Here is a 144,179-nt window from a genome sequence, read left to right as displayed (position 1 = left end):
ATTTATGGATTATTTGTTATACAGCTAACAGGAGTAACATTCTCTGAAATTGTTTACCTATAGCTCATTTAAGATCAGACATTGGTAATCTTAATCCCCAAAGATAATAAATTGGATACTGCATCAATATGGTTGTACACCAGGTTAAATCGCCACTTGTGATACTGGCATCCCATTTTGTAGTGCTGCTTCATATTCTAGATACTCTAATTGTGATACACTTCCTGCTAATGTGCCATGGAAGGCAGAGGAAGAATGCCCAAAGAATGGATCCCTGTCGTTCATATGGGAAACCAGTATGGAATTCCTGGCTCCTGGCTTCAAACTGGCCCAGCCCTGTCTATTGCAGACATTTGGGGAACAAAGCAGAAGATGGAAGATATCTTTGTCTCTCTCACAGTCTCTCTCTGTCTCTTTGTCTCTCCCTGCACCGCCCCCCCCCCCCCATCTATCTGCCTTTCAAATACATTTCAAAAAATCTTTTAAATAATTTGCATCTATTTTCTTTTCTTTACCACATCCTTTTTACAAAAGATGGATTTCTGGGTTCAGTTTTTTTTTTTTTTTTATATTTGAGAGATAAAAAGAAAGAGACTAAGAAAGAGACACGCAGATGCACATATGGCAGGGTAGGGGGTGGGTGATCTCCCATCTGCTGCGTAACCGTCCAGATTCTCACAGTAGCCTCTGGCTGGAGTGTAAACTGGGAGTGAGATAGTCAATTCAGGTCTCCCATGTAGGTAGCAGAGACTCAATCACTTGGGCCATCATTGGCTACCTCCTAGGTTTTGCATTAGCAGGAAGCTAGAATTGAGAGTAGAGCTGGGACTCAAACCCTAGACACGGTGATAAGGAATGCAGGTGTCCCAAGTGCCATCTACTATGGCTTAAAAGTGACAAATAATCTTGATAATGAACCAGGTCTATACTACAAAGGGAAAAAATAGAGGCACTTATTTTTAATTGAGCCAAAGATCATATTGTTTAATGTATATAGGTAATTGAAGAATCAGGTTTTTCCCTCCAACTATTGTTTATCTGGATAATAGTTTCATTTTCCCACTAATCACCCCTCTGTCCTAATTTTGGTGCAAAAATACTGTGGTCTTACCTTTTAGGGTAATTGCTTTTTCTTTAACTGGATACCATTCAAACGTTTAAAAACAAGTGAATATACAATCTATATCACTACGAAAAGGTATACTACTAGAAGATAGCAATTCAATAGATAGGGCAATGTAATCCAAAACACCAAAGAGATATCAGGTCTAGTGAAATTGGCATATGTTAGTGATTATGTAATCATTCGTTTCCCACAGATTTCTTTTTATAGGAAACCTTGGAAAATCCCAAAAGAACTGACCGAGTCATTTAAACCACAACAGGTTTCTTTCAACATCATGGGTAGGAGTGGGCGAGGAATAATTTTGCATTATTTCTTAAGGCTGGGACAGCTTGGTTCTGGCTCTGAGAAGCTGTGGCTTACCCTCCTGAGGCCGCCTTCTGAGCAGCAGATCTGACTTCCTCTTCAAACCAAAGCATCCTGAAAACAGCAAAGCAGAGGAAGCATTTTTTCACCATGACATGGGAAAGGGCCACAGAGATCCAAATGGAAACGGACGTTTCATGTGAGTGACTGTGTCTACCCCAGCTTGGCTCTCCGCCTGCTTCCACACGCACTTAGGTGGCTGAAGAGGGAAATTGCTGCTAAAGTGAATCCAGCCCCGAGTTGGACACAGAGCCTTTTGACTGGGGGCCGAGTTCTTTGTGCTAGCTGACAAAATTAGCTAATTTTTCTTTTAGTTGTTATTGTGGGGTTTTGAAAATACCTCATTTCCTGGCAACAGTTTTCTTTCTCTAGGAGATAAAGGGAAAGAACTCTTCTATCTACACCATATAACACTTCTATCATCTTAGAAACTATTTTTTCAAACAGGCCCGATTCCCTAAAGACTCGCTCTCGCTCTCCATGGCCTCTTGACAGCTGGCTTCTAACCAAATGGTCTCAGAAAAGTCCTCCCTTTCCTGATGGTGGATGTCAGTGGGAGTCTGTTGGCTGTCATCAGAAGGTTCATCTTACATGTATGACCACGGGGGCCGTGTGTCTGTGCATATGTGTGAGTGTATGGGGTGGGCAGAATGCCTAGTTTTAAGCTTTCAAACATACTCAAAGATGGTGATTGAAAAAACTGGAGAATAAAATGGTATTCCATTGCCTGTTGCTCCCTAGGAAATAACATGAATCTTCGTGTGATGGAACACTAGCAAATTCATATAATGTATACCATTATGTTAATCAGAAATAGACAATCTCCTTTACTGGTGATACAGAGAACTGACAGTCTTCCTGGAGGGTACCGTAGCACTAACTAGTCAAGAGCCATAGAATGGCATGTCCATACATAGAAACTGATCTTAAGGAAATTTTCCTACAAGGATACTAAGATTTATTTTGAATGTTTTTGTTGCAATAAAAAAAAGTCAAAAGCAATTGTGATATTTAACATCAGAGGAACAGCAGATAAATTATGGCATGTCCATCCAGTGGAACATTTTTTAGTTGTGTTTTTAAAGAATATCCAATGAGATTGGCATTGGGACAAAATAGGTTAAACCATCACTTGCAACACCAGCATTCAATATGAGCACCAGTTTGAGTACTGGCTGCTCTGATTTCAAACCAGCTCCCTGTAAGAAAGCAGCAGAAAATGCCTCAAAGGATTGGGCCCCTGCCGCCCACAGAGAAGACTCAGATGGAATTCCTGTCTCCTGGCGTCAACCTGAACTAGCCATAGTTATGGAGGCCATTAAGTGAGTGAACCAGCTGCAGGAGAATCTCCTCTCTCTGTCTCTCCTCTCTGTGTCACTCTGCCTTTCAAATAAATAAAAATAAATCTTTTTAGATATTAATGGATCCAACACAATTTATAACAGATTTTCGCTCTTCAATGTTGTCTTTGTTCTATCTTAGTGTGCATGTATATGTGGTTCTGTTCCTTGATCTTTTTTGTTTTGTTTATTTATATCTTATTGTATTGCTATCTCTTGTCTTAACTATAACAGACATTACAACCTTGATTTCTGGGAATTAAGTCTCCAGTTTTGTTCTTTTTTACTTCTATTTTTTTTTGTTATTTTCAGTTGTTTTCAATTCAGTATAAATTACAGAATAAGCTTATCTTTTTCCAAAAATTACCTGCTGGAATTTTGATTGGATTGCACTGAGTTATAAATCATTTGGTAATAATTGCAATTTAAACATATGTAGTCATTCATTCTGTGAATAAAGTATGTAGTTCTATGTATTTATTTCCCTTTGATTTTATTAATAAAGTTTCATGGTTTTTATAAGGAATTTTTACTTGAATGAAGATTATTTGGATGGCATACTTATCTCCCAAATAGTCACCTGTCTCTTGACACCATGGGTCGTTTAACTTTCTGAATTCAAAAAATATGTCACAACATAGGGCAGAAGATGTCTGCCCAGTGTTGGTATATGGCAAGAGTTTCAACCTGTTGCTATTTATGCAATTGTCTTTTAACACAGATGATGATTAATTAGAGACTACTTAATCAACAATGGCAAAGCAAACCAAAACAAGTGATTTCCAATACGGTAACACAAAGTACCTTTAATAAGGGATTTTTCTTCTGCAGCAAGTACAGAATTCAACAAACACTTGTTGACTGAATTAGTAAATGCAGGGTATTTTTGGAAACACTTTTCTGATGGTATAGAATTATATAGAGTTAGAATTGGCAGCAATATTTAAATAATTCTCATAGGTGCTTTCTTAAATGGTATGATGAAGTGAAATTGCTTGAAGCATAATAGATTTATTTTGGTTTAAACTCTTCCTTTTCCCAATATGTAGATCTTATGTTGCAAATATTAACTGTAAAAACATCACATAATACCTACCTGGTATTAGAATCTTCTTACACTTCAGACGGTGAATATTTGCAATTTCTAAGTAGGGAATATTTAAGGTAATGAGTTCTGAATAATATTTATTAACTCTATTTTAATGATCCATCCTTTTTATTGAAAGTATTAAAATCTTTTAGAAATCACTTTATAAATGCAGTTTTAATTCTTTTACCATATTCATGGACCACTGCTTTCTTAAGGAAAGAGATTAAGTGATTCAGGTTTAGAGAAACAAATTACTGTGCTAATCTTCAGGTATTTCTCTTCTTGATATGGCCACTAATGTCTAATCTGAGCAGAACAGGCCCCATCACAGTACTTTTTTCATTAGTGCTCCACTGAATTATTTGTCAGGGATTTAAAATCTAGTGTAAAAACCACACTAACCTTCAGCTCTCATACAAAGCTTTCAAGAACAGACTGTTTTGTAATAGTTCAGAGAATGAGTCTCCTGCAAGGCTAGGCTGTGCCACCATGTAGGACTTCCAATATAACTACAGGAGCTTTTGGTACCATTTTTAGATTTCTTTTCAAGAATCTCAGAATTAAGAAGTTGGGTTTCTCCATGACGGACTTCTGAAAAGCCTGTAGCAGCATTGGTAGACCTGTCTCAAAGTCATCAGGTGTTTGGCTTTACCTTAAATTCTTTTTCAAAATTGTGAAGGGATTGCGAAGCCTGCTTTCTAGCTTCTTTGATAAAATGGACAAACGACAACACTGAGTTCTGTTCTTCTCATGGCACTTATCTGCTCCTACAGGACAGAGGTTGTCTGTTTAGATGACGCAGATGCCCTTCAATTTGCTACAACTTGCCTTGACCCAAGCCTATTTCATGCATCTTTTAACACATTTCCTGTTCTGTAAGTGTGGATGCTAGGTTTTTTTGATCCCTATCAGAGAGCTACAGTATTGCTGGGATACAGGTGTTTCTTTCTGCCTCAGATATGTTTTGCAACTTGACTCAACATTTAATATCTTGTTGCATCAGAGAATATGTGACATTTCTATAGGTAAAATTCTTGTATATATTTATTACTCTTAATTATTACATGCTCTGTGCATCTACTTTGTCTCTTCTTTCCGTGTTTAGGGGAAAGGTGCAAGACTTGCTAAGCAGTCTTTTTGGCTACTGTGACATTTGCTACTTTATTTTCTGAACTCTTGGAGCATTTATCATCTCTTAGTCCCGGTTGGGGTGCCAGTTCTATCCCGGATGCTCCTCTTCCAGTCCAGCTCTCTGCTGTGGCCCGGGAAGGCAGTAGAGGATGGCCCAAGTGCTTGGGCCCTGCACCTGCATGGGAGACCAGGAGGAAGCACCTGGCTCCTGGCTTTGGATCAGCGCAGCGCACTGGCCATAGCAGCCATTTGGAGGGTGAACCAACGGAAGGGAGACCTTTCTCTCTATCTCTCTCTCTCACTGTCTAACTCTACCTGTCCAAAAAAAAAAAAAAATTAAACTCTTAAGATTGTACTATGAAATTGATCTAGAATTCTATTGAGTTCTAGAAGGGCAGAAATGCTTCTTTTCAATTTCCTAGTGCCATAGAGCCTAGCATAGTGCATAGTGTAGTCATTAAATATTTCCATTTCTTTAGTATTAAACTGAAAACATTAATTTATTTACCAGAAAAATCAGTTATTGAACTGTGACATATCATCCTAATATATAGGGAGTCAAATAATACCAGCTCCTCTTTCATGTCTGTAGGAAGAAGTCGTTCTGACAAATTCATATTACAAAAATGTTAAGTTCTTGCCCTTAATTTCTACTGCCTTATACATGTTTTCTTAGCACTTTGGAGCCAATGTTTTCCTCTTTTATTTTCTCTATTAACTTTAATTAGGCTCATGAGTTTGCTGGCCAGGTGGGTTTTCCCTAAGCAGTCACAACTCTGTTTTCTAGGCTGGTAGTAGAATTAAGCTAAGTTGCAGATTGGAGGCAGAATCTAACACTATACACTGTGGAAGGTTCCAACACCACCACAACTCATTTCATCCACTGAGGATTTCGGCAGGCAGCACTTTTAATAAGCCAGGCTCGGCATTTTTCAAGGAAGACTTTGGGATCCATTTTTGAAAGCAATATTGGTTATGATTTCACAGCTGGTAGATTTCTGAGAAAATAATGTGTGTCCTCCTGAGAATGTGATTGTTCCATAAGGCATAAAGTACATCAACAGTTCTGAGCAAAGAATTCTAAATTTTACCACAACCTATCTCTAATATCTAATTTTCCAACAGCATTGTAATGGGCAAATGGTAGAAGAATAACAGGATTAGTTCCAAGTTAATCTTTTATTTTATTTCATTTTAGTTTGCATATTCAGAAACACAAACTTGCCTACATTATTTATATATTGCAGTGCATTAACGTATACTTCATTTGTAATTTTCTTATGAAAAATCCTTAAAAAAGGAACGGAATGGAGTTGAAAATCTTCCTGTGATCCTACAGGGCATTAGATCGTCTCAGGTACTGGCTGTGGGTTTAATAAAAGGATAGGATTTCCATTTACTCCAGGCAGGCTTAATGTATTGTTCTCGGAGTGAGACAGTCAGAATGAGTCAGGAGCCAAAGAATACACTTTATAGACACAAATAATCGTAAATTCAGAATGTCACCTTTAGGCAGAGGCATTTTTATTATTGTTAGTGGAGCTGCTGAGTAGGTTTGATGTTTTATTCTCTTGAGGACTCAATGTTCCCGAGTCCTGGAGCCCTGTCTTTATCAGGCTCGCAAGGAGGGAGCCCAGCCAAACTTGCTTCCTATACTTCTCTATGATTGATAGCAGATGGCATGCTTTAAAATAAACCTATCCATTAGCAGTCCTCAGTGTTTTTACTCAAGGCATTTACAACTGTCTCAAGCAGAAAACACATTCACTCCATGAGCTAGTTTCAGTCCACAACAGCTGTACAGGTGCAAATCTCTCATTAACTCTTAAATAGTGGTGAAATAAACAATGGTTTTTCTCTAACTTTATTTAAGTGTGTAGACTTCAAAGCTGCTGTGGAACCATTCTCCTTCACAACACAGCTTCAAAGGATGGATTTGTATTAAAACTGAGCATGATGTAATGGTAGGCTTGTTCTAGAAATATATATATAGTATGAGGATGTTGTAGTTTAAAAGTTTGTTTCTGAAGAGGTAGAAAAGAAAGCAAATCTCAGAGAGGGTGCCTGGTAGGTGCACAGGTTCCTTGTCCACGGGCCTGTTCTCAATGTGTCCTGTCATCTCATATCTTCCTCACCTCCTCCTTATGCATGCAGTGGCCCCATTCACATTGAGCTTGCACCAGTAAGATGAATTAATCCTTTATTTTTAGCAGCCAATTGAATTCTCTTGCATGTTGGTAGTTAAACATAGGAAAAGTCATTTTTAAGTTTATTTTTTGTCTATATTGTACCCAGTTGAGAAGATTGGCTTCAAGATTTTGTCTTATGCTCAAGAAGTGAAGGCCAAAAAAAAGCTTTGTGGCTTAAAGATTATTATTATCAATACCAGTAAGCACCAAACAAAAGTTATATTGTACCTGGTATTGTTCTAGAACTCTACAAATGTTAGCTTATTTCATATTATCAACAAGTCTTGAAGGAAGTAGCCTCAGTTTGACAGATGAGGAAGACTCTATGCTCTGAATCATTGACATAAAAAAAAAAAAAAAAAAAAAAAACAGACCTGAATCAGATTATTTCCTGAAAGGAAGAAGTGAGAGCATGAATTCTGAGATTGCACTGCCTTAGTTCGGATCCTTGCTTCAGCGCTCACTGGGTGTCTCTATTACCATGCCCATGATGTTTGCTAGGCCTCACTGTCCGTGTCCTCAGTTCTGATTTGACAGCCCTACTTTCAGGCTTATTCTTGTACCTAGCTAATATGGCTGTGATGGTGACTGGATGAATGAGTGAATGAGTGAATGAGTAAAGCTCAGAATAGTGAGAGGTACTCAGTCAATGCCTAGTAAGTTTCAGCCAATACATTGTCATCACTGTCACTATGAGAGTTACTAGATTGACATTAGATACATGATGTAAATTAGTCTTCTCTGATTATCTTCTATGTCTGAGACTGAATGTTTTGAAACATGGTAATGTCCAAACAAAACAATTCATTCTGTCTTTATTTCACACTTTATTAATCAGACACATACATACTTGCCAATTGGAGACTCTAATCACCATGAGGTAATAAGAGTTTTCATATGAAATTGATAAGATTTTGCCCCAAAGCAATTTGACACTCTAGTTTTAGCAGCCTTATTATTGGTGAATGTGTTATTCCCTTAGGCCTTCTGAAACAATGAAACTGGCTAATGGAGCCCCTTATTACAACCTTCCATGGGTCCCTAAGGGCCTACGCGTCCATGATAGGTGATCCTGAGCCAAAATATCTCCTCAATGGGCGACTGGAGACACAAAGCCACAAAACTCATAGAATATGCTCTGCGACTACCCACCATATGTTATTTTTTTAAAAGGGTTGTCTGTGTTAAAGGGTTTTCTGAAGAAGGTCCATACATAAAGAGGCATGCCACTGATTTCCCCATGAAAATTATAGCTAGTTTGGAAAATATGATGGAAGTTTCCAAGTAAACACTTGGTGCTTCCATTGCAACCCATTTCATAGTTTGCACATGCTGCCTTTACAAAAAGTCCTTTTGTAGAAACAATTGCTTTCTTGCCTTTGCAAGTACACTCAAGAAGTTTTAGAATAAATATACCTGAATACAAGACAAAAAAGAAAAAAAAAGCACCCAAACTAAATGACAAGGGTAAATTTAAGTAAAGAACATCTCGTTAGGATTGGGATATGTTACAGATATGAGATATACAACTAGTACAAGTGCAACAACTATTTGGTTACCTGAAACACTTCTTCTGGATTTCTGAAAAGTAATTCAATATTGGGTGTGGTTACAAAAGGTAAATGCTAGACCAATGGATATTCCATACTTCTTGTTGTAAGCTTCAAGAAAATATAGCTGGTAATCTGAGATTGCTCAAGGGAATTTTGGTGTGCAATTTTAGAGGAAGTTGGTACATTAATGGTTCCTCTACACTTCATTACTAGTTTTAGTGTCACATTGAATGGGATTAAGTTGGTTAGATTTATAAACTCTCTAAAGAGAGAGAAAGCAGACTAAGAAAGGGGACCAAGGAAAAGTAATGCACTTACTGGGGTAAATACACTACAGAGGGAAACTAAATTTTAGTTAAAATTTTTTTTCAGAAAAATAGATATTAGGAGCTTGATAGATTTAAGAATATGTTTAAACTATTTGTAGAATGAGTGAATTCATCTCACCTAAGACTATATTGTTGTTGAATTATATTAGGTACTTAGTTTCACTTTGTGGAGTTCCAAATCCTCAGCATTTGGTTTGCCAATGTAGAAAGAAGGGACAGGAAACTGTACATCACTGTTTGCTTCCTACAAAGAGGAATAAATCTGTCTCCCCTTTGGTTAAGTACTGCAGCTCTTGATTTCTAAATGTAAGCTGTCTATGCCCCAGTTCTTCAGCTGTAAACTGGGAGGGTTGGACTGGATTAAAAAATCAAATAGGTGTCAGGTGGGCTTTGGTTCCCTCCCTTACCCCTGGCCATGGCAGACAGCAATAACTCATCATAGACTCTTCCTGCTGAGCCAGTGCGAGATCTCTGATTGCTCAGTGCAGTGACCCAAGCAGCCTTCCTGTGGTCCTCATCACTCAAACTGAAGTTGAAGAGACTTGTCGGTCAGCCGCGTTAGCCTCTAGGCAGTTTCTGGAACTTAAATGTTCTAGAAAAATAATGCTTCTCACTTTGAGATTATGTCTAGATTTAACTGGGTGGATACGTTAAATGAAGAAATAAAGGATCATACATTTTAAGCATGGCATAATTGCTGGTGTTTCTATATTGCTGTCAATAGGGAAACTAGTTGGAAATTTTGTCATTCTTCCATATCTGTTTACTCACAGCTCCAGTTTAAAAACACTTGAACCTACTGTTCTTTTTTTTTTTTTCTTAACCTCTTGGACCGAATCAATATAGTTTTAAAATACTTTCCGATAATTTATACTCTGTATTTTTCTAATTTGATTAAAAATTGTGTTTACAATGTTCTCTTTAATAACTATCCCTTGAGGCCCTTTATTTCCTTGAAGACCTATTGTTTTGCTAAAAACTTGAACTTAGAAATTCCTGAGTAGGGCCGATTTGCCTATGTCTTTTATGGGCTCTGTTTTATTGGAAAACTTTAGACGTTGAGGTTTGTCCCAAATTATGTGCCACGGTTGGGTTCCTGTGCATTATCAGTTCTGTGTCAGAGTAGGCAGAGGTTGCCTAGAGTTTTCCACTGTAAATAGCAGCCCTTTTAAAACCAATTAATTGTAGATAGTTTGTGAAACTTCACCGATACATATGCAGCCTGTTGAATTATCTGAAATAGTTGCATTTTCTAGAGAATATGTTCAGTTTAGCACCACTCCTTGCAAACATTTTTCTTTTTAATAGAGTCAGGTGGAGAAAATAAGCCAGCACAGATCAGACTTTATCACTGTTTTTACCTTTGAATATTACTTCACATTTTGTGGAGTGCTTCCCAGTTCCTATTCATTAAGAAATTATAGGATATGAGTGTGTGGTCCAGCAGTTAAGACACAAGTTAAGATGCATGCATCTTGCATCAGAGTCATTGGGTTTGATTCCTGAATCCACCCCTGATTCCAGCTTCCTGCCAATGCACATCTCGGGAGATAGCAGTGATGGCTCAAGTGACTGGGTTTCTGCCACCCAGGTGGGAGACACCTTTTGAGTTCCTGACTCCTGACTCTAGCTCAGCCCTGGCCTTTGCAGGAGTAAATCAGAAGCAAGGATCTCTCACTCTGCTTTTCCAGCTTTCGAAAGAGTTTTTTTTTTTTTTTTTAATTTCGTTTTTTTTTTTTTGTGAATATGATTAGATTATGCATCTTCCTTAACTCTATCCCTGTGACTTATGTAACAATAATAGTGGCCCTGATTCTCTATAATCAAGGTTTCAGTTCCATAAAATGGGAACACTACTGCTAATTTTGTCTGTGTATGTGGTAAAATTAATATTACCCCAGGCTGTTTACCTTAATTTCTTTAAGAGAAGAAATCTGTAAGTAGCAGGCTTACTTGCTACTTGCTATGATCACTTAGGATTTTTGTTTTCCACTCCCTGACACTTAAAAAGAAATAATGAAATTGTGTGTCTACCAGAGGAGTAACTGGATGGTAGTCAGGGATTTGAGCTAAATCCCCAGTGGTGTTTGACCTGGTGTGAGTGCATTGGGTTTCTGGTCACCTTGAGCTGAGCTAAGTTGGATTTGTATTGTTCAACAGCACAGGATAAGCAAAGAGATTTAAAAATGGACTAACAGTTAAACATTTTCAAATCCAAAGGCAATGACATATTGTTATATGACTAAAAATAAATGGAATTTACACGTTGATAATAAATATATGCTTTAACTCATGGGAAATGTGAGTAGATATTATTAATAGTAATTAACAACATGTTATACTCTCAAATATTACCTTATTTTTTAAAAGTAATTTTTATCACACATCTACAGTGAGCAAATCATGGCATTAATCAGCTGGGCTCTGAACGACTACCAGTTTTGATAAAAACCAGGTGAAAAGGCTTGCTGGTACAATTTCCTCTTTGAGAAATATACTTGTGACTATTCCCAGGAAGATTTAAAGAAAAAAAACCCACATTTATAATAAGCAAAATAGCAATATAACTTTATATGGAACCTTTATTTTCAAAGGATCCCAGGATGCTTATAAAGTGTTATTCAAACCATACACAGGAACCACCGAAGCTTGGCCTCATTCTGGTGCCAGAAGAGGAGCTGAAATGTCAGCTGGAGAGGAAGTTCCTGCTCGGGAAGGGGTGTGGCCTGAATGACCTCATAGGTCTCCTCTGACTCTGAGTTCTGCACTGCTACATGGATGGAAGCCTCTGCTTTGGAGCTGCACAAGGCAAGTCTGTATTGCTGTGGAACACGTGGGAGTGAAGGAGAACAGAGTGGTGGAAAGAGAGGTATGAAGAACAGAGTATTTGTATCTCTGTCCCCAAGTGGTTGTGCCTATGAAGTAGGCAGGCATACAGGCTAAAATTGATTAGATTTGTGAGCTGGAAGACCATACCTTCACCATGCCCCTGTGTGACCTCATCCCCTTACCTGGCCACACCTGGGTGCCAACCAGCCAATCAGGTTAATTAACCACTCCCCTTTGGAAGTGGGTTAAAAGCCTAGGACATGATGTGTCCAGGCCCTTCTCTTCTTCCCTGGCCTCTTGCCAGGAGGGGGCTTGCTGTAGCCCTGTGCCTCCAGAGCACCTGGCCTTCAGGCCATGTGCTCTAGGCTTCCTGGCCTAGATGCTCATCCACGTTCCTGGTGCTCAGTAAGAACCCAGATTTACCTCTCTCTCTCAATAAAGCTCTCACTCTCCTATGCACCTTTCTCACTAAATAAAAGATTAAAATGGATAGCAGCTCAAGGTGTTTGTTGCACGTGGCTTTTGGCCTGCTCTCTGCTTGGTATGGACGCTACCCTAGTTTCCAGACTTTCCCCCTCTCTCCAACCTGAACTAAACCCTCACTTTCCTAGATACTTTTCGCACTAAATAAAAGCCTAAAACGTACCATGCTGCCTCGTTTATCTGTGCTGGTATTTAGAATTCTTCTCTAAATACTAGGCAAGAACCCTCTCGGGCTTACTAATATTGGGGATTTATTAGTAAGCATATGGTGAAATCATATGGCACCCCAAATTCTGATAGCACATGCGGCATCCCAGATAGCACTTCTGGGGAACTTTAAGGGGCCACATCTTTGTATAAATTTTAGGGGATCATGTCCAATTTCACCTAGAATATGGTTATCAGGGTCAGAGCTTCTTACTCCTGGGGTAGAATAATTGTCCCAGGTGCTACTTGAGCCAAATTACTTTAGTTGCCAAATGAAAAACTCTTAAGGGAATTTTTTGAGACAATCTGTGATAATAATGTATTAGACTGGTTACTTAGACAACCGTAGACTTTTAGGCTAGATGAATTTTAGAGATTATCCAATCAAGATGACTAATTTTGTCTTTTAGAACCACAGGAAGGAAGGACCCACAGAGAGGGACATGGTGGGAATACTGCCTAAGATTCATGTCATTCTTTCATTTGGAAGAAACTTCCAAACTTTAGTGATTCATTAGTTACCATCTTCCACACAAATATAGAACCTAAAACTGTCTAAGACTCCTTTCATCCTGGCTGCTCTACTTCCAATCCAGACCCCAGGTAATGCACCTGGGAAAGCAGTAGAAGGTGACCGACCCAATTGCTTCAGATCCTGCCATCCATGTGGGAGACCCAGATGAATCTCCTGACTCCTGGCTTAACCTTGGTCCAGCTCTGGCTGTTGCAGTCATCTGGGGAGTAGACCAGTGGGCGGGAGATCTCTCTCTCTAATCTGCCTTTCAAATAAAATACACAAATCTTTCTCTTGAAGAGAATCCTTTCGGCAATTTGTCTGATGGAGAGGGACTTATGACCTCTACAAGCAGTCTCTTTCACAGTTGAAAGTTTCTCCATGTAAACATTCAGGGGAGTTTGGGAGAATGGTTAAGACTACACTTGGGACCTCATATCCTGCATCAGAGTGCCTGGGTTCAAATCCTGACTCCACTCCTGAATCCAGATTCTGACTGATATGTGCCAGGGTAGGCAGAAAGTGATGGCTCAAATAGTTGGGTCCCTGCCCCACACGTGGCAACCTGGATTGAGTTTCTGGCTTCTGGGCATTCAGGGATTGAGCCAGCAGATGAGAGGTCTCTCTCTCTCTCTCTCTCTTTCCCTTCTCTCTCTTGGCATTCCTCTCTGTGTCTCTCTGCCTCTCAAATATAACAAATAAAATTTTTAAAGAATTTCTTCAGAATATTCATCCTGTGCTAGGTATTAATTGAGGCATTGAAACACAAAGGAGGGTAAGAGTAGAACAATAACACTTAATAGGTGTTGGGAACACTTTTGTTCTAGTTACTAGGTGTTTTGCATGCATTAATGAATTTGTTCCTCACAACAAGCCTATGCAAGAGAAACCATGCTTCTTTTCATTTCCAGATGATAAAGAGAGCACAAGTAACTTAGAAAAAAAGAAGCAACTCATAAGAGGCAGAGTAAGGCTTCAAAACAGGCATGATGGTTCTAGAGTCCACATACTTAACTCTTATCCATGCGGCTAAGTCAGCTGCAAAACAATTAAATCAATGACACAGTAACTAGTTATTGTCACAGCAAAGATGTATGAGACTTAATAGGAGGCCACCATTGGACACGCTGCTTAAAGAGGATGTTTTTGAAGGAAAAGAAGATTCCAAGGAACCAGTCACAAGAAGAGCCCTGTTTAGAAGAAAGAACAGTGCAAAGGCTTCCCCAACAAGCATAGGAAGAATCTGATGGGTTTTTAACTTCCTCTAAAGCTCACCAATTTAATTCACTTAGGGAAGAGGTAGAGTTTCCTGAGAGAAGAGTATCCTAAAAATTAAATATTTCCCTAAGCAAGTTGACATTTAAAATGTGTGACTTAAGAGAGATAAGAAGAAAATTGTGAGAAACATAACCTTAAATATTTTGGATCACATTTTCGTGAATTATGCAGCATTTGGAACAAGTTTGAGGAAACAGAAACACTCTGGGGTAATGATAAGTATTTGTATGCACTTTATGTGAACATGTATGCACACTAACGCAGTTATATTTGCAGCATAATGCGGCAGACATATAGAATATGTCTATGAAAAATTGTTTCGTACATAACATTTCCATCCTGGGACTAAATGTTGGCTCTTTAAGAATTATTTTCATGGATGCTTCTGTGCCGAACTTATGGAAAATAGTTGTTGCACAGCCCAAATGTTATTTTAATTCTTCATGGACAGTCAAAATGTCCTATGAGAGGTCACCCTAGAGCATCCTTAGAAATGGCATGCTCTAGACTGGGCTGAAGAAAGCTTCAAGAAGAAACAAGATGAAGCTGTGTTATCATTGGCTACCCTTTAAACATATTAAAAACTCTCAGAAGAGATCATGTACTGCAGGGAATAGCTGTGCTGGCACAGGGTTTACAGGCTGACCTAATGCATCTTTTCCATCTCTCATTCCTGTGATATTGCAGATCTAAGGAGATTGGAGCCAGGAATTGCTTACAACATAACAGATATATTTATATACATTTTTCTCTCTCTCTCTCTCTCTTTCCCTTTCCTTCCTCTCCCCTGGAGTTCAACAGCCAATCTCTCAAAACAAACAAAAACTGTGAGAAACGAAGAGAAGTCAGGGACTGGCCCACTTTTTAGAGGCAAAGTGTGGAAAGTATGAAGACACTGATCGAGTGCAACGGCTGGGGAAGCAGAGGGCCCTCAGCCGTGTACGCTGCAAGCAGTAGTTAAAAAGGGGGAAACAAACTTTGAAAAAACCGGAGTAACCCCGGGCTTTGATACAACTGGCCTTTCAGCCCCCACTTGAGAGTTGCACATCCCCAAGGGAAGCTGTGGTTTGGAATAAGATGGTGCATTTAATTTCACTCAGAGAACTTATTGGGCTTGGCACCGAAAGAAAGAATTTGAAGTATATTTTTTGTCATGATTAGCGGCCCCCTCACCACAACATTTGATTACTTTGGAAAGGGAAAAGTTAAATCCTTGTAAAGTTGTGATTTACAATTTGCAAGCATGCAGGTAGGGAGCATGACTTCTGCCAGCTTGATCCCGGGATCCACATTTTATTCGAGCTCATTGATGTGAGAAAACAAAATAGTTCTGAGGGGGGAAATAGAGTTGGAAATATATCCCTTGATTATCCTGGGAGATTTTCTCTCCACACTACATCTTCTCTCTGTCACAATGATTTTGGTCCCCTCTGGAACTCCTAGCAAGAACCTGGCAGGCCGCTGGTTTACTTTGCATTTCTAATCTGTAGAATTGGGTATTTTTATCATGCGATTCCTTTGCCCTCACGGTTATGTAAATCTTGAGGCAAAGGAGTTAAAAGGAGTTTCTAATTTTATACCTGCAAATAATTTTCAGTGGATTTTTTTCTCAAGTTTTATAATTGAGATTGGAGACCTTCTGGGTATTTGAATACATTCCCAAATATGTCCAAAAAAACCAGAAGGGAAGCGAATGACCAACTGGGTAGGGTGATACATAGTTTCCTGGTAGAAGTACAACTTTCCCTGCAATGGTAATGCTTTATCCTCCGCCATTAAGAATGTCGGGTGCAGCAGTATCATTCCTTTGAATGCTGGGCGTACCAAAATGGCTTCTCGCTGCAAGGACCAGACAAGGGTGAATCTGAGCTCGCTGATGGAGTGACAGCCAGGCAAAGAAGGTTCTGTCCAGCATCCAACATTGAAATTCACATAGTCAGGACTTGAAGCAAATCTTGCAGTGGACTTATAACAAATTGCACCTCTTCTTGAATTTTCAGTCTCGTTTGAGTCAGATTTGGGCTTGTTGGAAATGTGTATCTAGGATTTGGACAGAGAGTTCTCACTAGGCTTCCCCAGTGGAAGCAGCTTGCTAAATAACATCAGTGTAGCAGTGTTAGTGGTGTTGCTGGCAGACAGAAAGCCACTTTTTCTCTCATTCTGAACTTGGACAGGAGATAAAGAGAAATACAAGGATTCCACCGGTATTTGGGAAGTGCTAAACTTGTCCCAGTTTGAGCTTGGTGGTTAGGGCGTGGAGGGGTAAGGGTGAAGAGCCTGGGTTCCAATCCCATCTGGCCCTGTGACCTTGGGCAAATCATCTTCTCTAAGCCTCTGGTTTCTCATCTGTGCAATGGAGTCAACTAACAAACTACTGCACTTATTCGTTGAAGGAATGGAAAGAGTTAATATAAATAGTCTGTAATGGTTGGCACATTCTTTAAGTTCAGTCAGTATTAGCTATTATGGTTCTTTGCGATTGACCTCATTAGCAGGATATTTCCTGGTTGTCTACTCTGGGAAACTTAGATTCAATTTCTCTGTGGGAGTGAAATAAGAACTCTGTTTCTACGCTCACTGATTTGATAACAATAAATCAACAATGGTTGTCTTACTTAATGTCACCTTTGCAAAGCTATTGTGAAATTTGAATAAAGAACCAGCTCATTCTGAATTGATGAGGTTTCTCTAAATTGACAATGACAAAAAGTTAAACTTGTGTTTGCGTTTTCTCATATTTCTAAAATTCTGTACAATTCTGTCCTGTGGACTCTCCCATTCCTTTTCCACCTTCCATTTCTCTTGTCTACCTTGTCCTTAATTTCCAGTCAAGGCTGGATTCCAGACCCTGGTCTGGGGGTTTCTTCTAATAGTAGGAGCCCTGGTGTGTTCTTCATACCTTCCCTGTCACATCTGCTGCCACTGAAAAAACTTAAAAAGGCAAAAATCATTCCTGTGAAATTGCTCAGTAAAGTGTTAGGAAGATAGTGAGATATAATAGACAAAGCCAAACACATTAACAGATTGATTTCTTATCTTTAGGATATTGAAAACTTGACTATCTACTGTCATATGTATCCTTGGTATTTATTACTACCACTTACAGCACCATTCACATCCTCTTGGATACCTACTACATTCTTTTTTTCAAAACATCTCAATACCACTTGCAGAGAAGCCATCAAGCTTGAATTTGCTTCCCATGGTTATGAATCTGGCATTTACAAAATTTCCATGTGCTAGTAAATGCACTGGTTCAAACTCTATTTGCTTTTTAAATACTTTTTAAAATGTTTATTTTATTTTTACTTATTTAAAAGGCAGAGTGACAGAGAGAGAGCGAGAGAGACAGAGAGAGGGAGAGAGATAGAAAGAGACAGAGAGATAGAAAGAGAAACAGACTTTCAGATGCTGGCTAACTTTTCAGATGCTTAGATAGGTCTTGACCAGGAAGAAGCTGGAAGCCTGGAACTCCATGTGAGTTTCCTACAGTCATGTTCCCAGGATGCACCAGCAGGAAGTTGGATCAGAAGTAGAGAAGCTGGGACTCAAACTAGCTCTCCAATACCTGGGATATGAACTTTCCAAGCTCCACCCTAACCTATTGTGACACAACACCTGTCTCGACATGGATTTTTTGTTTTTGTTTTTACTTTACACAGAAAAATCCACTGTCTTTTACAGTTGAAGTCTGTGCTAAGACAAATCTTAGATTTCATGTTTTTCTATGAAGCAGAGTTGAAACTCATTTCTTATCAGTAACATGCTATCAGTCTTCCCTCCATCCAGCCCTCTCACTTCTGTTTTCATTTACTGTACTCACTTCCTGTTCAGTCTGCACTTGAATAACTCAGTATCTTTCTGTCCCTAATGCACACCTCTATCAAAGCCTGCATCAAGGGACCAGTCTGATATTAGTTTTACTTTGGTATAAAGTCAATTCTAGTTGTGCTTTAATTCTACACTGAACATTTAAGGAGTCTCACTGAGCATATTGGAGAAAGGGACTTCACCCTATTCCCCTGCAGGATGTCTGGTCATCATACTGCTCACATGAATTAAAAATAAAATTGAGCTTATAGATGAGTTAGATGAAGATCTAGAACAGTGCTTACCTAAATTAATTATACAAATAATCTGGAGCATTAAGAAATATTTAGTTTCCTGGGCCCATTCCAGAATCACAGTGTCAGAGTCTCTGGAATAGGTCTTGAGAATGGCATTTTTAATGAGCTCCCCAGGAAGTTCTTAGGACCAGGAAAGCCAGTTTAAAAGAAGCCAATAACAGGAGATGGTATAAAATAAGAGAATACTGTAGACTCAAGATGCTACATGATGTGCAAACTGGCTCACTAGGCTAATCCTCCACCTGTGGCGCCGACACCCCGGGTTCTAGTCCCGGTTGGGGTGCTGGATTCTGTCCCAGTTGCTCCTCTTCCAGTCCAGCTCTCTGCTGTGGCCCGGGAAGGCAGTGGAGGATGGCCCAAGTCCTTGGGCCCTGCACCCTCATGGGAGACCAGGAGGAAGCACCTAGCTCCTGGCTTCAGATTGGCGCAGTACACCAGCCAATATGCTGGCCGTAGTGGCCACTTGGGGGGTGAACCAAAGGAAAAACGAAGACCTTCTCTTTGTCTCTCTCACTGTCTAACTCTGCCTGTCCAAAAAAAAAAAAAAAAAAAAAAAGAGTGTAACGCTTTGATCTATTCTTGGTATAATCACTGAAATTTTATTGCCTCTCTTAGAACTTATCATTCATATATTATAAAACTTTAATATGTCCAAGAGGTAGAAGGCTATATGTATTTTGAAATCAGAAAAAAATAGGTGAGACTACATCCCACAGCCTATGTATACAGGGGTTTTATGGAAGCCAGATATACTTGTCCATTCATATACATCAGCAATCCACTGGCTATGTTTATCTCTTACACAGTAACTTCGCTATGAATTAAGCATTCCTTTACTTTTATTTCCTCATTTACTATAATCTTTCTAATTATAGCTTATTTTACAATATCTTTATTATTTTCATGAAAGGAGTTTTATAGGTAAAATGATGAATATCATGATGTGCATGATTTTTTTTATAACTTCGTACTATTCAGTACTTCTGTATTTAGGAACCCAGTTAAAAGTAACCTAACATCAACTTTTGAATTAAATAATCATCTACTTAGATGCTATTGAACTCATTAAAAGCTATTTCTTTACATAGTTTAAACAGTGCTGTGTTGCCAATATTTTGGCAGAAGGATAAACCTAGAATAATCACAGGTTTTGAGAAAATTGAGAGTGTTCTAAAGTATGACAGCCCCTGATTTAACTAGACCTTTTTTTTTATAACAAGTATTCAAACCACTTGTAATTCATTGAAATTTTCTGACTTAATGATTTAACTCATGTCTTTCAGATATGCTGTAAGCTGACTTAGCTACATAAATTTTATATTCCATTTAGTCTCTGGTCTATAAATCTGTGACCAGTCACTAGTGGTATTTCTGTTACCCTGGAAAAAAAAAAAGAGACGGAACTGCTCAAGGCCTGAGATCACCCATCCCATGGCTTTCCAGACCTCCTCCCGTATGGATTTGTGAACACAGAAAAGAGAAAGAGTTAAGCCCATTCTCCTAGTTGGCAGAAACTTTGTAGTTTAAAATTACATACTGACTCTGGTGTAGAGACACAAGAAATTATAGAGCAGACACTGTCCAGGACAACGTATAATTTAAAATGTACTAAAGAATGTATACCGCATGGCAAAGTAAGTGAAGTGCTTCTTCAAATATAAGTGTTTTGCATAGAAAGGCAGTAATTATCCACTCCTAGGGAAATGTTTGCATTCATTCTAAATCAATATTTACTATTCATTTCTTGTGTTCAACAAAACAGGGATTTAACTTTTTTTAATTTTAATGAAGCACTAAGACTACAATAATTCTACAACATAATTGTCTTGATATGAAATATTGCTAAATAGTGTTGCTATTTCCAGAAAGAGCAGTGTGAAATGGAAGGGTATCCCTATTTGTGAAATGATACTTTGGGAACATTCAATTCAAGCTCAGCCAAGCAGGGCATCTCACCAGTTTTCAAAGATAACTTAAGCTGTCTCCTTGGTAAGGCCCTTAACTGGAGTCATTCACGTGAGTCTTTGCCTTTACGTGTTTTCCCTTTTCTCCTAACACATATGTCCTGATAATGATCCTCTTTCAATGCAATCATTCCCTTTTGGGGAGAGGGGAAGGGAGAGAGTGAGAGAGATAGAGAGAGAGAGAGAGAGAGAGAGAGAGAAACTCTTCTTTTTTCCTGCAGGAGGAAAAGAATTCTTTTTCTCCTGCCCTCCAAATTTCCCTTCACTATTTCAAAAGAACCTCAAAAAAGATGCAGGAGAGAAAAACGAGAGAATAAATATTCTACTCAGAGACAAAGTTCAAAGTCTCCAGCATATTTTTATTTAAGGAGCTTCTGATCTCTTCATTCCATGATTTTTCTTTGGAAAATGACTACAATTTTTGTTTTTTATCACAGAATCTAAAAAAGACCTGGACACTATGACAGTATGTAAAATCACAACATGAAAACTCTTTTTCTTGGCAACAGAAACTATAATGGGTTTGCCCTTGACTTTCAGGTCAGAAGAGAGCCTAAAGTCCATGCCATTATGTTACCAAGCACTACAAAAAAGCCCAAGTTTTCTACAAGTTGATGTTTCTGCTTTTCTCTTCTGTGCATAGTTTAGAACCCAGAGTTTTCTGTTGTTCCTTTGATTTTTAATTTTTGTTCATATTTTGACAGTGGGACTGAAGGGATATGTCTCTGAAAATCTCACTGTTCCCATGAGGTTTTTCAGATTTTTTTATTGATTACCTTATTTGATATTAAAATTTAATCAATTTTATATGTTCAGATTCACAGGTTCCAAAACACCCTAATATTCTTTAAAGCGAAATTGAGAGTAGGGAAGGAAATACAAGTAAATTATTTACTCTTGCATTTTTGTCATCGTTCATGTGGTTTCTCTGACCCTATTTGTGGAACAGCAGCACAAATCGGTCTGTACTGAAGTTTCCTCTCCATGCCTTCCTGTCATTCATAATTCATGCAGGCTCTTTGAGTGAATTACTCTTTGGTATGTACTCCAGGGACAAATAATATCATTTATGTATTGTGATTGCTACTCTATTTTATCTTCTTTTTTATTGACAAGAAACAAGGGTGTTGCTTGTAGTTATGAAAGTAATTGGGTGCAGAAATTGTGCTTCTGTGTCTGAGAGAGGCACCTTCTTTCTGCAGGAAGTGCTATTGTAAACTGTGCTGTCATAAATGGTGTGTTAGTTCTCAAGATAGGCCTGTCTCAGTGTACGAAGTAACAAAGTGTGCCTTTAGAATTCAGTGGAGAAAGCCAATGGGAAAGCAGGTGGTTAAGGACACGTTCCTAAAGTCTGGAAAATCAATGGGACACTAAAAGGGAACTGAAGTGGACCGGAAGGGACCTCTTGAGGGTCATTTAAAAAACCAGAAACTGATTATGAACAGAGCATTTACCCCAGGAACTGGAGGGGGCCAGTGAACCCATTCTACTGCACTCCAGTTAAATGTCTAAGAGTTGAGATGTTTTCTGCACAACCCATAAAGGATAATGAGGAAGGCTTTGATAGCTTTAAAGAAAGTCGCTCTGTGGCCTCTCACAAAAACATGATCTGAGTGTAAGTGGAAAATGCTTGCAGACCCCAAAATGAAAAGGGGCAATGCCAGCTAGGTAAGACACTTACCATGTAAATTGCATCGGAAAGGGGTACTGATGTGAATTTGTACCTGAGGGAAAAATAAAAGTAAAGAATGTCAGAGTGTAAAATCTGAAATCCTATTTACTTAAGCTGAGGCTTTCTAGAAACCTTGAAATTATCTATGATTTTATTTCTGTATGATAATTATTGAATGTAATTTAAATGAATAATTAACCCATGTTCTTCATTTTATTCAATTGTAGAATTTCTTTGTAGATGAGAAATTTTTCCCTTTATTGGTTGGGGCATATAAATGTGTATGTACACATACACACACACACAGATACAGGCACACTTATATATTACAAGCAGTCTTGAGATTATACTTGTGTATCAGCACCAGCCAATTCCAACAACGATAGACTTCACAAATAATTTTTTTAAAAAAGAAATTCATGTTAGAGTATTTGTATTGTTAGTTAATGGGAAAGCAAGTTTCATTAGGTGTCCTTTTTATGGTGCCTTTGCTACTGTTAGCAAAAAAAAAAAAAAAAAAAAAAAAAAGAGAGAGAGAGAGAAACTACAATTTTCTTCCAAGGCATTGAGGATATTTGCATTGACCTGGTTGTATTCACTCTTTCAGAATATAAGGCACAAACATTGAATGAGAGAGCAGCTGGAAATTTCTATTCATAGAAATGCTTTCTTATATGGTTTACAGGCCAGTCTACCAAGAATGAGGCAATACTCTTTGCTAGACTGTCAACAAGAATCAATCAGACAATTACTTTAACAGACATTGATTGCACACCTTTTTGGCATGACTCCCAAGCAACTGTTGGAATATCTCAAGCAAGACACCTGCAAATGGAATGGAAAAGAAAAACTGCTCTGAGATTTCTCGCACTTCACTTACACTTCAACCAAAATTTGTCCAATAAGAAGAGTAATGATGCTTGTTGAATAGGTGGTCTGAGAAAGAAAATATCCTCAACTACTCACCAAAAGCCTGATGCCTACATTTACATGGATGTACTGCCTCCGGATATTTTTTGTTCCCAGCACTGTAGTCCTAGATGGTGGACTGGCTAATGGTAGAGTGCAGCACTAAGCCTTACCAGGTCATCAATGGTACCTAGATATGTTTCAGTCTCCAGTGGTGTATAGTACATTGTCATTCATGGTGAAGTGATTCCTTCACTGTGTTTGTCAGCTGTTCTAAACCTTATTGGTCTCACAGCCTTATTAAAAAATATTGACTATATTAAAAATTGTGTGTTATACCTATCATTGTTTTCCTACTAGAAGTTAAAATAATTGAGAATAGTGTTATTATTATTTTAGCAGGGTCTGATACTGTGGTGCAGCAGGTTAAAGCCCTGGTCTGCAGTGCCGGCATCCCATATGGGTGATGGTTCGAATCCCAGTTGAGCCACTTCCAATCCAGCTCCCTACTATGCACCTTGGAAAGCAGCAGAAGATGGCCCAAGTTCTTGGGCCCCTGAACCCATGTGGGGGACTTGGAAGAAGTTTCTGACTCCTGACTTTGAATCATTCCTGCTCTGGCCATTGTGGCCATTTGGGGAGTGTACCAGCAGAAAGACCTCTTTGTCTCTTTCTCTGTTTCTAGGTCTCTGTAACTCTGCCTTTCAAATAAATAAAATAAATCTAAAAAATATTGCAGCAAATAATAAATCCATCACACAGTAACACAAATGTTTTTTACTTTAAAAAACCCAAAATTTCCTAAACAGGAAATATTTTTGAGAGGAGTGACAGTCCTTTACATTTTTAGTAAATCTCTTTAATTGTCTGGATTTTTATATCTGCTTCTTCATTCAACTTGTTGTAATGCTAAATATTGTGCAGTGTCTGGAAAATTCAGTTGTACATGCATGAGAGAATGAGAAGGAAAAATGCAAAAATACTGAAGATTTTCACACAAATAGTTTTCAATCTTCAAAGTCCATGAGAAGGCCTCAGGAACTGTCCACTTGACAATATATCACTCCTTCATGTTCTCAGAGGAAGAGTTAAGTATAAAGCCTGGCATGTAGTAGGTAATCTGTACAAGTTCTCTCCTAATTATGCTTTTCCAGTGTGAAGTGAATCCTTCATGTGAATGTATCCTAGCTCAACTACTTCAGGTCATAATGATATATTATGTAAAGCTGAGTGGTCGTGAGGAACATTCTCTCACCCTGCATCTCCTCTCAGGACCATTTTCTTTTCTTTTCTTTTCTTTGATTTATTTTATTTATTTGAAAGAGTTACAGAGAGAGGTAGAGACAGAGAGAGAGGTCTTCCATTCACTGGTTCACTCCCCAGATGGCTACAATGGCTAGAGCTGCACCAGGAGCTTCTTGAATGTCTCCCATGTGGGTGTAGGGCCCAAGCACCTGGACCATCCTCCACTGCCTTCCCAGGGCACAACAGAGAGCTGGATCGGAATAGGAGCAGCCAGGGCTAGAACCGGCACCCATATGGGATGCCGGCATTTCAGGCCAGGGCTTTATCCTGCTGCACCATAGCGCAGGACCATTTCTTTACAACTTTGAAGAAGATCAGGGATGAAAAGGAGAAGATAAAGTAAATGGAAAATAATAGATTCTTGGGATCTTTGTGAACATCAGAATGACATTCCCGAGTCTCTGGATTTTGACAATCTGTCTGAAGTAACCAATACTAGTGGTTTCTATAATATTTTCACAAACAAACTGATTTCCAAGCTAAAAGTGATTTGTATTGTGTGACTGAGGAATTATTAAAGGACATAGCACAGTGCTGTTGTTTAATCATGTGATAATTGATGCAATATAGCCCAGCTTCTAAATATAAGTACCATGATTTTCAGATAGCTATATCTGTGACTAGTGTAATAAATTGATCTATCTAAAACATTACAAGCTTTAAAAAGGCAACAGGATTATTTTCACAGTCTGAAATTGAATTTTTGATAATGCAAAATGTTAAGATTGGCACTTCTTGCTTGTTTCACTAATGCTTATTGATCACCTACTATGTATGTATGTATAATGCAATGTATGAGGACAAATGGTTTCTGCCTTCAAATATTCACAATCTAGTTAACTCTACTTATAAAATATTGCAGATAATGATACAATGGGACACAGGTTAGGGGAACAAGATGGTTTATGAACACATAGAAGGAGTTAGATATAACCCTATTGTGTAGGAAGACTGAGACTGCCTGGGGAAGTGAAGGTACCCTAAGAAGGAGTAGATTTGGGGCTGGCACTGTGGCGTAGCCAGTAAAGCTCTTGTCTGCAGTACTGGCATCCCATATAGTTCGAGTCTAAGCTGCTCCACTTCTGATCCAGCTCTCTGCTATAGCCTGAAAAAGCAGCAGAAGATGGCCCAACTCCTTGGGCCCCTGAACCTGCATGGGAAACTGGGAAGAATCTCCTGGTTCCTGGCTTTGGATTGGCACAACTCCGGCCATTGTGGCCATCTGGGGAGTGAAGCAGCAAGTGGAAGACCTTTTGTTCTCTCTCTGCCTCTGACTCTCTGTAATGCTGCCTTTCAAATAAATAAATAAAATCTTTTTGTAAAAAAAATGAGTGGATTTATATTTCACTTGGGACTGGGATGTTATGCCAAATAGAAAGCAAGTTAAGAAAATGCAGAATTCCTTTGGTGGTGTGAGAGAAATTCTCCTGGCTGGAGTAACAAGTATGCAGGGCAATGAAGGAAATACTAGAAATGTGAAGGGAAATGGACACTATGAGAAACGGTGACTTGATCATCCCTTGCCCTGACTGTTGATGAACAACTTAATCCGTTATCCCTCTTAGTAGTTTTTTTGTCTGCTCTACTTAATATGACTGGTTTAATTCTGTAATTAATACACAGTTATTCTTAAGTGTTGAAATTTAACTGAAATGTGATCCCTGTTAAACATAAGAGTGGGAATAAGAGAGGGAAGAGATGTATAATTTGGGACATGCTCAAGCTGACTTGCCCCAAATGGTAGAGTTAGAAACATACCAGGGGACTCCAATTCAATCCCATCAAGGTGGCATGTACCAATGCCATCTCACTAGTCCCAGTGATTAATTTCAGTTCACAATTGATCACAATGAAAGGACTGAGAGTCAAAGGGAGCACATAAACAAGTCTAGTACCTGCTAATACTAACCGATAAAATAAATAAAGGGGAGAGTGATCCAACATGGGAAGCGAGATACTCAGCAGACTCATAGAATGGCGGATGTCCTAAACAGCACTCTGGCCTCAGAATCAGCCCTAAAGGCATTCCAATCTGGCTGAAAAGCCCATGAGAGTATTTCAGGCATGGAAAGCCAAGACACTCTGGCAAAAAAAAAAAAAAAAAAAAAGAAGGAGGTACCTTTCTCTGAAGGGAGGAGAGAATGTCCACTTTGACTATGGCCTTGTCTAAACAAGATAAGAGTCGGAGAACTCAAGGGGCTTCCATAGCCTTGGAAACTCATGACTGGAGCATGGGGAGATTACTGATGCCATAAACAGGAGTGTCAATTTGTAAAGTCAACAACAGGAGTCACTGTGCACTTACTCCTCATGTAGGATCTCTGTCCTTAATGTGCTGTACATTGAGACTTAATGCTATAACGAGTATTCAAACAGTATATTTCACTTTGTGTTTCTATGGGGGTGCAAACTTTTGAAAGCTTTACTTAATGTATACTAAACTGATCTTCTGTAAAAAAAAAAAAAAAAAAAAAAAAAAAAAAAAAGAAGAAATTATCAATTCCCAACTTGACTCTCACTGGGATTAAGCATGACAATAGGTCTGATCTGATTTCATAATCATTTAAAAAATCATCTATTATTTTTCACTTTATGTTTCTGTGTGGGAGCAAACTGTTGAAATCTTTACTTAATGTATGCTAAACTGATCTTCTGTGTATAAAGAGAATCGAAAATGAATCTTGATGTGAATGGAAGGGGAGAGGGAGTGGGAGAGGGGAGGGTTGCGGGTGGGAGGGACGGTATGTGGGGGAAGCCATTGTAGTCCATAAGTCGTACTTTGGAAATTTATATTCATTAAATAAAAGTTAAAAAAAAAAGAAATGTGAACAGAAGGGAAGGTAGTTGAAAAGAGTTTGTACTTAAGATCAGCATCATTATGAAGCCATTGAAAGGTTTTAATTAAAGTACAAAATTACCACATTCATTCTGGCTTCAATTTGGATCTAGAAGCAAGATTAGTTTAGGGACTGTTGTGACAAACCTAAAGAAAGAGACTGGGAGCCTCTACAAGTCAGCAGCAGACACCATGCCAGAAAATGGAAAACTGGAGATATCAAGAACATTGAATAAATAGGCTTTAATAACTGGTGCAGAGGTGTAAGTGAGGTAAAGAGGAAGTTAGTGTCATGCTTAAGTTCCTAACTCAGCAATTGAGCAGTTTCTTTAGAATAAGGAATCTAATAGGAGAAATAACACTGCTGCACGTATGATAGAACAATAATGAATATGGTAATTTTGACATGAAGCTTGTGAGTATTAAATCTCATCTATGGAATCCACCAGACTATGAAATCCATTAGATTCATGGCATTATTACATTCACTAACTTATGGACTCCACTGGATTAACTATCATTAAGTGGAAAAAAATTTTTTTTGCTTATTGCTATCCATTAATATAACAATCCAAAAATTTTATATAAAAATTGAATTAAAAGATAATGTGAATTTTCCGTGAACTTTTTTGAAATATCCCTTTTTTTCTCTCTCAAATATGCATGCATATGTGTGGATACACACACACACGCATTGGGACACTTCAACAAGGTTGTGCAAATTGGAATTAAAAGATAAAATTATTTTCATGCATAAATTGAAATATGTGCATTGGTTTCCTTTTGCATTTTCTACAAGTTTTTGAAGCCCCCCCGACATGTCCTATCATAAATCTGATGCAATGAAGTTCACTAAATATTTATAGAATGAATGACTTAACAAGTGACATGAATAAAGAAATATGAACATCGGAGTAGAGATTTAGGATGGCAATAAAACAATTATTAGCATACAGGTGTTAGTTGATGTTAAGAGAGGGATTGCACTAATCCAGATAGATAATGTACAGTGAAATAAAAAATGACATTAGAAAATGTTTTAATCATTTAAGGAATGTGAAGAGCAAATTTAGAAGTAACCTAAGGACAGAGAAAAAGGAACCTGAAAAAGTTATTGAAAGAAGTCAAAGAATTATAAATTACATCAATTAATGATCCTTCTATAAGCAACAGAGGCTGACAATCTTAAGCAAACCTTAAGTTTATTAAAGAATATCTGGAGATAGCAACAATTAGGCAGAAACAGAGAATCATATTTGGAAAATGAGCAAGAACAAAGTGAGCTCTGAAAAACTGGTTAGTGTACATAAGATCAAACGCAATGCAGGACTAGGGGGACTCTGCAGTCACTGCCAGTGTGTGAATTCAGTTTCTATCCCTACATCTTCATAAAAATGAAAGAGAAAGGCTTATTTTTGGCAACAGTAATATGGAGATCATTGATAACTTAGGCAAAGGCAACATGAGAAGAACAGTAGTACTGGGAGCCTGACTGGGCATAGATTGGGGATTGAGAGTTCAGTTAGAGTAGAAATTATTGATGTAGACAACTATTTCAAATTCAGCTTTTAATAATACAAGAGTAAATTTGTTTAAAAGTTGGAAACAATAGCAATGACAGGGTAAACAATTTTCTCTTATGTAAGGATTTGTCTAATTCTAATGGTCACAACAAAAACTTTAAAACTTGTGAGACTACAGATGGGTGAATTTCCACATCTGGGTAATTATCTACATACTGTCATCTCTCTTTTTGTGGGTTGTAATAAGTTGCAAAATTCTACAAGTGACTTTACCTTTGTCTCTTAAAGTCTTGGCCATATTTCTCACATTAATAATGATATATATATATATACTACTGTTATGCTTGATATTGGTGACTTTTTAGTTAGAACCCACTAGAATTGGCTTCTTATGAAGCACTATGGAAACCCAAGTCTCAAGTATATAATTCTGCTTCTTAGAAGGAATCCAAGAGCTAGAATTTTAAGCATATTGGGAAAAGGAGCTGTTTTATTTCTACCACATAATCTGGCATGAAATTATACCTATGTTCAGGAAATATGAATAGTGACCAACTAATTTGTTAGATTTTAAGAATGTTGACTAAAATTATGTTTACCTACAGATATTCACCAGAAAATATATATTTGCTCTCCTCCTTAAAGTTCACTTGATATATCCTTTGCTCCATTTTATTATTCCCATTATGCAAAGTTCTTACAAAAGTGCATGAAAATGTACATTTTTGCATTTGAAAATAGAGTAAACTTTTAGATTGCAAACATTGAAAATAAACTGAACTCAATGAAAAGTGTATTTTACTGCTTTATACCTAAAAATGGCACTGCCCAATTTAAGCTATTTTTATAACCTGTATATTCATGCAGCTTGCATACCAAAAATGAAAATTGGTGAGCTATAAACCCTTGAAAAACAGGGTTTATAATGGAAACAGTAATTGACCCTAAGTACAACATCAAAAATACAATACTATATAATACAAAGCCCAGGGCTTGGGATCGCATCTCTGCTCTAACCTCAGACTGGCATACTAACCCAACACCGCAAAGCCAACTAATAGTTATATTCGAGATGTTTTCTTCTTACATGGCAGGCAGAGTGGATATGTGATCCAATAGCCACATGCAGCTGAACTTCACAGAACTAGGACCCCAGATATCTTTAATAAACTCACAACTCTAGAGTTAATACTCTCTGAATTAATTTAACTTGCTGAGAAAAACAACTTAAGTAAGAAGAAATTAAAAGTAAAACTACTATCACTGAAGTTGTGTTGTGTGCCACAGATTTTGGGTATGAACATTAAACCACAGGATGCAGTGAGGGTAGAGTAACCGCTTGTCAGGAAAGCTCAAGGAATTACGGAAAATACTCCCGAAATATTTTGAGTTCTCTTCAACTTTGCTCTAGTTCATAGTTGGTACAATTTCCCATTTTCCAAGCCACAACTATCCATTTTTATCCTGAGAAAATGTGATCTAAGCTAAGTAGGAAAATGCAAGCGTTAAACTTGACTAATAAGATATAAAGGGTAAATTCAGATTCTAGATTCCAGCTTGACCATAGGCAAACAAGGGGATCTTAAGGCTCTTACCTTATGTTTTTTTTTGCTGTTGTTTGTTTATGGTATGTGGGGTCGGAGGGGTTAAGGGAGTCTGTTGCTAAAGAAGGAAAGTTCAGAGACTCTTTATTTTAATGTTGAAATATGTGAGCATTGCCAGCTAATTCCTTTATGAAGCTTCCAAAGAATTTATCAGCTGAGAATAGCTGAGATTTTGCCTTTTAGAATGTCATCTATTCACACAAATGTTCATGGGATTATGTTTATCAAGGGGTAATTAACAGGACTATTTGGTGTTTCTTGTTGGGCAATTGCTTCTGTTGGTGTCTTTAGAACTAATGAACATGGTTAAAAAAAAAGAAGGCAAGTGAAATATTACTGACTCCGTTTTTATTATATCTAATGTACACCCTGTGATCAAGACATGAAATGAGCTTTGGGGTAATGACTCCGAGAGACAATTTGGGTTAGGATTCTTTAGATGATTTTTTGTGTCTGTTCGAGATTTCAAAACTTTTCTAATTGCAATTAAAATGCTGTTTTGTATATTGATTTAAATAACTAATAAGCAGCTTCAAATGTCAATGCTTAAAAACAAATAAAATGAATTCTGATGTCATAATAGAACTGTTCTATGACTTTTTTTGTCCTCAAGTACTAAGATATCTATCTCTGACCACTAACTTTATGGTATATATTATCAATTCTATGACTTACTTAATGTCAGATTAAAACACAGCCCCCTCCCACACACATATTTTAACACAAGTATACCCCTTCTTACCTATTTTCTATATTTTTTCCTGTGCTCCTGCTCATTTATTCTTATCTTTCATATACTACACTTGTTTCATGCTATTTTATACTATCAGTGATTTCAGTTATTTTTTTCCCAAGGTTCATTACAATTACATATAAATAATTATGTTGAGGATTAATGTTTTGAAATATTAACTGATGCTTCCCTTTCATTTCTTTGTACCCTGTGGTCCTTCCCAGGAAAACCAGAGAAGAAATAACACTTCAAAATGCAAAGTAAAAATGAGTAAAGGCTTAGCTTTTGAGTTTTGAAAGCCTATTCCTCTGGGAGAGTAGAAAGAACTCAGGGCACAGGCAAAACATTTGGAAAACTACCTAATAAGTAAAAAGCCAAGCTGCCCTTTTGCTATTAGATCAAAATGTCTCAAGCTGGGGGTGTCAAGAAAATTGGAAAATAAACATTTAGAATTCAGAATGGTTAGGTCCCTTAAAAAGGAACAAGATCCTGTGTTCTCTGGCTAGGTCTAGGTGGGTGGAAAGAAGGATGCATAGAGAGAGGGGAAAATGGCATTGAAGCACAGCAGGTTAAGCTGCCACCTACTGTGCAAACATCACATATGGATGCCACTTGGAGTCTAGCTGCTCCACTTCTGATCCAATTCCCTGTTAATGGGCCTGGAAAAGCAACAAAAGATGCCCCTGCCACTCACATGGGAGACCTGGATGGAGTTTTAGGCTCTTGGATTTTACCTGGACTAGCCCCATTTGGGGAATAAACCAGCTGGTGGAAAATCTCTGATCTCTGTCTCTTCTCTGTAATTCTACCTTTCAAATAGATAAATAAAGCTTAAAAAAAAAAAAAAAAACAACCACACAGTTGTGCTAACTACCAAGAGGCTTGCATAGAAGCAAAGCTTCAAGCTTGGGCACCAAATATCAGGGTCATTGCCAGGAGAGCCTCGGAAATGTCCAGGATCCTGGTCTTTACTCCACACAGCTTGCTTCTGCATCCTGCCTGTCAAGCCCATTCAGGATTGGGGAGAATCTTCTGTTTCCTTCCAAGTCCTCCCCTGTCATCCCCGAGCAAAATCCTGCTCCTTGCAGGGTCCTCTGTGGTCACATGAATTGAAGTCCTATTGCTGTATTTTTTGCTGTACTTAATTAAGCACATGGGAATTAAGCTACTCTATGAGATGCAAAAAGTCCTCTGAGCCTACTCAGATCTGCCACCTTGACACATCTTCCAGCCCACTGTCTGTTGGCACCGTGGTATCCACATGGGACACAGATCTCCCCATACTCATGTTTCCAAGCAGTCTAAGATTTCTGTTCTTTCCTCACCCAGAGCTGGCAATCTTTTCTGGGGGAACTCACATGTTAGTTTTCATAGTGTACTGTATGAAAAGTTTTGTCTTTCATCTTGAGGTATAATATTGTGGTTCTAACTCATTAATTAATACATTGTCTATTACTTGGGGTTTATTGTTTCCTTCTGAGAACCAAGCCAAGAATAAACATGTTTGGTTGATTTTTTTTTCTTTAAATTGTGGCACCCCTTGCTTTTGGTAAAAACAGAAGGTATTAAACTAAACTAGGAAAGTCCAACATAAGTTCATGTTTCAAAATATCCTATCCCAGTTATCTCTGTATTTATATAACATCTGTCTTTCTTTCTAAAATATAAGTTTTTAAAGGTAGTGCCATCTTTCTGCTCATTGCTTTATGCCTAGAACCTTGCACACTGCCTGAAGCAAAGTAAATATTGGAATACATACTTGCTGATTAATTAATAAAGTAAATGATATGCCCCAAACAGTTGTTACTACTATTTTGTTGTGTTTACTCATTTAGCAATGAAGTAAAGGGTTTATTTTAGCCATTAGTAACTCTAAACACTGATTGCAATGAAGTTTCTCAGATTATCCTTCTTGCTGGTTACCTATGACAATCTCCAATAGTGTAGTTAGGTTACTACTCCCACTCTAACATTGATACTCTTTGAGAATAGGATGACTTGAAGTCAACAGTTTCCTTTCATGTTAACAAGCCAAGGCCACCAAGATCCAATATGGCTTTCTAAGCCACTTTCAGAAGACCTCAAACTTTAATATAATCTATTTTTGTGAGAAATAACACTCCCACCCATGTGACAATAGTTAATAGTCACCATGACAAGCATTGGAAGAGACCATTAAAAGACAAGAAGCAAGCAGCTCCTCAATTCTGAGAATTATAGTGCTCTCTATCTAGAGAATCCATAAATATTCCTCTCCTTATTGTGGTCCTCTCCCTCATTCCTGTTGCCCTGTATCTATAACTCCTCAGCCCTCATAGGTTAAAAAAGTTGATTTGTGAGCTAGGCCCCCCCTTTCCTCTTAGGCCACTGAATGATGCTACGTTGCACTGCTGATGCTCAGTCTCAGTTTTTTATTGGTTTTGTACTGTTGATTCTCAGTCTGTTTTTATTGGTTTTGTGAAACTGAACAGAAAAACTGATTTTGGGGATCCATCCACATATGAGGTCCCTACAAGGAGACAAAAAGTTGGTGAGCAAGATTGACAGTGAAGGACTGATCACTGTTTGCTCCATTTTTGAAAGTTGTGTCCATTTGCATATGTCTTGAGGTTGAGAAACTGTAAAGTTTAATCTGGTAAGGTCTTAGCTATCCAACACCTAGAATGGATCAGATTAGGGGTAGCTCCACGAGTTAGTGCTGGGGAAATATACCCTGGGACAAGCAGGTCAGGGATGCCTGTTTGAGACTAGGGCCATTTACAGGGATGCTTAGTGCAAGATCATGATCCCAGCCTAAGTATGAAGTTATTTTTTTTTAAGATTTATTCATTTATTTATTTGAAAGGCAGCATGTGTGTGTGTGTGTGTGTGAGAGAGAGAGAGAGAGAGAGAGAGAGAAAGAATCTTCCTTCTACTAGTTCAATCCGCAAATGGCCATGACAGCCAGAGTTGGGCCAGGCTGAAGCCAGGAACCAGGAACTCCATACTAGCCTCCCATAGGAATGGAAGAGGTCAGGTACTTGGGCTATCTTCCACTGCATTTCCAGATGCATTAGTAGCCAGCTGGACTGGAAGTAGGACATCCAGGACTCCAACTTTCAAGTGGAAGCTTAGCTTGCTGAGTCACAACACTAGCCCCTGAGAATAGAGTTTGGTTTTCAAATACCTAGAAAGGATGTAAGAGGAATCATTGGTTCAGTCCAGTGTAGGGATTCCATATTGGGACCTATGAAGTTGAGAGAGACCACAACATTCTCATCTGGCATCTGAACTACATAACATTGGTGAAGTACCCAGGTGTTTAAGTGCATATTCTTCTATGCTTCAGTGGACACTGTTTTCTAGTCTGCCCTGGTTCCGGCTCACTCCCAACAAGACTTTCTCCAGTGATATTTCCTGTTTTGTTATAGGCGGAGTAACTGGTTCTCTGTATCTTCCACTGTTTAAGAGCTCTTATTACCTGTTTCCTCCTATACATTTGTTTACTTTGCATTTTCTTTTCTATGCAAAATTTTTTTTTCTATAACTTGGCTCCTTCCCCCACCCCACATAATTGCCTTCTAAAAACTTGCCTCTTGCCTTACTCCTAAACCCATTCCTATTCTCATTAGTCTCCTCTGTTTTTCCCTTCTGACAGGATATATCCATTCCTGGAATCTGAGTGCTCTTTACCAGACTCGAGGTCCATGCTGGAGCTTGCCTCTCATTCTGCTCAGCCCAGAGCGCATGCTGCCTCCAGGCTGCCACCATACAAGAAGGGCAACATGTGTGTGCACCTGGGCAACAACTATAATCCCCGACCTGGCTCTGATGACCCAGCTCCACATTACTTCCCTGACGCACAGACCTGTGGCTAGTCAGACAGCATAGGGAGTACTATGCCCTGTCCTTTAAATTTCTGTATGAGATCTTGGGCTCCTCACCACTGTGATACCAAGCTGTGAGAAGGCACATGCCTCTGCTTACCATTTTCATATTATATCTTGAATTTCCAGCATCTAACCTAAGTCCAATGAGCACCTGCAATGGAGAAGGCTTTCAACCTGGGCGTAAATTAGGACTCAAGGAGGTGCCTAATCCTATATCCTTGTTGGGGTAAGGCCTGTGATATAATCAAAGGGTGATTATGTATCCAGCGGGGAAGCCCTTTGAATTAGAATCTCTAAAGGCTGTCGTTGTGTCACAGCTGGTTTAGCTGCCCTGAATTGGCATCCCATATCATAGCTTCAATTTGAGTCTCAGAGGCTCCACCTCTGAATCAGCTACCTTTTAATGTACCTGGGAAAAGCAGTGGAAAATGGCCCAACTATTTTGTTGTCTCCTACCACCCATTTGGAAGACCTGGATTGAGTTCTAGGCTCCTGGCTTTGATCTGGCCCAACCCTGGCTGTTGCAGCCATTTGGGGAGTAAACCAGCAAATAAAAGATCTCTTTATCTCTTTCCCTCATTGCTCCTTTCAAATAAATAAAATATAAATAGTAAGAAAAGAAAAAAGTCACCTCCTGCTCTAGGTTTTCCTCCATCAGACACAGAAAAATTGGATTCACTAGTAGATTTGCCAAGGGTACACCCTGAGATCTGTACAGATGACAAGATATGAAGAAAGAAGACAGCTCCTGCTATACAAGTTTAATTAAAACAAGGGCATTTTTTGCCTCAACAAAAGCAATACCCTCTTAAGCTTGAAGTCTCTACAGGAATCAAACCTGTCACTGATGAGTTGTTAAAATAGAGGCTGCACCAGCCATGCCAGTCTCTGTAATATCTCATCCTCCCTATAAAAGTAGTCAATGGCAAATCAATTGGGACTAGATTTGAAGGTGAAAAATGGGACCACAAAGGATATGCGCCTGGTGGTGCCAGATCTGTACACTTTACTTTATATCTTCCCACCGGCGGGACATATGCTACTCTCTCTTGAACTTAAAGGATGCCTTCTTTATCATATCTATTGCTCCATAACCCCAGTACCTCTTATCTTTTGAAAGGGAAAACCCTCTGCTACCAAAACCAGCAAGTATTCTAGACAGTCCTTTCCCACGGATTCAAGAATTCACCTACCATATTTGGAGAGACTCTAGCAAGAGATCTTGAGGCTCTTGCCATTGAAGAAGGTACTGCACTCCAATATATAGATGACACCTTTATTGCCAGCTCTACCAGAGAACTATCAGATCAGAACACCAGGACAGTTCTTGACTTCCTAATTACCAGAGGCTTTAAGGTTTCAATGGAGAAACATATCTAGATATCCTGGAAAAATGGGAAATAAGAGTTTATCTCAAGAGAGGCAGGATGTGGTTTGTCAGTTACAAATCCCCAGAACACAAAGGAAGCTCACAGGTTTCTTGGGACTGGCTAAATTCTGTAGAACGTGAATCCCTGATTTTAGCCTCATTGGTTGACTCCTGTATGAAGAGCTAAATGGAAAGAACGCTGAGTCATTTGAGTGGAACTCAGAATGTAATCTGGCATTCTAAGAGCTTAAGTCTTAACTCATGATAGCCCTAGCATTAGCTCTGCCTGACTTGAGCAAACCCTTCCACCTTTATATCCATGAGACACCAGGGGTAGAACTTGGAGGGCTAATTCAAAAGCTGGCTCTGCCTATTTCTCCAAACAACTGGATCCAGTAACTAATGAATGACTACCCTGTTTTCACTCAGTGGCAGCTACTGCTCTTCTCTTAGAAGAAGTGGAGAAACAAACCTTTGGACAATCCATAACTGTTTGGGATCCTCACCATACTCCACCCTGATAAAATAAAGGAGGGAGGGGGGTGGCTATCCTCAGGAAGAGTTCTTCAATTACCAGTGATGCTCATCTCTTTCTAAACATCTATTTATTTATTATCATCTATGAGAGAGAGAGAGGAAGGAAGGAAGGAAGGAAGGAAGGAAGGAAGGAAGGAAAGGAGGGAGGGAGGGAACACTTTCATCTGCTGGTTCACTTCCCAGATGCCCACAACAACCAGGGCTGGACCAGGTCACAGCCCGGAACCTAGAACTCCAGTTGGTCTTCCTAGGTATTTGAGCCATCAGCTGCTACCTCCCAGGATTCATCAATAGAAATCTGGATCAGAAGCGGGAGATCTGGGCCTCAAGCAGTCATTCTGATATGGGATGCATGCTTCCCAAGTGGCAGCTTACCCTGTTGAGACACAATGTCTGTCCCATAAGTGATGCTTATTGTTAACCCCAATGTAACTCTCAGAGTGTGCAGTGACTAAGTCCTGCCACTCTTCTTTTCATTGATGATGATAAAGTGTCCTATAGCCATCCAGAAATATTAGAAGAAATATATTCCAGTAGACCAGACCTCAAAAGTGAACCCCTCACAAGTACTGAACTTAGGTGATTTTCATATGGGAGTCATTCTGTACGAGAGGGAAAAACGAAGGTGGAATACACAGTAGTCTCCTTGAGTGGAACTCCAGAGACCAGAGTGCTGCCACCAGGGAGCATTTTACAAAAAGCTGAGCTAGTTGCCCTGATCAGGGCACTAGAATGGGGTGAAAGAAAGTCCTTAGCATGCTTGCCAATTTTTTATATACATACTCAAGCTACAAACCTGTGGAGCCACATGCAAAGAGAGGCATGTTAAACTTTGAAAATAGAGGTCAAGGGTACGGCCAGAATCTTGCACCTTTTATTTTTAGGATTAATTTATTTGAAAGGCAGAGTAACAGAAAGAGAAAGAAGAGAGAGGCAGGGAGAGATAGAAATCTATCTTCCAACTTTTGGTTCACTTCCTAAAAGGCCTCAACAGTCAGGTCTGGACCAAGCCCAGGTTAGAATCCAAAAACTCCAGCCTGGTCTTCTACATGCGTGGTAGTGGCCCAAGTACTTGGGTCATGTTTCATTGCCTTTCTAGGCACATTGGCAGGAAGCTAAATGGGAAAGAGAACAGTCGGGGCTTGAATTAGCACTCTAATGTGGGATGTCAGCACAATTGCAAGCAGCAGCCATGTAACCCACTGTGTTACAGTGCCAACCCTTCTTGCATTTTAGAGGTTGTCAACAAGCTTAAGCAGGTGGTTAAAATACAGTCCTGAGTCCACCAAAGGGGGGTGGTATTGAAATAATGAGGGGAAACATTATATCAGTGTTAGTGGCCAAACAAGCTGCAGAGAGGACATAGAAGATAAGGCAACATGATTCTCTGGGGCAAAATAAGAAACAATGAGGGAAGGAATGTAAGAACAAAGTGAAGGCTTCATGTCGATATGAAGGGATGATTTAGAGTAGCAGATACTGACTTGCAGATTAAGGTGCCTAACTTGGAATTAGGTAAGAACAATGTTGACTAGTGCAGGAAAATTGCATGGAAGAGTACATGGAGTGACAGGCCCTTCCTTGTCCTTGTCTCTTTGTTACTAACAGGACTCATTTGTGTTCAGATGAATTTAGGTTATAAAACTGCAAATAATGGTCAACCAGTGATATGAAGAGCTGGGTCTTCAGTCAGAATAAGCTAGTATCCAGACTTATCTAAGGGTAGCTAAAGAAAGATTTAATTCCACTAATGAGTCCTCTGCCAATGGCCAAGTTCTGCATGAAGAATTACAGAAGGCAGACTTTTGTCCCTCAGGACCCCTCAAGAGTGAGGAGTAGGAATAGGAAAAGGGTTTGTTACTTAGGGCCATGCCTGTACAGCATAGTTAAGCTTCTACCCTAACATTGTCTCCTTTTAAGTACAGGATGCCTTACTGTGAGCAGTTACCAGGAAACTGGCCATCCCCAGTTAGAGGTATGTGGCTGCCTAAGCAACCTGCAGAAGACTTCAATCTCATTTCTTTGCTAAATGACAAGCCCACCAGTGTCATGACAGTGGACAATCACCATGATAATCACCAAAGAGACAATAAAAGGGACCAAAAGAAGACATTCCCCAATTCTGAGAATTATACTACCTTTTTCTAAGAAATCCATGAATATCCCTCCCACTTGTTAGCTTCTTCCTCCCCCTTGTTCCTGTTGTGCGGTAACTACAACTCCTCAGCCCTAGCGTGTTGAGAAGCTGATTTGTGAGCTAGGCTCCCACTTCTCCTTTGGCCACTGAATAAAGCTGGTAGGCTGATGTTGAGCTTTGGTTCCATTACTGGTTTTGTAATAACTAACAAATAGGACCAGAATTTAGGGTCCCTCCATACAATACGGCCCTCCAAAGCGGGTAACAGTTATGTAAACTTAGCCTACCCTTAATGCAAAATCAGGTGAGATTCAGTAATTAGTCATTAAAAAGTACTGATGTGGGGCTGGTGTTATGGCACAGTGGGTAAAACCTCCCCCTGCAATGCTGGCATCCCATATGGGTACCCTTTCATGTTCTAGCTACACTCCTTCCAATGCTGCTCCCTGCTGATGTGCCTGGGAAAACAGTAGAAGATGGTCCAAATTTTTGGACCCCTGCCCCCATATAGAAGACCTATATGGAGTTCCATACTCCTGGCTTTGTTCTGGCAGAGTCCTGACCATTGGGACCATTTGGTGAGTGAACTAGCTGATAGAAGATCTGTGTGTGTGTGTGTGTGTGTGTATGTGTGTCTGTGTCCCTGTCACCAGTAACTCTACCTTTCAAATTAAAAATAAGTTTTAAAATAATTATGATTTTATTTTCTTATTTGAGAGACAGAATGACAGGGAGAGATGGATATAGATCTTCCATTTACTGGTTCACTCCCTAAATATGAGCAACAACCAGGGTTGGGCCATACTGAACTCAGGAGCCAGGAAATCCATCCAGGTCTTTTACATGGGTGGCAGGAACCCAGGTGCCACTTGGGTCATTATCTGCTGCTCTCCAGGTACATAGAAAGCTGGATCAGAAGCAGAGGTATGACTCAATTCCAGGTACTCAGATAAGGTATGTGGCTCTCCCGGGTGGTGGCTTAACCTGCTGTGTCACAGTGCCTGCTCCTAGACCTTTATTTATTTATTTATTTATTTGACAGGCAGAGTGGACAGTGAGAGAGAGAGAGACAGAGAGAAAGGTCTTCCTTTTCCCTTGGTTCACCCCGCAATGGCTGCTGTGGCCGGTGAGCTGCAGCTGGCGCACCGCGCTGATCCAAAGCCAGGAGGAGCCAGGTGCTTCTCCTGGTCTCCCATGGGGTGCAGGGCCCAAAGACTTGGGCCATCCTTCACTGCTCTCCCGTGCCATAGCAGAGAGCTGGACTGGAAGAGGGGCAACCGGGACAGAATCCGGCGCCCCGACCAGGACTAGAACCCAGTGTGCCAGAGCTGCAGGCAGAGGATTAGCCTAGTGAGCCGCGGTGCTGGCCTATGCTCTTAGACTTTAAAAAAAAGTTTGAGTGATTTTTAAACATACTATTGAGAGAAAATTAGTTATTTAGGTTAATGGGGAATCTGGCAAATTGGCCTATTGTCCTTTTTTTAAATAAATGTGTAACTATACAAGATTGTAATGAGAAGCAGAAGACTCATGGAAACTTACTTTGTTCTTAGTTCTGAGTATAGTTATGAAGTTTTTTAAAAAGAATATTTTAAGGTTTTTACTTTATTCTTGGCTCAAAGCAAAGATTTAAGGTGAATTCACCTTTGATTCTTCTTTGAGATGCTCTCTGTTTCAATAACAATTACCTGTTAAAAATTCCTACTCCCTAGGCCTTTGTACCTCAGTGTTCTCATTGACCTAAATGGAGGGTAAATGTGTGTGCTGAAGAGTCTCTCAGTATGCTGCAGAAGTCATTAAACCACATATTTCACCCCTGCAGGAAATTCAAGTCTAGGAGTTGAAAACTAGAATTAATATCTACTTCCAACTGTATAGATCATATAGATTAACAAAAGAAAATATTCCCAATCTAGTCAATGATTCTGTAGAGAAAGACTTGTAAGAAATGGTGTAAGGTTTCTAGAGATTTGTGTGTATATGTGTGTATGTGTCAGTCTGTGGCGATGTACATATTTAGAATCAATCAAAATAATATGAATATCAGCAAAAGGACAGAGATTCATTTCCTATAGACCACTTGACATCAGTGAATGGCTATTTGCTCTATGCTATTCTGGATAAATTCTGACATTCATTTCAAGATAAATGTTATTTAGTCATTTGGGTGTAACTTCACTATATTACACAAATTTGAAAAAAACATTAAATACTTACTGATCATATATTTGACAAAAGTATTGATAGTTAGCAACTATATTAGGTACTTAATTTTTATTTAGTCCTATTATCTCTTTTGTTTGGAATAACACCTTGATTTAGTTGAAAGTTTACATCTTGGAGAGAAAATCAGGTAGAATATTGATTAACTGGCTAATAAATTTAAGTAATGGAGGAAGTTGATCAAGAAGATGGGGTACTTCTAAAATAATTACCTAACGTTTTGCTGCAACTTAGGTAGAAGAAGAGAAATAACTCCCCTAGGTGTCATTATTCATGGTTCTATATTGAGGATGACTGCCAAAATTTCTTGGTATTGGAGAAAATTTCTTTCTTTTAAATTTTGTATATATTTCTTGCATTGATCACCCAAAAAAGAAAAACTTTCTAAACATTCATTCATATTTGGAATTATTTAAGTTGTACAGGGAGTCAGCAATAATTAACTAAAACTGAAAAAAAAAAGCAGATATATGAACACTACTTCAATCTTGGGTAATAGATCCAGATACGATAAACTTGGAAGCTGTTGTGGCATCGATATTTATTTTTTTAAATTTATTTATCTATATGAAAGTCAGAGTTACACAGAGAGAGAAGGAGAGGCAGAGAGAGAAAGAGTTCTTCCAACCACTGGTTCACTCCCCAATTGGCCGCAACTGCCAGAGCTCAGCTGATCTGAAGTCAGAAGCCATGAGCTTCCTCTGGGTCTTCCCACATGGGTTCAGGGGTCCAAGGGCTTGGACCATCTTCTACTGCTTTCCCAGGCCATTGCAGAGAGCTAGATGGGAAGTGGACCAGCCAGGACTCTAACCAGAGCTCATATGGGATGCTGGCACTCGCAGGCTGTGGCTTCACCCTCTATGCCAGAGCGCATTGCTATTTCTAAAAGCAGTCACTATGAAGCATAGCTCAAAATGCAGGTTTCAGCAGAGACCATAAAAAGCCTGTCTATATTGATGTTTTTTTATCTGTTTCCTATGGTTATGAGCACTTGTCCTGGCCTTTGGAATTCTGAAAGAAAAAAACTACGAGGAAAATCGTGTTTTTCTTAAGTGTGTATTTTGAGGTATAACCAATTTTTTTTTTTTTAAATAAGACAAAGGTCCGGTGTTGCGGCTTAGTGGGTAAAGCCACCATCTGTAGTGGCAGCATCCCATATGGGTGCCAGTTCATGTCCTAGCTCTCCATTTCTGATCCAGCTCTCTGCTATAGCCTAGGAAAGCAGTAGAAGATGGCCCAAGACCTTGGGCCCCTGCACCTGCGTGGGAGACCTGGAGGAAGCTCCTGGCTCCTGGCTTCAGATCAGTGTAGTTCTGGCCATTGTGGACATCTGGGGAGTGAACCAGCGGATAGAAGCCCTCTCTCTCTCTCTCTGCTTTTCCTTCTCTTTCTGTGTGTAACTCTAAATTTCAAATAAATAATAAAAATATTTTAAAAATAATACAAGTTCATTTCTCACTGTATTTTTTCATTTTTCTCTAATTTGATGCCCATAGAGCACGTAAAAGGAAATCTGTAGAAGTGAAATTGACACTTTGAGAAACAATGCCTTGAACAGTCCTTGTCTTGACTGTCAAGGAACAATTTTTTTTTTTTTTCTTAAAGGAGAATGAGACTGGGAATGGGAGAGGGAGGAGGAGGTGGGGTGGGAGTCGGGGTGGGAGGGTAGGTATGGTGGGAAGAATCACTATATCCCTAAAGTTGTAATTATAAAATCTGTACTCATTAAATAAGTGGTTTCTTTGGAAAAAAAAAAGTATTATCTCAGGAGCACAACTTCAACCATTAGTAAGACCTGAAAGTATCACTGTAAAAAACGAGGTGCCTAGGGAACTTTCTCTTCTTTCCCTTCTTTAGTAGACCTCTGGAGTAGAACCTTGACAAAGGTTATCATCAGCATATGAGAAATGCAATGCCATCAATGGGTTGATATCTTTCTTTTTAAATCTTCTCCTTTTTCCTCTTCATACATTTCCCCCACATTTCCCATTCTAGTTCTACATGTCATTAAGGACATAATCTTGGTCTTCAATAATCATGAATTATCCTTCTCTCTCTCTTTAGTACTATTGGTTGAACTCTGTAATTAACACACAATTATTCTTAGGTGTTTAAATTTTAACTGAAAAGTGATCCCTGTTAGGAATTTGGAAAACATTATGCTGAGTGAAATAAGCCAGTCTCAAAGGGACAAATATCATATGTTCTCCCTGATCGGTGACAACTAACTGAGCACCAAAAAGGAAACCTGTTAAAGTGAAATGAACACTATGAGAAACGGTGACTTGATCAGCCCTTGCCCTGACTGTTGATGAACAACTTAATACGTTATCCCTCTTAGTTTTTTGTTTGTTTGTTTGTTCTACTTAATACTTTTGGTTGAATACTGTAATCAATACACAGTTATTCTTAAGTGTTGAAACTTAACTGAAAAGTGATTGCTGTTAAATATAAGAGTGGGAATAAGAGAGGGAAGAGATGTGCAATTTGGGACATGCTCAAGCTGACTTGCCCCAAACGGTAGAGTTAGAAACATACCAGGGGATTCGAATTCAATCCCATCAAGGTGGCATGTACCAATGCCATCTCACTAGTCCAAGTGATCAATTTCTGTTCACAATTGATCATAATGATAGGACTAAGAGTCAAAGGGATCACATAAACAAGACTAGTGTCTGCAAATACTAACTGATAGAATAAAAAAGGGAGAGAACAAAAATAATAATAATCATGAATTATCAGGAGTAAAGTGATTACTCTGCTTACATTTAAATCTAATTTATTCTCACTATAATATTTTAAATATGTGGCCATTAAGAGAAGGGTAGAAATTTTGAAATCAAAAATTGTGGAGATCGTGGGAGCCCAGGAAGAAGCTCCTGGCTCCTGGCTTCGGATTGGCACAGCTCTGGCCGTTGCGGCCAATTAGGGAGTGAACCAGCATATGGAAGACCTCTCTCTCCCTCCCTCCCTTCCTCTCTCTCTTTCTCTCTCTTTGCCTCTCCTCTCTGTGTGTAATTTTGACTTTCAAATAAATAAATAAATGTTTTTTTTTAAAAAACAAAGATTGTAGAGTGATTTGTCTTTCCCCCAAATATACAAGACTACTTTCAAATTTATAATTGTCATAGAATCTCAAAGACCATGCATTTTTTCTGCTATGTCATAAAAATAGAAAACATTTGTTTTGATGGTACCTAACCAAATCCCATTAAGCAAACTGGAGTACACACTTGGCATCAGTAGGCCAAATTAGGTAGGACCTTCTGACTAGTGCTAAGGATTTTAGCCTTCACAATAGAGCAATTAGGAAAAGGAGGAGAAGCCACAGTGATGAGTATATCCAGATTTTGTGTTTTGGAAAGAGCATCCTGGATGTGAAATAGACAACTGTACTGAATGTGAACAGGCACTTTCTTTTTTCTTAAAGATTTTATTTATTTATTTGAAAGTCAGAGTTACACAGAGAGAAAAAGAAAGGCAGAGAGAGAGAGAGAGAGAGAGAGAGAGAGAGGTCTTTCATCCACTGGTTCATTTCCCAATTGGCCACAATGGCGGGAGCTGTGCTGATCTGAAGCCAGGATCCAGGAGCTTCCTCTGGGTTTCCCATGCGGGTTCAGGGACCCAAGGACCTGGACCATGTTTCACTGCTTTCCCAGGCCATAGTAGAGAGTTGGATCGGAAGTGGAGCAGTCAGGTCTTGAAACCTTTACCCGTATAGAATGCCGGCACTGCAGGTGGTGGCTTTACCCGCTATGCCACAGCACCAGCCCCCAAACAGGTACTTTTCAACAGAAGGTTTTTGTAATAGCCATCAAAAAGAGAATGGGCTTTTGGTTTGGGATGGTGGGGGAAAGTACACACAAATATTTAAGTAGATATTTATTATGAAATGATATGGAGGAGTTTTAGGAATGACATTTTACAAAATGCCCCTAGTTTGTTAACTTGTGCAATTGAAATTCCGTGATGCCTTTCAGTGTTGATAGAGAGAGGTACAGAGAAAGAAATCTAGGATAGAAGGAAACTATTTTAACCTATTGCCTCTGAAATATCCAGTACATCCAGAGGACTGGCGTTCAGCAGAGAGATCTCAACCTCAGGTTTAAAGCTGTGGGCTTTTGTGTGTGGTTCCTGGGGAAAGCCATGAGGAATGGATGATGTTGCTTAAGAAGAGAAGAGAAAAGGAAGAAAGGAGGGATGCAGCCTGTCCAGGACTGGGGAAAATTGAAATAAGAAGGAAGAGTGAAGGTTGAGAAGCCAAATCAATAGTCAGGGAGGTTAAAGGGAAGAAGAAAGTGCAATGCTATGAAAGTAGAGGGGAGGGGCTGGCACTGTGGAGCAGTGGGTTAACGCCCTGGCCTGAATACTGGCATCCCATATGGGCACCCGTTTGAGACCCTGCTGCTCCGTTTCCAATCCAGCTCTCTGCTATGGCCTGGGAAAGCAGTAGAAGATGGTCCAAGTCCTTGAGCCCCTGCACCCACATGGGAAACCTGGCTCCTGGCTTCGGATTGGCGCAGCTCTGGCCATTGCGGCCAATTGGGGAGTGAACCAGAGGATGTCTCTGTCTCTCTCTGCCTCTCCTTCTCTCTACGTGTAACTCTGACTTTCAAATAAATAAAAATAAAAAAAGAATGTAGAGGGGAGAGAATGTTTCAAGATGGAGGAAAATAAAAATAAAGTTTGTTACATTCTCTATCCAGATTCAAGGCTGAATTTACACTTAATTGGCTTTGTTAAGAGTACTTATAGATGTGAACAATGACAGACTCTTAATTGTACCATTTTGACCTGAGACAGATAAACAGAAATGGTTTGTGGTATGTGGAATCAAAGGAACAAGGCTTGGTCTTTGATTGCTAGGGTATTATGTCACAAATTAGCACCATAGATTTTTTTTCTTTTAAAACACTTAAGATAGTTTGTAATTATGAATTTGCCTTTCTTTCTTCTTTCTCTTTCCCCTCCTTTCTCACCTCCTCCTTTCATGATTGAGATCATGTATTTCCAGCATCTAGCAGAGTATGTACAAGTATTCATAATGCATTTCATATTTATGAGAGGACAAATGAATGGGTCTGAAATGGGTGATGAAAAAAAGGAAAATTGGATTAGGACAGAAGAGATTTAGGTCTTATCCTACATGGGATCATGTGCTATTAAAACTTACAGTAACCTTTCTTTCCTAATATGTGACAGTGTGTGCCTTGACCAGAAGACTTCCAAGACAGCCTTTGGATCCAAAATTCCATGAATGTTAGGTCTTCCCAACTCTGTTGAAATGTTAGAGCAGATTTTCCTGAAAATCATAAACCACTTCTATAAAATATTGCCATCAGGTTGACTTTGGACTGTGCCAGAGATATTTGAGGAAGGCCAATCCCTTACAGACACTGTGCCCAAGTCCTCAGCAGCTTACCTACTCCCATTCCTGTGGCACTCAGCTAGGCTCAGATGAGCCTTTCAGCATCTGGCCTCAGCTGCCTTCTCTATCGCTTGCTTTCTTCTCTGAGCATCTCTGAAGTTGCAGAATAAAAGGCAAGGCATGTGTATCAGGGGTAGGGTAGGGCATTCACATATTTAATGGACCTTTGACCTGTGAGAGTGGAAGGTATAATGAAACTCTTTACACTATTCTCAGGTGGACAGTTTGGGAGCCAATTCTGCATGGTTTCTCAGAATTCCCAATAGCACTGAGGCCAAACTTCTGTGGTGCATTTAGTTCCATGATAGTATGCCTTCTTCTCTCTTTTCTTTCTCCATCACCCTTCCTATGTCCTCCCTGGAGTTATCTCTCAAAACGAAGTATCTGACCACAAACCCTTCTGCAGCAACTCTCTTTGAGGGGGAGAACCCAAGTTAAAGAAAATTTATATTGGATGAATTTACAAACATGGAGTTCACATTACCAACTGAGGATAGTTGAGAAATTTTGAATATAATATGCATTTTTCTAAAGCAATATTTTGACCTTTGTTTTATATTTCAATTTCAGAAGCACAATATCTTTGTTATGAAATTTTAATTGGCATAAACTTCTAAATCTTTTAGTATCTCACTTCAGAAACCTTCTAGTGTTTATATCAAATAAATGATAATCCTTATATAAATATCTAGACATACTAGAAATCTTAAAGGAACTCTTTATAAATATAATGTTTTTACTGGTAAAAGCAAAATTACTTACTTGCTAATATGTGTACTTTCATATGTTTTTAACTTGGAATGTATTTTGTCATTCCAAATTTGTGATAATTTTAATGTTTTTTGCCCATGATCTTGGATTGGAAACTTTTCCCAATTTTCATTATAGTGATAATTTCTTAGCACAAATGCATTTAAATGAAGAGTATACACATAAATATTTATTTTATTGGGAGAAAAGTATCTTTCTTCTGCTATTCTCTCAACCCATTAATCACAATACTATGTATGCTATTAATTATGCTTAAGTGTAGTTTGCTTATATAATTTGTGAATCTCCAATAATTCAAGATGTTCAATTATTTGTCTCCATGTGGACATTTTGATTACTAAAATACTCCTAAAGCCAGAGAAACAAATAGCAACCTAGGATTACAACTACAAATCACCCTTTGATTAAACATGCAGAAATCTTTGTTGCTAAATCTTCTCCCAGAGAGTAATTCTAAATCTCATTCACATTGTTAGTCGTTAATTTCATATTGATCACCATAACCTGGTAAAAGCAATATGTATTCACTCAAGCCATAGTTTGAATTTAAAGTGAATATTTGTGTTGTGATAACAGCAGTGGTCTCTAAGTGCACAGCTCCAATAGATAAGTCCGAAGGAACAAAGTGGGCAGTGTAGACTGGGTGATAGGTGTCTCAGTGTTGATTGTAGCTTATCTTCAAATTCATATACTCTCTCCACTCCATCTCTATTGGAGTAACCTAGACTTCTGCTTATAAAGTCATTATGGTGGTCATAATTAGATGTGTAATTATAGAGATGTACTGAGTATTTTATTTTATTTTTTAAAGATTTATTTTATTTATATGAAAGAGTTACAGAAAGAGGTAGAGACAGAGAAAGAGGTCCTCTATCTGCTGGTTCACTCCCCAGATGGCCACAACGGCCGGAGCTGCGCCGATCCAAAGTCAGGAGCTTCTTCCAGGTCTCCCATGTGGGTGCAGGGGCCCTAGGACTTGGGCTATCTTCTACTGCTTTCCAGGGCTATGGCAGAGAGCTGGATCGGAAGAAGAGCAACCGGGACTAGAACTGGTGCCCATATGGGGTGCTGGCACTTCAGGCCAGGGCTTTAACCCACTGTGCCACAGCTCTGGCCAGTATTGAGTATTTTAAACATTGTTTACATGTGTTATCTTTGGTTGAAAAATGATCTTTTGAAGCATGTGGAACAGTTATGCACATTTACATACAGAAGTAATTAAAAGAAGTAATAAATGAGAAAGCGGAACAGGTGCTCTGATTCCTGGTCCAGTGGTACTTCTGGAATATGACTGTGCCCTGCTTTGTGCTCTCACTATAAATTATTTTTTCACCTTGTACATTGCTCTCTCTCCCATTCACATTCTTCCTTCCTCTACCTTTCTCAACAAATGGTACCATACTTAGAGGGAGCTATCTTGGGGCAGCTGCAGCATTTGCCTCCAGACTCAACCTGAGATTTTCAAATAACCTTTCTGTAATGGTTTGTTATATGGGTCTACCTGGAAAGGCTATGGTATCTTGTTACTTCATTAAACACCAAACAATGTGTTGTTAGATTATGGTTTACATCCATAATCAGTAAATTTCAAGTAAAGGAGATTACTATCTATAAAGTGGGTCTCATTTAATTAGTCGAAGGCCTTAAGGGCAAGACCTGAGGTTTTCCAAGGAAGAAATTCTGCTTCAAGTCTGCAACGTTAAGTTCTGCCTGAGTTTCCAGCCTACCAGCTTGCCCACAACCTTCAGAATTACCAGCCCCTGAAATAATGTAAGCCAATGTTTTAAAACACATCACTTCGTACAGGATAGATAATATGTCTTCCACTGGTTCTGTTTCTCTAGAGAACCCTAAATGATGTATCCACTTTATATTTTTTCTGAGAATATCAATATCACAAAGTCACACCATAGATTTTGTGAGTTCTCATCATTAGTAGGACCTGTTGTGTCACTATTTCCTGTCCTATAAGCCTTCCCATTTTTCTTCTATCTTATCTTTCAATTAGTGAACACATTGACTAATGTATAGGACAGATACTTGTCATAAAATGACTTTCTTCAGTCTTCCTGTCAGTAAAATGATGGGCACTTTAATTATTACTTCATACTCCAAATGTCTTATTTTAGCCACACACATACACACACATACCACACCTGGAAATATACATAAATACTAATTTCTAAAGAATAGATTTTATTTTTTGTTTCAACCATATATTCCAACATATTATAATTTTGCACCAGAAGGTTCAGGAGCAAGAAATCATCTACAATCTCAACCACAAGTACCGAAATATGTAAATGGGATTTTTTTTTTTTTTTTTGACAGGAAGAGTGGACAGTGAGAGAGAGAGAGACAGAGAGAAATGTCTTCCTTTTCCATTGGTTCACCCCCCAATGGCCACTGCGGCTGGCGCACCGCGCTGATCCGAAGCCAGGAGCCAGGTGCTTCTCCTGGTCTCCCATGCGGTGCAGGGCCCAAGCACTTGGGCCATCCTCCACTGCACTCCCGGGCCACAGCAGAAAGCTGGCCTGGAAGAGGGGCAACCGGGACAGAACTGGTGCCCCAACCAGGACTAGAACCTGGGATGCTGGTGCCACAGGCAAAGGATTAGCCTATTGAGCCACAGCACCGGCCTCAAATGGAATTTTAATATTTCAATTCTAATGAGTTTTGCATACTAGTATTTCTAAGTGTGTAGGCCTTCTTTATTTCCCAGTGCAACTCGCCTGGATGAATGTAACTCAAATTACATTTGTCAAAATTTAACTCCTAGTTTCCTCTCTCCCCCAACTCTCTCTTTCCTATGTTTCCTACTTGGTTAATCCAATATCATTCACTATTCTCAATGACTATTGATTCTGCATTTTTCTTCATTGTATGTCTTCAAAGTCTGCCAATTCATTTCCCTTGCTAAATACAACATGATATGTTTGGCTTCTATAACTTCACACTGATTTCTTCATTTTATAAATATTTATTGAACATATATTCTGAATCAGGTATGGTGATAAGTGTCTAAGATACAGCAGAGGATGAACCACCAAAGCTTTGTGGCTCTTACATTCCCAAATAATTTTTTGGTGATTAATAATTAATATAATTAATAAGTAAATCACCTATTTGTGGATATTTTACCTTGGAGGAAAATATAGAACTTGGCAAGAAACCTGAGGATTGGCTAACTCAATATGTATTTAATAACATTTATTAAATGAGTGATTAGCTGTATTAATTGTGCCTTAAATTCCAGTACATATGTATGTAAAACTAAAAGGTAAGAGGTGGGGCTGGTGCCGTGGCTCATTTGGTTAATCCTCTGCCTGCAGTGCTGGCATCCCATATGGGCGTGGGGTTCTAGTCCCCGTTGCTCCTCTTCCAATCCAGCTCTCTGCTGTGGCCCGGCAGGGAGAGTGGTGGCGCAGTGGAGGGTGGCCCAAGTGCTTGGGTGCCTGCACCTGTGTGGGAGACCAAGAGGAAGCACCGGGGTCCTGGCTTCGGTTTGGCATAGCTCTGGCCGTGGTGGCCATTTGAGGGGTGAACCAACGGAAGGAAGACCTTTCTCTCTGTCTCTCTCCCTCACTGTCTAACTCTATCTGTCAAATTAAAAAAAAAAAAAAAAGGTAAGAGGTGCTTTCTTTTTATCTATCAATTAAGAATGAAATCAGATTTCCAGGGGCAAGATGGGGATCAGGTTAGGTATGTATTCAAAGAGACAGAGTTTGGTATCTGCCCTTGGCAATCAATAAAAGCAAGACATGATAAAATGCAAGGACTATGTTTAAAATTTCAAGATAAGACATACTAGGGAACAGAGACACAGCAGACAGCAGACTTATCTAGAACTATATATTTATGCATATATAAAATAGAGAGCCAGGAATATATATATGTATGTATATATATTTATATATATAATAACCAGTGGAATTTTTATTTCGGTGACTAACCTCTAACTTTGTCATTAGTTGATTATTTATCACAAATAGTCACTGTTAGCACCTTAAATTGTAACTACTAATCTTAAAGTCTTAGTTACTGTTTTGGACTTGAGTAACTTGGAATTTTATAATTTAAAATTCCAATGTCTGCAGATCTTAGTAGACTTTTATATTTATTCTACATACTATGATGTTTTCTTTCCTATAAAATGAACTTCATTCTATGAAATCAAGTATATTCTCAACATCTTAATCTTATTCCTTGTTCATTTCTCAAACTATAGAATTTCATGGGTTATGGTTTCTACTTGGCAGATTTCTCTAGTTGAGCTGGCTGAGTTCATGAACACTTTCATGTGATGTGTAGCTATTAAGACTAAATTCAATAAGTTAGAGAATATATTATATTGCACTTTTGTTAATATAAGACAAGAAAATAGCTTTTTTCCTAAACATAAATAGATTTACTTACTGACATTAAGGAATTTACACACACACACACACACACAATTCCTGAAAGCATATATTTGTCTTCCAAAAACAAAAACAATTTAGACAAAAGGGCAAATGTGTTAGGATTATTAATCAATATTGTGTGATACCTCTTTATCTACTGCCTGGTAGCAATAAAAGTATGTCAAACTTTTTATTAAAAGTAACTTGTAGTAATTGAGAACATTTTTGATTGAATAATGAAGATTTGTTTCAGACATAAACAACTGTCTGTGAGCTCTACCCAACATTGAACAAATTCAGAATGCTTGCTGTCCAACAGGGCATTTCCTTCTGAAACTTAGCTCACTAAGAATCTCCAAACTCCTCTACCTCCTTGGTTCCTGTATAATGCACCAGGTAAGCGCAAGAAACCCAAAGAAGCTAGCTGAGGCTTGCTAAAACAGCCTTCACAGTGGGAGCCTTAAGCAGAATTTTCCTAGAAACTCAGAGCTGCCAAACCAGGCTCTGCCTTTTTCTGGCCAGGAAGGAGAAGAGGAAGGAGAGGAAAGACCACGGGGGTGATCCTAGGGCAAATAAACCACATCCCTAATGTGGTGTAACAGCATTTATTCACTTAGACACTCATTTATTCTATTTACACAACAAGTCTTCATATGGTGGGCATTGCTCTTGGTGTTCTTGGTGCCTAAAACAAAGTCCCTACCCTCATTCTGACTCAGAAGACAAGAACTAAATCAATATCTGATGAGCTAGGTAACATAAATATTATGGAGAAAACTAAAATAGAGGGCGAAAAGAGAAAGAGAATGGTAGGGTGGGCTTAGACTCAGACAAAATGCAGGGCATTCAGTTCAAGTTACATTTTAGATAATCTCCAACTAATTTTTTAGTAAAAGTGATCCTGTGCAATATTGAGGAACTTTGTTTTTTAGTGCAAGTATGTCAGAAGTAAAATTTGGGGCATACATCTGAAAGTCAAATATAACTAGCATCCTTGTTTTAATTCTCTATGTTTGTCAGCCCCCTTTGAGCTAGAAGAAGGAGTGAGGTTTATCGATGAGTTGTCAAGGAGGTCTTCTGATGACATGACCTTCAGAAGATACCTCTGTTTAGTAAGGGAGCGAGTCATGTAGATAGTGGAGGACAGTGTTCACTAGAGAGAATAGGTGGGAGTGAGAAGGCCCTGAAACTCTGCCAGTTACAATGCAAAGTCAATTGTATTCACGATTGTGTTCCCTCAGAAGCAAGCATAGAGCAGGATTGTCAGACTTGTAGTGTAGAATATGGATGTGACCAGCAAATCCTTCCTAGACCCACCAAGCCATCAGGAAATCCTCTTCTAGTTTTGTGGTACGTTTCTTCCCGAGTGTGTGTGGGGAAGGCCACAGGACCATACAAGTTGTAAAAATGTCCCTTCTGTTGAACCCAAAGACCTGCAGTGTCTGGGTTTTATCTAAATAAAACTTAAGGCTGAGTTGCTTATCTGTTTCTTTCCAGATGCTCAAAACCTTACAAGTTAGTCAGCAAAACTGGGTTGAAAATTTGGCCAGAATTCTAGAACATCTACTCCTGGTACTCGCCAAAAACATCAAAAGAGCAGTCTTTCTTGTGGTCCTTAGCTCCTCTGAGTTCAGGTCCAGTTACATACCAGGCACTCTTCTTCATTTTTGGGTGGGAAAGTAGGGTGTGAGCAAACTAGAAGGAAGAACAAATACCTAGGCATTAAAATTAATCTTTTTGCATTTTCAGAACTTTGATTAAAAATAATGTAAACTAATGAGTTTGAGTAGCTTTTTGTTGGAAGTAAAAAGAGCAGCATAGAAAAAAATCTTGAGCCTATCTCTGTGCCAAGACCAAAGGGTAATTTTGTGTCCTGGCCATTCAAGTTGTGGGTTGCTTTTCCACAGCTATGCCTCCACTGCTATTACTATGTCTGTGCAGAGTTCTATTCTGACCGGTGCCCACATAATCTAATAATGAGCCAGATGCTCCTGTTATACACGTTGTTCTTAGACCAGGATTTTGGAAGAGATTTAACTCTTTCATAATCGTACAAGACAATGGAGTGGGGAAAAAAGGAAGAGTAACCTTATATCCTAAAATGAATGCAGTTGCAAATGCACCTAATCTGGAAAAGGACCTGAGTCAGCAGTAAAGGAGAAGCAAAAGAGAGCAGTGGTTTAGAAAGATTCCTCATGTGGACTAGCATTATTATCTTTTTTTTTAAAAAAAGATTTATATATTTATTTGAAAGTCAGAATTACACACAGAGAGAAGGAGAGGCAGAGAGAGAGAGAGAGAGAGAGAGAGAGGTCTTCCATCTGATGGTTCACTCTCCAGATGGCTGCAACAGCTGGAGCTGCTCCGTTCTGAAGCCAGGAGCCTCTTCTGGTTCTCCCACGTGGGTGCAGGGGCTCAAGGACTTGGGCCATCTTCTACTGCTTTCCCATAGCAGAGAGCTCGATTGGAAGTGGAACAGCTGGGTCTCAAACTGGCACCCATATGGGATGCTGGCACTGGAGATGGCAGCTTTACCCACTATACCACAGCACTGGCCCCCAGGACCAGCATTATTGTACAGTAAGTTAAGCTGCCACCTGATGCCAACATGACATATGAGTAGTGGTTTGGGTCTTAGCTGCTCCATTTCTGATTAGCTGTCTTCTAATGTATCCTCAGAAAGCAGCAGAATATGGTCCAAGTAATTGGGACCTTGCCACCCACATGAGGGACCTGGGTGGAATATTCCAGGGTCCTGACTTTGGCCTGGACCAGTGGGTCCTTCTGATTATTTGGGTCATTTGGAAGACTTCTCTCGCTCCCTCTCTCTCTCTCCTGTGACTCTGCCTTTCAAATAAATACAATAAATCTTTTTAAAATGGAAGATTTTTCTTTTGTTTTCTTCAATGTTTAATGGCTTTGGATCAAACTATCATTATGTTATTAGGAACTACTAATTAAATAATGACTCGCTACATAATTTGTCATGTCGTGTGTACTTGACAGACATTCAAAGTTCAGTATCTAGTAGGAAATGTCACCTGGCTAGATGATGACTCCAGGAGAAATGCTGCATCTTTGTATTTTGAGGAAGCTGAAGGTACACGAGTCTCCTTTAACCAGACATCTGTGGACCTTTCAGGAAGAATAAGTATTCCAGAAATCTAGATAATAAGTTTAAGAAGTTTGTTCCAGAAGCCAGCGCAGTGGCTCACTTGGTTAATCCTCCACCTGTGGTGCCAGCATCCCATATGGGCACCGGTTTCTAGTACTGGTTGCTCCTCTTCCAGTCCAGCTCTCTGCTGTGGCCCTGGAGGGCGGTGGAAGATGGCCCAGGTGCTTGGGCCCTGCACCCGCGTGGGAGATCAGGAGGAAACACCTGGCTCCTGGCTTTGGATCGGCGCAGTGCCGGCCGTGGCAGCCATTTGGGGAATGAACCAACAAAAGGAAGACCTTTCTCTCTGTCTCTCTCTCTCTCTCACTGTCTATAACTCTACCTGTCAAATAAAACAAAAAAGAAGTTTGTTCCAGAGGCAGGCATTGTGGAGCAGCAGATAAAGATGCTGTGTACGATGCCAGTTCCCTGCTGGTGGCCTGAGAAAATGCAGAGAAAATGGCCAAAGCATTTGAGCCTCTGCTAACCATGTGAGAGACCTGGATGAAGCTCCTGGCTCATGACTTTAGCCTGGCTCAGCTCTGTCCGTTGAAGCCATCTAGGTAGTGAACCAGCAGATGGAAGATTGATTTCTCTCTTTGTATTTGACTTTCAAATAAATAAATAATTAATTTTTCCAAAGAAGTTTGTGCTAGCTATATTGCCTTGTGTAAGTTATGAATCTGGGTTGTGTTGATTCAACCATCACCTTGCTAGAATCTGGTTTGTAATTGTAGAAGAAAGGGTAGAGTGCTTCAACTTGGAGAAGATAGCAGGTCCTGAATTTGAGAATTAACTTATTTAATTAGTTTAAATAGTTTTTGTAATTTTAACATAATTCCAAATATGAGAGGATACTCCTAAAACACAGACAATAAAATAAAAATATAAGTCTACTATCCATAGAAAGGAAAATTATCTGTATTTTGGTATTTTTTCTATCTTTCATAGAAAGTATACATATATATATAAATTTGTATAAATTATATATTTATATATTTCTATAAAATGCATCATATTCTCTATATAATGTTGTTTTCTGCCCTTCTGCACTTAGCTATTCTATGCTACTAAATATACTTATAAGCATTTTTCAGTGGCTAAGTGTTACTCTATTATATGATGTGACTATAATTTATTAAATTATTTTATATTTTGGGAGTAGTACTACCATTATAAAGATTATCCATAGTTATTTAATTTATTCATAAAAGTTTATACATATTTTATTATGATTTATTTTGGAGGATTTTTTCTGTGTAGTTACCAGATTAAAATATGTAGTCAGTTTTAAGATTTGTGATACATTTAAAATTTATTTGAGAGGCAGTGTGACATACACAGTGAAGGAGGGAGAGACACAGAGAGAAATAGAGCTCCTGTCTGCTGGTTCACTCTCCAAATTCATGCAACTACTGGGGCTATGCTGGGGCATGGGTGGCAGGAACCAAATCACTTGAATCATCAACACAGCCTCCCACAGTCTGTACCACCAGGAAGCTGGAATGAACAACTATGACTGAGTTTGGATTCCAGGTACTCCAATATGGGACACAGATGTCTTAACAGGTGTCTTAACAGCTTTGTTAAATATCTACACCTGTGATGCAATTTTTGACAAATTGTTGTCCAGAAACATTTGTTCATTGCAAGATCCAATACTGTATATGTGTATGCATACATTTTTAAGCCTTTTATAGTTGTTTTTTTGTGTGTTTCTTACTGAGACTTTGATGTTTGTGTTTGTGTTTCACTGGTTGGTATCATAAATATTGCCCATTATATGACCTCCAGTTCCTTCTGTTTTTAAACAAGACAGAGTTTTTCTTTTTTTTTACTAATGGATGTTCTACTTACCTATTGCTGCCTAAAATGTCCTAAAACTTAATGATGTAAAATAACCATATTTTATTATTTCTCGTAAGTATTAGGAATAGAAATTCAGGCAAGGCTCAGCTGGGAAATGCTTCTACAACATTTTCACCAATTGAAACAACTTTTGGCATTAAACATGGCTGGTATGAAGCTTTCAAAAGCATGTTGGTGACTTGATGATGATGGTTAGGCATTTGGGCTCGGTTGGGATGCCATCTCCAGCAGTGTAGTCAGAGTTATCAAATGGCAGCTCATGGCTCAGCTAATATTATAGGCAGGCTAAGTGGAAGCTGAAAGGCTTCTAAAGACCTAGTCTTAGGCTGAGACTCAAAAGTACTCATAGTTTAATGATACTCCAACTGCATTCTAAAGTGTAAGTAAGTCACTAGGATCAACCTTGAATGAACAAGAATAGTGGAAAACAATTTGTGGCCATTTCTATTCTATGTCATCCTTCTTCTGGCCATAAATTACTAACTTTCTCTAGGATTTATTAACTAAATTAGATCCAAATTTCCCCTCTTCCTTCCACTGCCACACATGCAATGGTGGGAGAGATATAGAATCATTGCAATATGGGGTGTACGTTTGGACCCGTGTTTAAGATGCTGATTAGGACAATCATGTCTCACAATGTAGTGCTTGGGTTTCATACACGGCTCTTCTGCTCACTACAGCTTCCTGTCAGTGCAAATCCTGGGAGGCAGTTGTGATAGCTCAAGTTATTTGGTCTCTTCCAACTGCATGGGAAACCTGGATAGAGTTCCTCACCCTTGGTCCGGCCTAGAGTAAGTACTGCAGCCATTTGGGGTGTTGTGGGCATTTAGGGAGAGTAAACCAGTGAATGGCAGTTCTCTCTCTCTTTTTGTTAGTCTCTCTCCCTCTCAAATACATTATAAAAAAAAAGAATCAATACAAGAGATAATCCAATAGGCTAAGGTTCACAGCAGTTCTGAAATCCATAATTGTCCAGGATTTTATTCCATTCCTTAAGTTGTTCTCTGTGGGGCCGGTGCTGTGGCACAGTGGGTTAATGCCCTGGCCTGAAGCGCTGGCTTCCCATATGGGCGGCCGGTTCGAGACCTGGCTGCTCCACTTCTGATCCAGCTCTGTGCTGTGGCCTGGGAAATCAGTAGAAGATGGCCCAAGTCCTTGGGCCCCTGCACCCATGTGGAAGAGCCGGAAGAAGCTCCTGGCTCCTCACTCCTGGCTTTGGATTGACGCAGCTCCAGCCATTGTGGCCAATTGGGGAGTAAACCTCTCCTCTCTCTGTGTAACTCTGACTTTCAGGTAAATAAGATAAATCTTTAAAAAAAAATTATTCTCCGTGAGACTTGGCTGTATCCCCCAACTTCCTGGTTCTTCTCTTTTTCATTGTTCTTTTCTATAAACACTTGCATTTGCATAGGTTTCTCAACTTACCTTGTATCTGTTGATATTTTGGGTTTAAAGCTCTCTTTATTTCATGTAGTTTTTGTCCAAAACAGTTCAACCTAATATAATTACTTTTTAAAAATTTGTTTTGGCTTCCTGTTTACCCACTAACAATCCACTCTACTAGATAAAATCCATGTCTTCCAAATCACTTTGAGATTAGCCCTTCTTTATCTTAGCCTCTCTGCTTGGGGACAACACCCTTAAAAGTTTCATTAACAACCTTATTGTCCATTAATGAACCTATTTTTAACACACACAGGTTCTATAGTCCATGCCTTCTCTTTACACCAGAAAACAACCCACTTAATCACTGCTGTCAGTCACTCAAGGGCTTCTTCAGTGTCTTCATGGCCACTGTCACCAATGAATATGTAGCTCTTATTTAGAAACTACATTGTTTTCTGGGACTTTCTGAGATCTCCAGCCATTAAACAGACCCCTCAACAGGTCACTCCATTTTCCATCTTATTTTTACTTCTGTTCCCTTATTCTGTAAGTGTTCCTGAAAGACTTTGCCAGCCTCATATGCTTTAATCATCATTTGCAAAGGAAAGTGGAGTACATGAATTTTGTTGTTGTTTTCTTTGTTGGATAGTTTCCAAGAGCAAAAAGGAGCAGCAGCTCTAACTGGCTACCATGTTACTACCAGAATTAGAATCTAATTATTTCTAATATTTTTATATAATTTAAAAAATGATCACCCTTAGGGGTATGTCAGTCTGATAAGGGGTAAAATAGAACATTTCAAAGCAGCCAATTTGATATTACTTTAATTTGTATGGGCACAATTTATTGAGGCCATTTGGATATCACAATTTTTATTAACAAGTAATATGTCAAATGCGACACCCCATCGTTCATTTCAGTAATGAGTTCAGATGGGGGTGAGAGTCCGAGATAAGATGAGGAAGTATATTGCATATATTAATGACTAAGGAGAATGGGAGAGGTGATTGGATAAGAAGAGGACAATATCTAATGACTTATAAGAAGAATCAAAATGAAGTGAAGTCAAAGCAAGTAAATTGAGAAGGCCAAATTCTAAAGGACTTCTTAATAAATATGACATTAACATTGTGAGACAACCCAATGTATTTACATTAAAAGAAGTAGGAATATATAACAAAATCCAATGTAAAGTTAGATAAAGATTTAAGGTAAACTAAGAGGTTCTTTCTGAAATTCTTTTCAATCTCATCTTCAGATAGCTAGCCATCATCATTTTGGTTTCACGTTAAGTACCATGTTAAATGCGGAAGGCTTTCTCTGAACTCCCAATCCAAAGTGGTCTAGGCATCTCCAACTTATTCATCCATTTTATTCATTATAGCACTTTTTACTGTCAGATATTTCCTATCATCTTCTGATCTTCTGATATAGATAAATTATAAGCTTCATACGGATGAGATGTGATGGATTTTTTTCAATGCTGTTTTCTGTGCATCTGGACAGATCCTTGTACCTATTAGAAACACAATTACATTTTGTTTATGAATGATAAAGATGATGAAGAAATTTCAACCTGTCAGTAGCATACCACAGAGATTTCCAGAGATCTAGTCATTCTCTTCTACACGTGGGGATACTCACTGCAAATAGGACTTCATTCCAATAAATTGGTTATTTTCAATATTAAAGAGGCTTCAACATTTTTCTGCTACATTTGGTTATCTTATTATAAGTCATTAATTTTAAGAATTTTTATGCTATATATTTAATTTCCAGTTTGGCCTACTCATAGAGATAATTTTGTCTCCTTTTTTCCAATGTTTCCTGTTTATTGCTTATAAATTATTTCACTGTTTAATTGGTGATAGCCTTCCTAATATTATTATCCAGTAGTGGTGATGCTGGGAATGCTTCTCTTATTCCTGAATTTAATGGGAACATCCATAGATATTTAACAATAAAGTGAGTCTGATGAATGATTTTAGAGTTATTATATATCATGGTTAATGAGTAATTACATTTTACTTTATCTGGTCAAATGCCTCCAAGTTGATTACTGGTACTTTATTTGGTGTTTTTGTATTTATGCAACTGAGATAAATACTCCATTTCCTTATTTTCTTCTTATCTTTATGAGGTTTTGATATCAACTATTTTTTTTTTTTTTTGAAATGAAACGGCTATATTTATCCCATCTAGTTTCTGGAATAAGTAATAGAGAACTCGGGGCCAGTGCTGTGGCATAGCAGGTAAAGCCACCAACTGCAGTATCAGCATCCCATGTGGGCTTTGGTTCAAGTCCCAACTGCTCCATTTCCAATACAGCTCTCTGCTATGGCCTGGGAAAGCAGTAGAAAATGGCCCAAAATCTTGGGCCCCTGAACCCACATGGGAGACTCTCAGAAGAAGCTCCAGGCTCCTGGCTTTGGATCAGCCCAGCTCTGGTCATTGGGATCATTTGGGGAGTAAACCAGCAGATGGAAGACTCCCTCTCTCCCTCTGCCTCTCTAATAAATAAATAAATCTTTAAAAAATACAGAACTCACAGTTTCATTTCTAGAAAAAAATTTTTAAATAGAACATTACTTAAAGTAAAACACCCGTTGGCTTAGAGCCATGTTTGAAAATAATTTTTTTTGTAATGTGCTCAATTTATTGAATAGTTACTTGTGTATATGAATTACCTAAATTTGGTTACTGGGAAAAGTACATTTTATCAGAAGGTTGCACAGTTTATACAACTTATAAATCTAAGTAATAACTGTACAAGTTAGCACTTTTTACTGTATAGCAGTACATGATTATTTGATGAAATGATTTTGTTAGAAATACTACACATTTTGTCAGAAATTGTGTCCAGACACAGGTGTGGACTGAGGGGCAAAGTCGCTCTTGTACTGAGCTTCTATCTTTGATGCATAAGGAAGTATGTGAAAATAGGAAGATAAAGCACAATTTCATGGCCACATTTGCAAAAAAAGTGGAAATAAATAAAGGTCAGAGTTTTATTTTTAAGGACTAGCTGACATAATGTGCAAAACTTTAATAACAGGAACTACCGAAGAGAAATCACACAGTAATTTATAGGGATTTATCACTGTAGTTACCATCATGATCATTCCCTCTTACTTTTTTTTTTTTTTTTAAGATTTATTTTTATTTGAAAGACAGAGTTACAGAGAGAGGTAGAGACAGAGAGAGAGGTCCTCCATCCGCTGGTTCACTCCCCAGATGGCCACAACGGCCGGAGCTGTGCTGATCCGATACCAGGAGCCAGGAGCCTCTTCTGGGTCTCCCACATGGGTGCAGGGGCCCAAGGACTTGGGCCATCTTCTACTGCTTTCCCAGGCCATAGCAGAGAGCTAGATTGGAAGAGGAGCAGCTGGGACTAGAACTGGTGCCCATATGGGATGCTGGCATTTCAGGCCTGCGCTTTACCCTACTGTGCCACAGCGCTGGCCCCATCTCTCTTACTTTTATTTGCAGAAAGTTTTTCTGTCCCTTTATATTTCTTGGATTTATTTCCTATTTGTATTATCATTCTTTCTTTTTTTTTTTTATTTTATTTTATTTTTTTTTTTATTATTTATTTTTGACAGGCAGAGTGGACAGTGAGAGAGAGAGACAGAGAGAGAAAGGTCTTCCTTTGCCGTTGGTTCACCCTCCAATGGCCGCCGCTGCAGCCGGCACACCGCGCTGATCCGATGGCAGGAGCCAGGATCCAGGTGCTTTTTCCTGGTCTCCCATGGGGTGCAGGGCCCAAGCACCTGGGCCATCCTCCACTGCACTCCCTGGCCATAGCAGAGAGCTGGCCTGGAAGAGGGGCAACCGGGACAGAATCCGGCGCCCCAACCGGGACTAGAACCCGGTGTGCCGGCGCCGCAAGGTGGAGGATTAGCCTATTGAGCCACGGCGCCGGCTCTGTATTATCATTCTTTCTAATGGCAAATTAATTTATGCTTTCATCTTTACTATTATATTTCTCCTATTTCTCTTAAGTGTATTTGCTTTTTCTAATTTCTTGACTTGAATACTTGGTTCCTTTTCATTCCTTTCTTATGTAATTTTAAAAAGAGTCCAAAGCTGTGGTTTTATCCCTGCATAGGACTTTAACTGCATCTTGTAAGAATTAAGATGTATAGTACAAATTTTCATTGTTTTCTAAAGTATTTGTAACTGTCATTTTTAATTCCTTATTAATTCAAAGTTATTTATAACCAATTTTGTAAATTTCCTAATGTTCAGAATTTCTGCCTGTTTTGTATTTCTTTTGGGGCTGGCGCTATAGTGCAGTAGGTTAAGCCTCCTTCTGTGGCGCCTACATCCCATATGGTTTGTGTCTGGCAGCTTCCCTTCCAATCCAGCTCCCTGTTAATGTACCTGGGAAAGCAGTGGAAGATGGCTCAAGTGCTTTGGCCCCTGCACCCATGTGGGAGACCCAGAAGAAGCTCCTGGCTCCTGGCTGTGGATTGGGCCAGCTCCAGATGTTGTGGTCATTTGGAGAGTGAACTGGTTGTTGGAAGACCTTTCTCTGTCGCACCCTCTCTCTGTCTGTATCTCTGCCTCTCAAATAAATAAATCTTAATAAAATGATTTTTTGCCTATTATTATTTCTTATTGCATGATGGTCAATATAACTTGTATCATTTCTGCTTTGTGGAATGGATTGAAATACTTTGTGAAACTGTACATGGATAGATTTTTATGTTTCATGAATGTGACATAGTCTATATTCTCTGCAGACTTTATAATTTTTAAAGATGTATTTGTTTGGAAGAAAGAATGACAGAAAAAGAAAGACAGATTGTTGGTCCACTCCCCATGTGTCCTCAATAGCCAGGGCTGAGCCAGGTTGAAACCAGGAGACAGGAAACCCATCTGGGTCTCCCATGTGAATGACAAGGGCCCAAGTATGTTGACCATCATCCATTGCCTCAGAAAGCTGGAGCTGAAGTGGAGCAGCAGGAACTCAAACCAGCACTCTGATAAGGAATGCTATTTTCCCAAGGAGCGTCTTAACTTGCTGTGCCACAACATTGGAATAGAGTGTATATCAATCATATTATTTATTCTTTTCAAATGGTTTATATATTTTTTCTTAGTCTACTATAGGTATCAGACAAAAACCAGTGATTAAGTCCTTTATTGACATTCTACTTCTATATACTTTTTTACATTATGTTCCTTGATACTATGTATTTTGTATTTAAGGAATTGTGACTTTTAAACAGTCTTATTGCAAAGTGCATTTTTTAGGTGCAAATGGCCTTTTGTAATCAGATTACTTTTCCCTTTGACTCCATTTTCATTTTAGATTAATATTTTTCAGTCCTACAATTGCACTTATGGGCAATTTTCTGGGTAAGCATAAAAGTTATCTGGAACCATCAAAAGTCATTGTAGTATATTTAGTTTCTGGAGGGAACATCTTCAGTTGAGGAAGCTTCTCATGACATGCAGGTGATAACAGGCAACATTAATGTGAAAAAATGTGAGTAGGAAGGATTTGCTCTTGACTAGGTTAAGAAATAAGCTTAGGGGTCACAAATTTCTTATCAAGTTAGATTAACACTAAATACTCACCTCCATCAAAGAAGATGTATTTATGCACTGGGAAATCATTGCAATTTATAGAAACATTTTGAACCAAAGAAAGAAAAACAAAATAATGGCTAGTACCACGAAGTCAACTCACTGGGCTACGGGGAAAGGCATCCGGAGCAGCACATTCTTCCCTCCGTCAAGACTTCACATCTGAAGACTGCCCAGCTTCAGTTCACTAAACTTCATCATCACAATTAAAATTTCTTTTGCACAACACCTTGAAAGGTAACTTGTTATTCATTCCACAAGAATCTTTTTCCCTAATACCTCAATGCAAGCAACTATTAATTTTTGGCATCTAACTACATGTGCAAACCCTTTATGTATATACACATATGTTTATATAATATTATTTTCAGAGTCAGTCATTTGTGTTATGACATACTGGCCACTAAATTTGTACATAAGAAAATGCCTCTGTCCATCTGAAAAATTATGCTAGTTCTTAGATTTACTATTCCCCAATGTCAAAAAAGTCAAAACGAACCATGGAGGAGACCTAAAGGATGGCACAGGCAGGGAATGCTTTGATAGTTCCTAGTTTAGCCTTATTAGTCAGCCAGCGAAGGGCTTTATGTTTTCTGGAACCCTTTCTTAATGGTTTCCTCATTGTTCAAATCTTCTTTTGTTCAGGCAAGATAGGGTGCTTCTGGAGGACAAGACTTGGCTAATATTCCTTTTATGAATATTATCTATTCATAATTTTTTGTAAAATGAGGAAAATAATTGATGCTAGCCCAAGTCGAGCAGTAAGTATAAAGGTTAAGTTTTCATTTGCTTTTAAAATTTTCAATTCTGGGCAAAAATTATATAAAATCTGTATTTGACAAGGCCTACAATATAAGCATAGTTTGAAACTGTTTTTATAAAATTTGCAAGTGCATGGTTAATTGGGCAAAAGGGAGTAGCAGTTAGGTTATATGTAAGTTGCTGTATCATTTCATCAAAGGAATCTAAGTAGCTTCTTTGTCTCATGCTATCCATTAATTTTTATCTACATTTCAACCACTTCATAATCTACTGATTACTGAATGAGCCATTATCTATGTAGTCTGATATTTAGGGACAGGCTTCGGAAGAAAATTGTCTTTAACAGGCACTACCTGGTGGAGGCTTGAATTAAAAAAAATGACAAAATATACTGGCTCTATCTCAGGACGTCTAAAATCTCTGAATACTCAGTAATTAAGGAGGAGTTGGGGAGGAGTGGCACTTGCATTATGTAAAGGAGGGATCCATAATTGAATTAAACAGTGGGGGAAGGGGAAGAAAACAAAGATCAAAGCTCAAATAACATCAGTTCCTGTTCTTGGCAATGACATTAATGATGAAAAGATTTCTTTGTTCTTTTGCATATTATATCATTCTTCTTAAAGTGAACACACTACTGCAAAATTTGTCATTTACACAAAGACCCTCTTCAGAATGTTAAACTTTACCAGGTTTAGCTTTAGGAGGTTTGGAAATCTCCTAATACTTCCTATGTGAGACTTTATGTTGGAACATGAAAGCAGCTGACAATGTTAAGAGAAAGCAAGCCCTATGAGTGAACACTGTTACTGGTGTCCCACACATAAACTGCGCAGTTGGGAATAGCCTCTGGGGGCCTTTTCCAGTGAAAGCCTCACCTGGTGGGGTCAAAACCTCAGGATTTTAAAAGCAGGGGGCATGCTTCATTACAATGCGGGCTGGAGGTGAGCAAACATCCCATCACTCTTTAGAGGCTGCTTCAAGGCTCACCCAAGTGCTCAGGCATAAATACACATGCAGGAGGGCCTTTAGAAGGGGTTCAGACAAGTTGTAGTACTACCTGAACACGAGCCAGGCCAAACTGCTAGGCCCTGAATTAAAAGGAAACAGTTTATAGGCTGTGGGACTGCTTACCAATCCATCTTTTTCACTGGGGAGAAAAAAAAATCCCTTTTGCAGAGGTGATGAAAACCTGTATTAAAAGGTGACACAGCAGAAAAAAAAAGAAGGGGGGGGAAGCTATGTCAATTTGTTGAGTATTTCAAAAAATAAGAAAAAAAAGATGGTTTTAAAAGTGTTTAAGCAGAGGGCAAGGAGAAGGAAGAATGATTATGATATATTCTATGATTAATACTTTTAGGTCAAAGAACATTTTGAAAATTCAAGAATTTTGTTATATTCAGTAAACCCCTGGTTTTATTCCAGCTACATATATTAATGTGTTAGTGAAACCTTCACCATGCTGTGAGATCTGAGGTTTCTAAAATTCAAGCACAGCCAATTAAGTGGACCCTATAAAGCCAATGCTTTTGATAAGTCTGGGAAGCAGAAGTTCAGCCAAAGCACAATTTATGAATTTGGTAATTGCTCTTTTCTGCTACGGATATTAGTCTACAAATGACCTTTGACACACTTCGAGCTCTCATGCACATAAGTCCAAGGGCACTTGCAGACTCATGCATACTTCAGTGTAAATCATATATGTTTATTACCACTGCTTGTTACAGGTTGAAAATGAAATGCACATTAATATATAGAGTATTATGTTAGTGGTCTTTGAGAAGGTACCCACAAGAGGTACTCTTGTGTTAATACCAAGTATGTAAGATGATTTTCTGTATGGTTCTATGACTGGAAGAAATGGAAATGCATCACCCACCTCCTCCTTCAAGACAGGACTTATTGCCCCTACTGCTGGCAGATGGTCCCCATCATCAGCTCCTCCAGGGTTTGCAAAAATTTCTATCATCTGTGTGTTCCATGACATGCTCTTCTTGCCTCCCCCTCACACATCGCCTGCAAACCTGACCTCACCCAATGAATAACTGAGGAAGATATAAATATCCAGTCACTTCTGCCCAAGGCAGGACAACTCCAAAGGGCTCCAAATGCTCTAGAGCTCTTCTGAGCGTTTGGGGGAGGTTTTCTAGGGCCTCTATGGCTCTCAACTGCCTCCTCTCCTCAGCCTTATCTCCCGTCCTGACATTTCCTGCCTGCCATGTTCATTCTTGGTGCTTGATCTCAGATAAGCCAACCTGGAAATAGTGCTATATTAAGAGGATTCTCATAAGTATTCCCTGCACCAACATTATTTTATAGGTTACATAATTAACATATAACTAGAAGAAAACCTGCTTAGGTTGAGTAGTGCATGACATATTAGATGTAAGGAATGTGGTTTTCAAATCTCCTAATTAACCTCTCATTCTCCTTATTATACAACTTTGTTAGGGATATTCAGTGATAATGCCTAACATTGAAAGTTGTTGTTCCATTGCCAAGTGAAAAATCTAGGCTATCAAGTGACTTTAGTTGAGCATGAAAATTATATAGAAGGTAGCTAATGAATTGAAGCATACGAGATTATTCAATAACTAAAATAACCATTAAGTCTCCACCTTTTTCTGTATCCAGCAGAATTATTTAGTGGCAGGAGATCTTGGAGATTGCATTGTCAGCTATAGTTTCAAAGTCTCCACCAAAATTCTTGTTGAAATGTGATCATCCTTGTCATATATTCAGAGGATGGAAATTTACTCCAACTATGACATATGGAGGTGGGATTTGGGAGGTAATTAAGGTTCAATGAGGCCATAAGGGCAAGGCCCTAATTCAATAGGACTGTGACTTTATATATAAGAGGAATGTGAGAGACTTGAGCTAGAACAATTAGTCCCTCTTGGCATGTGATGCCCCGTGCTACCATGGGCCAATGCAGAGTCCCCACCAACAAGAAGGACTTCACTAGATGCAGCCACCCAATCTTGAACTTCCCAGTCTTTGTAACTGTATGCTGAATAAACCTCTTTTGCTTATAAATTACCCCTTCAGTGTTATTCAGTTGTGGCAACAGAGAACAGACTGAGATGTATTCCAAGCTTTTCTTTTCTTTTTTTTTTTAAGATTTATTTATTTATTTGAAAGTCAGAGTTACACAGAGAGAGGAGAGGCAGAGAGAAAGGTCTTCCTTCCATTGGTTCATTCCCCAGTTGGCCACAACGGCCGGAGCTGCACTGATCAGAAACCAGGAGCCAAGAGCTTCTTCCAGGACTCCCATACGGATGCAAGGGCCCAAGGTCTTGGGCCATCTTCTATTGCTTTCCCAGGCCATAGCAGAGAGCTGGATTGGAAGTGGAGCAGCCAGGAATCGAACTGGTGCTCATATGGGATGCCAGCACCGCCAGCAACGGCTTTACCCACTACACCACAGCACTGGCCCCTCCAAGCCTTTCAACTGCATATAGGAAAACCTGAAATTTTTGTGATCTTGGAGTTAAACATGAAAAGTGAATAAGATGCTTTGTCTGGGTCACAATTAAATAAATCCAAACACAGCCAATCCATTACATGATATTGGGGGTATTTATGCATTATGGAAGATATGGGCAATACAAGGTCTTATCTCCAGGCTGATTGGCTAGTTTTTAAATAATTGCTTACTTTTTAAAAGATTTTTTATTTATTTGAAAGAGTTACACAGAGAGATTGATAGGGAGAGAGAGAGAGAGAGAAAGAGAGAGAGGTCTTCCATCTGCTGGTTCACTCCCAATTGACTGCAATGACCGGAACTGCACCGATCTGAAGCCAGGAGCTTCTTCCTGGTCTCTAACTTGGGTCCGCAGGCCCAAGGACTTGGGGCATATTCTACTGCTTTCCCAGGCCATAGCAGAGAGCTGGATCAGTAATGGAGCAGCCAGGACAGGAACTGGTGCCCATATGGGATTCTGGCACTGCAGGCGGCAGCTTTACCCACTACGCCACAGCACCGGCCCCTAACTAATTGCATATTAATACACGTTTACTTCATTTACTTCTAACATGGGAAAGTGTGAATGAAACTATATGGCTTATCTGGCTGTTTATCTTATTTTATATATATTTATACCTTTATATTAAGTCAAAAATACTCACCTAGATCATGAATCTTTATTTAGTATTCCCTATAGGCAATGGTTTTGCTGCTAGACTATAGTGTAAGCAAACACAGAGTTTCTGACCTCACGGAGCTTAAATTTTCACTGGAGGAGATAATTAAGAAGGCAAGTTATAAGCACAACCTATAAATACTTATATATCATAATGTCAAATACATTTTACGAATAAAGATGAATTAGAATAAAAAGAGAGTGTTAGCCAGAGTTCTCCAGAGCAGGACCAATAGATAGGTGATGTATGAGTAGATGATAGACGATATAAAGGTAGGTAGGTAGATAGATAGATGGTAGATAGATAGATGGATAGATAGATAAGATTCTCAAGGAGGCTGAGAAGTTTTATGCTGTCTGCTCCTAAGAGGCCTAGGAAAGCCAGTGGTGTCATTCCAGTAGAAGCTCAATGACTTGAGAACTGGTTGTGCAGATGGTATAAGAAGCACCGCTCCCACTCTGAAAGCCAGCGAACCAGGAGCACTGATCTCACAGGGCAGGAAAAAATGGATGTCCCAGTTCATCCAAAGAGAGTACCTTTACCTTTTCTCCACATTTTGTTCTACTTGGGCCCTCCACAGATTGGATGTTACACCTCTATGTGAGGGGACCTTCTTCCTCAATTTACCAAATTAAATGCTAATCTGTTCAAGGAGCACTATGACAGACACACTCATAATCAATGTTTTCCCATCTGCTTGGGCATCATTTAGCCCCATCAAACTGACACACAAAATCAACTAACAAATGGTGATATCACATGCTACTCTAGGTCGCATTGTAAAGATCAAACTCTGGAGAGTTGATTTGAACAAAATATAAATGAAGGAAGAGAGTGAGCCATCCAAGTATCCATAATACAAGCATTCCAAGCAGAGTGTGAAAGCCTTGACACAGGAAAAGCTTTGAGGTTTTGGGGAACATGCAGGCAAGTATTGTTGGAGTACAGTGGGAAAACTGAAGCATGATAGAAAATTGTCAGAGTGATTGCCAGAGGCTGGATCTTAAGTGGACTTGGAAATCATGGTAGAAATTTTAGGTTTTATTTTTTTTTTTTTAACTTCAAGGCATTAGAGGATTGTGGGTAGGGACATGATATAATCAGATTCATCTTTTTGAAAAAAGATCACCGACAACTGTGTAGAGGCCAAACAGAAAAAGTAGTATGAGAAATATACTGAGGGGGCGAGTGCAGTGGTACAGACAAGTGATAAAAATGGCTCAGCTTCTGGTGATAGCAATAAATTAGGAAGGAATTATACAAATTATCTTTCTGATTACACTTCTCATTTTTAATCCCTTTTACCCCCAGTGTTGTGGTAGTCAGTGACAAAATTGACAAATGTCAGTCAATTTTCACAAAATTTTTTTCCTTAAGCATTTCCTTGCTGTCTTTAGGTGGGAACTGCTTAACTATGGCTCCCTATATGTTTGTGAAAGTAATGCTGGTTGCTGATATTGGAAAGATTGTGTTTACATTTAAGTTTCCTTTCAAATGTCAGTCACAGTGCTTAAATTCAATTTGTTTCAAGAAATGCTGCCTTTTCTTTGCCATCATGGTGAATGTGCCTGACTCTCTCTCTTTTTTTTTTTTTTTTTTTTTTTTTTTTGACAGGCAGAGTTAGACAGTGAGAGAGAGAGAGACAGAGACAAAGGTCTTCCTTTTTCCATTGGTTCACTCTCCAGTGGCCGCTATGGGCAGTGCCTTGCGGCCGGCACTGCACCAATCAGAAGCCAGGAGCCAGGTGCTTCCTCCTGGTCTCCCATGGGGGTGCAGGGCCCAAGCACTTGGGCCATCCTCCACTGCACTCCCGGGCCACAGCAGAGAGATGGACTGGAAGAGGAGCAACCGGGACAGAATCCGGCGCCCCAACCAGGACTAGAACCCCGTGTGCCGGCGCTGCAAGCGGAGGATTAGCCAAATGAGCTGCAGCGCCAGCCTCTGACTCTCTTTCTTGTTATATCTTCTCAGAAGACTTCAGGATCAAGAGGCTCTTGGCAGAAAAGCAAAAACATAAATTGTCCCCAAAACAAAAATTCTCCTAGGTGGAGACATCAGAGAGGAATCAAGCTGTGTATTTAAGGAATTGCACTTGAAATGGCACACATAGTTATGCTGTAGCAAGGTCACTATCATCTTCACCTTTTCAAGCTGAAGATATCACCTCTGTCTTAATTGGGGATGTGGGTTTCTGCTTGGTTCTATGCTCTACACTAATGGGTTGGTTCAGTAATAAATCTGCGAAACATTAAAAAAAATGCTCATAAAGTCACAGTATGGTGCCAAATAAGATCCCCAGAGAATTTGAGCCTGCACTGGACCTCTATGCTAAGAGAGTAAGTAACATGTGAAGAGTGAACGTTAACTAATTCTACTACTTATTATACCATCTTTCATTCAACAAGCAACATATAAGTCAAGAATAAATTTTTTTGTCAGTTCTGCCAAGACAAATGCACATTTTCCTAGAGAAAGTTTGGCAAAGTCTGGGTAAGGTGGTGAGGAGCCCTTATCAAAGTCATCATCTTATCATCATTATCATTGTCAATACTTTACAGCGAGAGGCAAGGAAAAATGTGATAAAGTGCTACATTTGTTGGACACCGGGAGTGTTTATAATCTCTTCTCTGTACACCTCATAGGCTTTCATGACTTGGATCTTTTAATATGCATGTTCAGAGAATAGCGGAAATAATAAAACTAAGTTTAATTGATGTTCTGCAGTAATATGTAGTTCCAACTAGTGCTTATAAACTGACAACCTATGGAGAAAAATTCTGATATTTAATTATTATGAATATAGCTATCTCTGTGACTTATCTCAAACCATTTTAATGGATATTGAATTTACAGCATGTGATATTATTGTCTTATTAATTGCTGTTATTATGTTGCCCCAGATCCATTTCATATTTTCATATTTTCAAGACTCCAAAAAGTAAGAGGACAAGAAAACAGAACCAGCCTCCCCTTTTACGTTGCTGTACTGTCCCATCGTTCTGGAATTGCATTCAGAGTAAGGATTTTGCATGAAAGGGTTTCAGGAAGTTACAAAACTCCTTTACATGGCCTGCTGGATCTGTGTACAATTTCCAGCATTACCCAGAATAAATACCAGGAGACTGGTGTGGTTTATACAAGAGTTTATGGAGAAAAAAAATCCACCCACTAGCTCCCATGCTGAGGATTACAACCAGGTCCCTGTTGCCAAGTTCTGTGTTTAGGTAAAGCATGAGAAAATCTGCCATTTTTTTTTTAAAGTCACAAAAAGGTTTCTATAGTAAGGAGTGGTAAGAAGCTGACAGCTTTTTATGCATAAAAGGCAGCTGTTCCTTCTCAGGTAATATTATTAATAAACCCTAAGGTAATGTTTGCTCTGAAATATGTCTAATTGAAATAATTTACTCTGACCCTTGGAGAATTATGAAACTGTTTTCATCGTGTTCACACACAGCAAAATAATTATGAGATGCCATATGGAAAAGCCATCATGTGGTAGATGTCTTTCTGAATCTATATTTTTGAAATGTTTCCCACAGATAAATCATATAGCTAATTTACAAAGTAGAGGTGAATGGTCGCTTTTCCACATGGAGGTTTGATGTGAAATGTTTGCAGTTCCAGAATATTAACAAGGGTGTCGACATCAGTAATTACTATAGTTATGAGATGTTTTCCACAAAGTATTATGAGAGCAATACTTAGCTAAACAGGGAGAAAAAAAAGGTATGAGGTACCTAGCATGTGAAATATGTAGGTACCATCAGTGTCAGAAAAGAGTGTGGATGCATTGGTGACGGAGTTACTTTTTGCCTTTAGCACAAAATCTGTCTGGAAAGTTCCAGCAGTTTCCACTGAGATAGCACATTTGGCAAGATGAGGTTGAGTGTGGTGTGTAAGGACTTTCGGGAAAACTTGTCAGTTCTCACAGGGAAAGGTCCAAGTGTTTATGGGAACTATGAAGTGGTGTTGGGTGGTTCTCAAAGGATCTGTGGGGTCATTTGGGAGAGGAGTTTGAATGCTTTTTGATTGAAGCTCTTCTGAACTTATCAAAATGGTTAAAAGTCTGGCTGTGAGTCTCATGAGAGCAGACTTTCTTGTGAAATTTCTGGTATGGTACTTTCCTGCTAGGGTGAGAAAATCTTAGTAGGACAGACTTTATCATCATATTTTAATGCTTGAGATCCATGTCCCTGCTAAACCCAGGAAATGCGGAATCACAGGAAACTGAGCTTTGCTTTCAACCCCTGGGAAGTTGAGATCGGATTTCTCTAGAGTTTCAATTGTTTAGCTGAACCAACTTGCCTAATTTCCTGACCATTCCCCCACTACCAGCACCATCAAATAAAAATGGGGTACAAGAAAAGAAAGACAAAAAAGAAAATAAAAACAAGATAAAAAATGTAACTCACTTTCCCATAAATTTCCACTTTTTTTAGACTTCCATTAAACAACAACAAAAATCAACAAAGTGTTAAACGGATTACAGCTTGTAACCTGCTGCACTTATTCTCGGTTTTACTGCCTCTCCCTCGGAGCTATCAGAAGCCTCTTTGACCTTAACATTGTTACAGTTGTTAGAGGAGTCTCTATGTCCAACTGCCCATTACTGGATTTCAGAGAACTTGGTCACAATTGCAAAAAAAAAAAAAAAAAAAAATGCTCTTAACAGCTCTTTTGAGGCAGACGCTGAGTTGTGGCTCATGAGTCCATCCCATCAGTATTATTCTAAGAGTTAGCTGATAGTTGGCACATTGAAATCTTAGGTCTAGCTCCTCTGAGTCTTTGCTGGAGCCTCCTGTTTGTTTACAACCTCACCTCACTTTGATTTTTAGCCTTCAACTATCTTTAATCTTTCTGTGAAAGACAAATTGACATAAAGGTTGATGCATGTCCGTATAATCCACAAATATTTACAAGGGTAATTTAGAAATACAAGAAAATTTTTTTTTTCAATTTTACCAAGTCATACTTCTATTTTCTAAAACAGGACATAAAATTTAAAAAAGAAACACTGCAACGCAAAACTGGAAACCTGACAAAACGATGAACGCCCGCTATTTTCTAATATATTTCAGGTCAGATTCTTGTACTTCTAAGTTTTAAACAACTGCCAAGCAATTGTTTTTATATCTACTAGACATCTGTGCTATTGGTGAGCACAATTTCTAGCTATTGACTGTCCTAAAATAAAGGTAACATTTTTCTGTGATTTATAGTCTATCATTATAATAGTGCAGCCTCTGAATGCATGAACCAGAGATTTATTGCACACTTGTGTCTTATACCTGACTCAAGTAATAGAGAAAAGGTAAAATGTCTTGGCTTGCTGAGCGTGCCTTCTTTAAGCAGTTGTCTTTTTTTTTGGGGATGGGGCTTACAGCTTGGTTTAACTACAGTAAGAAGGCCATTGGCCAACTTTGTCCTTAATAGTTTCCCATAACATGTATTCCTCATAGAGAGCTTTTCTGAACTCAGGTTATTTCCTTCAATGTTCTCAAACTAAAAGAATGGCCTTTTCAGTAAACCAGCGAATTCCCACATTTCATCTTTTATCTCACACATAAGTGATGACAACATTTATATTTCTTCTGCTGACTTGGCCAAGAACAACTGGATTAATGAGGTTGTCTCTTTTTCATAAGTGTGTTATATTCTCTTTTTGACCTTTTAAACATGGGAATCTTTGGTTTCACAAGATTTCTTAAGGAGGGAAATTCCCCACCCACACACTGTTCTACTTCTCATCACTTTTTTCTCTTTAAATGACAGTGGGAAAGATGCATTCAGTTTATACACGCGCACACACACTCACATCAATCATGCATACATTAACTAGATGTTTAGTTTGCACAGTAAAAAATTTGTTCTAGGATTACATTCCCCTGCTGTGTCAAAATCCATAAACTTTTTGGAATACACAGTTACAAAAAGGCTAGATAAATTGCACAAGTGTTTCAAGCAAACCTAGCAGTTAACACTAAATGTGTGCAATTTGAGAAAGATCATTTGACACTTGATTTACTTTTCAGATACCTATCAGTAAAATTTTCACACTAATTTTTACTTATTAATAGTTTGTTTTCTGATTATGTGCTAATATGTTAATGTTTTCTAATTATATGTTAATTTTAAGGGGGAGGCTGATAATTATTTGAGAATAGAGGCATGAGAATATGGCTACATACACAATGCCAAATACAAGTGCGTCTTTCACATCTCTAAGTCAGGCACCAACGTGCTTATTATTTTTTATTTTAGAGTCCAGAATCCCTGAGGTCAGTATTTTTGTTGTTCCTATTTTTAATCGGATGAAATTTAGCTGACCCCCAAGTCAGAGAATTGATTATATCCTAAAAGAGAAAGTTGACTGAGGGCAGTTCCTCAAGATAGTGCTAAGTGCAACTGACTGTGGAGTTATCAGGCTTCCCGTTGTTCTCAGAGTAGCAGAACAAGCAAGTGAGCATTGCCTCAAGGCTTCTCTGCTTAGCTACCCACTTATTTTTACAATCTCAGAATCAGGTAAAACACTTTTTAGTGAACTTAAACAATCAGTCAAATTATTCTATTCTATTGAGTATAGTTAAAATGAAAATATTCCTAGACCTTCCACTTTTCCCCTGTGGGACAAGAACAGCAAAAGGAGCTGATATACAACCACTCATAAGTTAATTGCAAATGGGAAAAGGTCTTGCAACTGAAGGAGAAGGAGTATTTCCACAAATCCCTAGGTTCTACTGAGCATCTGTCAACCAGAGAAAGCCACTTTGCTATACTCCAGGGACCTCCCCATGAACACCTCTAAAGTGGAATGTTAATTCTTATCTCCAAATTACTCTTTCCTCTGTCTACAGCATCTCAATAATGTTGTACAAAATATAAAACCTGACCTCTTCCTTGCGCCTCCTTTTCTTCAACACCTACAATTTATCCATTAACAAATCCTCTCTTCTGTTGAATTTTCTTGGTCCCTACTGCTAGCATACCACTACTTTTAGAATAAGCAGCATCATCTTGCAACTGAACTACAGAAATAGCTTCATGATCAGTCATGACTGAATGAGAAAAACAGAATCAATGCTTGGTAGTATTGACAGAAATAAACAGTATTTGTAAAAGATCAGTATAAGGTTTATTTGGGGCAGAATATGACTGACCTAGGCCCAGGAGACACAAGCCTAACAACTTTCAAGGAGTCATGGGCAGTGTTCCAAAGTGGTTAAATTCTAGTCAGAATTTATATATTACACAGTGAGCAGACTTTTGCTTGGCCTTAACAGGCAGGCTTTGGGTAATATGATTGACTAAAATCACCCTTAGACATGAAGGGTCTGAAAAGAGACCTTTGAAAAGAAGACTACTGATTAATTTTTAAGGAGGACATTTCTGGGAATGGATAAGGAATGCATAGATAAGGAACAAAGGATGTTCAAGGTTGCTCCAGATGACTAATACAAGACAGATCCTTAGTTCACATCACCCAAGTCAAATTGATCTGATAGATAAGATTAATTGCTTTGTCTGGGGTACTCCACAGATAAGTCTCAGTAGGTGTTTCTCTTGAATGCCTAACAGGCCTTTTAGGGGCAATTTGTACCCAGTGGTTATATGTAAGAAACATACTTTGTATTACAAAGATATTACAAGAGCTAGAAAGCCAAGCAAGAAAGGTGTGCCAATGCAGACATTAGGTGTACCAGTAAAGTGCTCCCATACCTAGGCCTGAAGGACAGGAAGGAAGTGGTATTAATCGAGCCTAGAACCAGAGCTAGGTAAAGCACAGTGGAAGGGGCTAGTTAGGATCTTGATTAGAAGGATGGAGAGATGAAGCCCACTACTAGAGATTTTTCCTGAACAGTGGGGAGACTTGAGTGCAGGGCCCTAAACTCATGTCAGGGCTTCCCATTTGCCTAGCCATCTAGAAAGCAGTTGTAAAAAGAAGCCTTGGAAATGTGTGCAAAAGCAAATTGAGAAATGAATCTATCTGTGAGCAAAAGTGAAAATGTCAAAGTCCACCTCCTTTTAATGTGCCATTTATTCCCCTCCAACCGTATGTAATTTATTCCCATAGAACACCACCTTCATTGTCCTTCTTAATAAAACACAGTTCAGAACACAAAGATACATACCCCCGGCCACAGAAGGGACATGCAAGGTCTCAGCATTCATTGCTTGTTCTCAAAGACAAAGATGTTCAAGTAATACAACATGCTCTTAACTAGGTCTAGATGTGGTTCCTAAGATTATGGGGATCTATGAAAAAGTATCACCAACATTCTTCATGCAAATAGTAGTGGAGGAGGAAAGGGTGAAATACAGATAATTTGTTAAAGTTTACAAAACAAATGTAGGCAGAGCTGACATAGCCTATTTTAGTTTTAAAAGTAATTTATTAACAATTTTACATATTTATGGGCTCAAGTGTGATATTTCAATACATTTAGACAGCATGTACTGATAAAAAGTAGGTAATCAACATAGCTCTTTAATACTATTTATGATTGGAGGTTTGGAGCTTCTTTTATTTGTTCATAATATATAAAAGTGGTTTTTTTTTTTTTTTTTTTGACAGGCAGAGTGGACAGTGAGAAAGAGAGACAGAGAGAAAGGTCTTCCTTTTTGCTGTTGGTTCACCCTCCAATGGCCGCCGCGGCAGGCACACTGTGGCCGGTGCACCGCGCTGATCCGATGGCAGGAGCCAGGTACTTCTCCTGGTCTCCCATGGGGTGCAGGGCCCAAGCACTTGGGCCATCCTCCACTGCACTCCCTGGCCACAGCAGAGAGCTGGCCTGGAAGAGGGGCAACCGGGACAGAATCCGGTGCCCCGACCAGGACTAGAACCTGGTGTGCTGGTGCCACAGGCAGAGGATTAGCCTATTGAGCCATGGCACCGGCCGCCATTGTGTTTTTTACTCCTGGATTTGAAAGTATTGAAGGGAGGATCCTTGGGAATCCTATCATGTTCCAGCAAGCCAATTTCCCACTGGACCAATCCCCTATTCCTTTTCTTTGCCTGATTGGTTCAATGGTAAGAAAACTCCAAACCATCTCTGTGGGGGCTTCAACTTAAAATTCAACAGGAAAATTGTTGTATCACACATGAAAGTATTTGTCTTAAGAACATGAAACCTGCAGAATGTGAAGATGTGAGCACAGGATGCAAAAATGACACAACTGTAATTTGCTGAAATAAAGAACAGAGTGACTCTTTTCACTCCCCTTTCCCAAACTTTCATGTACTGTTCATGGGAGAACTATTTTTTTTATACCGAAAAAGCATCCAACACTCCCAAGATGGGGTCTGGTAGCTGACTCTGTAAGTAAATCACTATTAATCCATTTCATTATTCCATTAAGTTACTTGCCTTTGGGCAATAGGGTACATTAGAAGTTGAGTGAATTCCTTTGGTGTAAATTCCTTGCTGAACTATTTGCTATGAAATGAGCTCCAGTGTGTTGCAGAATTCTTTGAGGACTAATTTGATAGTTCCTTAAGTTCATAGAGGACCCATGGCATATGCATTACAGAATAGCTATCTATCTAGAGAAGACAACTTGCTGCCCCTTCCAAAACGATGAAAGTACATTGTAAACAGGAAGTTGCTGTGATATGTTGTCAGGCTTTAAGCATTAACAGCTGAGGTTGTAGATTAGAATTTGTGCTATGATAATAGAATGGAGGTAAAGGTTGTGCTGTTGAGGACTTGCATTGCCTCTGTCTTTCTCATGGTGGTACACGGGTCCATGACCATTGAATAAGCTCTGGAGAGATGCTGCCTGACAGCCACAGTTTGAATAATTTTGTCAGTGTGATTGCTGAGAACTTCCTCAACAGGGTATATTTTTCACAGAATATTTCATGTGGAATACAAGCATCTTCATGCTTTATTCCTGTTCTTGGTATACATACGTAACTTTTCTCTAGACAAGGCTCTCCAATTTCCTAATGCTCTTTCAATCCCTGGCCATTTGGCTAAACAAGCATCAATTGCCTCTCAATCAGTCTGAATCCAGGCATACTAGAGAACAGGATGACTGCCCCAAGTTTTGCCAATGAGGGAGGAGATCATTTTACCACATTCTTAGAGGGACACTTGTGATTGGGGAAGAAATAGAACAGCATTTCATGGCTCATGGGTCCTAGCATATCATGAGATCTGCTTGTAACCAGAATTGAGTTTTTCTTCCTTAGCCAAATGGTCACAGGAACTCTGACATAGGTCTACACTTTACTTAATCTGCTAATAAAATCAAAAGTTCATGAAAAAGTAATAATATTATGAAAACATTGCGTGAATTTCAAAACTTTTTGCACCCAAATCAACTTACTTCTTAATTCCAATTTTCTTGAACTTTTTGAAGTACCCTTGTGTTTGATTCTTTACAAAGGATACTTCTCTCTTCTGCACCCTAGAATTATCTGCTTGTCTATTTTTCTCAGCTATCACATTGTAGGGAGTGTTTGGACATTTGAGTACCGGAATAACACTAGCATTTTACCTGGGTGCTGTTTTAGGGCCTGGGAATTCATAAAGTATCCTTTTTGAAACCCTCAGTAGGTCTTCATTCTGTTACTGTACAGATTTGTATCTTATGGACTCTTATTCTTGAATCTGGACCTTTACATTGGAATTGAATCCCTCTAGAATCCTTTCCAGGAGTGGGGGTGCAATAGTTGTTATATTTGTTAGTCAAACAATACATAGCCAGGGGTTTTTGGGTGGAACTTAGGGAATTCAGCTTCCAGCAGTTTCCTTATTTCTAGTTTTATCTCAGTAAACTTTCAATGTCTGTTATTGCTCAAAAATGTATCTTGGTGCATAGAAATCATGCTTTATGATTCCATAAATCATAGAAGTAAGTGATTCCAGTATTTTTTCAACTTATAACCTGAAATTCTTCCTTGTATATTTCAGACAGCTTGCTTGGAGCAGCTTTGTGTTTTACACAGGGCATTACTAAGAACTCGAACTGTTACTGATCAGGATCCTTAATGCAAGCAACAGAAGGAAACTCTGGGTACTATAAGCAGAAAATGGAGCCATTAAAGACTGTTGAGGAGCTTACTGTAGGCCAGAGAAATGGATTTAGCAACAACTCCACTCAGAACCACGTGGGAATCACACTATTCATGAAGACCTCGGGTTCCTCACACTCTCCATCACCACTAGAGCTTTGGAGAGTGAATTCTGGACACAGCTGGAACAAGTGCTGCACTTACCACCTTGACATGCTTTCTTCCAACACTTTCTCAAAACATACATATACAATTTTGTTTCTATGTAAAATGGAGTACATTTTTAAGTTAGCAATATATTGTGAACAGTTCCTTCCCATGCCCAGAAACAATTTTCTGTAATAGAATTTATAGTGATGCAGAGTAAACTATCACATAACTCTATCATGTTTCAACTTAATAATGCTTCCATTGTTTTTGCCATTTCTAATTTTTCTATTATATGGTGCTTTACTAAGCATCCTTACATTTGTATTTTATACACACCTCAGGGTATTTCTTTTGGGTAGAATATTGTGGGGAGCAATCCGGACTGGACTGAGTTACTGGAATTAAGACTTATTCTATGCATCTGCTCTCCCACAATATGGCGCTGGGAGAGAAGTAAACAGCTTCCGCACAGCTGCCTCCAGTTCAACTAATAAACTGTAGGACTTGCTCCTGATTGGAGGAGAGCAGCGTACTCGGCATGTGGGCAGCCGAGTTGGGATTGGCAGAGGAGGACTATAAAGGAGGAGAGAGACGGCATGCACCGGGGAACATCTATGGGGAACATCTAAGGGAACCCGTGCAGCCCCCGAGAAAGCCGGCTGGCGGTGTGCTGCTCCCCTGCGGAAGTGGGGAATGTGGCCAGGGGGAACTGCCCTTCCACGGAGGTGGAAGGGATAGTAGCCAACCCGGGAAGGACCAGCAGCAAACCCGGGGAGGGCCGAGCAGACGAAAGAACAGCGCAGGGTCCTGTGTTGCTCCTCCACGAAGAGGGGGAGCGACAAATATGAATTTCTGTTTCAAAACCATAGTGATGTTGAAGTCTTCTGATACTTCCAAATTACAATCTGGGGATTTTTTCTTCAAGGATAGACTGCATGCCCAAGATCCTTTTTGAGAATGAATTTACTATGGAAAAATAGAATTAGTTAAGATGTTCTTTATTTTATAGTCCTCACACTTACAGAGTTTCATTTTTCTGTGTTCAAATTCTAATTTCTGTTTTCCTCTTTTTTAAGATTATTGTAAGTATGAAATTAAATAACACACAAAATTTCTGTTTGCCACTTGTCACACAAACTAAAAGCTTTTTAAAGCTGAACTAGTACTGTTATTGCTAATCTGTCTCTTCTTCACTCATCTCATCATTCATGGTCAATTTCCATCATTCCAATAATCTGTTCTTTATCCAGGACTCCTGATATTTACAATATATGCATAAGAAATAATACCTTCTGAAAACAATGAAGTATCAATTTAAACTCTATTCTTAAGGTGAAACAATTACAGTTATAAAAACAATTTTTCCCTCTAACTTCTATATGTAGAGAGCAAAATGTGATCTCTTAAACTTAGAAAATATTATTGTTGATACTCTTAGAAATACATGGCATAAAAATATATTTTAAATTAATCTTGACAGAAATAATTTGTCACAATTACATCATCAACAAATACGTATATTACATACATGTCACCTTGACTTATAATAACCTGAAGAGGAAATTTGTAGGTTTGGCAAATCTCTTCTAGTAACACCCACAGAACTGAAAAATTATCCCATTTCTTGGTGGTCTCCTATGCATCCAAAACCCCTGAGGATCATAAAAACTATTGGTTCCTCTCCCAAACTGCTGTAAAATATATCCAGTGAGACCCCAGGGAATATCTTTCTGAGGCTGAACACTCTATGAAGACTCAATATTCCATATTTTGAAATGTAGCTAGAAGTGGAAATGAATTTACTTCTCTGTATTTCTTTGTTCATAATTAGGGATATAAAAAATGGAGTTCAGAAAGTGAGTGAAATATAATTGAAAGTTTGGATTTTACATGTAAAATTTCTTTACCAGATGGATGAATTGGAGTAACCTAAGATCATTCTTAAAATTAAATAGCAATGAGGAAGTTATGAAATATAAAACTTCTAACACTCATAAGCTAGTTCCTAGAAAGAAAGTTATAATATATTGTTAATGTGTTCACACATTTAACAAATATTAATGTGGTGAGTATATATAAGGCACCAAAAACTTATACATTGTTCACTGATGATATTAATCATAATGCAATAATCATTAATGACAATATTTGTATTTGTAACTACAAGGAGAGTTTTATTTTTCTGTTTGCTCATAGTTCTCTTCATTTTTCATGATTTATAAAAATGGAATCTTTGCATGGTGTGCTAAGAGAGTAGGGTTTTATAGTTGTTCAATATTAGTCATGCATTTAAATGTAAACTATCTTGTTTCAAAATGTTTTTATGATAAATATATTTAGATTTATTATCTAGGATTCTTTACTAATTTGAGGATTATACTGTCATATTGATTTTCTTCTCTCCACCCCACCTCGACCTATTAATTGGGAAAAATTGCTGTAATTTCTTTTATTCCCTTCTTTGGAGCTGTCCTCTATAGAACACTCTTTATATGTTCACTTAAATAGCTCTATGGAATTCACATCCTTTGACAGCATTTTGGGTTTGGGTCACAGTGACATAGGCATGGTCATTATGTTGACACTGGCTTAATGAGACTTTTCTGCATGGTTGGGAAACCTGGTCAGTTGAGTTCTGAGAGTTGTTTCTGGAAAGAAAGCCTGTCTTTTTGTTGGTCTCAGGACATGGTGTTCCTTAGCTGTGTTCTGGGGGAAAGGGAAAACTGCAACAATTTTGAGTATCTACAGCAATCCTCACAGCAGCCCTCTGATTTATGATTTTCTCCATTTTAAAGATGAGTTAAAAAATATAGTGATAACTGGCAAAACTGGACTTTAAATTCAGATTGCTCTTCATTTATTCAAACAGCAAACATACACATTTGTCTTGTGTTTTGAACATGGTATTACAAGTTGTTGGAAGTTATGGAAGTATATGATAGTGGAAGTGATTGCAAAAGCACTCCATATTCTGCTATACTGTTGTTGAATATATTTATGGACTTCATTGGAATTTCCCAAGACTAGAATCCTAATGTAGTAAGCCAAATTTAAATTTTAGTAGAGTCATGTATCAACTAAACAGCAGCAGTAGTGGGGCAAGCATTTGGCACAGTGGTTAAGACACTGTCTGGCAGCCCCACAACCCATGTTGGCGTGCCTGGGTTCTAATCCAAGCTCTTCTTTCTACTAATGAATGCCCTAGGAGGCAGCAGTCATGGTTTAAGTACTTGGGTTCTTGCCACTCATATGGGAGACCTAGAATGAATTCTGAGTTACTGGATTCAGTCTGACCCAGCCCCAGCTAAAGCAGGCATTTGAGAAGTGAGCCAATAGATTGTTGATCTGTCCATTTCTCTCTTTGTCTCTTCCTTTCAAGTAAAATAAAATAATAAAAGAGCAGCAGTCAAAAAGAAATTAATTGTATTAGCTCTGTTAGGCATTGTCATCAGCCTTGAAAAGATTTTGATGTAATTGGCTTCAGTCTGGGAACCTGTAGGGAACAGAATATTCAGTGGGGACTCATGCAAATACTCAGCTTTCTAGTATGGTCATAGCTGGAGGTGAATTTTCATGAAACAGACAATGTTTTAGCTTCTAAGACCTTGGAAGAGGTCCTAAAAAGATCTTTCAAGATAATTTATATTTGTTTCTTCATTAATATATTCCAAATTATAGAAATTTTAGTCTGAGTAAACCATCTAGTCACTTCTAGGTATAGCAAATTTTAAAATATTGACCTCCTCACATAACAGTTAGATTTATTAGGCACAAGCCAATCTCAGTGGTTACCCCTTCCACTCTGGCTCCAGGGACTTCTTTGTACAAATCACCTGGATCCCTGTATGAACCAAAAAGAAAGGTTCTGCCAGAGTAACTGGGAGTTTAAAGGACCTACATTAGGGGCAGGTATAAGTTCTCTTTGGAATGGTTGTTTCTTATATTGTATCAGTGGTTAAATATTCTGGATACCACTATTTGTATACCTACTCCTTTAGCTATTAAAGGACAGTCTAAATGCAATCCCAACTGTTTTGTCAGGATCCAATTACTTCAGCTTAATAAATGAGTAGGACTTGAACCCATCTAAATGCCTATAGTTTCCTAAGTGATTAGGCCAGCCTCAGTCAGGTATATGAATCAAATAATAATTTGATTCATGGCATTCTGTACCCTATGATTCTGGACTCTTGGGATCTTGGTGGAGAGGGAGAAGTAGGACTGGCTAATGGATGAATCATTCCCCTTTAATCTCCTTTCTTGAATTAGAATATATTTTAGAAAATGGTTGTGCTCATCCATTCTTCTTAATCATGACCCCAAAGATTAATTTTAAGGCCCATACCACTGAATAATTAACATTTTTAATTTGACAATGCATTATTCATATTTGGAACTCAGATAGATCCCAAATAAAATCAATCATAAATATCGGTTCATGACACAATAAAATCATTGATCATGGATTGCCCTGTTTTATTCATATTATTTAATTAATTAGCATTTTTAGTTAATTAAAATAGAAGGAACATTCATGAACCCACCACTCAACCTAAGAACTAGATCCTTTTATAGTAGCTGGGCAGACACATGTCAAGGTTTGCTTGGGACATTTCCTGTGTCCTAATATTATCATTGTTTAATTACTAAAAGTTTTCCCTTTCTCTCTCCGAATTGTCCTGTTCTTGGTGATTACTACATTAGAGCCTGGGCCATGTTGATCCTGTTAAACCTCTCTGCGTCACCTCAGAGGAAAACACTGTCTTTAATGCTATGTTTATTACTGTTTGCTTTTGCCACGCATATGTATCTGTCTAAGCACTACAGTGTTTATTTTAAACTTTATACTAAGATTGTCCCATAATTCTACTATTTTGATATTTTTTCTTCTCCCAATATGTTTCTTTCTTTCCTTTTAAAGATGTATTTATTAATTTGAAAAGGAGAGGTATATAGAGAGAGGGAGAGACACACACACACAGAGAGAGAGAGAGAGAGAGAGAGAGAGATCTTGCGTCCACAGGTTCACTTCCCCAAATGCCTCAATGGCCAGGGTTGGGCCAGACCAAAGGCAGAGCCAGGAGCTTCTTCTGGGACTCCCACGTGAGTGGCAAGGACCCAAATAATTGGTCTATCCTCTGCTGCTTTTCCTAGGCCATTATCAGGCAGCTGAATCTGAAGTGGAGCAGCTGGGACAAGAACTGGCATCCATATGGAATGCCTGCCTAACAGGCGGCAGTTTCTGTTACCTACTATGCGACGAGGCCAGCCCCATTCCAGTCAACATGCTTCTAAGATTTATCCACGTTGCTATGCTTAGAGATGGTTCATTCACTTTAATCTTCACAACTATATCTCATTATGTGATTATACTACAATTTACTATTTCCAAATTCTTATAGCCACTTTTTTGGTGAGCATTCTGAAACAGTTCTGTGTTACATGCAATGATTTCTCTACATATGTGTGTGGGTTTATATATGCTTACATAGTATGTATGTACTATATACGAGGAATGCCTATGTGTTTATATGTATGTATAGGTATATGTATATATACACACACACATATATATGATGTGCGTATAGGAGTACAATTACCAGGCAAGTGACAGTTCAACTTTACAATGTAGTGTCAAGGAATGACATGAGATACTTACAAGTATTGCTTTATTTCTTTTCTTTTAAAAGATTTATTTGAGAGGCAGAGTTACAGACAGATGGAGGGAGAGACACAGATAGGTCTTCCATCCACTGATTCACTCCCCAAATGGCCGCAGTGGCAGAGCTGGGCTGATCTAAAGCCAGGAGCCAGGAGCTTCTTCAAGGTCTTCCAGATGACTACAGGGCCCAAACACTTGGGCCATCTTCCACTGCTTCCCCAGGCCATTGGCAAGGAGCTGGATCAGAAGTAAAATAGCCATGACTGGAACTGACACCCATATGAGATGCTGGCGTCACAGGCAGAAGCTCAATTTACTATGTGACAGTGCCTGCCCTGTTTTATTTCTTGATCTGAATGCTGATATTAGAGGTATGTTAAAGTTGTGAAAATCCAGAGATCTGTCCAATTTATGTAAAACTTTAGCTTTACATTAGTATTAAATACAAATTTTAAAATGATGCTGTCAAATTGTTTTACACGGTGATTGTATCCATTTATGTGCCTTTTGGCAGTATATTTAACCTACAACTTTTTTTTTAAAGATTTACTTTATTTATTTGAAAGACAGAGTTAGAGAGAGAGGTAGAGACAGAGAGAGAGGTCTTCCATCTGCTGGTTCACTCCCCAGATGGTCACAACGGCCAGAGCTGCGCCAATCCAAAGTCAGGAGCCAGGAGCCAGGAGCTTCTTCCAGGTCTTCCATGTGGGTGCAGGGGCCTAAGGACTTGGGCCGTCTTCTACTGCTTTCCCAGGCCATAGCAGAGAGCTGGATCAGAATAGGAGCAGCTGGGACTAGAACTGGCACCCATATGGGATGCTGGCACTTCAGGCCAGGGCTTTAACACACTGTGCTACAGCTCCAACCCCTTAACCTACAACTTTAAAGGAAATTTTGAAAGAAAATATAAATGTATCAATCACTTTACCAACAGTGTACAACAATTTTTAATTTTCATCTATCCTTTACAGTTTTGGTAATTAAAAAAGTCACCTTCAAAGTAAGAAAGTAGAACACATACTAACTAGAAAAATTTCAGCTCAACGAAGGTCTCTAAAAACATTAGATATATACTATATATATATATATATATATACTATATCTAATACTACATTAGATATTGCTTATTTGTTAACCATATCATGTGAAAAAGTCTAGATTCATTTTCCACAAATTGGGAGTCTATTTCTAAGATTGCCTGACCCCAGCACGTAGTTTACCTGACATGTAAGGAATTCCTCTTGCAGCTCATGCAATTTCCTAAAGAAATATGTAACTGTTTTTCAGAGTAGCTTGCACACTATCAACTGGGATAAAACTGGCACTCAAAGTAGATATTAGTGATCAAGCAAACTGTGTTTTAGGTCTAACCTTCCCCTGGAGAGACCTCAAGCAGACATTTCATGGAACAGCTCCTTAGGAGAGCCATCCTCATTAGAGCCTCCTTCTCGACTCTTTGCCCTGCAGTTTCTTCACACTCCTCTGCCTCCCTCCTACCCTGCTGGTTTTTGTCTTTCTGCCTCCTTTTTGTCTGTTTTGGAATTGTTGCCGACTTGGTCTCCATCCTGCGTCTCTTCTCCCAAACTCCTCCTTCTCTAAGTGAACACTTCTAGTCCCGTGTTCCAAATGCTGTCTGTATGATGCCAATTTCCAAACTGTCTTTTCCAAACAATTCTCTCTTCTGGCATCCAGACCTTTTATCCAGCTGCGTATCAGACACCTCTGCTTTGGCACCACAGGGGTAGTTGAAACTTACTTTATGAAGCCAGCTGTTGATCTGTACTCCTCTGCAATCTAGTCTACTCTCCCCTTTATTTTCCCACTTGGATAAAAAATACCTAGTTGTTCAAGCCAGCGCCTGTATAATACTTTTTTTTTTAAGATTTAGTTTATTTATTTGTAAGGCAGACAGAGAGAGGGAGAGACAGAGGGAAAGGTCTTCCATCTGTTGGTTCACTCCCCAAATGGCTTCAATGGCTGGAAATGGGCCGATCCGAAGTCAAGAGCCAGGAGATTCTTCCAGATCTCCCACTCCAGTGCAGGGGCCCAAGCACTTGGGACATTTGCCACTGCTTTCCCCCACCATAAATAGAGAGCTTTATTGGAAGAGGAGCAGCTGGGACATGAACTGGTACCCATATAGGATGCCAGTGCCACAGGCGGAGGCTTAGCCCACTGCACCACCTGCCAGCCCCTACATATTGCTTTCGATTCCTTTCCGTCTCCACCTCCATATCAAACCCCTTGTCAAGTGCTAAAGATTTAACGTTACAAATATGCTCCAAGCCTGTCCACTCCTTTCCATGTCCTCTGCTGCCATTGGCTCTGTTTCACAGTTGTGTCCTCTCTTAGCAGGAGGAGGATTAATGAAATATTATTCTCCCTATTCATTCTGCCACAACATTTGTTCTATCAAATCCTTTATTGTGTTTGTTTTACTAAGTAACCAGAGTGCTCTTCTTAAAAGGTAATTCTGGCCGGTGCCACGGCTCACTAGGCTAATCCTCCGCCTTGCGGCGCCGGCACACCGGGTTCTAGTCCCAGTCAGGGCGCCGGATTCTGTCCCGGTTGCCCCTCTTCCAGGCCAGCTCTCTGCTGTGGCCAGGGAGTGCAGTGGAGGATGGCCCAAGTGCTTGGCCCCTGCACCCCATGGGAGACCAGGAGAAGCACCTGGCTCCTGCCATCGGATCAGCGTAGTGCGCCGGCCGTGGCGGCCATTGGAGGGTGAACCGAGGGCAAAAAGGAAGACCTTTCTCTCTCTCTCTCTCTCACTGTCCACTCTGCCTGTCAAAAAAAAAAAAAAAAAAAAAAAAAAAAAAGGTAATTCTGATCATGGTAATGGTACCCCATGACTGAAAACACTGCGACTGAAAACACCGCCTGGCTTCATTCATAAAGCATAAAAGCTCAGGATCCTCATCGTAAACCATAAAGGTCAGGCCCCTACTAACTTCCCAGCATTTCCGTCCATCTCCCTCATAGTTATTACTCCTCTACCACATTGGTCATATTTCACTTCCTTAAATGTCATCTCAAGATGTGTTCCCTCCCTCTTCTCTAAATAACTCCTACTTACCTTTAAGGCCTGAAATGAAGTGTCAGTCCCACCAAAAACATGGCCTCAGCCCATCTGCCCATCAGCGCCAAATCCCCCTACAGAGTCATCATGCTCTTGTTTCAGAGAGCTCATTGCTGGCACTCATCACATCCCCGTGACTCTTGGCCTCATCTGTCTGTCTTTACTACTTGAGGGCAATAGACAGTGACATTTTTTGAACATCCACTATGCTCTTACTAAAATTTACCAAGTGAATTAGCAAGCCAATTAAATGTGTATTGAATGTCTTCTGTTCAACAGAGTAAAATTATGTTGAAGAAGGAAGGATACAGCTTAGTTCAAAACAGGTAAAATCTTGTAAACTATCATACCGCTAACCCATTAGAGAATCAGAGATGACAATCTTTAACAAGTAAAAGCTAAAATGATGGTACAGGTGAAACTATTATAGGAATAGGGCACGGGGGAGCAGGGAGAGAAACTGAGGTTCCAAAAGCTGGGCGAGTCTTCACCGACTAGGAAGGGCTTCCATGCCATGCACATAGAATTTGGTCACTTCCAGCAAATGGTATAATTTTTTATTCTTCTGCGCCCAGACCTTAATTATAGCAATTAATTTTTTTACAGCAGTTCTTTTGCTGTTGTAAAGGGCTTCATAAATATGTTATTATTTAAAATTCCTTTTTTCATCTTGACATAGTCATATGTTTCTCTGCTTTTGTACCGCTGGTTTGAGTGACATCAAGAAATGCTGCTTTTGCTCTAGAGAGGCTGTCCCAGATCGAAGCCTTCAGAAGGAATGGTGTTCATGGCACCAACGTGACACTCCCCCCACCCCCAGCAGCAGATGAAATATTTCAAAGGGGACATCTGCCACCACCACTGAGATTTTATGAAGTACCCACACATGTAGATGCACTAAAGTGGGCATGACAGCTGAAAAATATTAAAAGTGTGTGTGTTTTTAAAAACAACTTATGGTTAGGAATTAAGAAATGACTTTTAAATAAGAACAGAATTTTTTTTTGCAAGTGTGTATTTTTTCTTTTTTTTTTTTTTCTTTTCTTTTCGAGACCCCACACTTGCAAAATCTTTTAGGTCATGTGTTTGCTTTTCGAAACATTTGGCGAGGAATAGGTGCCATGGGAATACATCCACTCCATCTGGAATCAGCAGATCCTCCTGGTTTCTCTGTACCTGAATTACCACCAGTCCCCATGGCTCACAAATGTTTTTGTTTTCTTTATTTAATAAATTTTGGATGCAATAATTAAATGGAGGCATCTTCCTGAAGTGAGTTCTTCCTTGAAATTTTTCAAGGCAATTCTTGGTGAAGAAAGTAAATGCTTATTTGCCAATTTGATGTTTACAGAAATGAAACCTGCATAGAATGGAATTATTTCTTCTCTCAGTGGAGTATTTCCTTTCATAAAATAGGGCTCAGTGAACACATATGATTTCTGACCTAGTTCCCCCCTCCTCACACACACCCCAGTGGAAGTCTTCTTAAAGGCATTTAATTTTACTTAGCTAATCACAAGTTATGGGGCATGTTGTCCTAACTTTTGTGTTTGTCTTACGAATTGAACAGATATTGAAAATAGTAAGGTGATTTGGCTGTCTGGTCCATTCAATGACAGAACAAGCATGTTTCTTGGTATAGTCTTACTCATTTTCAATTTTTGTCATTAGTTGAAGACAGTTATACGACTTCACAAAGATTCTCTGGATTTCTACTGCTCTAATTATTTTGTTTGCTTTATTTTACTTTTTAAAATTTTATTGTAAGGGGGAGGCCATGTAGAAAATCAAGCTTGTAATCTCCCAAATACAGTGTCCCTTGCTTGATATTTGGATCTTTCTTCTTTCATTTTTGGCAAGAAATACTGTGGGAATAAGTGCTTCTGCCAAGTATCAGTTATTTAAATATTTCATTACCTCACAAAATAAAAAAGAAGACAGGAAAAAAATAGCTTTTCTAAGACAATTGGACAAAGACAAATTCCTGATATATCTGAAGACTGAGTTCCTACTCTTTGTTTAGAAAAAATGCTAGAATTGTTGAAAGTTTCTATAAAAATTACTGTAGGAGTTTATTCTATAAAATTAATTCAAAATGATGTAAATTAAGACATTTTTCTAAAAATAAAAAATTTGCTATCAAAAAAGGACAGTTTCCTACAAAAGCACAAGCAAAACAAAATGGAATAATAATCAAAAATATAGCAATAAGGTACTAACATAATACAGTATTAGGAGGGAGAAAATGCATATACACATACACAAATTCTTCCCATTGAACTTTAATATCCTCTACAATTTTCTTGTTGCACATATATTTCTAATTAAAGAGAACTGAGGAGCCAGTAATCTCAAGAAGACACTCTGTGTGTGTGTGTGTGTGCATGTGTGTGAGCAAAGTCTATGAACAAAACCAGAGGTATTACATGGAAATTAATTCTTCTGCATGTTCTAAAAATTTCTATTTAATTGCTACAAAACTCAACTTTGTTTTTAGTGGAGAGCTCGTAAATTTCAAGATATTGACCTTAAAGTCAGTAGAAATCTAAATAGATTTAAGTAGGTTTACTTTTACTCTAGAAATATACTGTCTGATTAGTAAGAAACATTCAAATCATCTTTGTAAAACACATTTTTGGTTCCTTATTTCTTGCACATACTAGTTTATAGTTGTGGCCTCAATACCTTTATTGATAGATTTGCTAAAACATGACTTTAAAGCAAAAATAAATAAATAAATAAATTCAAAGACAGAGAAAGAGCCAATAAAATTTGAAAAAGGAATCACATTAGAACATTGCCTATACTGGTGGTATATTTGATTTAAGATTGCCTCTTTGGGGCTGGCGCCGTGGCTCACTTGGTTAATCCTCCGCCTGCGGTGCCGGCATCCCATATGGGCGCCGGATTCTATTCCCAGTTGTGCATCTTCCAGTCCAGCTCTCTGCTGTGGCCCGGGAAGGCAGTGGAGGAGGGCCCAAGTGTTTGGGCCCCTGTACCAGCATGGGAGACTGGGAGGAAGCACCTGGCTCCTGGCTTTGGATCGGTGCAACGTTGGCCATGGTGGCCATTTAGGGAGTGAACCAATGGAAGGAAGACCTTTCTCTCTGTCTCTCTCTTACTCACTATCTAACTCTATCTGTCAAATAAGTTAAAAAAAAAAAAAAAGATTGCCTCTTGGATCCAGTTCAAAGGTATTAATTATTGATTGTACCAGAATGTCTTTGCTTTTAATCCATGTCAGTCATCTGGCAAACCCTTAACATAGGTGCAAGAGAGCATATTGTCAAGTTCAAGAATATTATTATTTAATTATATTTTAATTTCCTAATGACAGATGAAATCTTTTTTCGTGTGCCAACCTGTTTCACCATGACCAATTTTTTTTTAAAGATTTCCTTATTTGAGAAGCAGAGGGAGAGAGAAACAGAGAGAGAGAGAGAGGGAGAGAGGGAGAGAGGGAGAGAGGGAGAGAGATCTATCCGCTGGTTCACTTCCATCTGCTGGTTCACTCCTCAAATGGTCACAACAGGTAAGACTGGGCCGATCCAAAGTCAGGAGCTAGGAGCTTCCTCTGGGTGCCCCATGCGGTTGCAGGGGTCCAAGGACTTGGGCCATCCTCCACTGTTTTCCCAGGCCATAACAGAGAGCTGGATTGCAAGTATAGCAGCCTGGTCTCAAACTGATGTCCATATGGGATGCTGGCACTACAGATAGAGCTTTACCCTCTACGCCACAGTGCTGGCCCCTCTATGACAAATATTAATCAAAATATCTGTGCTGAAATGAAATGAATGCATATCTTTCGATCTAGAATAATAGGTTTCTCAATGAATAGGACATAAACTCTGAAAAGCTGGAAATACACTTGTCGCTCCCCCTCTTCGTGGAGGAACGACACTAAACCCTGCATAGGTTTCCTATCCGAGTCACGGCACCATTATGTCGCTCCCCCTCTTCGTGGAGGAACAACACAGGACCCTGCGCTGTTCTTTCGTCTGCTCGGCCCTCCCCGGGTTTGCTGCTGGTTCTTCCCGGGTTGGCTACTGTCCCTTCCACCTCCGTGGAAGGGTGGTTCCCCCTGCCACATTCCCCACTTCCGCGGGGGAGCGGCACACCGCCGGCCGGCTCTCTCGGGGGCTGCACAGGTGTTACTTCAGATAGATGTTCCCCTTAGATGTTCCTGGTGCATGTTGTCTCTCTCCTCCTTTATAGTCCTCCTCCGCCAATCCCAACTCGGCTGCCCACATGCCGAGTACGCTGCTCTCCTCCAATCAGGAGCAGGATCAGCTCCTGGAGGTCATCACTCAAGTTGGCAAAAGGCAGCTGCGTAGAAGCTGTTTTCTCCTCTCCCAGCGCCATATTGTGGGAGAGCAGATGCATAGAATAAGTCTTAATTCTAGTAACTCAGTCCAGTCCGGGTTGCTCCCCACAACACTAAACTCTCTCTCTCTTTAAAGATTTTATATATTTATTTGAGAGGCAGAGTTACAGAGAGAGGGAAATACAGAGAAAAAGGTCTTCCATCCCCTGTTTCACTTCCCAAATGGCCACAATGGCTGGAGCTGGGTTGATCCAAAGCCAGGAGCCAGGAGCCAGGAGCCAGGAGCTTCTTCTGGGACTCCCATGTGGTTGCAGGAGCCCAAGCACTTAGGCCATCTTCCACCTCTTTTCCAGGCCATAGTAGAGAGCTGGTTCAGAAATGGAGCAGCCAGACTCGAACCAGCATCCCTATGGGATGCAGGCGCTGCAGGTGAGGTGGAGACTTGTCCGTCTATGCCACAGTGCCAGCCCACAAAACTCTTTAGCACACAATTCTCTGTGTACCATTGGAAGTGATTTGAACATCAGTGGCTTGCAAATTAGATCTTCAAAGATTAGACTGTAGCTTTAACAGATGGAAAAATCATATTTTTAGGCACCTCTAATTAAAAACAAAACCTTTCTATTTCTTATCACATACTTTTTCTTTAAGGTAAGTCTAAAGATGGAGCAAAGAAGTGCTTACTGTTTATTATATAGAACATACTCAACACTTAACTATATCTGAGATGTTAACTGTCACAATTATTTTAGAGGAAAATCTTCTGAAGCTTAGTTACAGAAAAATTTCACTTTAAACATTTCCATATACTTAGGATCAGGTAAAAACTCCAGTCAGAGTAAGCCTCCCAAGTCTTAGATGACATATAATATTGTTATGGAAAAATATACATAACAATGATATACAAATAATACAGTTCTTCTGATTTTATTCATGAAGCAGGTTTTAGTTAAATGTTATTAATTTATAAATCTTTTTTTTTTTTTGACAGGCAGAGTGGACAATGAGAGAGAGAGAGAGAGAGAGAGAGAGAGAGAAAGGTCTTCCTTTACTGTTGGTTCACCCTCCAATGGCCACTGTGGCCAGTGCACTGCTCTGATCCGAAACCAGGAGCCAGGTGCTTCTCCTGGTCTCCCATGTGGATGCAGGGCCCAAGCACTTGGGCCATCCTCCACTGCCTTTCTGGGCCACAGCAGAGAGCTGGCCTGGAAGAGGGGCAACCGGGACAGAATCCGGCGCCCCTACCAGGACTAGAACCTGGTGTGCCGGCACCACAGGCAGAGGATTAGCCTATTGAGCCACAGCACCGGCCTACAAATCTTTTAAAAAATAGTTTATTCTCAAAAAAAGAATAGCTTGTTCTCTATGGTAATGACTCAGAAGATATTCCATTAAGAAAGTAATTTCTGAGATAGTTTCCCTCTATAAGATTTAGTTTTTGTAGCTACTGGATTTTCTCCTTATCTGAGCTGTAATGTCTTTGCTTAGTTAAAGATGCCCTTGCGCGCACACACACACACACACAAACACACACACAATATCACTCCCTAAATGACTGCAAAAGCTATGGACAGGCCAGGCCAATGCCTAGAGATCAGAATCGAATCTGGGGTCTTCCACCTGGGTAGCAGGGACCTAAGTACAGGAGCCATCACATTACAGAAGCTGGAATCAGAAGCAGACCTGAGACTCAAAGCTAGGTACTTCAGTATGGAATGGAGACATCCCAAGGAACGTTTTCATGCCAAATGCCTGTCCTTGGTATAAACTTTTGAAGTGTGATATATATACAATTTCAAGAAACTCTTTGAGACAAAGAACTTAAAACTATAAATAAAAAGCTATATATAGAATCACAGAAGATAACTTTTAAAACAAGACATTTAATTTGAAATATTTGCAGAAATTTCGATATTTAAAAGAAAAAACATTGAATATCAACATATGTATGAATCTGTAGCATCTCATGGTCATCAATTTGTAATCTCAGTTTATGGGAAAATGGGACTTCCTTAGATTTATGCTGTCTACAACTTAAGCAAAAGGAATCTTCTGATGTAGTGTAGGCTTTCTGGATTTTCTCTACTCTATCAGAGGAATGATGAACATGTGTTTGCTTAGCCACATTCACTGCACCTATATATCTCCTTGAGAGACCCCAGGTGGAGTGAAGATAGTGAAGAGAGTAGCTTTTGGCAGGACAATGTTCAGGTAATCACAGTTCTATCTTACATGTGACTAACTACATGAACTTTCAGGATATTTCTGTAACTTCTTCTTGGGCTTTAATCTATTGAAATTGTTCCTTAACTCTGTAGTTGTGGTATTTTGTGGTTTCAAGTCCATCTAGGCATGCCGTGCTATTGAGGATTGTCATGTTCCCACATTAAATGTGGACAGCAGCCGATTATACAGAATGCATTTCCTGTCATTTAGCCTCTTGACATTTCCAGTATGCTCTATAACTGAGCCTGGGAGGGGTTTTGTGCGTAGTTTAAATCACTTGTAAACAAAAGCAGGTCTGGAATCTCGTTTCTTTTTCCTCTAGGGAACATCCATGTTCTAAACTGACATCAACACATGATAGAAATTGGTCACTCCCTGATACAGTCATTCGGGAATTTTTGCTATTTTAGGGCCTATTATTATTTCCAGCAGTTGTTACTTCATCATTCAGCAAAATACAGTTATCAAGAACTGCTTGACATATCAGTAGTTCAGTTTCTGGCTTTATATCCCCAGTAGCCAGTCCTGCCACTTAGCACAGATATGATAGGCTTTGGGTCTAGAAAGAAATGCAATTCAATTTCTTTCCATCTTTCCTTCTTTACTTTCCCTAGAAACCTGGGTTTTGTTACCAGAGCAGCTTTACCTGAAGAAAATCCAGCAGATTTTGAGACTGCATGCTGCCTCTTCCAGTCCCATTGCATTTTTGTGTGTATGTAAAATGATGGATGAGCACCACAAACTCTGTGAAGAAGCGAACAGTGTGGAAAAAGCATATAGAGTTCATTGCAAAATGCACAGGACAAAAATACAGAACATAGGAGACTATAGAAATGAATGGAGAGGAGTTAGAATACTAAATATATGCTCAATTTTAACTTCTCTTTCTTTTCTGACTTGTAAAGAATATTTTAATGTTTCACAGAATTTCTTTAATTTTATCTGAGAGTATACAGTGAGATGAATGTTTTTATTATTACTCATCTTATTTCTGCTGTTTTCCTAATTCACTATAGTTTTTACATCATTCCAGTTGCTAAGTTAATGCTCCATGGTACATGATACTCATGAATACCCAATCTTAACATTCTTCCTAAAAATGCTTTTGTTTTATTTTTGAGGTATTTGAAAATTCAAGTTTTCAAAACATGGGTAAGTGAAGATTCATTAACTTAAGCACTAATGAGTTCTAAATAAAGATTTCTATGACTATAGCCTTAAATACATAAAAATTTAGCCAACTTCAGAGAACAAATCAACCAAGCATGACAGGAAAGAGCATGTGAGGACTCTGCAGCTGTGAGGACTTTTAAAACAGTAATTGAAAAGAGGTCATTTCAAACCATAGTTTATTGCATTATCAGTTTATAGTAGCTAGTAGCTGCTGATTCTGTAGTGTTGTTTGCTTAGATGACTAAGTTGTCATTTTTAATTAGCTTTATGCCTTTCTTAAAGGCTAATTATTTTTTTCTTAAAATCGAGATTACTTGATTGCTAATGACAAGGGTGCTATGTTTACATATTTGTAAAAGAAAATTTCCCATCCTACCTAACTTTGCAGAACTATACATTTTTGTAATGCAGTGCATTGCATATTTTTAAAAGCAGAAAACATATTTACTAATAATATTAGTATAATAAGCTTCTTGTTTTTGGCAAGAGGATCACTGTTAACATATTTAAAATACAAACAAACATTCATCGTCCTTCTTGGCATTAACATATACTTAGATCTCCATTTTCTTGTAACTCATAACTTTCTCAACAAGTGTACTACATCAGCCAAATAAATATGCTGTATGTAAAAGTGTTTGTACTGATATCCCCAATTGGCGGGTTTGGCTACAAGGGTTTCTCATTCTGCTGCTTATGTTTTGAATCACAGTGTCACTCACATTTTCTTATTTTGACTTATTGTATGCAATATCTGTGAGGAAGGATAACATTTGGGATGTTGTTTTTAGTGTTGGAGCAGATATTGTCTTTTAAAAATTGTTTTGGTTAGTTTCATTTTGTATGAAAGTGAGGGAGGGAGTGAGAGAGAGACAGAGAGAGAGACAGAGAAAGTGAGAGAGAAGAGAGAATCTCCCATCTGCTGGCTCATTCCCAAAATGCCCACAACAGTCAGAATGGACAAGGCCAAAGCCAAGAGCCAGGAACTCCATCTGTGTCTCCCACCTGCATATCAGAGACCAAAGTACTTGAGCCATCATCTGCTAGTTCCCAAGGGTGCACATTAGTAGGCAGCTGGATTGGAAGCAGAAGAGCTAAGACTTGAACCAGACAACTCTGGTATGGGATGTGAACATCCCAAGTGGTGTCTATTATGCTGCAAGAGACACTCACCTCTGGATGTTGTATTCTTTCTGCTGAGTTAACTTGCACACTGATGAAGCATGTGGTTAATGTTTAGGGGCATCTTACGTCTCTAGGAAGCACCCAGGTAAATTAAACACCTGAGATCAAGACTGCTCTAAATCAAATTCTTATGGACTATTGAGAGGGTGCACATTTTCTAATCATCTACTCTGCCAAGTCCTGTGCACAATAGTGAACAAAACAGACAATAGCCCCTGTCCATAGGGGGCTTATAGCCTTATTAGGAGAAGACATAGTACAGATAATATGTATAAGTAAATGCAGGGAATACCGCTGTGGGGAAAATATGTAACAAGGAAGTAGGGCTGAGATGAGAGTAAGAAAATTGCTATTTTAAGTATGGGGGCCAGATATGAAGATTTGAAGAAAGTGAGCCATAAAGAATGTGGTGGAAAGCACCACAGGTAAAGACAATCACCAGTGCAAAAGCACAGGAGTAGGAGTGTGCCTGGTGTGGGCACAGAAGCAGAAGGGTAGTGCAGCATGAGAGGAGCGAGCTAAGAACAGAAGAAAATTAGCTTCAAGTGGTAGGGGGGTGTGGATCTTAGTTTGCCATGTAGATCCACAGGAAGATTTTGAGGGCCAGTGTGTAGGAGATGAGAAGCAGGGTCCTTAGTGAGGGGGTGCCAAAGTCTCACTTTGGGCTAGCAAGAGCATTCTTCTGCTCCACAGTGAACATATTAGGGAGGGCCAAGCTGTAGGGTAAGGGCAGATCATTTATGAAGGTATTGCAGTAGCCCAGGTAGAAAGAAGGATTTTCATTAAGTTGTCACAGCTGAAAACTTCAATTCACTATCCTCACAGAGATAAATATGATCAACCACTGCAAAGTAACCAGAAGTTCTGAACATAACTCTGTTATTTCACACTATCACACTATTTCTCCTATCATAGAATTGGCCTTAGAAAATCTTCCCATCAAACCCTGTGATATTTTGGTAAATATGTAATTATACATGCAGCAGCTTCATATATTCGTTTCGGCAACCAATTAATAGAAACCAGATGTGTGGTGAGCCAGAATTCTCTCTGGAAGTTGTCTTGAGAAAGTAAAGACACATTGATTTAGGGTCTACACCTGCAGTTCTTGCTGCTGTTTGCTGCTTCTGCTGCAGCTTTGACGTCAGCTTCTTAAAGGAAGTTTCAGCTTCCAAAATCCTCTCTTGTTGATTAAGTAGAGGAACGCTGGGTCCAGAAGACTGTTTAATCACCTCTTTGCAAAGCAAAGAGCATCAGGGAATGTCATCTTCCTACAGGAGTTCGCTAAACCCTACTTGATGTTTAACATGATCTGCTTCTTAGTAGTGATCCCGAAGCAATGGTTTCTAGTCACTTGTGAAAGTAAATACTCAGAAAATGTAAGAACAGGTAGGGGTATTTGAAAAGTTGTGAGTAAATATATAACCTTGCTCTGTTTTCCATATAAGCCAAGAAATATGAGCCTTCACTTTAACAAGATTGTGTACCTAAGACATTTAAAAGAGAGGTGAAGAAGAATGGCTTTATTAAGTTGACAAATAGTCAAGGGAAAGGATGGAAATGTTGGGATTTAAATTATTTATGAGAATAATCAAAAACCATAGTCATACACAGCTCAAAACATGGCTTAGACCTAAAGGGTTATTACTTTTTACAATTTCTCCTTCTGGCTGCTTAAGTACAAAGTGGAACTTTATAATTGATAAAAACTGCTTAGTCATGACATTCTTCCTAAATATTAAAAGTCCAATAATTATTGAGAATATTGGCAGCCTCTATCCTACTTTGGACATTTATTTTCTTCAGATTTTAGTTGTCAGCCAAATCATTATATCCAGATTAACATAAAAATATTTGCTTCTAATAATATTTTATTTAAAAAGATATTTTTTAAGATTTTATTTTATTTATTTGAAAGAGAGAAGGAGAGACAGAGAAATCTTCCCTCTGATGGTTCACTCCTAAAGTGGCCACAAATGCAAGGGCTGGGCCAAGCTTAAGCCAGGAGCCTGGAACTCTATCCGGGTCTCCCATATGGGTGGCAGGGGCCCAAATTCTTGGGCCATCTTCTGCTGCTTTCTTAGGTGCATTAGAAGGGAGCCGGATCAGAAGCAAAGCAGCCAGGACTGGAACTGGTGTTCCAGTATGGGATGCTGGGATGGCATGTGGCAGCTTAAAATGCTGTGTCAATATGCTGGCCCAGGGGCTGGCTCCGTGGCGCAGTAGGTTAATCCTCTGCCTGTGGCCCCGGCATCCCATTTTGGCGCCAGATCTAGTCCCGGCTGCTCCTCTTCCAATCCAGCTCTCTCTCTACTGTGGCCTGGGAAAGCGGTGGAAGATGGCCCAAGTGCTTGGGCCCCTGCACCCAATGGGATACCTGAAAGAAGCTCCTGGCTCCTGGCTACTCGTTTTAGATGGGCGCAGCTATGGCCATTTTGGCCATTTGGGGAGTGAAGCGATGGAAGGAAGACCTTTCTCTCTGTTTCTGCCTCTCACTGTCTGTAATTCTACCTCTCAAACTAATAAAAAATAAAATCTTAAAAAAAATATGCTGGCCAATAAAGCTTTTGTTAACCCATTACTTATTTTTTCATCACTGTTGGATTTCCTCTTAAATAAGGAGAGCCTAACTTGCTATAAATGATACAACATTCATGATGGAGCAATATATGAATCTACTAGGATGGGCAATTTGAATAGCTTTTCTTTTGTTCAGGATAAATCTGTAATGCTTCCTTTAATCAATAGCCTCAACATATTTTAGCAATAAAAAGTGGTAAGTCCAAGAAACAGCTTAATATTTCAGGCCAGGAAGAGAACATACTATTTAAAAGAAGAGTTATGAATGGAGATTATAAAATTAGCATTCCCTTAGTAATATGGTCTGAATGGTGATGCCGTCCTCTCCTCCAAAAGAAAATACATATGTTGAAATCTTACCTCCCAAAGTGATATTATCAGGAAATGGTGCCTTTGGGAGGTGATAAGGCCATGAGAATTGAACCATAATGATTGGGATTAGTGCTGTTATACAAGAGAACCTGAGAAATTCATGATCCCCTGTCAACATCTTGATAACACAGTAAAAAGATGCTGTCTATAAGCCAGAGAGCCAATCATTGCCAGACACTGAATTTGTCACTGCTTTGATCTTAAACTTCCCAGCTTACAGAACTATGAGGAATAAATGTTATTTATAAGCCACACGGTGTGTGACTTTTTATAATAGCAGCCCAGACAGACTAAGACAGAAAATTGGTACTAAACTAGGGGTGCTTCTGTAACAAATAACTAAAATGTGGAAGCACAGTTAAAACCAAGTAATGAGTAGAGGCCTGAAGAGTTTGGAGGAATTGGCTTAGAAAAAATCTTGAATGCTGAGGGCAGACTGTGAAGGGTGATTCTTGAGAGGGTCCACAGGATAGGAGAGCTGTAGAAAAAGACTCCACCTCCTTAAACAATAGCTAGATGGCTATGATCAGAATGTTGATAGAAATATGGGTAGAGAAGGCCATTCTGATGCAGTTTCAGACAGAAATGAGAAACAGGTGTTGAAAATTGCAAGCAAGACGATCCTTGTTATAAAGTGGCAAAGAACTTGACTGAAATTCATTTGTGTCCCAGTGTTTCATGCAAGGTAGAACTTGCAGGGAAATAAAACTGGACATTTAACTGAAGCTGCTTATAAGCAAAATGCTGAAGACAAGGCCTAGCTTTTCTTTTTTCTTTTTTTTTTTAAAGATTTATTTCTTTTACTTGAAAGTCAGAGTTACACAGAGAGAGAAGGAGAGGCAGAGAGAGAGAGAGAGAGAGAGAGAGGTCTTCCATTCACTGTTTCACTCCCCAGATGGCCATAATGGCCAGAGCTGCACCCATCTGAAGCCAGGAACCAGGAGCTTCTTCTGGGTCTCCCACATGGGTGCAGAGGCCCAAGGACTTAGACCATCTTCTACTGCTTTCCCAGAAGGCCTAGCTTTTTAAACTACTTACAGTAAAGGGTGGAAGAGAAAAATGATTTGACAGAATCTTTAATCCAAAGGGAAGTAGAAATTAAAGAATTAGAAAATGTTTAGTTTATCTATATTGGAAAAAAATGAGAAAAATTAGTAGAGAACAAGGGTTTGGCCAAGGACATTAAATGGATAACTCTCTCAGTGGAAGGCAGAACCTACTGTGTGGAGACTGGAAAGTGCAAATTCTCTTCCAAGTTCTCCACTCCTCCTTTGTGGTGTGGTTGTGGATTCCTGGGAAGAATACTCAGCACTGCCTAACTTCTCTACTTCCCTTAGAAGAAATCCCTTGGACCTTGTGTTCTTATATTTCCTCCTCTAATAAAATATAGTAATAGCTTCTTATTCCACAAATATGAAGGATGATATAAGTGATATTTTCATTTTTTTTAATCTTTGGACAAAATAAATGACTCAAGGGCAAGGAAATGCCTTTTTTTTTCTTTTTTTCTTTTTTTTTTAAGGATAAATTAATTTCATTTGAAGAAACCCAGATGTCCTCAAAATAGATCCTGTCTGCCAAAAGAGTTCTTCAGAAATTCTCTGATGAGTCAAAATTCCAAGGTTCTTTCCCATGTTGGCTTGTGTGTCTTCCTAATATTGCTTTGGGTTAAGTTATTCCAATAAAGCACCTCTCACGAAAATGTGTCTACAACTATCTCAGTGGTCAGTTGGTTCCCTGAATTCACAATTTCTTCAAAATCTTAACCCATCAAGTTGTTTTTAATTTCTCCCTGATCCTTGAGCAGAGACACACATTAGACAATAAAAGGAACAATATTTGTATAAATGTTGATTGATTGAATCAAACACTAATTGAAAATATTTGTGTGTAGTAGTTTCCTTCAATATATGTTATATTATGGTTAACTAGGTTCCTGTCTGGAATATCAGACTTTATACATTTGAACAATATTTTAATACTTTGTTTAATTATCTTTGATAGATTTTCAATATAGCATTTAAAAAATAAGTAAAATATTTGTGCAGAGTGCTATTCCATAACTGAATGGTTGTGTATAATTTTCTCCTTGGTAAAATTTCCCAGAGACCCTTCTCTGAAGTAGTCATTTAAATGATAGTGATCTTTGGACGATGCTGTTAGGATTAGATAATAAGGGTATGACTCATAAACATGTCATTTAAATCTGGGAACGAGTAACTAGAACCCACTCTCTCTAGCCAAAAACCTCTCATTTTTATGGGTTTTCCACCCCCACATGAATGGCATACACCTCCAGTTTTTAAACTGGCAGGTTTTCTTAGAAAAATGTCCCATTCTATGATGAAGAATACCTAAATCCCACAAGTAAAAGGAGTAGCCTGTTATTACTCTTCCTGTTCAGTACATGAAAAGCAAAAGTATGTGAGAACCAGACACAACCTGTAATTTGGTAGCCTAACAACAGATCTGTGTTGTAACAGGAAAAATAAAAATATAGCTCTACTTTGGTATTCTTGGATGGTCTTCCCAGGAGTGAAACTTTGCTTCGTTTTCTCACTTCCAGAGTAATGTTGTTGGCTGCCATTGAATTCCAGCTAACAAAGATCATTCACGTGTGGGGTTCTGTATTTGCTTCCATTCTAAGGCCTAAGATTCAGGAGCATGTGGTTAGTGTCTCCTCTGTCGTACATAAAGACTTCATCTCCTTCTGCATGTACATTTTCCTAAACGTGTTTAAGGGTTGAGCTGTTTCAAGCTGTATTTTTTTCTCTTTAAGAAAGGAACACAATTTCATCACTATTGGAGGAATGAGAGTGCCTCACATCCATGATTGGTTCCAACTTACTCAGTGACAGAAAGAACAATGCTTCTTACTTGAGTCTATGAGGCAGTAGAAAGAAGATTGATGGTGGCTCCTGTGCTACCAATACCAGTGACACAAATTGATTCTTTTGTGTAAGGTAGCAGCATAATTAGGTATCTAATTTTCACACACATACACGCACATATACGTGTATACCTGCATCTCTCTCTCAATATTTATATAGTATATGTATGAATAGATGTACATGCATATTTGATTTAACTTGCAGTATTTATATTTGCCTTGGACCTATAGCAATAGTAACAAAAATAATAAAGACACTGTTATTCTATAACTGTCACTGAAGACAAGATTTTTGTCATAGATAAGTGGAGAAGGGGGAATTTGAGACAATTGAAAGAGAAATAGCTTTTAATCCACATGGAGTCCCTAAAGCACAAATCATTCCATGAAAATGCTGGGAATCTGAAGCTCAAAGGAGTGACTTGATGCCTTGCCGATAGTCTTTTTATCTAGTAAGTGAACCTGAGGCTAACTAGGGATTTGACTCTTACAGCATAGAGTTTCCACAATCCAGATTATCTTGCAAACTGAGCTGCTTGGGTCTCAAGTGTTACTGGTTCACTAATTCCTTAGCATCCAATTCCACTGACTGTAAATAACAACAGAACCTTGACACTCAAGAAAATGTACAAAATTGTATCCATCATTATCAGGAGGTATACACTAATAAGACAATATCACAAATAAAGATATTAAAATGTTTTTCTGGTAGATAGAAAATCTAAAAACTCTATTAGTGAATTCATCGACAATATGGACTGAAAAGGATTTGGTTCCACAAACTCATGCAGAAATTTTAAACCTTGGTTCAGGTCCTCGCTACTAAATGCTTCCAAATCCAGATTCCTGCTAATACACCAAGGAGATAACAGATGATAGCCCAAGTACCTGGGTTCCTGACATCCACGTGGGACATTCAGAAGGAATTCCTGTCTCCTGGCTTTGGCCTGTTCTAGACCCAGCTGTTGGGGGCATTTGAGGCGTAAATCAGTGGATGGAATATCTCTCCATCTCTCTGTTTCTTCTGCCTCTCTGTTTCTTTGCCTTTAAAAATTCATTTATATGAAAGACATAATGACAAAGAGCAAGAGGGAGAGAGAATGAGAGAGAAGTCATGAAGGGGGTGGAGAAAGAGAGAGAAAGAGAGAATCTTCCATCCACTGATTTACTCTCCGAATGCCAGCAATAGCCAGGTCTGGTCCAGGATGAAGCCAGAAGACAGGAACTCTATTCTTGTCTCCCATTTGGGTAACAGGGTCCCAAATGCTTATTCCATCTTCTGTTGCCTTCTCGAGTGCATTAGCAGGAAGCTGACTAGGAAGCGTAGTAGCTGGGTCTCAAACCAGTATTGTGATATGGGATTCTGGCACTGCAAACTAGGGCTTGACCTCCTGTGCCATAGTGCTGGCCCAAATAGATAAACCTTTTTAAAGAAAACACCTGAAATATTATGCTAGTGGTTAATGAATTAAATTTGGAGGTTTGATCTAACTATGGCTTTTGTTAGGTGGACTTGCTAGGAGGTTTCTAGGTCACTGGCAACATGGCCCAAGAAGGTAGTTCTGAGGGAGAGGGTTGACAATTTAAAGTGAGTTTGGCTTAGCTTCTCTCTGTTCCTGGCTTACAATTTGTTCATTCCTCTGCACTTGCTCTACCATTGCCAGCTTCCACCAGATGCCAGCCTGATGGGACTGCCAGATCTTTACACTGCAAGCCAAAACAAACCTTTACCTTCTCAAGAAGCTCCTCTCGGGAATTTTAGTTAAAGTAGCAAAAGACTTACTAACGAAATGGGTTCTATTTAGAACTATAATGCAATTAATTCCAGTAAACCTATGGATTTAAAATACATGGAACAAAATGAGACAAAAGCTAGCTTTGTCCATTATTTCTGTGGCCTCCCTTGCAATAGGTGGCATTGACCTCTTTACTGTTTAAAAGCTAAGTTGTCATCACGTCCTTTCTCTCACATCTGTGGCTAGGAAAAGAGGAGTGAGGCCAAAGGACTTTTGTTAAGGTGTCAGAGATGAGCTTGTGCTTTGAGTTGATTAAGCTTTCTTCAAAGGTATTTGGAAACGAGAGGCAATTTTTGTGTCCTGTAGGTCCTCCTGAGGTCAGGAAGTTGACTATGTTCCCCAAATGGTAGATATTCTTGGCCCTGGGAGAAGCCGATGTCACTCACAAGGTAGTTCGCGGATTCTGAAGGTGGGAACTGAATGATAAATAACTGCAGCCATCAGGGCTCCAGTGAAACACACCTGTGCTCAGCAAAGAAGTCTCCTGACAGTCTTCACTGAGCAACATTAACATCAAGGCCCAGCATGTGCCAACTGCCAGAAGGTCCTGCTGCAAATGTTCTCGAGAAACCCGTGCTGAAATCATGATGCAGTTATGCGCTCCTTCCAGAAGTACAGGAGAGACTGTTGAGCAGATTATTTGATGATTAAGAAAAATCAGAAAGAAAAAAAGTCAGAAACTAAATTTAATTTACATGCCCCAGAGCCTAGGCAACTCAGATAGGCTCTCTGTCCCTGTTTTGTTCACATGCATATTCTTTACGTAATTTTTATTTGAGGTGAGAAAAAAAGAGTTGAGGGAAAAAAATCATGAAAGTTATTTCCTGGTATTTCATCCAGGAATGAGTGATGAAGAGAGCCTGGAAACAACTTTAAAAGCCATTTTCTTTGCTCAGATGAGGTCATGAGGTGCTTCGTGTGACTCTCTGGGCACCAGAATGAATGAAAGTGGCACAAAACACACCCAAAGTCTATCATTGATTTAAAGTGATTGATGGTTGGTCTTGTCTGATTGTGCTACATTGTCAAATCATCCATCATTCCAAACAAACCCTGTACACCATAGCCCAAAATACAGTTATATGTGGCCAAAGGGTTTAGGATTTTTCTTTTGCTTTTTCCCAGAGAGCAGTTGGTGGTGGGGTTGGGGAGAGAATCTGAACATGCTGCTTCCTTTTACAAAACTACAAAATAGTTGTCTGTTCAGAAGAAAGTACTCCGATGACACATGCTAAATTCTTGTTAAATTGATGTAGGAGGGGGTTCATTTCCACCCAGCAAACCACATTTTCCACATTTCCCACATTTTCATCAGGCTGTGTCTTCCCCAAGTTTCTTCATAAGGTTTAATATCTGTTCTACTTAGAGAATCAGCCCGTCTTATTCCTAGACAGGAAGTTCATTTTTGTAAAACGCCTAAAAAGTGATTTCGACAGCATTCAGTGCTTCAAAACATGGAAGATAAGAAAGGTGTAAGAAATAAAATCATGGGGCTGGCACTGTGGCATAGTGAGTAAAGCCACCGCCTGCAGTGCTGGCATCCCATATGGGTGCCTGTTCAAGTCCCGGCTGCTCCACTTCTGATGCAGCTCACTGCTGTGGCCTGGAAAAGCAATAGAAGATGGCCCGAGTCCTTGGGCTTCTACACCCTCCTGGTAAAGAGTATGTTGATTCTTCCCTTTCACTATGTTGCCTAAGTGTTGATATTTATAACAAGTTAGCTATAATTATATCTTCTATTTCTGTAATATAAAAGTAAGACCATACTAAAAACACACAGTCTTGTGTTCCTTTTCCTCTACATAATATTATATCTTGAATGTCTTAGCCATGTCGTTGCAAAATTTTCAAAAGCACAATTCTTACAGTATATCAAGAGTGTGTTAGTGTCTTCTGACTCACTTCATTTGGGTTAAGTGGGCTGCTTAGGATTGTGCCACTATAGTCCTCAGGGTGAGCCCACACATTCTGAATCACTGTGATGCTCACATTATCCATGATATGACATCTCCTGCCTGTTTCTGTGCTCTGCAGTTGAACTCAGAACCTTAACTTCCCCCGATGCCCTGTGTGGCCTCCAGTGACAAAATCTTGGGTCTTCTAAGTGACATAGTTCCTAAAAGAACTTGGCTCTTTTTGCAGTCATCATTTAGATCCCTGTTTTTTATATAAATGAGGAATAGACTTTGCTCTGGCTAGCCACGATGCCTCCCTACATCTCATTTCTGTGTACCTATCCTTCTAGAACCCTAAGAGAATTTCTATTATAGCTTGACATGTGAGTATGACTCGTTTAGATCCCCCCACCCCTCCCTGCCTCCTGATGCTCACTACTAACTATCCCTTAGCAAACTCCATTCCCAAGGTTGGATCATGAATGTGTTTAGATGTATTCCATAGACATGCTCCCTGTCTCTAACTGTGAACCTCAATCCTGCCCTCCATCATCCTCAGCTCCCAAGTCCTACAGAAACAGACTCACAGTAGTTTCAGTTGCTATAAACCAATTCAATGAAAGAATTGCTTCAAGCTTCACTTGTTACAGTTTTCTTCAAAACTTCAAGACTTCACTCTTTACTGGTTTGTTGGATACTCAAATTCTCCCTTTTGGGTAGCTCCTTCAAAGTGACATTTGTCTGGGTGTTTTGTTAACTTCTGAGGCTCACATCTCCCATTAGGCTTCTTATTTACTGCTGAAATGTAAATGTAAATAGTGCTGAGGTTGAGAAACTCTGATTTAAGCTGTACATATCATGACCCATGAGCTTATGATGCCACCCCAACTCTCATTCAAGGAGTGCTCATACTGTCCCTCCTTTTCCTCTATTGTTCTTGTAAAGACTCTCAGAACTTCTCCCCTTATCTTCCTAATCCACCATTAGTAAACAGATCTGATACCTAGCCTTGAATCCTCTATATTGAAAGTATCTACTAGACCTCACCAAAAAATCCTGAAATATGCACCATTTTGTAAAAGACATTAAGCAATGCACTGTGAATAAGACACTTCCTTCATGCTCTAGTATTTTTAGTCTAATATGGAAAATAAAATGTGTTCACATATGACTATTTAACAACCATATCAGTACCCTCTGACATAAATCTGTCCAAGTAATTAATTTCATGCAATATGGCTACTCCTGGCCTCTTCCCACCCTCTTATTTCCCAGGAATATATTCAATTCTGGATAGTCACTCACAAAAAAAAATCTGAATTAACATCCAGAAATAATGTATAAAATCTGCCAAGCCAGTAATTTCTTATGGAAGCCAAATTCCTTGTGCTGCCAAAATTCTTATCTGGTGATATCCTTCACTTCACCTAATAATTTATATGTTCTAATGAATGGGAAAATGAAACAGCTTGATTCCTTTCTCAGAGCAATGTATTTTTATTCTCCATTGCCATGTTCTTCCTCTCTGCTCTCGATTTTTACCTCACTTGTCTATGTAGCAGAAACCTTGTTTTCTCAGTTTGTTCTTAACCCCCCCCCCCAATCCTGAAAGCCATTTAATCTCATATGTCTGGTAATTTTTCTATATGAAGTAAAATTATGGGAGTTATTAGCTCTCTTTGAATAAACTAGTAGGGGAATATAGAGGGTGCATTTTGCATTCACCCAGGATTTAAAGCACTTGTGGTAGAGGTGGCACTGGACAGAAAAACTCTCTGATACAGCAGATGACCATGAGCAAAGCCATCCTTATAAGGCAGTTCAAGACATACTTGGAACTAGAATGTAATATGTTTTGATTGGCATGTAGTGGGTGTGAGAGGATCAGTGAGTAGATTTGAGACAGATTATAGCAGGCTTCGAATTCTAACATTAAGTGTTTAGGCTTTATTTTATAGCAACAAAGATCCATTGAGCTGAGAAAGCTGCATGATAAAAAAAATTAACTTTGGTAGCAGCTTGAGGGATGAGAGAAAGCCTAGACTTGGGGTTAAGTTCAAATTTGTGTGCAAGACCTACCAGGAATTAGATGAATGAGCTAGGGTAGCTCACCAAATTTTCTTCACCACTTTCCTCATCTGTCAAATGCAAGTGGAAACACCTAGCAGAGTTTTGATATCAACTGGAGAGAATGTGTTTAAACGCCCAGTAGTGAAGCTGGCAGGTAGTAAGTCCTCAATAAACATTCCATGCAAAAATGCACAATTGAAGTAAAAATAGACTTGAGGATTTTTTTTTCAGTAGTATAAGAAAAAGCTGAGGGGACGGCGCCGCGGCTCACTTGGTTAATCCTCTGCCTGCGGCACCGGCATCCCATATGGGTCCCAATATGTTGTTCTAGTCCCTGCTACTACTCTTCCAATCCAGCTCTCTGCTGTGGCCCTGGAGGGCAGGGGAGGATGGCCCAAGTGTTTGGGTTTCTGCCCCCGCATGGGAGACCAGGAAGAAACACCTGGCTCCTGGCATCAGATCGGTGCAGCGTGTCAGCCATAGTGGCCATTTGGGGAGTGAACCAACGGAAGGAAGACCTTTCTCTGTCTCTGTCTCTCACTGTCTGTAACTCTACCTGTCAAATAAAAAAAAAAAAAAAAAAAGAAAAGAAAATGTTGAAAGGACGTGGAGAAAAAGGAAGACATAAGAAAGAACATAAAAAATAAGTTTCCAGATGTTAAAAATAGAAATAAAAAAGATGGGCATGAAGAAACAGCTGATTAATGATGATAATGATGATGTGTTGATGACTAGTGACAGGAAATTTGACAATTCGATCATCAAAGTTAAGAATAACAGATAAGGAAGATATTTGGTAATTTCTTCTTTTTAAAGATTTATTCTATTTATTTGAAAGACAGAGTTACAGAGAAAAGAAGGGGAGAAATAGAGAGAGGGATCTTCCCTTTGCTGGTTCACTTCTCAAATGGGCACAACTGCTGAGGCTGGGCTAGGCCGAAGCCAAGAGTCTGAAAATCCATCCTGGTCTCCTACATTGGTGGCAGGATCCCAAGTACTTGGGCCATCTTCTGCTGTTTTCCCAAGCACATTAGCAGGGAGCTGGATCAGAAGTGGAGCAACCAGGATTCAAAATGGCACTCACTCATATTGGATGCTGGCATTATAAGTAGAGGTTTAGCCCACTGTGCCACAATGATGGGACCAATAATTTCAACAAGATTCATGTATCACCTAGAATTTGGCCCCCCAGCTATTTATTCTACAAATAATGTTAGTTATGATAGTGGACAGTAGAAAATTATTCTTACTTTTCATAGAAGTCTCCGTAGTAGGCACTCTATTAGGTATGATATATTCCTATTTTAAAAGTTTAAAAAACATAGGCGCAGAGAGGAAAAATAAATTTCCCACGCAGGAACAACTACTGCATGTCTGAACTAAGTAATTATCCCAGATGCTCTTATTCCAGAATCAGGAAATTTAATCTGTGTGTTATACTAAAAGAAATTAAAATCTAGAGGAGGGGCCGGTACTGTGGTACAGCGGGTAAAGCTGCCACCTGCAGTGACAGCATCCCATATGGGTTCCAGTTTGAGTCCTGGCTGCTCCATTTTCAATTCAGCTATCTGCTAATGTGCCAGCAACAGCAGTGAAAGATGGCCCAAGCCCTTGGCCCTATGCACCGGGAGTGAACCAGTGGATGGAAGATGTCTCTCTCTCTCTCTGCCTCTCTGTAACTCTGCCTTTCAAATAAATAAATAAATGTTAAAAAAGAAATCCTAGAGGAATTTCTGGGTATCTCATCTTTTCTGAAGTACTGGCCAGGTCTGACCAGTACACTTCGAGGTAAATGATGCCATAAATTATATAGCATGCCAATGACTTTCCAATGAAGCAGACACAAATTGTAGCCAATCAATTAAGATACTGAAAAAACACTGTGTCTATTTACTTTGTTTGGGTCAATCCAAAACTAACAAACTTTATGCTATTAGGATAGGAAGAAATTTTTAGATATTAATGCTACCATTTACAAAATTACAATAAGATTATAGATTGTAGTTAAAGCAAAACTACTGGAGGATTTCTCCATCCATCAGTCATGATTTCATAGTACACATTAGAAAGGCTCAGTTTTATCAGCCTACAAGGGTACCCTCATGTCTCATGTTTCTGCAGTTCCCAGGGGTCTACAGTGGCACAGGAACATTGGAGATCGTGGAAGGTCTAAACTTCATGTCCATTGAGAATATTTGCATCACGCACCTTTTTTTTTTTTTTTTATTTTTTTGATAGGCAGAGTTAGACAGTGAGAGAGAGAGACAGAGAGAGAAAGATCTTTCTTCCGTTGGTTCACCCCCCAAATGGCTGCTACGGCTTGCGCGCTGCGCTGATCCGAAGCCAAAAGCCAGGTGCTTCTTCCTAGTCTCCCATGCGGGTGCAGGGACCCAAGGACTTGGGCCATCCTCCACTGCCCTCCCAGGCCACAGCAGAGTGCTAGACTGGAACAGGAGCAACCAGGACAGAACCAGCACCCTAATCGGGACTAGAACCTGGAGTGCCAGCGCCACAGGCAGAGGATTAGTTTCGTGAGCCACGGCGCTGTCCTGCATCATGTACCTTCTATAACATCTTGTTCCCTCCACAGGACTGTGCTACCCACAGTAGCTGATACACCTATCTCTGCTCAGTCCAGAGAGGCCTTTCTTGCTCTTTCTTGATGCTGCTGTTGAAGGAATGCCCCTCTTTTCACTTCCTCACAAAGACACTAAAGATAATCTGTCAATGAGTTGTTTTGGTTTTTGCAAATAAGAAAATTGCCTCCACTTTTAGAACTGCAAAATTTTTGGATTAACTCCACTTACATGATTGTGAAAATATAGATCCAGGCAGCACATAACAAATAAAGAGATTGAGTTAATGACAATGATTTGACAAAAATATAATTCCAATTCCTATTCTTCACTGATGAATACTACCTAATATTTAATGAATACTCTTGACATACTTCTCTGAAAATTGCAGTAGTAAACTTTCCAACTCATTCTTTTTTTTTTTTTTCTATTTGACAGGTAGAGTTATAGACAGTGAGAGAGAGAGAGAGAGAGAGAGAGAGAGAGAGAGAGAGAAAGGTCTTCCTTCCATTGGTTCACTCCCCAAGTGGCTGCTACGGCCGGCGCTGTTGGCGCTGTACTGATCTGAAGCCAGGAACTTCTTCCAGGTCTCCCATGTGGGTGCAGGGGCCCAAGCACTTGGGTCATCCTCCACTGCCCTCCTGGGCCACAGCAGAGAGCTGGCCTGGGCGAGGAGCAACCGAGACTAGAACCCGCCACCCATACGGGATGCCGGCACCACAGACGGAGATTTAACCAAGTGAACCACGGTGCCGGCCCCTCCTACTCATTCTAATAGACTGGCATTATTCTAATACTACAATTGACAAAGAAATCACAAGTAAATACAGAAAGATATACAAAACTATCTCTAGTAAGTATGGATATAAAAATCCTCAACAAAATTCTTTCAGATTATATCTACAAACATGTAAAAAGGACTATATACCAAGACCATGTGGAATTTACCCCAGGAATATAAGTTAGTTCAGCATCTGAAAATCAGTTAATGGTGTAGACTATGTCAATAAAGGATAAAAGCTGCATGGTCATTCTCAATAGATGCAGAAAAAGCATTTGACAAGATCCAACACCTTTTCTTAGTAAAGTGGTAAATACTTTCCTACTGAGATCAGGGGCAAGCTAATGCTGCCATTCTTGCCACTTATATTCAATACTTTTTTTGGTGACAATTGGCAATTTGCAAAGAATATTGACAAGAAAAAAAGATGAAAGACCTCCTAATTTGGGAAAAACAAGTCAAAATATTGTACATGCACAATCTTCAAGAATTCACTAGAAAAATTAATGAGTCCTGCTGGGGTACAGTGCATAAAATCAATACAAAAACATTAACTATTTTTGTATATACTAGAAGTGAATAATCTGAAAGTGTAACTAAGTAAACAGTGCCATAGAAAGAAGAGATGCTAAGGCATGAATTCAACAAAAGAAGGAGGAAATATACACCATTAAAATCTTTAGAATGTTGTTGGAAAGATATCTGTTATTTATATGTCAGAAGATTTAAAATGGTTCAGATGACAGTCCTTCCCAAACTAAATCCATAGATTCAACACAATCTTTATTGAAAACCCAGTAGTTGTTTTCTGCACATTTTCTCTAGCTGGTCCCAAAATTCATGTGGAAATTCAAGGTATTCGAATTAGCCAAAATAATCTTGAAAAAAGAACAAAGCTGAAAGCCTCATACTTCTTGATTTCAAACTTAATACAAAACAACAGTAATCAAGAGAGCTTGGTACTGATATAAGGCCAGACATATAGAGAAAGGGAATACAGTAGACGTTCTGGGAATGAACCTTTATATTTACAATTACTTGAGTTTTCATAAACCTGCCAACATAATTTAATTGGGGGAAGAAAAGTTCAACAAATGGTTCTGTGACAACTGAAAATGCACTTGCAAAGGGAAAACATTGGTGTTTTTCTCATATTCATATATAAAAGTCAACTCATAAAAGAGATCTAAATTTAAGAACTATGTATTTAAACTATAGCACTCTTAGAAGAAAATATAAGAGTAAATCTATATTATCTGGAGCTGGAAAAGCCTTGATAGAGAGGACGCTCACAGTACAAATAATAATATAAAAATTCATTTTCTTTTTACTTGAAAGGCAGGGTGACAGAGATAGGAAGAGACAGAGAGAGGGAAGTCGTCATGCACTGATTCACTTCCCAAAAGGCCACATGACCAGGACTGGGCTAGGCTAGAACCTGAAGTGAGGAACACCATCTTGGTCTCCCAAGTGGTTAGCAGTGGCCCGGAGACTCCGGCCATGAACCACTGCCTTCCAAGGCACATTAACAGGAAACTGGATTGGTTGATAAGTAGCCATGACTCAACGCAGCATTCTTAAATGGGATGACAGTGTCCTAGGTGGTGACTTAACCTGCTGTACCACACTATAGGCCCCTAAAATTGAAAATTGAAACATTAGACTTCATCAAACTCAAAAACTTTTGAGCTCTAAAAGATTTCATCATGAAAGTATAAGAAAATCTGCAGAATGCCACAGAATAATTGCAATTCATGGGCCCAGTAATGTTGGCAATCATTCAGGAAGGGAAACACAGATAAAAGATCTTTTTTCTTTCCCCATCAGTCCCTCTTTCTGTAATTTTCTTTCAAATAAATAAATAAATATTTAAAATAATTTCAATTCATATATTCATAAGGGACTTGAATCTAGACTACATAAAGAACCCTTACAACTTTACAATAAAAAAGTAAATAATCCAGTTGAAAATTGGCGAATGATATGCATAGAAATGCTTCCAAAGAAAATATAAAAAAGGACTGATGGTACATGAAAAGGTGCTTTGCATCATTTTTTAGCAGGCAAATAAAATCAAGGCATGTGATGCCACATCATATTCACTAGGACAGCAATAATAAGAAAGACACATAAAAGCAAGTGTAGGTGAGGATGTGGGAAAACTGAAACCCACATATACTGGTGGAATGTAAAATGATGCAGCCACTTTGAAAAATAATTTTCAGCTACTCAGAAAGCTACACATAGAATTTTGATATGATGCAGGAAGTCTACTCCTAAAGTATACACCCAAAAGAAAGGAACGCATATATATGCACAAAAACTAGTATATGAATGTACATAGCAGAATTAATAATAGATAAAAAGGAAAAAGAATTAAAATATAATTTAAATTAATGAGTAGCTAAAATGCTATATGGCCATATAATGGAATATTATTCAATGAAAAAATGAAGTAGTTGATGCATGCTATAACATGTATGAATCTTGAAAACATATGGCAAGCAAAATAAGCCAGTTACAAAAGAGCACCTAACATAAGATTCCAGAATATGCATGTTATAGAGAAGGAAGGTAAATTAGTGGTTGTTTATGGCAAAGTTATTTGGGGCTAATGAGAAAGTCTTAAAATTGATAAGTATGTTGGTTAACAAATTCCACTGATATACTAAAAATCATTAAATTATAGATCTCAAATAGGTGATGAATGGTACATGAATTATATTATATATAATATATAATACCTTAATATATAATATTTTATATATTAAATAAATATATAATATTTTATATACTAATGTATTCTATATAATATATAACATATTATATATTATAGCTCAATATATCTGCTATATTCTTGGGCAACAGAAGTGCTAACAGCTTTGGGATAAGGACAGCAGACAGATAGACAAAGTAAAACCAAATTTGGAGGTCAGTGCTGTGACGTAGCAGGTTAATCCTCCGCCCGCAAGTGCAGCATCCCATATGGGCTCCAGTTCTAGTCCCACCTGCTCCTCTTCTGATCCAGCTCTCGGCTATGTCCTGGGAAAGCAGTAGAAGATGGCCCAAGCGCTTGGGCCCCTGTACCCATGTGGGATACCTGGAAGAAGCTCCTGGCTCCTGGCTCTTGGCTTCAGAAGGGTGCAGCTCCAGCCGTTGCGGCTCTTTGGGGAGTGAACCAGCAGATGGAAGACCTTTATCTTTCTCTCTCTCACTGTCTGTAAATCTACCTCTCAAATAAATAAAAATAAAATTAAAAAAAAACAAATTTATATCTTAAGAGAAATAATGTGACCTATTATTTGTCTCTCCTATCATAGTTTTGTTTTTGTTTTAAATTCCCTATGTAATCATTTTGGAATGAGCAGAATCAAGCAGAATGAATATATTTCCAGCTGAAGTTAGGCAGTTGAATATTTTTGTCACTATAGAGAAAACAATCAGTATTTTTCTTCACTCCACTACATCATTTCTCACTTACCTCCCCCAACCCCTGGCCCTGTGGTCAACCACCTGGTCAGCCCTTTGGAAAGGACAAGTATTGGCTGATTAAATGCACATTGAGGTACAAACTATTCATATCCAAAACTTTTCCTGAAGCTCAAAGTTCCTTGGAAGTTTAGTGAGTCAAAGTCTCTCAAAGGACTTTCTGCAACCTCTGAAGACAGACCCAGCCAAGTTACCCTGTCACCCAGGACTGGAATTTAGAGCAAAGGGGGGCAATTTGGTAAGAGAAACAAGAGAAACTGCCTAAGCTTGAATGATAAAGCCATGGATGGGTCATTAAAATGACCATAAATTAACAACTACTTAAAGTATTGCCTCTTGAGCTAGAGCCAGTAATTATGCTTTAAGGGAGTTGGGAGGATTTGATTCAGATTCAAGAAGATATGAGGTATATTCACATATTTCAAATTTGAGAGAATATTAAAAATTAAGATTTTTTCTTTTTAAGAAATTTAAAACAGGCTAATAAGGTGGGTTACTGCTGATTCAGCAGGGACAAGGGGAGGACAAAAAAATCAATAATTAATCTTACAGTATATGAGACCGAGGATAATAAAGTAATAGGAATATGAGTGGGTTTCTTTTAGAAGGGAGAGCCTGTTTAATAATAATGAAACAAATGCCTGAACTGAAAATAAATTTTTAGAGGAGAGAGGAGGATCAAATTTATTATAAGGATCAAATTTATTGAAAGCTTTAAAAAAATGATCATTTTGGAGTGAATTTCAGAAGTTGTGATTACTGAAACAACTTGTCATATACTTCTCCTTTATCTTGCCAGATCCCGCTTGTTAAAGAACTCACAACTAAAGCTGTTGCAGTATAATTTAGAGAATCTCCAAAACTTTATTAAATGTCCTGAAAGACACACTGAAATTAACAAAAGTCTGTGTTGCCTGTCTTTCAAATGCTGCTTTCATCTCAAAGAGTCCATAAACCATATATGGAGTTGTAATAAAAGAAATGCTGATAAATTGCAAATGTCCTGGAAATATTGTGATGTTTATCTACAATAAAAATATATTTTCCACCATGCCCTTGCCTCTCCCTAATGTTCTAAGAAACACAGATAATATGTGCTACAGGTCTAGAAAATCCTAATAAAACAATGATCTAGATATTGAATCATAATTCTACAAAAATACAAGAAAATCAGTGAAGCTATTTTTCTTTTTTTAAAAAAAATACAAACAGACGCATTTTAAATTTTGGATATTAGAGGCAGATAATATCCAAGTTGGGAGTAAGAGACAGTGAGAGAGAAGGAAAGGCAGGGCAAGGAGGTGGTATCCCTGGAAACACATTGACAGATTAACAATTAAAAACTTAACCAAAAGAAAAATGTCTACAAATTTTTACAAGAGAAGGTTAATCTAAAATGACACCAGTCCTGAAAAAGGTTAGCTGTCACATTCAATAGCAGGGACATACCCTAGTCACTGGCTACCTGGGGGAAGAAGTTGATAAATGACTTTCTCCAGTTCATATACTTTCTGGAAAGATTAGCTCTTTGGTGCCTTTGGCTGGCCTGCATTAGGAAGGCTTGCCATTCCATGCAAGGTTTTGTTAACCTAGCTCAGCAGCAGGTCCTGATTGGTCATGGGAGAATCTGGGCTAAATGGTATACATTTCCGATGATGTAAAAGTAAATTAGAGAACAGGGCAAGTTATTACACCAGAGAACGTGGGGCAATGGGGAATAATAAAAATCAGGCTACTCTAATTTCCTTTGAACAACTAAATATATACAGGTCATTATTTCCTGTAATCCGCAGGCCTCCCAGTGCAAGTTCCAGCCTTGTGTTAAAGCCTCCGAGACAAAAACAACAAAATGCAGTGTGGAGAGAAATGAAAAAGGCTGTAATGCTATTTAAAGAATGGATTAAGTACAGTTTACAGATGCAGGATTTCTTCCCATGCTGCAATGTTATATTAGATAACTGAGGAAGAAAACTCACCTTGTTTGAAAAATTCAGACGTTTTTCCAAACAGTAATTTCATTCCTATTCCCCGTACATCACTAAGGTGGATGAACCACATTTAACTTTTCTTTGTCAAGGCTTGATCATAAAGGGAATCAGTTTCTTCTTGAGTACGGTTTAGGCTATACTAAACATTATTTCTCTGGAGACTGATCTAAGTCCTCAGTTTCAAGTCTATGACAAAATTGGTCTATTTTTCCCAGGACAAACACTGTGTGGCTTTTACAAGAATGAGGACATCTCTTTTCCAATCTTACGTAGGTCTGCACATACGTTTCAGTATATGAAGATTTTTAGACCGTCAGAAGAGCTATGTAGATGTCCAGGATATGCTCTGTGTGGACAAGAGAATGAGGAAGTGGAAGACCTGAGTTTTCTTGCTGCATGAACACTTACATTCAAATCACCAGATGGACTTACTAAATGTGCTAATTCTTGGGCATTATTCAAATTTGCTAGGGGTAGGACCCAAGATTCCTTCTCAATAGGAGTCCCAGGAGAATCTTATACATATTAAAATTCAGAAAGCATTGCTAGTCCTTCTTTCCTTTTTGAAAACTTATCCAAAGAGTTTGCTATGGAACTTCTTTATCATATTTGTGTCTGGAGACATCTATAACTAAACTCATCATAACTGTACTATGTTTTTGCTTTATGGACTATAAAATGGTGGAGGATAGGATTTTCTTCCCATGCATGATAGTAAATTTTTATACTACCAAGTCATCTTATAATAGAGTCCTACTGAATTCTCACATGCCCTATTGTTTTCATTCATGGGATGATGCATAGTCAATAAGGATTTCCTTACCTGGGCATTCATGGCTCCTTGGAAGCCATACCAGTATATAGTGGAGAGGAATGGTAGAGTGGCCTCATTCTTAGAGACTGAATCGGAGACACCAAAGTCTCAACTTGCTCCAGAAAAAATCTATTTGGAAACACTAGGAATCTTTAGTGATGGAAAGGGTTGAGATATACCTTAGGAAGTTGGGAGTGTGGATGCTGGATGCAGTTGGTCAGGCAGAAGAGATGTGAGCAGTAAACGGAGGTCAAAGGCGATAGTCTGCCTAGAAAAATGACATCATGCAGCCATATACTGGAAGTCTAAATATGTGCTTCTTCACTGTAGAGTATTTAGACAAATACATGCAGTGTCCCTTTTAACCTGGGATACTTCTGACTTTGACTTCTTGTCTCATTGACGTAATCAATCACAGTTCTTTCAATCTCAAAGGTGTTGCAATTTGGATAAAATATGTTTTGAGGGACAGGCCTTTGGTAGTTGTTAAGACTCCACTTGAGATACCCATATCCCATGTTAGCATACCTAGAATGGAGCTCCAACTCTACTCCAGATTCCAGCTTCCTGCTAATGTGTACCCCGAGGAGACAGCAGGAGGTAACTCATTTAATTACTCATGTGGAAGGTCTGGACTGTGTTCCAGGCTCCTGGCTTTGACCTGTCGATGTCCCAGCTTCTTCAGGCATCTGGATAGAGTCAACAGATCGGAGATCTCTCTTGCTTGCTCTTGCTCTCTCTCTATTTTTCAAATAAATGTTAAAATTAATTAAAATATGCTATACTTGTACAGTAATATCTAGTCTCCCCATCACTTCTGCTGGTCTTTAAAATATGACATGTATCCTATGCTACTAATAAAAGCACACCATATCCCTTTATTCCTCTACCATTGCTTAGCCTTAGAAAGCATTTTTTTTTTTAGCACAATTCCAGTTTATTCCATTTGTTCTTTCAACACAAAACTTTAACACAGTATTATTTAGCATTCGGATGTCCACCAACTAGGATACTCATGAGGGACCCAATTGTGTAGAAAGTATGACATTGTGAAAAAAATGAACTCAAATACATCAAAAAGCACAAAGCACTAGTCTTCCTCCAGGTGACTTGAGATTCTGAAGGCAGTGACACTGAGAGAAGGAAATGACAGGTCCCACTGAGCAAGAGAAGAATTATATGAAAGAGAAGGGTTTTAGAACAGGAAGATGGGGGACAAAAAAGACAAATCTGAACAGCCTCAGAAGTTTGCCTCTAGCCATCCCTGATAATCCCAGAAACCTTTAACTTCTTCATAATAACTATTTTCTTAGTAAAAGTTGTTTATAATTCAGAGCATCCAAAATGTTTAGAGATTAGATTTTTATCAAATCATTAATAAACATAGTTTGATAGCTTTTCATAGTTATTAAATAACTTACATCTTTATTTTGATTTATCTGGTTTTAACATTTTTAACATCCCTCCCACTTTGGTAACAGTCTAAATATCACTAATGACATATCAGAAAAAAAATTCCTACCTTTCCAGGTGATGTTGGGATTCCATAATTATAGAAAATTGGACATCTCCAGGTAAATAAAGTAATCACCATGGGCTTTATTAGGTTTGGGAGTCAGAAAAAGAAAGTAAAATGAAAGAGACTAATATTTAGTAGTTTTAAATTTGTGGAAAAAATGACACTTTCTTAAAACTAAGTTCCCTTGTCCCTGCCAGAAAGTGTCTCTGAGAAAATAAACATATGCACCCCCTCCAAAAAAAAAAAAAAAAAGTGAGAACAGGGCTTTTTTTTTTTTTTTCATTTAATTTGCTGTTTGTTTCTAAAAAAAGTCCATCCCCACATAAGTCACTTGGAATTCATTTGGTCTACATCCTGGACTGCACGTAGGGAGGGGAAAAAAATGCCTGGGATCTGAGATGAGGAATGTGGTAGGGCATGGGAATTGCGATGTCGTGGTGGTCACCAGAGCATATTTTGGCTTTTCTTAAAACAAGCAAGCACCGTTGGACCTCTGGAATACTAGCAAATTAGTCCCGCTATCAGGCTACCTATCAGAGGCTGGATGCCTGAGAAAAAGTGTGTGGGTTTGTAGCTGCAGCCCGAGGCCTTGGCAGGCTCTTCTGTCAGCCCCTGACTGCTCTCTGACTTCCAGTACTGCTCAGCGACCTTTGCCCCTATCTGGTGTACTGTTACAGTTCATTTCAATAATTAAACAGTTTGGAGATGGCAAGACTTTTGTGTTGTCAAGAGAAAATCAGGGCAGTGGCTTTTTCTGAATACTGAAATCAGGAGTGTTTGGGTTTAATTATATTAGCTGGTGCCTGTTCATTAATTTTCCCAATCACAGGGAGACATGTTTGCCAGAAAGATTGGCAACGGGTTAAAGAGGTTTATTAAGGCAGGGCATTTCAAAGGAAAGGTATCCGAACTCTGACAAAATCAGATGTCTGAAATTTCAATCAAGCGTCCTGGGTTCCAATGGCAGCTTCACTCCATGAAGTAAGACAGCTTCCCTCCCATCTGGAATGCCAAGTTGCTCTGAACACCAGGCTAAGTCACTGGGTGCCAGTTCCAAATATGCTGATTTCCCAATGCCAGAAAAATAAACTGTTCCCTTTGAACTTCAAGTAATTGGTAGATGTGGCACTTCTGAAAAGTCTCTTGCATCCTCACTTACTACTGCTTGTTGAAGCTTCATCACCTCCTTTCTTCAAGAAGAAAAACAAGGCAAAATAATATACTTAGAGAAACCAGTAAATTTGCCATTTTTGCTACTTTAGCAAAAATGTTAAGCCTTCAACTTTTGTTGGGGGTATCCTGGAAGCTTTGCTTATTTTTCCCCATTTGGAGGACTTAATGTGTACCTTAATGCCCCCTTTCATTATCGGCCTGGACTTCTTCCCAGCTCTTCCTGCTGACTCTGAACCTATCCTGGTTATTTGTGGTCATGGCTGGCTCTTGGTCATTCAGACATGTTTGTGGCTTATAAGAGTATTAAATTAGATGCTACAGCCCCCTAGGTCTACGCCCTATATCCTGACAAAATCTGTCTTGCCCACAGACCTCTGCCTGCTTCCCTGTTCTCTTGCATTATCAATTTGCTTTGTGACACTAAGAAAGGCATAGTACCTGTCTCTACTCACAATGAAAGTGACCAAATCAGAATCATTCAAAGATGTCCTACTGATCTTTTTTTTAATTTCTAAGGATGCAGCTCACAAAGAGTCACTGTACTCTCAACCAGTAATATTGCTTATGCTGAAGCAATGGCTATTATAGCCCAGTACTTCTACCAATTTCAGCTGATGAATTCTATTTCTTCCCGATTAGCTGAACATTAAATTGAGACTATTAGAGTGTGCAATGATCTTTCCCATAAGTCATCTGTAACTCCTGTGGATTCTTGAGAGAAAATACTTGAGAGTTAAGGAAATGAGTTTTAGAGCTGGGTAAATTAGGCTCACATTCTAACCCATCCTAATGTTATCTGTTGGACTTTGGGCAAGTCATGTAATGTATATCACTATTTTCTCATCTGTGAAATGGACTGATAATACATACAGTGCCTACCTCAGAGAGTTTTTGAGTCATCAAATAAATAAAATATGCTTATAGAATCATGTTTCATCACATTGCAATAAATACCAGTTCTTTCTATTATACATCATGACACGAGCTGATTTCTACTACAGGACTCAAGGCTCTGAACTTGAAGTTTTATAACTGGTTTTCATTCCTTTGTAATTTTTTTTTTAAGAATAAGACTCGAGATCTCTTCATTTCTATATCATTGCAGTGCTTTCTATGGTTAATCAACACTTGTTAAATGTATGGATGCATGATGGAGATATGAATGTGTGGCAGGACAGATGGGTGTATGCAAGGGTATCCAGTACTGTGGTTTGCTGAATGATCGGTTTAGATGGTGAGGGGTTTCCCTAGTGACATCTCTTTTTATCAATTCCTTCTGTTGTTCAGGCTGTGCTGCCTTTCCAAGCTTTAACATGTTCCATGCTTTGCTTTCTTCCCCTTTCTTATCACATTTTCCCCCTTTTTAGTTCTTTTAAATAACTGGTTATCTAATTTGATCACTAAGTGAAAGAGGCTTTATGTGCTACAACTTTTAGATAGCTTGTATATTTATCAGAAGTTTTTTTTTTTTTTTTTTTCTCACGGCTTCATTCCAAGGAAGTGACTAATATGGGAATTTCAGTAAGGCTGTTAGAAAAAGCATTTTCTGTAGGAGGCTTTTGAACTTCTTTAAATAATACCCAATAAACATCTGCTTCTCTACCTGGGGCTAAAACTGACCCTGAACAGTACTTTGTTCCAATACATGAACAGCTAAATAAACTCATTTTGGGTGAAAAGATAGGGAGTAAATATTGAAAGACTAATGCCACCAGGAAGCCCTTGTTTCAAATGCTGAGTTGTCATTTAGCAATATATTTAACACATGCAGTTTAGCCTTCCTTTCCCACCCTCAGGGAAGTGAATCCAGAGTGTCAACATGAAATATTTAAGTCTCACATTCTCCAGGTATACACAAGCCAAATCTTGCAATGTTGTTGGCGACTTCTCAGAGTTGCAAAATAGTAGAGAAATTTTCAAGTGAATGACTCTCTGACTATCTTAAGAATATCCTTTATTCCTACTTGTTCTTTCCAACTTGCTGTTTCAACACTGGTGGAAGGTCAAAGTGGAACTCAGACAAGTGTCACATATCTCCCTGAGGCACCAGGTGTATAATAAAGATTTTCTGATATTAAAAATACCATGGATGAAGCAGGTATTGAATGAAAACTCTAATGTTTAATATTCACCCTGTTGGAATATTTATAAACCAGGTTGGGAAAATGGCTGTATTGGTTTTCTAAATGCCTAGTTAAAGGCTGTTAGTTACTAAAAGCATACGTAAAGCATGGTTCAAAGGATCCTCAGACCACAGAAGAAGATAATGTGGAAGGGAGAGTGATATCACTGGCAACACCCTTTCTTTTTTTATTTAAATTTTTTATTTGTATACATGCAACAAATTTCATGTATCCCCTATGTAGCTGTAAGTACATAATGACACTTCCCACCCTGTCTTCCCTCCCGCCCTTCCTCTTGCTTCCTTTCTTATTTTTCTTTTAATTTTCGCGATAATGTACTTTTTTCTTTGAGAACAAGTTTTATCATTAATCAGTATCACTGGCAACGCCCTTTCATTGTAAGCAATCCCTGCTCATTGTGGATGCTGTGAAAAAGTCTGGGAAAGAAGATGTAGAGGAGAAAGAGAAAGCGATCTCACTATCACACATGATGAAACAGTAAGGACAGAAGGGAAAAGAAAAATCATCACAGGAGGTTAAAAAGGAACACAGGAGAGAGAAATACCCCCAGTCAGACACAGGGACAGAGAGAATGGTTAGCAGAAGGTCTAACTGCAGAAAGAGGTAACAGTGTGATAATTAGGGAACAGAGAGTACAGATGCACTGCTTATCTACTATGTTGTGAGCTGAGGAGGTATTTTTGCTTCATATTTCATAAAAGAGGAAATTGGGGATCATAGAGCTAAAACCACACACCTCAGGTCAATATTAAGTAAAAACAGACCCAGCATCCCAAAGCACTTTGGCTCCACCTAATTTTTTTCTATACCTTCCACAGTTTTTTCTTTACTGTCTGCCTCTCAGCAAGGGCCTTTGATTTGGCTGTAACATGTTCCTGGGCGTCCTAGCAAAAGATGGAGACTCCATGGGGAGGAGTATGGTGTGGTAAAGGAGAGGCTGTCAGAGCAATGATAGATGCCTTAGTTCCAGGACAAGCTTTGTCACCAACTAGCTATGCGCTCTTAACCGCTAGTCCAGGTTCCTTTCTTCCTCATCTGTGAAATGAGGGGCTGGGGACTCAATGTTGTCTTAAGGTAGCTTTTGGCCCTGGTATACTGTGTTTCAGTTGAATAAATGGAAGTGAATGTAACTGGTGAGAGATGGGTTCTAGAAATCATCTGTGAATTCACTCCTGAGCTAGTCAGATCATGAGGAGAAAGCGTTTACATTTATATTGCATGAAGTGAATGCACAAAAACACATGAGCGGACTGAATAAATATGAAATTCAGAAGACAGATATTTCAAAATGTTTTGGACAGCATTGGAAAGGAATGAGAAAGGACGTCGGTAGGAGAAAGGTTGAGTCAACGTTTTCCTCCCTTTGGGAAACAGCTGCACTGCTGATGTTGCTTTCCTTGTAACAGAACTGTGTTCTGATTTCAGAAGATGGAACCATTTGTTGTGTTTCCTTCTTCACTCTACTAGCTCCAGTGAATAGATTATATCACTATCAAGGTAATTCCATCGTCTTTATTTTCTCACTTGATGTAATCAGCTCAAATATTCATGATTAATCTAATCTATCTTTGTAGTCAATTCTCAGACTGCTAAACCAAGTTATATGCACATTCAGTCTAATCATCAGACCTTAAATATCTAACATACTTTGTAAGTTTCTAGACTATTTTCTACATCAAAAATTCACTTAGATGCTTTTTGTAATGAGGGGAATATCAATAAATAGCTTAACTTACAAATATTTTATGAAATTTGATTTCTACAAAATTGTATAATAAAAATAAGCAGATTTCACCCTTCTCACTTACATACAATGATGCACAGAGAAGTTAACACTCTTGCTATAGTTGGCCAGGTTAATTTGTAAGAGCACATATCTAGAACCCAGGTACTCAAATACAATGTCAGCTCTCCCTGGGTTATTGCTTGTTCAGTGTACTGCTTTGTACTTGAGAGAGTAGTGGGGATATCACAAAATTAAAACACCAGCAAAAGATATTGGTTGGGATGGGAAATATCAAGATTTAAACAGTTCTGGGTGTCAGTGTGAACTTCATTACTCATTACTCAATCTCTCTAAAATGTTTTCTTTACTTGTAAAATGTAAATAATTACTCATAACTTGCAAGATTGTTGTCCAACAGAATTAAGTTTATATCTTTGAAAATACTTTATAAATTATATGGTCTATACAAATTATACATTCTATTATGACTTGCAAATTTTCAATACCTAGATTTTGTCACAAAGCAGTAATACATATAATTTCAAATATTTAATATTTCTCTTCATTTTCAAACATATATTTTCAGTACTTATAACATGACCATATTATCATTTGGAAAATTAGCATTTAGAATTTGATCTAGTGTCTATATTACCAGTTATGCCACAGCACTGGCCCCCACAAAGATCTATTGAATGACTATTAATTTAAGATAGTATGCACATTATGTTGGATAGAAAAATACAAGAATAAAGAAAAGCTTATGATTCTTGTCTTTGATCTTTCACAATGTTCAAAAGAGAAATACAGAAAAAGAAAGGACTGTGTAAATTATAGGAACATTAAGTTTAAAATTCAGCTCAGGGGCCAGCATTGTGGCAGAGCATGTTAATTTCCTGTCTGTGACATTGGCATCCCATATGAGTATTGCTTCAGGTCGGGGCTGCTCCACTTCCCACCCAGCTCCCTGCCAATGCTCCCTGGAAAGCAGTAGAGGATGGCACGAGTACTTGGGTCCCTATCATTCATATGGGCAACCTAGATAGAGTTCCCTGATCCTGATTTCAGCTTTGCTTACTCCAGCCATAGTGGCTGTCAGAGGAGTAAGCCAGCCCTCTCTCTCTCTCTTTCTCTCTCTCTCTCTCTCTTTCTACCTTTCTTTTTCTTTCTCTGCCTTTCAAATAAATAAAAATAAGTCCCTTTAAAAACAAAATAGAACTCAGCTCATCTGGTTTGGAACTAGCAGGGAATTCAATTCGTGCACGAGAATTTCCCTGTTAGGTAGCATTTGAGAAGTATCTCACATCCTCAAGAGCTGGGTCTAGGTAGGATGCTTTCATTGTTTCCATTAGTATCACAGATTAGAAACATACTGTAAAAATACTTTAATTTCTGAGGAAGCAAGAGAGAGAGACGAAGAGAGGGAGAGAGAGGAGGGGGACACAATATTTAGCTACACAATCATGATGGTAAAGGAACATAGTACATTTTTGTTCTGCTCAGCTCCTTGAACAAAGAGGATTTGAAAGAGGGATGGTAGAAGGAAGAGACAGATCACAAAAAGGAGAGAGAAATGTTAGTACTACCTGCCAAGTAGATCAAATGGGGAAAAAAAAAAAGCCCTCAAAATTCCCCTTGCCCCAGACCAATGATACCCCTGTATGTGTGTGAGTGGGGGCTGGAGGTTTCAGTAAGGTGGGTGACAGAGCTGTCACTTTCCTGGACAAATTCCCCAAAAGTATGTTTTCAGAAAGCTATTCAGTTACAAAGACTTCAAACTATTTGAAACCATAAAACAACTGGAATAACACCCTTACAATGAATATTTATTTATGTGTTTTTAAATAACTTTCAGGAATGTACAATTAATTAAATCCAGACAAAATTTAAAGAATAAAAGAAAGCTAAAAGGATTTCTATTTTCTTCACACAACTCTTCAGTCTGCCTTGCTTGTCTACTTTGGAAAGCACTGGTTGAGACTGAAGTGGAAACGCATTAGAGATTTCAGGAGAAAGGAAAGAAGGACCTGCTTTGTAGCTCCTCAAACGTCACTGATTCAAATAGAAATGTAAGGGTCACGGTTTTTTGAAGGATCATATATATTTTTAACTACTGGTTCCTCTGCCAGTCAATAGCATAAAACTCATTCCTTCCCACAAGTCTATCCTGATACTTTCTCACCTACTTGCTTAGGGTCATAGCAGGAAATCCAGGCATAGAGTGGACATCATGCCGTATAAGGAGAGAAATGTCCAAAGAGCAATTTAAACATGTTTGGTTGCACACAATATCTCCTTTCCCCGTGCATCATAAACTCACAGTGCTGTAAACAAAATGCAACAAAATTAGTAATGTGTTTGTGGTTGCTTTGGAAAGATGGAAGATTAAAGGAAAAGGACTTTGAGGAGCCCAAGGCCAATGTAAAGGTATAACTTTAGAGGTTTTTTATGATTTATTTATTTATTTGAAAGGCCAAGTTACAGAGAGGCAGAGGCAGAGAGGTCTTTCATCCGCTGGTTCACTCCCCAGATGGCAATGGCTAGTGCTGTGCCTATCCGAAGCCAGCAGCCAGGTGTCTCCTCTGGGTCTCCCACGTGAGTGCAGAGGCTGGAGAACCTGGGCCATCTTCCATTGCTTTCCCAGGCCATAGCAGAGAGCTGGATCGGAAGTCAAGCAGCCAGGACTTGAACCGATGCCCATATGGGATGCCAGCACTGCAGGCAGTGGCTTTACCCACTATGCCACAGCACTGGCCCCAAGGTATAAATTTAAATATCAGGTCAGTGAGTAACAATTCAGAAAGATACCATAAATCAAATAATAAATGAGTCAAAAACCATTTAAAGAAATTTTGGGCTGGGTTTTGGACTAATTTTTTATTTCTGTGAAATAATGTGTGTGTGTGTGTGTGTGTGTGTGTAAGGCATGAGCCAGAAACTGAGGAGGTTATTTTCTTGGACAAAAAACAATAGGAAAATTACTAATCTAGCTTAATTTACAAAAAAGCTCTATGAAGGCTGGCTCTTGGGTCTTTAGGTTAGAGACCTAACCTATCAGGGAGAGCAGATATAGCACAACAATACTGTAACTATTATTGTGACACACAAGTGACCAAACCAAAAGCCTTTCCTAGATACCTATTTTCAGGTTGAGTGACCTCTTTAAGTAATGAATTGCCTCAGTATACTTCCTGTTACTTAGTTTATAGCCAGAATTAAGATACTAAAATCATTCCATCCCATGCCCTCCACGCATTCTTGCAAAAAATTAACTGGACTTGTAATTGTCATATATATATTTCTACCATGTGGCAAAGATCAGGATTGTTAAATTCAGCCTCTCACCTGTACTGTATGATTTCTAAGATGCATGTAGAAGAGAGAATACACAGATGCATATAACCTGATTAGCAATTTCAGAGACAAATGAATGCCTTATGTAGTCCTTTAATGATGAACCAAACTGGCCAATGTGTGAGACTCTGTGATTACTTTGTCAATATGAAATTAGATTAAAGAAGAGCACAGATCCTGCCAGGATAGTGGGAGGGTAGAAAGAGAAGTGTCATCTGGTAGACAGGCCACTCCAAAGAGCTTTCTAGATATAAGTAGCAGCTACTGTCAAATATCTCACTCTCAGAAAGATAAAATCAGTGACACCTCCCCCCCCCCCACACACAAACAGGTATCAGTATTGCCTGTCCTGAGGACAGGTTGTGAATAAGGGCAAGACATGGCCAGTGTGGTGAGTACACAACAATGTCTTCTACTGTTTACAGCAGAATATGATACTTTTTCATTTGCCTGAGATTTACAACTTTTAAAAGTCAGTTGCAATCTTCAAGGATTAAATCCATTCATATTTAAGGAGTAAAAGATGTACCAAATTGGAATATTATCATTGATTAAAATAAAAGATAAAACATCAATTAAAATATTATCTTCTAAAAATAGTATCATCTATAAAAATATGGAATTGAGAATACATTTTCCTATCACTTTTAGATCATGCATAGAAATATGTTTTTCCATAAATTTATATTAAAGGAGTATTTGGGAAACTTCTAGATTCCTTAATTCCTGATCCAGGATGCAAACATAGATTTGATCTCATATTGCATTTCTATTCTGTTCATGGCTTCCTGAAACATATACTGAAAATGATTCATATATCATAAGATTTCCATGATTAATTTTCTGTGTCTGCCATTGGTGTGAAAACAGGGAGCCGTAGTATGTTTTTGTGTATTTGACATTCAAGAAGAATGGGAGTAGAAAGTGAAAAGGAAGGAAGAGAATAAGAAAGGCTGCTGAACATTTGTGGAATATAGACAGTATGATGAGGAAGGAACAACATATGAAGAAAGAACAGCTTCCCGAGGAGAGGGGCTTGGCTTATGCTTCAAGATAGCATGACAAAAAAGGATCAGATACTCAATGCAAAACAACTTCAACATTTTTGTGTCAAAAAGCTCAAATCCACAAACACTTAAAAGGAACAAATCACAAGCTCACATAAGTACAAGCTTGTGGCTCTTTGATGTAGAACAAGTTCAGGAAAAAGCTTTTGGAGGCCTATGAGTGAGTTTTCCCAAAGGATTTTAAAAGGACAGAGTGCTGGGCCAGTGCACATTCCTTCTCACGGTCTCCTTTACCTTTTCCCTGCTTCCTTTCTCATGTCTTGTTGTTTATGCTGGACATTTAGGGCTTCTTCCTTTTAACAAATTCTTTAGCCTTTGACTTGCCTGTCACCACAGAATTTTATGCTTTTGTTACAAGGCAGTGAGCTTGCTCCACACACAGTCCACATTGAGCAAAACCCCCTTCAAAAGCCCCCCAAATGATGGCATTGTCCTTGCTAATGTATGCTCAGAGAATGAAACAATCTGTTTCATTCCCTGTGTTAGAACAGCTGGAATGAAATGAATAGAGGGGGCTGAGCAGTTCTGAGAAATCTTTGATAATAGAGAAGTACAAGTGTTCCCCGTCAACAGTAGGATGATAATTTCTGTGGTATGAATGATGTAACCAAGTAGTTGTATATTACTGCCCCATTCTTTCTTGTCCCAAGGCACCCTTGGAAACGCGATGCTACATCTCAATGGGATTTTCCAGTACAAAGATTCTTTTCAAATAACATAATTGTGGATACACACCATTCCTACAGAGGTAAGTATACTGAAGATGTGCCAAAACATTAGGGCAGAAATTTGGTTCCCATGGCATACAAACAGGAATCCAAGTACTTGGAGCAATAAATAAAATTTTTGTAGACTACAAGATTATAAAGTATGCATTCTCTGTACAATTCAAATTGCTTGCTTGTTTGTTTTGAAGCAAAACAATCTGATACATAAGAGAGAAAAATATTCAGGAATTCAGAATGTTATTGATTCATAGCTGAAACTGATGTTTCTGTAGTTCTCTAATAATATATTAAATCAATGGGTGATAAGTAATGACAAAAAGAGATAAAATATCTTAATGTTGGTTAAATTTTTATTCCATTAACTTACTAAGACTAAACAACATGAAAAACCATGAGCAAAATAAAAATAGTGTGTTATTCCATTTTGTGTTACTATAACAAAATGCCTAACTCTGGGTAATGTATATAGAAAAGAGATTTGTTGGCTCACAATTCTGGTAGCTGGAAAGTCCAAATAGCATTCTGGCTGCATCACAATATAAGGTAGATGTGACAAAAAACCAACTGCACCTGACAGGAAACTGAAATGACATGTATACAAACAATGGAGCAAGAGTGGGCAGGAGCCAACCTGGCTCTTTGGTAACAACCTCATTTTTTGAGAACTAGTCTATTTTTTTTAAAGATTTGTTTTATTTATTTGAAAGACAGAATTACAGGGAGAGGTAGAGCCAGAGAGAGATGTTGGTCTCTCATCTGCTAATTCACTCCCCAAATGACTACCGCAGCCAGAGTTGAGCTGATCCAAAACTAGGAACCAGGAGCTTCTTCCAGGTCTCCCACTTGGGTGCTGGAGCCCAAGGACTTGGGCCGTCTTCTACTGCTTTTTCATGCCATAACAGAGAGCTGGATTGAAAGTGGAGCAGCTGGGTTTCAAACTGACTCCCATATGGGATGCTGCCTCTGCAGGTCTGGGTTCAACTCACTGCGCCACAGTGGCAGCCGAGAACTAATCTATTTTTTGAGTCTTCACAAGACCAACACTTTTCCCTTCAAAGGGCAGTCATGAGTCAATCATCTCCCATTAGGCCCCACCACATTTCAATACCCACTACTCAAGCTTCCATCACATGAAACTTTGGAGGACAAGCCATCCCCAAACCATAGGCAACAATAACAAAAAGTCTAACAATCTAAGACTCAATAAACATAAAGTCCAAGAGAAGAAAACAGTGTAACAGTTGGAGCAGAGGGAGCACAAATTAATAAAAAGAGAGCTGGGTGTCGAATTTCTGTAGATCATGTCATAACACAGCAGTTGAGTAAACCTGTCTTTAGACATGTGAAGGTCTACTATGCAGAATACATTATGGACATGATTTTAATGATGCCAGGGGAAAAATTAGCACTAATGTGTAAATAATAAAGGAGCAGATACAAGGTCCAGATAAGAAAGAAAATTGTAGCTATATTTACCCAATGGTAATAATGACCACTTCTTGAGAACAGGAGTTCTCCAGTGCACATTGTAGTTAAGGAAGTCCAAAGAACTCTCTGACATAATCCCTGAATTCCTGTGGCCATAGCCCTGAAACTGGCAGGTACAGTTTGTACTTGAGGAAGTTTATTCATTTGGGAGCACTCTGAGGCATGAATATATGACTCTTATGTCAGAGAATGGGAGTAAAGGTAGGATCTGGATGGAGGGTCACTGTTTAGAACTATAGGATTTAATACACTCTTATTTGGATCTAGCATTAATTTCTTCTCTATTTTTTTTTCCTGCTGATGTCACTCTGATTTTCCTCTATTCCTTTGTTTAAAGATTTATTTTATTTTTTTAAAGGCAGAGATACAGAGAGAGAGATAGAGATCTTTCATCTGCAGGTTCACTCCCCAAAATGGACACAATGGACAGGAATGGACCAGGCCAAAGCCAGGAGCCTGGAGCTCCAATTGGGTCACTTGAATGATGGAGGGACCCAAGTATTTGGACCATCTTTTGCTGCTTTGTGAGGTGTATTAGAAGCGAGCTGGATAGGAAGTGGAGCAGCCAGGACATAATCTGACATCCATATTAAATGAAGCCATTGCAGGCTGCAGTTTAACCTGCTGTGCCACAACACTAGCCCCTCCTATATTTTTTTAAATTTATTTATTTGACAGGTAGAGTTATAGACAGTGAGAGAGAGAGACAGAGAGAAAGGTCTTCCTTCCATTGGTTCACTCCCCAAATGGCTGTCATGGCTGGCGAGCTGCCTATCTGAAGCCAGGAGCCAGGTGCATCTTCCTGGTCTCCCATGTGGGTGCAGGGGCCCAAGCACTTGGGCCATCCTCCACTGCCCTCCCGGGCCACAGCAGAGAGCTGGACTGGAAGAGGAGCAAGCAGGACTAGAACCTGGCGCCCATATAGGATGCTGGCGTTGCAGGTGGAGGATTAACCAAGTGAGCCACGGCGCTGGCCCTCTCCTATATTCTTAATTCAATCAGTTAGGATTCACATTTCCCAGTTCTGGGGGAAATTTCGTGACATGGATTGTTCAGTAAAACAACTGCACTTCATGGCTGCAGTGACTGTGTGAGCAATGAGTATGTGACTCACAACTAGTTAGAGTCAAAGAGATGTAATGAGAAGGAGTGTCTTGCAATGACAGAGACAATATATTAACAAAGTTGGAGGAACTAAGAAAAATAGAATTTGGGGTCCTGGAGTCTTAAGGTAGGAAAACATTATAGGCTTTTCAATATCTCATTTTTAATTGTAAAAAAATAATAAATCTTATGAACTCAACCCTTAACGAAGGAAGGAAACCAGTATATGTTCTTTTCCCCTGATTGCAGTGTTTCTTAATGTTTTACATAGTAAGATATAAGTAGAACACAATAGCACACATTTTATATCCGAAAGGCAAAGAAAGAATTGTTATAGCAAGCCGAGACGATGGGCCCAGGATTCTAGATTCTCTTTGAATAGAAGTCCTTAATGCCCTGGGCTTCCTGTCAACTTAAAGCCACTAATAAAGGTAGTTCTGAAGTTTGGGCACTTTTAGACTAAATTTAGTAGACAAGTGGCTCAACAGGAAATGGAACTCTTATTTTTTCCCCCAGCCTATTCTATTTTGAGGCTTCTGAATAAAAAGATAGAACAGCATTTTAGTTATTTCCACCTGCTTTCTGAGATAAACATAAATCTGTTCATATAGGATTATCTGATTTAGATTTTTTTTTTTAATTTTAAAGATAGGTACGCCATATAATCCAATGGTTTAGAATCTTCTCCTAAAGGTTTTAAACACATGTCTCACCTTGCCTTAGTTTAATCTTCTGTCAAATACAACCTTAGCTGATAGGACCTGTGATTTTGAAATAACAATGCACTAAATCTAGAAAGTTACAGTTGAGGATTATAAAGATAAGAAAATACAAATTTTCCTTTTATTTCAGAAATCATACAGATTATACACATGGAAATTATAAATAAACATCATATCCATATTTTCTCTCTGTCACTCCTTAATAACAACACATTATGAAACCAAAGAGGCAAAACGAAAGTCAAACTGTGGTTGAGATAACCGAATTATTTATAATTGTGTAGTTTAAAGTGGAAGCTTGATTTAGAATTCAGTGACTCAGGGATATAGTTCTGGCTCCAATTCTATGTTCTCTGCCAATAGGCAGTCTAGACCAAGGCTTTTCAGACTCACAGGACAACTGGAATCACTGACAGAGGTTCTTTAATATATATATTCTGGATGGACCTCATGCCCAGATAGCCTAATTCAGAAAGAATAGGGTGGGGTTCATGTATTGCATTCCAACTACGGCTGATCTGTTGGTCTTTGAAAAAAATCACTGGTCTAGAAATCAGATATTCTCATCTTTATCATCAAAGATCTGAGTAGTCCATCAATTATAGGCTGGAGAGTACAAAGTGACAGATTTCCACTGCTTAAAGGATAATAGATTTCCCTTTAGAAGTTCTAACTTTAAATATTAAAAAAGATGAATTGACTCTTACAGGCACATTGGGAGACATGTAGAAGTAATATTGGATCTATTTCCCAGACGCGGAAATAGAAGCAGTGGGGGCATCTAAAGTCACCCAACTGAAAGTTAGGCCTAATTTAGGCCTAATTTTGCTTCACAATTCGGAGTCTATTGTCTTTTGTTTATTCTTCATAGCTTTTTATAAATGAACAATAAATAACCCTTCTACAACTTGTAATAATTCATGGTATTCAGAAAAGGAATTCTGTATTTCTGGGGTCACATGTATCCCTCCAGTATGACTTTCTGGTAGAGGCAAGTAATAGTTAAGACATAAAAACAAAAATGAAGAAGCAAAACACAAGATAATTCACATTTTTTGGAAGAAGTCACTTGTTATCTTTGAAGGTATTAACAGGGCTAACAAGACAGCCACAGTCTAGACTCTTCTTTTGGAACTGTTGGCCTTTATAAATTCTTGTGTAATTTTTTTCTTTAATTGAGATGAGACACCGGATATGAACAAATTTAGCCAGCATTGCAGTTCTACAGCATTTGTCTGAACCTAATTATTGTCCACACGATCGACTGCTTGCTTTTACTTCACCTTCAGTATCTCAGCTGTTAGAAAGGAAATCCCTGAACATTCCCCGATCAAGTTCTTGTTTCATGCTTGTAAGTTAATATTGAGATACTAAGCCAGAAGGTGGAGGCATTGTTAGTGACAACTAAAATTAAAAACAAAATGAGAATTAATGTTTCTTTAGCTGTCAATGGGGACTTCTCTGAGAAAACCTTGGTATATAATTCGTTGCTATATTGTGCTATCAAAGATTGCATCCACTTGCTCATTTTCAATAAATACCAACCATGTGGTATACAATAGGATTACAGGCCATACAATAGTCCAGACCTCATGATGCCCTTTGTTTAACTTTTTTGTTCAAGTATACTTTTCTAGATAGTATCACATAATGTTTAAATATGAAAATAACATATAAATATATTATTTGATCTACTTAATTTTTTTAAAAGTTTTATTTATTTAATTGGAAGGCAGGGTTACAGAGAGAGAGAGAGAGAGAGAGATCTTCCATCTGCTGGTTCACTCCCCAAATAGTCACAATGGCTGAGGCTCAGTCAGGTCATAGCCAGGAGCCAGGAGCTTCATCTGGGTATCCCACTTGGCAGGGGCCTAAGTACTTGGCCATAAACAACTGCTTTTCTCAGGCCATTAGTAGGTTAAAGTAGAGAAACCTTTCAAATAAATAACATTAGATAAAAATTTAAGTTACCTGATTTGATATAAGCATCAGGGCTCAGTGTACTACAGATTTATGAGCTTCAGTGTGGAAAAGGTCAGAATAGCTGTACTTTCTGGACAGTTGTACCCAGGCCAAGTATCCCTGGTCACAAGCCACCACGGTAAGTTGGGTCTGATAGTAAAATCTTACAGATAGTAAGGAGGGTGAGTAGTGTCCAGTATTAGCTGCTTTACTAAGATGTTGAAGGTTTTGCAATAAATGTGATAGACAACAATTTCACTAGCCAGGTGCAGAGTTAGTTCATTGTATCACTTTGAACATAGATTTTTTTTTTGCCTCTATAGGAATCCTTTTCAGGTTCCAAGGGATAAGACTATGTAGCACAAACTGGTATTTTTGCCTTGGGAGAGAATTGAGTGGTTTATATGACAGCATAGTGAATATTCTTAGAAGACAAAACTGTGGGTTGGTAGCCCTACATCATTACATTTCTTTTTCTTTTTTTTCTTTTTCTTTTTCTTTTTTTTTTTTTTTTTTTTTGACAGGCAGAGTGGACAGAGAGACAGAGAGAAAGATCTTCCTTTTGCCGTTGCTTCACCCTCTAATGGCCGCTGCGGCCGGCGCACTGCGCTGATCCGATGACAGGAGCCAGGTACTTATCCTGGTCTCCCATGGGGTGCAGGGCCCAAGCACTCGGGCCATCCTCCACTGCACTCCCTGGCCACAGCAGAGAGCTGGCCTGGAAGAGGAGCAACCAGCATCATTACATTTCATACCGGATTCACTGATCTTATTATAGATAATTGGCTTATTATTATGATCATTATTATTTGAAAGGCAGAGATACAGAGACAGAGAAAGGGAGAAGGAAGAAGTAAAGAGAGGGAGAGGGAGAGAGAGAAAGAGGTGGGGAGAGAAAAAGAGAGAGCGAAAGAGAGATAGAGAGAGATCTCCAATTTGCTGGTGAACAACCCAAATGCCCACAATGGATGGTACTTGGCCGGGTTCAAGGCTCACTAACTGGGGACTTCATTTAGGTCTCCCATGTGGGTAGCAGGAACCCATTACTTGAACCATTATCTGCTGCTTTCCTATAGTATGCTTTAGCAGGAAGCTTTATAAGAAGTGGAGCCAGTATTTGAACCTGGCACTCTTATATGATTTCTGGGTTACTAAAGGAAACACAAGTAATTCTTCTTGTGGTAGAATTGTTGTCCTGACTGTGTCAATGTCAGTATTTTGGTCATGATCTGGTACCACAGATTTGCAGATGATACTATTGAGGGTCAGTGTAGGCAAAGTGAGCATGGAGATTCCTTTATATTATTTCTTCCAACTTTATATCTATCTATAACTTTATTAAAATAAAAAAGTTTAATTAAAAAGGTTAGAAACAAATCTAACTTTCTCATAAATCTGGGAAAATTTTATTTGGAAGTTTTAAAAAATCAATTTTTACATATCCTCTGATATTTTGAATTTGTTCTTATCACAGGTAAATAGCACAAAAAAGTAAGATTAAATATATATAAAAAGTAAAATTAATGTATATATAATATTAATACATCATCATTGGTACTTTTAGGTTTAATATAAAATTTTCCATTAAAACAAATAATCTGTGCAATGCAAAAAGAGTTATTAGGAATTATTATTAGCTTTTCATGTAGTGTTTTAAAACATCTGATGTGATAATTGCTAACTTTTTGTATTATTCAGACTCTGGCTCAAATTTTATTACCAAGGTAATTTGTTCTGATAGTCTGTGTATTGCAGCATTGCTTATTAGGTGGTTGAGACTTTTACAAACCCTTAGCTTTCTCATTATATCAACCCTTGAACACCATATGCTTTATCTATTCTCTAAAGGATATTGGTTTCAATTTTGTTCCTGATTTAGAGTTATGGCAACAAGGATTTTTATGATCAAGAATTGATAGGTAGGGACCAGTGTTATGGTGCAGTGGATTAAGCCACCACTTGTAAAACCAGATCCTATCCCATGTTGAAGTGACAGGTACAGTCCTGGCTATACCACTTCTGGTTTAGCTTCCTGAAATGTGCCTGAGAAGGCAGCAGAATGGCCCTGATAATCACATGAGAGACCAGCATGGAATTCCTGGAACCTAACTTCAACCTCTCTCTTGAGGCAATTTAAGGACTGAATCAATGGATGGAAGATCTCTCTCTCTCTCTCTCTCTCTTTCAGTCTCTCTGTTTCTGTTTTGCTATTTGTCATTATGCCTTTCAAATAAACAAATGAACAATTTTTAAAAAATGATAAATATTAAAAGGAAAGACACTATTTACTTTGGATTTTTCCTCCTTCTTTCTTCCTTTTTCCTTCCTTCCATCCTTCTGTCTTTCATTCATATTTCTCTTTTATTCAAACCACTTTCTTAGGGATCTCCTTGTTATTTGATGGGTAGTATACATTATTTTTACCCAGGACCAATATATTTTGCAACTGATGAGGGCAAAAATCCACATTTTTTTTAATGAACAGTACATTATCATGCTGAGTTGTCATATGAGACCAGGGAACTTCTTCTTGTTCAAACTCATGAGGTTAGAAAAAAAACATGCAAATTAAGTGTGAAACATAAATTCTTCTGAAAACAAACAAGAACAGCAACATTAAAAGAACAGGGTCATCAAGGGAAATTCAAATGCAGGACACAGCTGTGCAAAGCCTTAGAAAGTAAAGAGTAACAACATATGTGTAAAGAAAGAACAGATTCCATTGAAAAAATGCTCAATGAAGAAAGAAATGGACTAAATCTATTTTTATTTAGAGAAGATCATTATAAGATATTTTAATTACTTTTTAAAAATGTCTTTAAGGTACAACTTCCATTCTAATAACACAATCAAGTTGTGCTTTAACTTTGTTGAATTGCCTTTATAGCAAAGGGATGTATAAAATCAATATGCTGTCATTTCACGTAATCAGAGAAGAGTTTACCATTTATATGACCATAAATTTAACAATCTTTTATTCCTGTACTATGTGATGGGCATTAGCGGTTTGCAATTAGAAAGGCATAGTCCTCAACTTCCATGCCCCTAAAATCTTGTAAGTACTCCTTACAAAAGGAGTACTGAATGTCAAATGTAAACAATGATTATTGTGAGCCCACTGTAGATATAGAGGAGTACCTAAGTTAAACCACAGATATTAATGTTATATTAAGTTTTGAAGGGAAACAAGAGTTATTCTAATGGGGGAAAATCCCCTATGGAGATGGCTATGGTTGGTGTGGGAGGAGAGGTTACTGACATTTCCTGGCAGAGGGACCCATGTGAGAGTGTGGTCTGCAATAGCTTAAAGCATTCTGAAACAAAAACGATTATTTGAAGGTACGCCAGAGGATATACCTTGGTGGTCAGAAGAGGAACTAGAGATGACCTTCTGTGATAAACTGAGGATTTATATTATAAAGCAGGAGAATTAATTGAAAGATGTCAGGATGGGAGGAATAATGATCTGATCTGCATTTCAGAAAGCTATCCCTGCCATCACACAGAATGGTGGGTGGGTTTAAAGTCCCAAGCAGGTGGTAAAATAATCATGGAGGTTGCTTCAATAATGTTCTGTTCTTTCTTTCTTTCTTTCTTTCTTTCTTTCTTTCTTTCTTTCTTTCTTTCTTTCTTTTTTTCAGACAGAGTGGACAGTGAGAGAGAGAGACAGAGAGAAAGGTCTTCCTTTGCTGTTGGTTCGCCCTCCAATGGCCGCCGTGGCTAGCGTGCTGCGGCTGGAGCACCGCGCTGATCCAATGGCAGGAGCCAGGTACTTATCCTGGTCTTGCAGGGTGCAGGGCCCAAGGACTTGGGTCATCCTCCACTGCACTCCCTGGCCATAGCAGAGAGCTGGCCTGGAAGAGGGGCAACCGGGACAGAATCCGGCGCCCCGACCGGGACTAGAACCCGGTGCTCCGCAAGGCGGAGCATTAGCCTAGTGAGCCGCGGCACCAGCCTGTTGTTTCTAGTATCTGTGGTTAATAAGGAGTTCTCATTTGCAAAATTGTGACAATCATTGTTGTATCCACTTAGTGCCTTTCTCCTACTCTGCTCCAATAGTTGGCTTTGTGCAAGCTACATTTGCTAGGGCCCTTTGGCCACAGGATTTTCAGAAATATTTTTGCCAATTAGGGTTATTGGAGGGAGATGGCAGAACAGGAAAACAAGAAATGGAGAGAAGCCAGAGTATTTCTTCAAACCTTTAATTTCATCATAGTTTAGGAGTCATCATTCTTTTTTTTTTTTTTTAAGTATTTTAAATTGAGTCACAAGAATTACTGAGTTGTGTGATGAAACACCTCTAAAAAAGAGACATTTGAACAAGATTGAATTCTGTTAAGTTTCAATATAAAGTAATAAGGTGTCTTTAGGCCTCAGGTTTGGAGTGAGGGCTAACAGCTAACCTGAAAAAAGAAATGGGTTTCATGCACTGTCTTGTTGGAAGTCATTCAAATTATAATCTAGACTATTCTGGGACCATTTCAGGGTTACGTTCCTATTACATCACCAATTGTCCTAAGATTTCCAGTACCCTGATATTTCTCTCTGTATTTACTTTATGACCCCATTTCTCTGCTTCCTCTTTTGTCCCTATAAGGTAGACAGGGAGCTAATAGTACAGCTCTTTGGACAGGGTAACACAGGAGTCAGTCTACAAAAGAGCAATCAGAGGACTTCATGTTTACCAGGGAAACCAGAATTGAGGATTGAAGGAAGCATCGTAACTTTGGAATTGGGAGTCATGCACTAATTTTTGGAACTATAAAATATATACCCAGAAAAGGTATTACCAACATAGGGGAATTCGAAAACCATGGATTTCCCATGTAGATGTGGAAGAGGAGGAATTTTGTGGAGGTAAAATTGAGGAAGATGTGCAATAAGAAGACATTTCTTGTTAAATTCTAGTATTTTGTCAAAATCAGTGTTCTGTTGAGTTGTTATATAATTGTTTTTGTCTTGTTTTGTTTTCATGTTTAGATTATACATAATTCTGTCAGTCAGAAAAATACTACAACAGCCAGATACAACAGAGGACGAAGACTTGGACAGAGTGCAAATTTCTGCTACATGGACAAAAAAATTACCTGGAACAATAACACCAGCAACAACAAAAATAGATCCTAGAATAACACAACATTCTTTATTTTAAATATTAAGAATCTCTTAGTGCCTGGGTCACTCAGTAAATATTAGTGCATAATAAAATTGGCTTAATGAATGAGTAGTGCAAAAATCACAAAATGCATTTCTTCTGTAGCCCTTGGATGAAAACATACTTATTAAGACTTCTGCTTGAAAAAAAAAAAAAACTTACATTCTTTTATTTATCCCCTCAACCAAGTAGTTTCCAGCATGTACTCCAAAACCAAATTGTTAATATTATTTTTAATGAATGTTTTTCTTACTGGGTTTAAAGAATAAATCAAATTTATAGACACCTCAAAGCTATCCAAAAATATTTGTCCTTGAATTGCTGAGGTGTGAGCAATGTAATCATCTTTTGACATCTTCACTTACTTCCCAAGGTGTAATGTTGTCCTTTTTCATTTTAGTGATGAATATTCGATGTATATGATGGGAGGGTCAACTTGAATTTTTTTAATGATAAAAAAATACAAAGTACCATTGGCAAAACCATTTTATCTTTTCAAAACTGTGGCACAATAGATAGAATATTTCAATGGGAAGATGTTAGCTTAAAGTGTGCATTGTTTGGAAAAGGAGTTAATTAACAACTTATTAATTGGATAGAAAATCTGAAACTGTTGTACTTCTAGCAAATACATAATTTTCTTCAAGTATTATTAAAGCGTTTTTGTTGTACCTATTAAAGATTCTTGTCTCTAAGTTAATTTCATTATGCTAATAAGCTATCATCGTTACAGAACCTAAGCTTTGATCCATGTTAATTGTCGTGATCTTCAAAGACAAAGTCACCACTTACTTTAAATGAATTTTACATCTTTTTAAAGAATCACACGGAAATTAGGGGAAGTAATTAATTTTTTATTATGTGTCTCAATATTTTTAAGGGAGGAAGTCAATGGTATTGGCTAGAATTCATTTTAACATTTAACTAGGGAAAACAGCATGAGGCAAAAAAACCGTTCAGATGCAAAAGATTAAAGAAAATTTGAAACTGGGACCTAATTTGTCTTGATAAACTTTGGTGTTTAATATGCTTCTTTTGTTCTCAGTGTGAAACTGCAGGGTTTTGATTTGTAAAAACTTTTTGAAGAATTAATTCTTTCTAATTTTTATTCATTTCTTTGCCTTTTCTTTACAGTAAGACAGACATGTTGACCTTCAAACCATAATACTTTTAAATATCTATGAACTTACAAGGTTAAATCTATTAGTGCTCTAATATTGCTATTGTATACTCACAGTGTATGTTTCTTCTGATGCAGATAAGACCTAGTTATTCCCATATTACAGCTAGTTACTTGAACCTTATGAGGTTTAAACAAATAATGCTATTTAATTATTTGCATTTCTCTGTATAACCAAAGAAGGTCAAGTTTGGAAATATTAACTGTTTCATTTCATTAAAAATTTTTTGTATGAACATAAAAAACACTTTAAGAGCGTTTATGAAGTGGTTAACTATTCACTGCGTCCCTTTTAGAACCAGAGTGATTTGTCAATTAGAGGAATTCTTTAAAGCCACTGTCAAACTAGATCAAAATCTGGATCAAAAATGAGAAAGGCAAAAGCATTATTGGGTATATTTTGCCTTAATCATTCAGAGACAAGGCGTTAACTTTCAAATTTATAATTTTATAGTCATTTATACTATATTAAAGCTACCTGACATTCTTTTAGGAAAGACATAGAATAGAAAACATATATTGCAGTTCAAATAAACTTAAAAAAAAAAAAACAAGCAGAATTCACTAACAGATGTAAATGTGCGCTTTACAGGGAAGGAAAGCATTAAATAAGTTTTAGGAGAAAATTTGATGACCTTAATATGGTTGTTAGCATATAGGAACATCTTGATACAACAAAGAAGCTAACAGTGAAATTCCACTTTGCTATGAAGAATTTTCCATGAAATGATCCAAATCATTTCTTGATATATAAATCAGTAGTTCTCAATTATTGTGTATAAGACAACACCTGGTAATGGTAAAAATGTAAACTCAAACGTAATGTCCAGTGCTTCACGTTTTTAAATACTTTTTAAAAAATTACTCATTAGAGAGAGTGCTCCCATCTGCTGGCTCATTACCCAGATGAGAGCCTGGAACTCCAACCCAGGTCTCCCACATGGATGGCAAGAACCTAACCACGTGAGCCATTACCACTGCCATTTAAGGTACACACCAGCAAGAAGCTGGAGTCAGAAGCCAGAGAGGGTATCAAGTCAAGGCACTCCAATATGGAATAAAAGGCATATTAACTTGTAGGAAAAATGCCTGCTCCTATTTATATTTCTAACAAAAATCGCTAGGTGATCCTAATGCAGATAGTTAAAAGGCCTTGGACCTCAGACACTGATAAGACTAAAATCCAGCTCAACTTTTGGTCTTTGTACTTTACAATTTCAATTCACACAATTCTTTGCTAGCCAAACAAGCTGATAGTAAGATGCATTGATCTTTTTTGGGAAAAAAAGCCATAGAAATGAATATGTTGGTTCAACAATTTTAGTACTGACAACATTGTATCAAATCAGAATGACTAAACACAATAAAAGAGATGTCAAAAAGTTCATGGAAACTGGAAATAAAAGATAGGAACATTTCATGCAAAATTTTTGAAATCATTGCCTAAATTTTTCATAATGTGCAATTTCCACAAAATTTTGGAAAGCCCCTTGTATGCAGGAACTTCAGAATTTTTACACTAATATGTGCTTAATTTTTCAATTCCATTTCTATTTTCGTACATATTTATATGCCTAACAGTAGAATATGCATACGTATTATTAAGTGGTAATCAAAAATTTTCTTAAAAATGTTTGAGATGGAAATACTGCCATTTGATTTAATCATCACATATTGTGTATATGTATTAATCATCATACTGTACCCAATTAACATGTACAATTAAAATAATAATCAAAAATAAAAAGAATACTTAACTCTGTAATCACTACTATAAAATATTTTATTGCTATCATCTCCCTCAATCATTTCATTTTTTATTTATTTATTATTTTTGACAGGCAGAGTTAGACAGTGAGAGAGAGAGAGACAGAGAGAGAAAGGTTTTCCTTTATCCATTGGTTCACCCCCCAAATGGCCACCACGGCCGCCACGCTGCGCCAACCTGAAGCCAGAAGCCACGTGCTTCCTCCTGGTCTCCCATGCAGATGCAGAGCCCAAGCACTTGGGCCATCCTCCACTGCCCTCCCGGGGCC

General features: G+C 38.7%; 3 long non-coding RNA genes across 4 annotated transcripts; 2 read left to right on the top strand and 1 right to left on the bottom strand.

Annotated features, from left to right (window-relative positions):
- The first annotated feature begins 1,402 nt into the window (after nt 1–1,402).
- LOC138849000 (uncharacterized) lies at nt 1,403–25,737 on the top strand. Its single transcript, XR_011387300.1, has 3 exons — nt 1,403–1,628; nt 11,758–11,929; nt 22,881–25,737. It is a non-coding gene; the product is annotated as an uncharacterized lncRNA (long non-coding RNA).
- Nucleotides 25,738–85,573: 59,836 nt separating this feature from the next.
- On the bottom strand, nt 85,574–120,592 carry LOC138848999 (uncharacterized). 2 transcript variants are annotated; one of them, XR_011387299.1, is made up of 3 exons: nt 120,344–120,592; nt 118,831–119,562; nt 85,574–86,463 (listed from the first exon to the last, which is right to left on the bottom strand). It is a non-coding gene; the product is annotated as an uncharacterized lncRNA (long non-coding RNA). The 2 variants fall into 2 exon arrangements; XR_011387298.1 differs by lacking the exon at nt 85,574–86,463 and having other exon boundaries at nt 118,472–119,562.
- A 4,276-nt stretch (nt 120,593–124,868) lies between these two features.
- On the top strand, nt 124,869–141,643 carry LOC127491614 (uncharacterized). Its single transcript, XR_007920405.2, has 3 exons — nt 124,869–125,154; nt 130,455–130,552; nt 140,789–141,643. It is a non-coding gene; the product is annotated as an uncharacterized lncRNA (long non-coding RNA).
- Nucleotides 141,644–144,179: the final 2,536 nt, after the last annotated feature.

This window comes from Oryctolagus cuniculus, chromosome 3 (assembly GCF_964237555.1).
Source record: "Oryctolagus cuniculus chromosome 3, mOryCun1.1, whole genome shotgun sequence".
Lineage (NCBI taxonomy): Eukaryota > Metazoa > Chordata > Mammalia > Lagomorpha > Leporidae > Oryctolagus > Oryctolagus cuniculus.
This window is presented reverse-complemented; position numbering and strand designations above follow the sequence as displayed.